Genomic DNA, 144,179 nt, shown 5'->3' on the forward strand with positions numbered 1-144,179 from the left:
AGATGTTGTTTATTTATTACTGCTCACTTGACAGCTTTATTTTGAGAGACTAACCAGATGATTCATATTTGGAGCTAAAATGACCACAGAGCCCTGCACAAGCAAAACTGATGATAGAGTGTTACCAACATTTTTTGAAGCTTCTGGCCACTTACCAAGCTGACGTATCTGACCGTTTGGAGTACAAAGGCGCTTTAAAACCTGTAGCAGTGTCTCCAGTGGTGCAGAGTACGGTGTGAACACTAACACATCCACGTGGTCAGAGCCCGACACCAGGCAGAGTCAGCTGATAGTACCTCTAGCTACATTCTAGAACATGCGCTTCAACTGGTAGCAGCAAAGTCTGGTAGCTCTGATTTTTTCTGAATCTTTACTTTAACGAATTTCCCTTTGGGGATCAATAAAGTTATTGTTATTGTTATTTTTTGTTAGCTGCATGGCTAACTTAGATCCGTAGCTAAGGGAAGCAACACTTAGCTCTTGCAGTTAGCTGTTACACTGAGCTCCCCCACAGGTCTGGAGCACTTCCCTTGTGTTGACTGGATTTGCAGTGTTTTTCATTTGCATGTGTTTTCTGGGTTCGTGTGTTTTGGAATTTGCATCGTTTCTTTGCGGCGCGTTTGATGTTAATGCATTTGTAATGTTTTTTTCACTTGCAGCACATTTCCGTCATTGTATGTGCTTTGGACTTTTGCATGTGTTTTTGAATTGGCATTGTTTCTGAATTTGCAGCCTGTTTCTTCTAATGGAAACCATTAAGGCCATTGCAGCGCGATGGCCCTTGTCAGCCACCGTAGCAGACCAATGCCATATTCATCCAAGACCACCCAAACAACAAATTCTTTGGTCTTCACCCGCCTCTTAAAATCATCATTATTGATCACTATGGAAGCAGTGGAACCCTTCTTGTGCTACAGTCTGATTCCAAGTGTAGTTTACACATTGTTCAGTATGTTAGATGTCACCCCTTCCACTCATTCTGACTTTCTCGGACACTTTGTCCTTTACTCTGTCTCCTGTCATGTCGACTGCTTTATCAGGTTTTCTGCTTTTATTGCCCGGAAAGATGAAACATTTATGAACCCTCAGGCACACACACAAACACTCTAACTGTCTTCTTGCCTTGTGCTTGAAAATTGTTCTTCTTCCGCTCTTTCTGCCCTTTACCTCCCACATTGTGAATTCATGAACTCCTGCCCTGCCATTCCCAATCCCCACTCAAGGAGCCTTGCTCTGATTTGTCAAAGTGACGCAATGTCAAGATGTTTGTAAGTGGTCTTACGTTTCATCTCCACTGACATCTTGAAGAGCATAATTCAGTCCCTGGAGGATTTTGTGCAGAGCAAAGAAGGTCCTTCACTCAGACAGAACAATTCAATCAGGCAATCAACCGCAGTTCTTAAACTGAGGGGATTCTGAGAAGAATAGCAGTTCCTTCAGAGTGAATTACATCGTTCTTAGTTTGGATGGCGAGACTGAGACAAAGAGATCCTTCATGGGATTTCTAAGAGCGAGCGTGAAGTTGGAGTGTTTGTGATTGGTTATGACAGTGAGGTATGAGGTTTGAGACAGGACGAGTAAAAAAAAGCAGAGGAAATGCATTTAGTTTAATCAGCGCCGTTCCTCATTTTCCTCTTTAGTGTGGTAAAGACGCATTTCTTCTCTTAGGTCATTTCTAGTTAGCAGTACAAAACAGCGAAGGACACCCACGAGGACGGTAAGATGGCGGGTGTTTTTACAAATGTATTAATGCCGCTCTTCAACATTCACGCTGCCTGTGGCCTCTTGGGCTCCGTTCCCACGCCTGTTTGTCCTTCAGAAAGAGTCTGCATGCGGACAAGTGTTGTCCAATCAGGAGCCACTCACAGCTTAGAGCACTTCACTCCCACTGACACACAGATCAGAACCACTTCAATCACAGGTGGGTGCTAAGCTTGTGAAATCAGCGGGTGTTGTTGCTTTTGATGAAAAGAAACTCTTTTATTCAGAATTATCCAACAAAAACAATATCAATTTACTGGTTTAATTAACTTTTTTATTTGTGCAAATTGTAATTACACACTTAATTTGCAATGCATTCATGTTGCTGCCAACCACATGCATGTGTAAGGCTTTTGGAAATGATGCCAAATTCTGATTTAACTGTTTACTGTTACAACCGGCACAGATCAGCCATAACATTGTGACCACTGACGGGTGAAGTGAAACACATTTAAGTGTTGGAAGCAGGAAAAATGTGTGCAAGTGTAAGGATGTGAGCGACTTTGACAAGGGCCAAATTGTGGTGGCTAGATGACTGGGTCAGAGCATCTCCAAAACTGCAGCTCTTATGGGGTGTTCCCGGTCTGCAGTGGTCAATACCTACCAAAAGTGGTCCAAGGAATGCGACACTTTCCGATCCAACAGAAGAGCTACTGTAGCTCAAATTGCTGAAAAAGTTAATGCTGGTTCTGATAGAAAGGTGTCAGAACACACAGTGCATTGCAGTTTGTTGTGTATGGGTGTCTACCACTGAAAGTGTCTACAATGGGCATGTGTGCAACAGACCTGGACCACAGAGCAATGGAAGAAGGCGGCCTGGTCTGATGAATCACGTTTTGTTTTACATCATGTGGATGGAGGGGTGCGTGTGCGTCGCTTACCTGGGGAAGACATGGCACCAGGATGCACTATGGGAAGAAGGCAACCCAGCAGAGGCAGTGTGATGTTTTGGGCAATGTTCTGCTGGGAAACCTGTCATGTGGATGTTACTTTGACACGTACCACCTACCTAAAAATTGTTGCAGACCAAGTACACCCTTTAATGGCAACGGTATTCCATAATAGTAGTGGCCTCTTTCAGCAGGATAATGCGCCCTGCCACACTGTAAAAAGGTTCAGGAATGGTTTGAGGAACATGACAACGAGTTTGAGGTGTTGACTCTGTCTCCAAATACCCCAGATCTCAATCCAATCTAGCATCTGTGGAATGTGCTGGACACACAAGTCCGATCCATGGAGGCTCCACCTCACCACTTACAGGACTTAAAGGATCGTTGTGGTGCCAGATGCCACCGCACACCTTCAGAAGTCTAGTGGAGTCCATGCCTCGACAGGTCTGGGCTGTTTTGGCAGCAAAAGGGGTCCTACATGATATTGGCCAGGTGGTCATATTGTTGTGGCTGATCTGTGTATTTTCTATTCATGCTTTTCGGAACAGAGAAAAAGCAAAAAGTCACATTTGGTTTGTTTTAGTCATATAAGATCGACAGTATAAATGCAAGACAGACCACATTTGTTATGAAACTTCATTCTAATTTAAATGTTGAAGTGATAATCAGTTCTTTGTTCCAAAATGAATACAATTCATTCACAAGCATTATAATAACTCTTTAGAGTCTTTCAACAATATAAAACATCATGTATTACTTTGCTTAACTTGGCACTAAAGTAATGTCCCATTAAGGGGACACTGTGTCTGACTTTGTAAGATATCTGAAATATGGCCTCACATAAAAGAGTAAACTATGATCGTATCTCAGAGTTTCCGTGATGACATACAATGAAACCAGAGAAGGGCGGATGGAAAATCCTTACAAACATGTTTGTCCTCTAAAAGATACAAAAAACATGCCAGAGGGGAAGGACAAGCAGCAGCATCTTTGTTTCATCAGTAAGCATCAGTGTTTACTGGAAATATGATCTTAATTTCAAGTAGCACAATACCACTGGAATGAGGCTGAGGCTAACCGATTTCAGTGCTGCGGTGATTGCACAGAGGTATTTTGATTATTTTCTCAATGATATATTCTTGTTGGATTTTGATTGCTTACTACCATACTTTTCCACAACAAAGAGGAGACTGAAAGAAAAGATGACTCCATCAAACCATTTAGGTCATGGTATGAAAAAAGATATCGGTTATCCTTAAAAGGAAACATGCACTCCGGCTGCGTATTTGAGGTTTGTTGCGAGGTGCCTTTTCAGCCCATTCTCCCCAACTTGTCAAATACAAATCTTTTTAATATGATGCTGTACCCTGCCAGCGTGATTTTTAGTCTCTTGTATTGATGTGACAAATAAGTAAGGTCAGGTTATCTGAAGATGGCAAAAGTCTGCTTGGGGTTGCAGCCACACACATGGCACTTTTGGCCCATCTGGTTGCGGCAGATGACTCAAGTTCTGATCAAGGTTTCAGCCTGTTAAAAGGAAGTTTTTCCTTGCCACTGTTGCAAAGTACCCAATGTGTTGGGTCTCTCTATAAGTGTCCTGAAAAAACTTTTGATCATGCGCTATATAAATAAATCTTGACTGATTGATTAACTTTGAACAAGAAGCCGACTTCTTGTTGAGTTACATCATTTATGTTATGCCCGTTAGGTAAGTTACTAACATACTAAGGTTCTGAAAAAAGTCATGATGGGTTTGAAAAAGCACTAATAAAGTCATTTTATAGTTTAAATAACCAAGTTGTTTTATTGCCATAACACAACCAACTGTGACTTGTTTTTGCTCACTTGACCACTAAGCCTTGCAAGAGTTGTAGCAGACCCAGCTAGAGCAATGATCACACTCTTTAACTGATGGCTTGTAAAACCTTTATTTTCTGTTAAACCGTGCCGTAAGCTCACAAACACACCATAAGAGCTGTGTTAAAACACAAGACACAAAGAAAACAATCACACAAATGCAAATACCATACTGAACACATAAACAATAACACCTTAGACACCATAAATATTTACGACATAATCACACAAAGACAGTGTTTCAAAGTATTTCAATATGAAGTCCATTAAGTTAAGCTATTCAGTTAAAAGAGATTGTACACACATTTACACACAGCACACTACTAAAGCTATATTAAATAGACAGACAAACCCAGCATGAGCCGTTACTGGCCGCAGCTAGTAAAGGGCTAGACTAGTGGCAGCTGTGTAGCTAGTAGGACAGCACTTCACATCATAAACAAAATGAACAATTACAAAGAACACCCTTTACATGCAGACATTAAACAGTCCAAAATATAATTTTTTAGCACCTTGTACACCTTCCAGCTGGTTGCTTAAATTGTTTGCGAGCGGATGATGAAGATGATCTTTGATAAGTACTTTCATAGCCGTACAAACGCAAACGACGATTTGACGACCTGCGTTATATTTCCGGTTTGACGGCAGGGAAGCAAAACCCGCCTTCAAAATAAAAAAAACCCAAAAACATTAGCAAATAATAGAGAAAAAAACAGACTAACCTTATAGTAAAAAATAAACAATAAATGGTAAACATTACATTTTGACAGTCACCTATTTTGTCCCCTTTCAGGGTCTGTTACAAGAGTAATACTGATGCTAGAGGGGGACCTATATCATACTCCTATATCAAGTGTAGGGCAGATAACCAAGCCCTCGTATTTAACCGGTTAGGATTATGTATTGTCCAGGTATATGCTACTGTGATCAAAGTGGGCAGTCGTGCTTCAACGGCACAAACAGTTTACATTAGAAGAATCTCTGTAACAATTTACCAATGACTTCTGTGCAAAAACACAACTTTATAACATGAGCAAAGAAATCACACAACTTTAACTAACAAAGTTAAAGCAGGAAGCCTGTTTCGGACTCATTCATTCGTTAGCCATCATTCATATCAAGTTCTCTCTCTCCCTCTCTCTGTCCTTCCTGGCTGGTGATCAGCTGATTATGGGCATTTACTATTCTAAGTCCTAAACCAACCAGAGTTAGCCTCAACGTCTGTTGAACAATCATCCGGCTGCTGTCAAATTTTAAAGCTGTTCTCCTCTCTTCCCGCAGACTGTCGTTTCAGCTCGATTAATGCGACCCTCCTCCACCCCAGTCACCTCCAATCCATCTCATCAGTGTCCAAGTCCAGCTACTCAGCTCATCCTGCATCCTTTCTTCACCACCTCCACTACCAGTGTCTAGACTCCATCCTACTATCCTACTCTCAGCCTCACTACCCCTTCAAGTACATGACGACATCACGATGGGTTCTGATCGCCAAAGACTTTGCACATTTCATTCTTTCCAAACGTGTAAATAAATAATTGTTTACTCATCCCCTTATTGAAATGGCTCCCAATCGACAGCTTAAGTAACCGCTGAAGTGTAGCTCCTGTTAGCTATGAGCACAGTGGTGTGTTCGTGTTCACTCCTTAAACTAGCACAGGGGCTTCGGGAGTTTGGAGTTATCTGTCCGGGCTGCTACCATACCGTCTCATCTACCTTTCTCTCTCCTGTCAATAATAAACCTGTTACACCGAGCGCTTCCAACAGGCCTGGAGCTCTGCCGTTGTGTTGACTGAATTTGCCACATTTTTCTTTCACATGTGTTTTCAGGGTTTGTGTGTTTTTGACTTTGCATTGTTTCTGTATTTGCAGCGCGTTTCATGTTAAAGCATTTGCTTCAGCTTTTTGTAGCATGTTTTTTTTTCATTCGCAGCAAGTTTGTCATGAAACGAGTACTTGAAGCCCTTCCCTGTCACAAACAAGCCCTCAGCACAGCTAGGAGACGCGCTGTCATCTTGAGCACTCCACATTCCTGCCAGCGCTCCTCTCTTTCCCTGCCTGCTCTCTGCCTTTCAGTCCATGAAACATGTATGACAGCCTCCTTCTCGGTACAAACAAGTGTTCCCAAAAGACTCGGGGTTGCAGCGACATTGACACCGTTGAATGGCTCCTCTTCACCCCGCCCTGACCTCTGTGTTCACATGAGGGGTCTCTTGTGAATAGATGTGCACAGAAGGGGGTTTTGAGAAGACACCGCAAAACTTAATTAAACTACTGAACACGTCCCATCGGAGCTCAAAGGGTTAAGAAAGGCCAAGTATGCACAGCTGAGAAAAATGTGGAGATGGAGATGCATGATGTATTTATTTTGTCTGTACTGTTACATCATTATCAGAGCATAAATCATATCCTATCAGATCTTATCCTGGAAAAATCAGCTACTCTCTTCCTCTGTGTAAGGTGAGCTTTTAGGCACATTTAGAAAAGTGAAACAGTTTCTTTTTGAGCAAATGGTTTTCCCATCAGCACCGCATAATTGGGATTCACTAAATTTTAGTTACATGCCATATCCGTATCTGCTGTTTGGACTTAAGTTCTTGTACTGGCAACACTTTCAGCATTTATATGCTGTAACATTCTAAAAAAACCCTGTTTACAATAGAATAGAATGGATGTTTATTGCTATTTGCACAGGTACAGAACAGTACAGGTACATTGGAATTTGTGTGCGTTCTCCTCGAGTCAGCTTTACAAAATAGAAAAGAAGATAGAAGAGTATCAGAATAAACTAAATTAAATTGGAATAAAAGACAAAAAGACTACACTATATAAAAAAAAACACACTTTCTTGAAATATAAAAGTAGACACTGTATAAAACAATAAAAAATAGAGGTAGGCCTACTCTATGAAAATATTTGTTGTTCTGTTCTGTTATTGCAACATAACACAGTTGTACTTATTTTAAATGTTAATTTAAGTTGCAGACAACTTCAGCTATAATAATAAACATTTAACATGTCGTTATATCTCTGTATCTGTACATGATAATGTGTAAGACATTATTTTTAATGTACTGTCGATAAAGGATAAATAGGGCAAAAGAGATCAAAGTTAAGCATTACCTACATTTATTTCAAGTGGCACTATTAAAGGATCTATAAAACTTTTTCATAGCTACATTGCATGTTAGTGAAATCACGTACTTGATGTTGAAATTGTGTTATGACTCATCTGTAAGAGCGTGCCTCCAAGTGCGCCTAGTTTGGAGTGTGTTATGCGTAAAGGAGGGGCAGATCATTTGGAGCGCTACTGATCTCTCTCTCTCTCTCTCTCTCTCTCTCTCTCTCTCTCTCTCTCTCTCTCTTTCTCTCTCTGGCTGGAACAGACTTCTGTTGGGAAGCTGTTGGGAGTGAATGAACGTCGGCCTCCTCTAGAGCAGAGTCAGTGACTCAACTCATCAGTCCAGGCAGAGCGGCAGCCACTCCGCGGAGAGGACACCCAGCTGCTCGGTCAGAGACCCTTTTACGCACCGGGGGAGTTACCCTAGAAACGCAAATGTTGGCAGCGTGAGAAGAGGGCTCCAGCCGATTATTTCTCCTTTAATTTCCCTGGAATATTCTGTTATCTTGTTTGCAACACATTTAGTGAAAAGCCGGAGGACATCACCCGAGAAGAATGGAGGGATTTACACCTTTCTTCAACATGATTCTGGTTGCGCTACTTGTCGCCACCGTCTCAGCGACCAAGTTAAACGTGCCGCGGCTGAGACTGTCATACAAAGGTAAGAAAGTGATCGACTATCTATCAACCTGTGTTCACACTGATGCTCTCTGTCTTTTCTTTTCTGTGAGCGCGCGCACAGGTGGCATTAAGTGGTGATCTTGACCGTCCCCTCGAGTCCTCTCTCCTTCTCCTTTTCTAACAGCTTTTTCATGTGAATATTTCAACTTAAGTTAACCTCCTGTCTAAGGAGCTTTAAGGCTTTTTTTAAATTTGTGCATTTATTTCACCACACGTATTGTCTTCGCGGTGGTCTGAGCTGGAAGCGTGAAATCCAGATCTTTGTTTTGGCTACTGTTCTGGAGGTTTATGTGTTTTAGGAGTCGCACATGCGTTAATGTGCTGGTTTCCAGGTGGAAACCGCTGTGCAGCGCAGGCAGGGGATCGAGCCAGAGGAGAAGTTGGCTGAGGTTCATCGCTCTGCGGTGGGATACACCGGGGTGTGATCGTCTCATTATAGACGTTTAGTAGGAACGGCAACCGCAACGAAATACCTGAGGACAATATAATTACTGCAGGATGGTTAAAAGTGCCATAGAATTAGATCTATGAGACTTCAAAATAGTTATTAAAATGCTTTAAATTGCACTGCTTGTGATCTTTCTCTAGCAGAGGTTGATTAGGTCTTAATGATGACCTCTCACCTTTTCAACAATCAAATTGTAGACTGGTTTCTGCTGTTACAAAGATGTATGGCCATACAGTATCTTTTTGGCCAGTTCACCCCTCCTTCATCCCCTTCTTTGACCCAAATCTGTTGTTGGCCGTGACTCAGTCAGGTTTAATGATAATAAGGCAGAAACAACCCGGTTGCTGAGTGTGTGCCTGTGTGTTTAATTGCTGTTGACTCTGTTGTTGCCAAACCGTTCTCATTGTTTCGTTCTACTCAGGCCAGAGTGGGTCTGCAATTATCATCAAGCGATAGATATCACACAGGATTTCCTCCAGTTCAGCCCCATGTTTTCAGGAGAAAAGTCACCGTCTGAGTGCTCTGGTCTTCCTGCTGGCTGGACTGGAAATATTGCTCATTTGGGAAGAGAGAGAAAGAGAGGGAGAGGGGGGGTTGGGTGATAGAGAACAATAGCAAAGACATTTTTGAATACTAAGAATACAAGGCAACAGAGAAGAACATTCAGATACATACACAAATCTAACTTCTTCATGTATGGAACTTTTACATACTTGAATAAAATTTAACATTTTCAACTGGCTGCTGCTTTATAATTTCTCATCATTTGTTAATATATGTATTTTTTTTTAACCTGTGAGGGCCTAAGGTTTGAAATGTTAAGGGGTTATTTGTTCTGTCTACATAATGAGATATTTAAATACCAGTCATGTGGATGGCCTGCAGAGAATGAACCCTGATGCTTCGGCTGATCCTCGACCTTTCTTCTGTTGACACCATCGAGACAGGATTTGTCTTTTGCCCAATAGATGTTAAAAAATGTTAACAGTGGAGGAGCTTTTTTCTTTTGTCGTCCACTTAAGGCCAAAATGTGCACTTTACAGAAAAGATATCTCTTAACGGAGCTCATTTGTGCTGCCACAGGAGTTAACCCCTTTAATTAGATTGACCCAGTGGCCTTTCTTGTGCCACTCAGAACAGATGTAACATGTCGGGCTCCAGTTCTAAGGAGGAAGGAAAAAAATGTTAGTGTGTTAGTGTGTGTTTTTTGTAACTTTTATCATTTTATCATTGCGTGATGTTTTGCAAAATTAAAATCTGCTTCTATCCACCCTGTGCGTTGCCTTGTGTCCGATCGCACTTGAAGCTGTTTGTTGGCACTTACTGACTCTGTTCCTTTCTGTCTTAATCGTTGCTTGTGTTGTATTAACTGTCAGATGTACGTCGCTTTGCTAAATGAAATTGTAACATACCGTAATGTACATAGTGGAATGTAATGAAATACCTTATTGCAGCAGTAAATTTGCATGTCCAATAAAATCAGTATTTGCACTTTATCATCCAACTTTTTTTTTACTATAGAAAATCTTAGTCAGTGTTCATTGCTCCATTTCATTTCAGGAAATTCTGTGGATTTTGACAAATTTTAAATGAACTTGAGAAACTTTGCCAAAGCATAATGACTTTTATTATTGGTATTTTAAGGAAAAAAAGGGACTCCTACAACACAACTAGGAAGTAGATGCAGTTTGAGGAGAAAAAAAAAAAGTTGGGGGGCGCACGTCCCATCGCACGTCCCATGTACAGAGGCTCAGTCCTCGATGCAGCGACCCGGGTTCGACTCACGCGCTCAGCCCTTTGCTGCGTGCTGTCCCCACTCTCTCCTCCCCTGTTTCTGACACTATCCACTGTCCCGTCCTGCCCTGTGCAAACACTAAAGGTGGGGGAAAAAAGTACACAAGATTGTGAGTCACTGCATTTTCCTCATATAGAGCCTCTTATTAAAAGGACTAAATAGATCAACTCTCACTTTGGTCTTGCAATAAAAAGCATCAAATAAAACCAGCTTTTCTTCTTAAGTTGCCACAGAAAAACACGCAGCTTTTATTTTGAGAGCGTTTTGAGGAGTGTGGGAAGAAACGCCTTCAAGATTCTCATTAGCGACCAACCAGTTTCTCACTTCCTGTCTAGATGACCCGCAATTTGACCCCACAGTTTGACCTGTTTTACATAATATCCCCCTTCATCTAACTTCCATACGTCCGTCCTTCCAATCATTCCATACGTCTCCGTGTGTCTCATCTTCACACTCTTTCGTCCAACTTCTCACTCCTCTGTCTCACCCCAGTGGTCCTTCTGTTTGTGCGTCTCTTCCTCTATCAGCCCCTCTCTCATTATGGTCCGGATAAGCCCAGAGGGTGTTTGTATTCCCAGGAGGATGTGGAGGTAATTTGGCGACAGGAAAAGCTGTCATTATCTCATTTCAATCAATTAGTGGGCAGAAGTTCAAGCAGGAAGGAGGCCATTTTGACCTTTGAAGTATTAAAGTACTGCTCTGCCTCTCTTTATGTCAGACATCGCAATCAACACTGATATAGAGTTGATCTTTAGGTCGAATTACACACAGCTTAATGTAGTTGAAGACTTATTTTATTCAAACATCTATTTTGCAAACATCCATCCTTTCAGCAGCAGTGAAAGAACTTTATTTGGATATAAAGTAGATCCTATATTCATGTTTGATTAAAATCTTTTAAACACTGATGGAGAAAGTGCTATTTAACACCAAACTAAGCCACGTTTAAATTCATATGGCTAGACTGCTTTGTCATCATAACACACTGTATTTTTCATAAGCTGCATTTCCCCTGCAGGAACTTTTCCAAGGGACAAAGGACTTTTGTTTCCAATGCAGGCACCAGGGCCTAATTTAAGTCCCAGGGACTTAATTATAACCCCTAAAAGGCCCCTGCTCTAAGGGTAGTACTATCGAGAAGTACAAGGACTTCAGAGGTGGGCTTTTCTGTGATGAACATTTCTGATTGGTCGTGTACTTGCAGCAGTCAGAGGACTGGCAGAGCAGAAAGTAGTCTGACCGTCTGGATGTGTTGCCACACTATGTCTAAATATTAACACTCTAAGGAAGTAGCGGCTGTGATTTTCACCTTTATAAGCTCCGTTTTGTAAACAGGAGAGAGGGCATGGGATAGAATTGGGAAAGGTCTTGATGCCCTCTTGCCAGTGATGTTACAAGCTAAAATTAGTGTTATGCAACTCTGACATTTGACCTCTGGTGTGGCTTTTCACGTGTCAGCAGACTCATTTGCTTAATCTTAACAGGTCTCTAGACCTCGATGGAAACCCACAAAACAACGGGCTGCAGGAACCTTTAAGGCTCTTGGATGCTTTTGGTGGAAACGCAGCTTTTTATATGTTTAAGAAAAATAGTTGTTGATTTTTGAACAAACTAATTTGTAATTCAAACTCTCGACAACAAAAGTGAGACTGTGTGTGTCTCATGAGGTGACAGTGAGGCGTGGGGGTATGTGGCGTGTGGTTGGCTGGGCTCCAAGCCCTCTGCCAAGCATCTTTACCAACATCCCATCATGCATCTCTCCCTGCCTTTATCCCTCTGCCCTGCTTGTCTTTCATTTGTCTTCCTCTGCCTTCAATCTGCCTGCTTACGTTATTCATTTGGATTCCCTTTGTGTCTGTTTGTGTGCAACACACACTGACTTCACACACACACACACACACACACACACACACACACACACACACACACTCTGTCTAATACAATATTCACTTTGTCTTGTGAAAGGCAGGGGGGCACTTGAAAACGCCAGTGCACACATCAACGTCCTATTTTGATCAGATTGCATTAGTTCTCAGAGCGAAGGCTTCTGTTTGTTTTCACTTACCGCCTGTGAATTAATGACTTTGTTTGCTCAGTTGGCTTTGCCCACATGCACACATACAGGAGGGTGGCGGTTGTTCTGAGGCGGAGAGGGGTAATCTTTCACCGGGACTCTGTTGGAGCAGCTGGAATGTAGGGCGTCTCTCATCCTTTCATCTATTTTCCTTTCTTTCTCTATTCTTTTTCATCTTCCTTTCCGTTTTGCGTCCATCACTCCCTCCCTGCTCCACGTATCAGCGTGTTCACTGCAATTTCCCTCAGTATGTTCCAGAGTTAGGTTTAAGTGCTCCCAGGCCTCCGGACCGATCTAAAGCCCAGCAAAGGAGAGAAAAAGAGGAAATAAAAGAGAAAGGAAGGTTTAGTATAACTTCGCCAACTTTCTTGTCAGGCACATGCTGTTTTACTAGCCTGAATATAAACGTCAGCTCTGAGAGATATTGTAAAGAAGAGAGTTTGTGTAAGCTCTTAATACATAGTCATGGGAACCTTAAGCCTGCAGGCTAAATAGCCTACTTTTGAAGTTTACAGTACATGGACAAAATATTTTAATAAAAGGAAGGAAAAAAAATGAGACAGTCTGAAAATAAAATTCAGGTCCAGGTGAAAGTTGTAATCTTTTATTGACTGAGCTGTAAAATCCACTTTAGCTCTGAAGAGACATTGAATACATACGTACGTCTATGTAAGTACATCGTCATATGGAATACTTCACTGTGGTTGACATCTAGCTAAACTAGAGGTGGTTCAGATGAGCTCAAAGCTTTTTAGCACCTGACTCAGATTTAGTGTTGCATTCTGAAGGAAAATGGTGGATTGCTCCCTTCAGGTGGGAACACAGGTACTGCCCCAAGCGAAGGACCTCAAGTATCTCAGGTGAGGAGCTGAGCCTGAAGGAGAAGCTTACCAGTCGATCTATGTTCCAACCCTCACCTATGGTCATGAGCTTTGGGTAGTGACCGAAAGAATGAGATCGTGGATACAATTAGCCAAAATGAGTTTCCTCCGAAGGGTGTCTGGGCTCAGCCTTAGAGATAGGGTAAGGAGCTCGGACATCCGGAGTGAGCTCGGAGTAGAGCCGCTACTCCTTCACATCGAAAGGAGCCAGTTGAGGTGGGCATCTGATTAGGATGCCTCCTGCTGGGAGGAGACCTTGGCCGAGATCCGGGGCTCGTTGGAGGGATTATATATCCCACCTGGCCAGGGAACGCCACGGGATGCCCCAGGAGGAACTGGAAAATGTTGCCAGGGAGACGGACGTCTGGGGTAACTTGCTTAGCCTGCTGCCACGGATAAGCAGAAGATAATGGATGAATGGATGGCTGGATGGATGAATTTGCATCATAGGGATCCAGTTACTAAAAGTTAACTTACAACTTCCTTATTATTCGTTCCACCACCCGGGGACTACTGAGGAGAAGAGTCTAGTCAGCGACTTGGGGCCCTCTTGTGAGATGGGAGTACCAGGCGCCTTTCATTGGCAGAGCGTAGTGGGCGGGAGGGAGTGTAGAGGGCATGATGAGGGGTGATGGGGATGTTCACGTAGGCAGGAGACGTTTTTGTTGCTGTTTTGTAAGCGAGCAACAGGGTTTTGAATTTTATGCAGCAACTGGGAGCCAGTGGAGGGATATAAGCAGTGGAGTGATGTGCTGTTTTGGGTTCCTTGTTTTTGTTTTCAACACATTTTTCAATGTGTCGAAAAGTGAACGGCCATAACTACAAGATATTAACTGTCCATGTTAATGTACATCCGTATTTTTTATGATTCAATTATCAGGGCGGCTGTGGTTCATTGGTAGAATGGGCCATCTCTCATTCGGAAAGTTGGGGGTTTGATCCCTGACTGCTACAGTCACATGTCGAAGCGCCCTTGGACAAGAACCCCAAAGGTATATGAATGTGCTTAGATACTGATTGGAGATTGGCACTTAGGCCTTTGCCATCAGTGTGTGAAAGGGTGAATGTGACATGTAGTGTCAAAGCGATTTGAGTGGTCTGAAGACTAGACTTTCTGTCTGGTAAGTGTGGTCCATTTCTATAAGTACAGTCCATATATCGGACTGTAAGAAAATCCAGATGATTTATTTCCTGGAAATGACATTTTTATTGTCTTTTTTTGGGTCCAGTGAGACATATTTAGTTGTTTTTTAATATAATTTCCTCCATACTGTAATAACAGCAGGACAAAGGTGCTCTGTCCAGTCCATGAAAATATCCCGTATTTAGTTTGGAGAGTGCAGAGCCACAGTCGAGAGGCTTTCTGTCTGGTATGTGGACCTGCTGACAGAAGCAACACACTACATGTTTCTGACACCGCGGGCAAGATGTGAGGCTGAAGTCTGAGAGTGTGTATGTGTGAGAGAATAAAAGGCACAGTGAGTAGGTGTTATTGTGTAGGTGCTACTGTGTGTGAATCGAGAGTTGCTGAAGTAGACATCTGTGTGTACCGACCCATTTCGAGTGTGTGTGTTTGATGTCAGCTGTGTGCGATTGTGTGTCTGTGACAAAGAGCGAGAGCAATCACATCTGATGTAGACGTCTGTGTGTCTCAAGGTGTCACTTGTGTGTCGTGTCAACAGCATGCCTCTTGTGACAGCGATCAGATGGCGGCTTGGCTGGATCGCAGGCGGCACAGAGGAAGGACTCAGAGATATAGATGGAGAGAGAACTGACAAGTCAATCTGTTTCTCCTGCTCTCTATCTCTCACACATGGTCTGACACAGGGCCAGATCAGAGAGCACAGATGGAGAGGATGCTGGGGCGAGAAGAGAGAAGATGGTTGGGACGTGAAGGGGAAAGAAAAAAAATTTAAGTGAGTCAAGAAGATAAAAAGAGAAGATAAAGACAAAGGAAAGAGTTTACAAATCAGAAACCACAATGAGGTCAAAGTTTTTGACCCCACTGCCAACTTCTGTTCCTATTGCTTCTCCAGCTTATGGAGGAAATTCAATTATAGTTGAGATTTAGGCTCATTTCTTGGTAGAGCAGACTTCAAATGAACTTGAAACGTACTCCCACAGAAGTAACCACACTTTGTCAGTCAACTGAGACTGATTTAATCCTCTTTGTTTCCTGATATAAAACAGTCAAGTAAAGGAAATGAGTCGTTCATCATTCTCATATATCAACTAGTTTCAACGTGTAATAAAGCTTGGATTGAAGTTATAGGCTAGATGGATGAAGCAAACGAATGGCGCGCCACCTGTGAGCTCGTTCAGGCAGACGACTTGAGCTACACTTGACATGGGCCATTCTCCACAATCAGCTGACAAACACTTCCTCCCAATTCGGCGGCCTATTTTACCTGCAAGATTTCCGCTCTCTCTCATTGCCACCGCTGCCCTGCACCAGCACTGCGCTCATACTTTCAGCTCCACCACCACCCCAGCATCCACTTGCACGCTCCGGCTAGGGGATTTTAAGATGTTATCTCATCACTCCTCAAATTTCTGCTTGTAAAATAAATCTGCGAGGAGTGACGAGGTCGGAGCCTAGACGCCAAACACAAGCTATGTTCTGCTGCTGCAATAAACATTTCAGACCATCAACAAACGTGAGTGAAATATTGAGCATAGCATCGCGCCAGAAAGGGGGCGGAGATTAGCGTGTCGACACAGGTTTTGTGTTCCCATCAATGCCGATAGGAGCCGAGGCGATAATTACCTGGGCCTACTGCAGAGTCATTTGACCCGGGTCTGAATGCCGATTGCAGCTTTTCCCATTACGCAAAAAAGCCGGGCGTCAGCGGGTGTTACTGGGTTTTCTGACCAGTGGGAATTAATCTGTTGCTTTAAATGATCCCATAAATAGATATCAACTACTGTTTTGGGGAAGTTTGAATCGTCCCTTTTTAAAAGAAGGGCAGAGTGCCACAGACAACCCAGCCAGCTCCAATGTTTTGCACCGTGGTTGATATGTAGGGACCACTCGTGATAGCCCTCGGAGGCCCAAGCAATTTTGTCCTAATTCTCCATGGAGTCCCCAAATTAGTTAGGCCAGATGGTTTAATTAAGGTCCCTTGATAGGCTTCTTATAGGGTCCAGAATGTATGAATGCGGCCTAGTCGGGGCGCCTCCAGTACCCATGTTTGGTGCCTTAGTGTTGTGGCCATTTGTAGCCCATGTATATTCTTCTGGTCTGCCCATTTGGGCCCCAACACCAAGCAACTAATAAGCATCATTCTGAGCCTATGCCAAGTTGAAGCCCACCTAAACATGTTGCTAAGAAGTCAGGGAAGTCAGAAAGTACTGAGACACTTACAATGTTGAAGTTGGTCTTTTGCGGAAAGCTTTTTCAATATTGAAAATGCAATAAAGCCAGACATTTTACTTAAGTTGTTCAGTTGTAGTATGATCACAAGCAAGTCCTGGGGTCTCTGAATGGAGAGGGCATCTAAAAAGTCCTTTAGACAAAGTATAAGCTATAAAGATGGACTGCCTCTGGATAAACACCAGCTACTCCTGGGTAATGAATCTAACACCACATATCTTCCAGCAATAGTCTGATGAAGCCCTGCTGGATTCAGAACATGCTGCAAAACATGTCAGGATAAACCCTGTCCTGATACCCCTCAAAGGTCAAAGCACACAGGCCCCTACAAGGCCCATTCCACTGAACCCAGACTGAACTGTGAACTAAAACAAATGCCCCTAATGCTGACATGAATCAGCGGGCTGAAAGATGAATGGAAGAAGGGAATGTCCATGAAACATCAATGAATTCCAAAGAACAGAGTGAGGCAGATAAAAAGGGGTCATGGTACCGTGGTGGAGAGGGGTAAATGGATGAAAAAAAGACAGAGAGGGGATAAGATAATGAAAAGGAAAGGAAAAGACAGGAGGTTGAAAGAGTGGAAAAAAGATGAGGGCGATAGAAGAATGACAGATCGATAGATAAAAGGGAGGTAGAGGCTAACCTGAAGCCTGGAAGACACTGGCCCCTTTGAGAAGTAAAGGTTGAGGGTTCGGGTCCCAACAATGCGGCTTTGACCATCTGTCATGTAGATTAGTGAGCACTCTACTTACACACAGGAGTTATGGGAGATGTGGGTATCTGTGTATTTGTGCGTGTGTCATGTGCACAAAGCGGTAGTATCCTGTATCTCCCTCCTTTGTCTCTGTTCCAAGTTAAAGATGGATGTTTGTGTGTGTGTGTGCGCATGCATGTGTGTGTGTGTGTGATTGCATATGTGCTAAGAGGCATGCCAAAACCAACCCCAAGTGTGGACAGCAACAGCCGTTCTTCTACCGTGACCGCTACAAATCTCAGCAGTGGATGTTCACCAAGGGGGGTTCAAGTCCTGAAAAACTATTTATCTAAACTTTCTACACTCTTCCACACCCTGAAGACTGACTTCACAGCCCTCCCTGCTGCACACCAGGGGTCTGACCCGACCTCTGCTCTGCTACAGAGCTGCTCTAAGCTAGGGGGTTTGATTTAATTAGAAAATCTGTGAAATAACCCAAATGGAATATTTTTGTTTGTAGCAAAATGAGTTTCTGTGAGTGCATGAAACATTGAAATCCCATGAGTAAACTTTAAATATCAAAGCTCATGTCAAGTCTCGCATGTAGGTTAGCCAATTTAAACCAGTTGTTGGGCTGTCCTAATGGGCCTACGTTGTGCAACACATGTATCTGTGGTGTGATTAGTTCAAATCCAAAACTTCATCATGTGTTTCATCAGCTTTCCTGTCAACAGACTCACACAGGCACGAAAAAAACTAAAACATTACAACCCCTTCGTTGAGCTTAGGGAAGTTCTGGCTGCTACAGTCTACAGCTTGTTGCTTTGTCTTTGGGGTTCAGCAGACCTCACAACTGAAATGCCAGTGTTTAGGTATATTGCTTTCTATGCTCATTATCTAAGTTTAGCATGCTTACATTTGCAAACAACCACTAAAGACAAAGTAGAATGAAGGCTGATCGGAGTGTCATAAACCAAAGAGATCAGACACATTCAAAGTTGAAAAGTGAAGAAATCACCAGAATAATAATAGCAATTTTTGAGGAGGCCTGATTGTCCGTACCAATCAATCAAATAGTTTTCAAAATATTGTAATAAAGAAATATGAACGTCATGGTGGCGCTAGAGGAAATGTCAGGGGATCATATAGGTCAGTAATATTTATCCTCATGTTATCGATATTTACTGATGCTACTTAAAAAATGTAGAATCTGTAAGATCGCAACGGAGAGCAAAAGCAGGGACAGGGACTTAACCCGGCGTAATGACAACCCGGCTCCCATCAGCGGTCATCTGAAGACGAGTTACCTTCTTATTTATCTCTATAAACACACATCTGCAGCAAGTTCAGCTAACAATCTGTTTTTTTCAACTTGAGACCAGTTTGCCTGACACTGTGTCACAAAAACTGTTCGGGGTTTAGATTTCCCTAGTTCCTCAAATGCACCAGAAATGATGGATCCGACCTCCGTTCGACAAACGAGCATTTTTAAAGTAGTTTTCTTCTCCTCTTGAGGACAGACCTGACAAAGCCTCATTTTTACTTTTTACTAATCTGCATCATGATGTTATTCTAGCAAACTTAAGACCCGTAAATAAAAGTAAATCACAAGAAAAACTGTTTCTTTTTCGGGTTCATACCACTGAAGTAAGCCAGAGTGCAGCCTCTGTGTAACTTACTGTTAACAGTGAAACTGAGACTCACCAGAAACAGATGACCGGGCGCTCCTCCAGGGGATGTAACACACACGGTCACTTCTTAAGTTGCTAACTGGACTTTGAACAATGCAGCGCACTGAAAAGGAAGTCCTGGCTGTAAGTCCCCATCCCTAAACGATCGCTAAACCGGAATGCCCAACATGTTCACCGTTGCTTCAAGAGGCTACATCATCGTCAGACAATAGCCGATGGGTTCCCAGATTGATCCTCATGTAGCCATAAAAGTGTGGATGAACATCAGGATCCCACCAACAGGCTACAAACTGCTCTGCAGATGTTAGATAAGAAAAGCCTGTGCAAAGCAATATGCCCATACACCATCATAACACACTTTGTTGCTCCATATGAACATAACTCCTGGGCACTGAACGCTGACATTAAACACCATTCAATGAATTAATTCAGTAGAAAATCTTGAATGGATCAGGATGGCAGATTTCCACTGCACCTCCCAAAAAACTGAAATCCCTGAGCTAAAACAAAAAGACACTGGAGCCCATTTCATTGAATTTGCAACATGCAATTTGTAAAATGAAACCATTTTCTTACTGCTTACACCGTTTGAATATGTTTCACATCAGAACAGACGCCTCACTTGCCGCATACGCATGAGAGTATACTGGCAGTGATCACAGATTACTTTTGTGTCTCCAGCTGTCTGCCAACAGACTTTTGGAAGATGCTACGGCACCAAATTTGAAAACTGGTGCAAATGTAGTTTTAAAGCGAAAGCTGATATAACTCACATGGCTGTCTGCTGTACATATCAGCCCAAAGCTGTTAATACTTTCAACAAATCACAGTCTCAGAATAACACCTTGTGAAAACTTTGAGCTAACTTGGACTAATGTTGAACTTGGACTCCTCTTGCATGTCACGTCCACCAAGTGCATGCTGGGTCGTGGTGTTGAAGTGACAGATGCCTTGCCAGTGTTTTATAGTAAGTGTTATTCTTCCAACTTGAGAAAGAAACAGCCCTCCATCACCCGCTCCCTATGAGATACATCAACATCCTAAGCTCTGCTTGTGAGTTTTAACACCGGAGACATTAAAGAATTATGAGGCATTGCATACAGAGCAGCTGGATATTCCTGCAGAGAGCAGGAGGCATGCAAAGAAAGCAGAAAGAAAAGAACAAACCTACTGGGAGGATCGCGCACACACAAACACACCAACCCATGCAAAGACAGCGAGGGGTTCTTCTTGTCTTTTCATGTCAATTCAGTGTCCTACTATTTGGCACTTTGGCTCACATCCAATGCAAAGTGATAGAAAAAAAGGTCAGAGGTGATGGGAACCCTCTTTCATGCAGAATGGGAGACATTACATGTAACACACACTGAGGTGCACCCCCTGAAACAAACGCACCCTCTCTGGCAGCAATCATTTAATTCCAATGGGGTGCTGACAAGAAGAACCGAGTACAAGGGACTACTGTGGACTGATGTATCTATTAGACAGCAGCTGAAAAACATGAACTGATCCCACAGGACGAGCTCTGTTTAGGGTGAGCGTGTGAGTCTACTTTGTGTTTGTTTATTTACTGGTAAGGACTAGTTTGTGTTGCAAAAAATTTTCATGAAAAGTTTATTTAATAAGTTATTTGATGCTACAAAAAGGGCTCCCATGCCATGATTGACAGCTCTGTTGACAAATCTGGCTCCTGCAGCTGATCTGTTCCAGATTAGAGGAGGAACAGCGAGAGTAGGCGTAACTAAAACAATCACTACAGTCATTGAAGTTTCCATATCTGTGAACGTCTACTTCAGACCAACACAAAAAAGCTGTCCTGCTGTTAAACATGCCGTCATGCGGGACCTTTGCTGTGTGTTTTGGTTAGCGGAAGTGGCTACGGCCGCTCCACCCATTGATCTCTACTGCGCACCTCTGATGGCAGCAGCCGCTTTGGAGGTATTTTGGCTTCAAATAAGTACAATGAGAGTAGATGGAGATGTGTCATCCATCTTTATATACAGTCATTGGTTTAAACAAGTAAAAAGACATATTGTGTAGATGGTTTTCAAGTTTTAAAAGTGATCTGTGTTGTATTAAGACAGATCCCATTTCCAGAATAGTCTTATTTGTCACGTTTGTTATGGAAATTGGTTGGAAGAGTCTGTGAAGGTTCTCAGTCATCCAGGTGATTGTAATTCTGAGCTTAATCCATAGGGCAACTGGACTTGGTTGGAGTTCTGGAAGACCTCTTTCAGAGGTGAAACGTATTCAAGAACTTTAACCAAGTCCATTTGCCTTATGTATTAAGCTTGGTTGAAAGAGGTTATCCAACATGCCTCCCCACCCCCATTGTTTTCATTTACCTAAAACATGTGGTATTTATGTTATACAGCAAACCTACTTTATTTTTGCAGGTTTTTTAGGCATCAACATGTTGGGGCGCTGGTTTAGCTCAGCAGTTTAAGCACCCGCTCCATGTATAGAGGCACAGGCCTCGGCGCAGTGGCCCTGGGCTCAACACCAACCCTCGGCCCTTTGCTGCTTGTCATCCCCACTCTCTCTTCCCACGTTTATCCTCTCCACTGTCCTCCAATAAAGGCAAAAGCCAAAACAAACATGTTTTGAAAAGTAACCAGGCAAACAATCAATTTGCTGTAAAAAGAATTTATAGTTTGTTTATTAAGTCAAAGGAGAAGCATTGACATTGAGGAAAGAATGGCATGCGTGCCCACACGTTGCTGCATTCAATTAACTGATTGTGTGTGAGGCCAACAGGGAGTTGGCAGAGCTGTTTCTGCTGAGACACATGAAGGCCAACAGAGAGTTTAATGGAGAGTGGGCTGCTTGATGGGGTGCAGAGGGAGCGAGGGATGAGAGTGAAATAGGAAAGACTTAACTCAGAGGACAGAGTGATGGAAAGACGTAAGCATTGGTTTCTCCTCAGAGAGAAATATACTGTAGTATTTGAAGGATGGATGAAGTGAAACAGAGTAAGGAGGAGGAAGAAGTGAAGAGGGAGGATGAGAGATTTCTGAGACAAGGGAGGAAAGGTGAGATTAAGAAAGGAAAGAAGCAGAGAGGAGGGAAAGAAGGGAAGCTTGGGTTCGTCATGCATCATTTGGGGTGAAAAAATGAGAAGAAGATATGTGTGGTACGGGTGAGTAATGGAGTACGAATACATTAAAAAGGGAGGGAAAAAAAGATGAAAGAGAAAGATGGATCGGGAAAGCAACTGGCCGTCAGGGAGGGGGGGGGGACTTTAAGGAGAGGAAGAGATGATGAAATGAGGGAGGAAGGGGAGGCAGAGGAGGGTGAGGGCTGATGAGAATCGAGGGTGATGAGTCAACACCCTGTGCTGTGTTTTGATTGGCCCGGCAGGGAAGATCGGGTAACAGGAACTCTGATAGGCATCCTGAGACAGGCGGGAGAGAAGAAGCCTTGGATACGTCAGTGTGTGTGTGTGTGTGCTCCTTCTTTGGCGCTTATCTCAATTCTCGTGGTTTTATCACATGATCAAGTGTGTAAGAATGTGAGCTGACCACATAAACTGACATCTCCAGTGAGGAGCTGTAACAGGTTGGCAGGAAATCGCCAGACTTACTCCGTCACGACTTATCAGGCTTGTTTTATTTCTGCCAGCACAAATCCCTGCGAGTTTAAACAATGGAAACTAAACATCTGTCTAATAGCTGTGATTGTTACGTTTTGAATAACCAAACTTAAAAACCCGAAACAGGCAAAGCACAATTTATATCTGTAAGCAAGTTAATCTCTTCCCACAGCTTTTTTCTACAGTTTTTCGACTGTTGAAACCTGAACACCATGAGAAAAACCCACAAAAGATGCACTTGCAACATATCTGTAAAGTACAAGAGATCATAAAGAGACACCAGATGGTAGTGTAAAAAAAAGCAATCATCAAGTCCTAATAAAGTCTGTGTGAGAGTGAAATTTGCTTCTCCGTCACGATCACTCCACGCCCTGAGAGGCTGCAGCTGTGCCTTCCTTCATCTGAACCCATTTCTACGAGAGAGAGAGAGAGAGAGAGAGAGAGAGAGAGCAGAGGTGGCAAAAGTACACACATTCTATACTTAAGTAAAAGTACATTTACTTGTGTAAAAAGACTTTGGTAAAAGTAGAAGTACTGATTTAACTCCTTTACTCAAGTAAAAGTAAGAAAGTACACACTCTGAAATGTACAAAAGTAAAAAGTATGCCTCTGAATGACATTTTACCGACCACTTCTGTGCAAAGCTAACTAAACCTCACAATAATAGTAATAATGATAATAATTCAAAGACGATTAAACTTTAACATTCTAGCTTAAAATAAAATAAAACTATATTCTGCCAATAGTGCACATTAACTTTGTTCTAGAGTTGTAACAACACCAGAATTTTGAACTTCAGCAATACACGATACCTCTTTTGATAACTGGGCAAAACGAAAAAAGGCCTCGGCACACTAGCATAGTTTTCTTCGTTTGTTTCACTGGACACTGTCTGGCCAAATTTCAGACAGAATAATAAAGACTGAACCGAACTGAGGTCCCAAATGAACATCTGGAAAATTTTTTACAGCTTTGAAATCAGTCATGATGTTGGGAAGGCAGCGTGGCGAGACCAAAATAAAAATAACCGATAATTCCCCTCACATGCATTAAAAGTAAAGTAACGAGCCTGTTCTGAGAATGTAAAGAGTCGAAAGTACAGATTTGTTCAAATAGGGAGAAAAAGTAAAAAGTATTTAGACTCCGTTACTTCCCACCTCAGAGAGAGAGAGAGAGAGAGACAGACAGAGAGAGAGAAAGAGAGACAGAGAAGGAAAGAAGGACGGTTCTTCATTTAGAAAAGTAATCCAACATGTTATATATTCAATCCTGCAGTGGTTACAAACTACACAATGGTCGCTAAAAAGATACATTTTATAAATGAAAACCCTCATTTCAGTCTGCTGCTGAGGAAGCTAAACAAAACACAAACAAAAATGCTCCTTATAAACACCTCTATCAGTCAGAATAAACAGGCCCAAACAACATTTTTAATGGTAGCAGAGGGGGGTAATTCATACCTTTTCATAAACCATCCATCCATTATCTGTACTGCTTATCATGTTCAGGGTCATGGGGAAGTGGGTGGAGCCAATCCCACCTGTCATTGCACGAGAAGCAGGGGAGAAGGTGAACGGGGAGAACATGCCTGTGTCCGAACTGGCATTTGAACCTTCTAGCTGTGTTAAGACGACAGCGCAAACCACTGCACCACCACGCAGCCTCATAAACCAATCCAAACAAAAAAAATGCCCCATATAAACAAATGAAGCATAATATTATTTATCCGCTTTCTTTGCGTGCATGCTGTCCATGTAGGTGTCAATGCATTGGAAACCTACTTGATTAAGTTCAATGCAATAATGAAAAGAACTCAACAATAAAAACTAGTGTGTTGAACAGTCGATAGATATCCATCTTCAGGGAGCTGATCAAACACAAGCCAAACAGATAATGCTTAATGTGCTGGTGCTGAAAGGTAACATTAGAGACAGAGGAATGCAGGAAGTATTCATGCCACACAGTTATTCTGATTAAATGCGTTGACACATGTAAAGAACAAACCTTACGAATATGTTTTCCATAATCAACATACTGGTTAGTGTGTTAGCATGCTAACATTTGCTACAACACTATGTTACTATGTAGACAAATAACTGATGAAAGTTTCAACGGAATCCCCCCTGGGAAATGTGAATTCTGTTCCAAGTTAAATAAAAACCTTTGCATGATTTTCTTAGCATCATCTTTTTTTTTCTCTTCATAAAAAACCAGTCAGACAGAGATTCATAACGTAGCTTTTGTGTCTGGGTCTGATACACATCTCGCAAAGAGCTCTGCGTGAGGCATAATGAAGAGAGTTTGAGGAAATATGAGACCTGGGAGAGAGGGATGAGGAGTGGTGAGAGGAGGAGAAGCGCCGTGAGATTACTTTTTGTGCATGCGGCAGATTCCAGAAATACTTGGCACGCAGCAACAATATACACCCAGATCTAATGATACCCTGGGAAGCCTGTCAGGCGTGTAATGAGTCTAATGGGTCTGTGTTTGCTTGTAAGTGTGCATGTTTGTGTGTAGGAGCTCAAAAAAACAGAATTTTAAAGAGCAATATTTCGAGACAGAGACTGCGAGTGAGTTTTGTCAACTGAGGTGGGAATAGGTGGGACTGAAGCAGGGACTTATTGATTCATGGTGGTGTGTGTGTGTGTGTTTCTGGTATGCATTTTGTAGCACAGGGGGTCTAATAGGCTTCAGATGTGTCCCCCACTCCTGCTAAGCCAACAGTCACACTCACATTGTGTGTCTATGTGCCTACTATAGTATGCATGCGCATGTGTCTGCAGCTTAACACAGCTTTCACTCCGCCTGTGCCCAATTTGTACATTAGAGATGTCCGCATGAGATATGGAGGTGAACTTTTTTCATTCTCTTTGTAAACCTTTCACCTCTCTCACCCTCGTTTCCAGACCTGTCGCTGCAAATCTTAGTTCTCACCACACTCTCTTTTTATCACCAAATGCACCGATGCATTCATGCAGTAAGACTTCCCTCACTTTCATCACACTGGATATTTTCTTTGTATCTTTAATCAGAAGTTTGATGACATTGCATTGGTCCGTGGGTGATGAAAGGAGCATGCAAGTTCCCACATCAAACAAAAATATGCAAATAAGCAAATGTTCTCTCAGCAGCACAGGGAATTACATCGCACAGTCCACATGTCGCACCCTCAGACTCGACCGACACCAGGGCACGCCTCATCCTCACTCAGCGGAATGATGACAATGCAAACAAACCTCAGAATAGATTACTGCTTGAGTATCTTTGAAGCGGCTGACACTGCATGTTGCGATAGCTGAGGTTTGACACATACAGTGAAACCAGATGCTCTTTCGCGTGTCGCTTTGGTTTGGCACGGCTGCTGTTTGTCAGAGCAGTGTCGGCTGGCTGCCGCTGCGGAAACAAAATCACATTGGAGACAGATGTAAAAGTTTTTTTATATTGATAGGGTCCTTAGCACAGACTGAATAATAGATAACAATAATGGAAATAACGCACTGGTTGGCTGAATTACTTTTTGAAGCCTCAAGTTCTGCATTTCGCCAACGCCATGTTGTCTCAAGTTCCCGCATTTGGATGAGACGGTGGCACTGGAGTTTGCAAGGGGTTGTCAAACACCAGGTTATTAATACAGTCTACTGTGTGCTACTGGTAAGTGAGCTAGTTAACTGTCATGTTTCCCACAGAACCAAATTCTATTTGTGGTCATAGCTGGGTTATTTATTTATCAGACTAAAGAAGCAAAGAGAGCTTGTGAAACATATCTTTCTGCTCTTTGGATGATGAGTGACAAGTGAACGACACAAACCAGGTAACTTAAAATAATGGCTCGACCAATCATGACAACCTGCTGTCTTCTCTGCGGGGAAAAGGGAACAACAATCCTGACACCTATTCAGTGGCTGCCACCAATAAATCCATGTATGACAAACATGGAACGAGCTAACAAGACAGGTATGTAAGCGAAGACAGGGATATAACAAGTGCTACCATACATAAAAATTTTTTTCACTCACTGAAAAAGCTGGAGCACAGACTTTAGTAGGCTAAAATAAACTGCACAGTAACCCAGAGTATTTGTCTGATACTTGCATGAATACACATCAAAAGGCATCAACAGCGCGAACATGAGAGGTTAGCTGCGTCTCAATCCAGGGGTCGCAGCCTTCGAAGGCTGTATTTGACGGCCCATTGCGTCACTGCCACGCCTCGAAGGTTGCCCCGATTCGAAGGCTCATTCAGATGCGGCCGACAAATGAGTCCCCCTTCTCCAATGTATCCCAAGATTCAGTCCGCGCCAATTCAAACGAGAGGGCGGCCTTACGCGGACGAAGAATACACTTTTAAATGTAAAAGTTTTCGGTTTCAACTGAATCAAGCTAGCGATACAAATGTTAAAAAAAGGAAAACAAATTATATTAAATAATTGGTTAAGTCTGTTAAGCCTGCTAGCTATCTGTAGCTAGGCGACAGGAGCGATGTTTGGTGACGCAAGGGCAAACAGCTGGCGGCGCAAACAGGAAATCTTCTGAAGACCAGACCGTCTCATTTCAGTTCGGCTGGGTATTAGCTCTCTTTTGGAGCCGGCCTCAAGTGGCCACACGAGGAACTGCAGCTTTATGGCATTTCCACATTGGCTTCATTTTTCAGTCCCTGAGGTTGCCTCGTGTTCAAAGACACAAGACAGATAAAAAGAGAGACAAAAGAGAAATGTATTTAGTATCAAAGTGGGGAGGGACAGGAAGACAGACGGACGGACATGAAACTTGACAAGAATGTAAGCAGTAACTTCAAGAGGTTGAAATATAACACCAGAGAGGAAGCTAAAGATGGATAGACTGAAGCGACAGAGTGTGATGGAGAGTGGAGAGATGTTAAACTGATAGATGGAAGAGAAGTGAGGATGGATAGAGAGCAGAAGAGAGAGGGGTTGGTGAGAGGTGAGACAGTGGTGTGGTTTCGGCAGCGAGGCGATGAGCTGCTGGAGTGATAACAAGCTGCAGATGGAAGCTGTGAGCTCACCTCTACCCTCTGTTTGTGTGTGTGTGTGTGTGTGTGTGTGTGTGTGTGTGTGTGGCTGTGTGTACGCTCTCACATTTTTGCTGTAATGTTGGGGAGATTTGTGTATACTTCCGTGTGATTTACGAGACACAAAGGTAGAGACATCAGGAATCTGCCTCCAAGCCTGAGCGTGTTTGTGAGTGTGTGTATACAGCAGGAAGAGTTGAAGCGAGGTACACAAGGCAAACACAGCCTGAGCTTGACGTAGCTAATTACTCTATTTAACGGATGAGAGTTCAGGAAACTGGATCTTTGACAATATCGTCCTCAGCACAGAAGAGTGATCAGAACAGCTCATGGACTGACACACCTCCAGCTGCCAAACAAACAGTGCGATGATGTTATTGTGCGTGTAAAGCAGCTAATCATCGCTGAGAAACAAAGGACTTTTTGTCCAGATGCATTGGCTTCTGTTGCTCTCACTGCAAAATGTTTTTATTTATTTTTTGGCTTTTTATGCCTTTATTTAGAAAGAGAGAGAGAACGGTGGATATTGTTGGAAACAGGGGAAGAGAGAATAGGGATGGCACGCCGCACAGGGCCGAGGGTGGGAGTTGAACCCGAAGCCGCTGCATCGAGGACTGTAGCCTCTGTATATGGGACGTGCGAAATTTGTCCAGACTGAGATACCTCAATAATTACCACATGGATTGCCTTCAAATTCTGAACTCCACAGTGCATTTCACATTTAGGACCCCGCCTCTCGCCTAATGACAGCTGGGATCGGCTCCAGCTCCCCTTGACCCTGAACAGGATAAGCGGTAATAGATGGATTTTATTGTTTACTGTTTTTGACTAAGTACATGATGACATTCTCCTCAGTGGCTTTTTGTGCTGGTGGTACAAAGTAAGATTCATGTTGGCGTGCTAATGTTAGCATTTAGCTATTACCAGCCACTTAAGAGACATGTTAAAAAGCAATATAGTCCTGTCAATTGTGTGACTCCTGTATACAATGCAGAAAAGTATGTGTACCCCCTGTGAACAGCATCAACTGAACCAGCATACCACCAGACACACCAAAGTTTTAAAGGTTGAGCTCGATGTTAGTCCTCTCATTTCTAATTGTTTCTCTGAACTGGCTGTTAGTACGGATTAGACAGACTTGGTTAATCCTTATATGCAAAATGAAATACACACGGCTTCCCAAAGTTGGGTAAGCATGCACTACTTACCTGACATCATTCATCCCTGCAATCTTTCCTGTCAAAACAGAGAGGTGTGGCAAGAGCATTACATCTCACCCTATTACTACAGTGTATGTTAAAGGTCTCAGCACACACCACCACTTATTCTTCATCACTAACTCTGCAGCTGGAGGTCATCTCAGGGCTCACAGCGACATGGAAAAGGCCGAACTTGTGGAGGACGGACAGTCTGCGTCTGACAGCCCGTTGAGCGGCCTGCATGTTCAGCTGATAAACTGTGTCAGGAAAGTGACGGGTTCTATTCGATCATCCAGCTGAGACATCGACTTGTCTGTGATGGAAAATCATTATTATATTATATACTATATCATATAAAAAACACAATAGAGAATGAAGAGAAGGTTAAACATGTGGTATAAAGATGCATATCATGCGAATGCACAAATCTCCAGCATTTAATGTAACACAGCTCTAAAGCAAACCTTCTTCTGTCTCCTCATCATATTTTTCTGCTTACAGAAGTCAGTCCCAATAAATCCATCATACATCCCGACCCTCTCTGCCTGTCTCATGCTTTACTTTGCCTGTCTCTCCCTCTGCTCATTATTTTCTGACTTACGCCAGCTGTTAAAAGCCCCTAACGTACTCCCCCTCCCTAACTTCTTCTCTAACTTCCTCAAACTCCCTACTCTGTATCCCTGATGTCTTCTTGCTTGTGAGTCTCCTCGTTATTCTCTTGCCAGCAGCTTTAAAGTTTCATATCCAGTTTTTCCTGACAGAAAATTCTCCTCATTACTGTCAGCTGAGGATTTTCGGGGCAGCTTTTGACAGGCGTCTCTCTGCAAATGTTCGGCTTTTTTGGTTTTGCATCACAGTGAACTGGATCTCTGCGGGTTTTATGGAGGTGTGTGTGAGCGTTGAAGCTTCTGAGTTTGAGAAAGTGAGATTTCTAATAAAAACAGGTCGTGTGTGTGTGTGTTTGTGTGTCTGTTAGGCCCCAGTGATGGACAAGGTGTCACCAGGGCCCCTGTGCTTCACTCCGTCAATACCCTCACTGAGTGGTGACTGACTGAGCCCACTTTCTCACCATGTGTGTGTGTGTGTGTGTGTGAGTACAGGTTAGTGTGTGTGTGTGTCGGAACAAGTGAGAAAGAGAGAGAGGAATAACAAGTGCGATGGACGAGTGATGAGAGGTCGACGGAAAGCCGATTAAGCCGAAAGACTACTCCTCAGAGAGTTTGGAATACCAAAGACGTCTCCTCACACATACATATTTCTCTCCTCATCTTGTTACCGAGAAATAGAGAGAGAGAGAGACGGAGAGAGAGCGAGGTGATACAGGAGAAGAGTCAGGTCAAAAAAGTAGGGGAGGCAAATAGAAGAGGTGTTTGAGTGAGAAAGTGGATGATGTTGAAGCTGTGGGAGGCTGAGAGGCAGCGAGCTTTCTGTATATATGTACCGTATAAGTTTGAGTGTGCATGTTTCAGACACCCCACGCTTAGCTGAACTCGAATTCAACCTGGTCTGTACCGCTCCTGCAGAGTCGTTGCATCAACCTTTTGACTTTGAAGTTGCTGCCAGATCAAGAGAGGAGAGCCAGGTGCGGGCTGCTGTGTTCAGCCTGATCTCCCACTGATACATGTTTACTTCTATGGGAGTGTGAATCATCTGTTTGTGCTGCACATCAGACACTCCCTTGTTTTTTTTAGCATCACTTGATGCAAACACGGTGACTGATATCACCACTATAATGAGGTATTGACATTCTGTAGAGTTACTGCCTGTTGCTACATTATATCACAGATTATAAAACAACCTGCTGGTTTTGGTCGGCTCTACAGGTCTTAAATTTGAAAATTGAAACTGTTAACTCGTCTTATAAATTACAATTTCAGCTGTAATCGTGGTGTCACTATAAAATGTCATTATCAATTAATTTAAGTTAAGGAGATTAACAAGAAGATAATCATGACGTCACTCCTGCATTTCTCCTGCATTGTGTAAAACGAAGCAGCTTAAGGGCCTGTGTCCACTAACAGAGTTTTTTCCTCTGGTAGAGACCAGTGTTTTCAGTGCACTCAGCTGAAAGTAGTTCTCGTCAATGTCACTTCTCTCTCACCGACCAATCTAAATCAAGACCAGGCGGTTATTCCGATATCAACTTCGTCAACAGCAATGGCGAAGGAGAAGCTAATCCTTTTGTTTTTCAAGGGTACAATTTCCAGGTGTAGAGCTGCTGCTAATGCCAGGACACGGTTCCTTTCCACTGTTTTTATGTTTTCTCCAGTCGTGTTTTAAGACATAAAATGCCCTGCTTGAAATAATAAATTGTGTCTGATATGTTTTCTCTGCAAAATACGTTTAATTACCTTGTAAAAATCCTCCCAAGGCATCTCCTGCTTCTCTCTCATTAAAAACTCCTGAATCTGCATAGGCCCCGCCCACTATGAACTACTATTCTTCTTTCCTAAAAACTTACAGCTGAATTCCATCGTTTAGTGGCAACTTGTTGGCTAGCTTGAAATTGAGTAATTAGTAGTAGTAACCTTAACGTTAGAAGTCAGTAATGAGTTTACAATGACGGTCGCAGCTGGCTCGCACATCGCCAAAATGGTTGCCGTAGGTTACACATAATGATGTGCAGAGCGTCACCCCGTCCATTAACGGGATTGGCTCCTTAGGTTTGTGACGTCTCAAACCTGCCAATCTGAAAATGTGTTCTTCAGCCTGTCCTTGGTACACTGCAGTTTAAAAGCAGACAGGCCCAGCCGTGGAGATGACTGCTTATGTTGTCCCTGATATTTCTTGTAGCACATGAAAAACACCACATGGAGATGTTTACAAGGTTAAAAACTGGATTTTCACTGGAGGGGGTCTTTAACGTTCACTACTAAGGGAAGCGGTAGTGCCGCCAGACAACTTTCGTAACCGGTGAGAAGTGCTCTAACAATGAGGTCGTGGGCGCGGCCAGCGCAAAAAACACTGTTAGTGGAAACAGGTACAAATAACGCAAGTGCAGGGAGTTGATTGATATTATGCGATTAAACTCGCCTGATGATTGGAATCATCAACTTAAATGGACAGCCGTCTTATAAACATATCAGTGGTGCATGTTCCTCTTCCGGACGTGCACTCCTTTACAATCATTTGCAGATATTTATGAAGTCAATCTGAGTTATGAACTTCTAACATCTGCAATCTCTCTCCACATACCCCACGCTTAGTCTAAGTGACACAACTTCAAATACTCTTTTCATGTTATTTTTTGCTATGAGCATATTCATTTATTTACTACTTTGTCTCTATGTTTAGCTCCTCTTGTCTTTTTGATTTGCATATTATACTTGGATGTATGATTTGTTGCTTAAAGGGAATTTCTTGAATTTTTGATCTCTTTGCTAGTATGATTATCCCCCTAACTCATCCTTCTTTCCTATTCCAGCTCATTTTCTCGTTTGTGTTTCCTTTGAATCCCATCACTAATCCACTCCCGTCCTCTCCCTGCAGACCTGCTGTCCACCAACAGGTCGTCCATCTTCAGCGGTCATCACGGCCAGCTCTCGCTCACCGCCGTCTTCCTGGACGAGTACCGCGACCGCCTCTTCCTGGGAGGGAAAGACGTCCTTTACTCTCTCCTGCTGGGACCCACCAGCAGCGAGTCCAAAGAGGTGAGTATGTGAAATCATTTAGGTATTGTAATGTTTTGTGCGCTGCTCTGATGATGAATGTTTGCTAAAAGATTTGTTACTAAACAGCTAAAATGCATCATTCCATTTTGATTTAGGTTGCGGTGACTCTGTGAGGGGTTTAAATCAGCTGAAGTTGATGTACAGCTTTAGGTACAGGGGTTTAGTGTTTTCCCAGAGCAGAACATCTGTTAAAGCACTCTCTGTCATAAATCAAGCATAAACATGGTGACTCAAACCTGAACAGCTATTTTTTTTATCACTGCTATCACATCATCACTGACACAGTAACAGAAAGAGCAATGAAAGCTTAAAGACAGCTCAGTTAGCACTACAAAACAAAAAAAGATAATGGATCACAGACCTGTTTGTTGGGGAAATCCATGATTCCCTATCTCTTAACTCCATGTCCTAATTTTGTGTTTGTTTGAACCTCTCGCTCTGCCTCTATAAACACGGTTGTTCTTCCCTTAACAATCAAACTTTTACATCTTGCTTCCTCTGCCAAAACATGTCCATGATCTCTTGGCCTTCCTGCGGAGGAACACCTGTAAAAGTGCAGCGTAAATCAAGAGTCGTAAATCAAACCATATCTTTCCATCTACGTCACCTTTATCCTACACAATAGTTTATCTTTAAGGCTTGGCAAACACACAGGTTGTGCTGTGACAGTTTCTTCGTCTTCGGCCATAAAGACACAAGCAATAAAAAATGATCTGAAGGTCAGATGGAACGTTAACTTGTCTTATTGTCTGTGGTGTTTGCAAGTTGGATTCCTTATCTGCTACTGCCAATGAATGAATGATTTAAACATGATTTTTCTTTTATTTAGAAGAAATATTTGGTCTTTTATTTTGAAACATAACTGATTAAGTCTGTTATGGGAAGAATTGCTGGGTTTGTGTCTTTGTGATGCAGTGCTTCTGCAAGATCAGACACAGAACATTAACAATAATGGAAAAATATGTAAAGCATATGAGAATAGGATGCAGAATTTATGTAGTTGATTCTGTGCAACAGTAGACATTGAAATATGACTCACTGTGATTTGTGGAGTTATTTTACAATGAGTTATATCGTCTGAGTTTTCAGATAAGTTTTTATTGGAAGGCTTTGACAGCAGGGAATGAGCTATTTTTACATTTAAACTGGTTTTCATTAAATCTTCATGTATCTGTGACATAATATAGTTCTGGGAAAACATGCAGCATAGTCATATTTTACTCCATTATAATCTATCTTTCACAAACTGGTTTCTATGAAGCAGAGAATAAAAATAACAGAAAACCTCTAAGTGCTTTAACTCTACCTAAGAGCAGCAGTAATATGTGTGTGTATGTGTGTGAATATATGCTCTTATATGGGTCAGAGTGAATGGGTGAACAGGGATTTAGGCGCACAGAGAGCCAGTTGTCGCCCACCTTCTCCAGCCTTAGCTTCCTCTCTCAGCCTCCTCTCACTGCTCTCTCTTCTACTGATGTTCACACATGAAGCGTTCTTATATTCTCGGTTGCTTTAGGGTGTTTGGCGCTCAATACCCGTGCTTCTATCACAGCGAGTGGTTGTGAATTCTATCAAATATGCCAGGGCCGTCACACAAAGGTTTGCAACATGACACGCTTCTGCCAAACACTCTATAAACCAGCATTTAAAAGAAAGAAAGACAATAAACAGTATCTGCTTTCAAAAAATAGATTATCGCGCCAAAAACATGTTGATGCCAGACAAATGTGGCCAAGACAGCAGCATTGATGCTGAAAACATGAGGGCCCCACTGTTGAACTAGAGCCAGGAGTTGATTAGCCTAGCTTAGCATAACAACTTTAAGCAGGAGTGAAAAGGCAGCTGGGCTCTCTCCCAAGTTATTGCATGGCTGTGTTAAATACTTGATTCTGATTGGTCACGACATTCAGAGGTCTGCTATATCTTGATAACAGACCATTGCTAGAGATGCGACTGTAATCATGTCAATCCGCCGAAAAGTCCGGTAAATATGACAGCGGTCTGTTCAAGAGGGAAAAATTAAACGAGACAAATGCGCTGCGAAAGCAATAGAGGTTATAAGATGCAAAAACTGTAGGCTACGACAGAGAGATCTACAAAACTGAAGACAGCACATGAGGTAAACATTAAACGGAACACAGTACGGGATACGGTGGCGTTTAAAGACCGTGAAAGGAAAAGAAGACGTCAACAGACTCTGACAGTAACGAGACAGAAAACCTCCATCAGGTGCTCTGCTGATTTATGCAGTTCACCTTGTCTTACTTTACCATCAGTGGAAATTTAGTGAAAACACCTCAGTCAGCCCATTTTAAGAAGGCTACAGAGTTAACCGTTGCAATGGACGCAGCTCTCACTGTGATTGTAATGGACTATTGTTAAATGGAAACATAATCATTCGCGTCGGGGTCCTGCTCACCCTGTTGGGGTTCCATTCTGCTATAACAAACTGTTCACTATACATTATCCCTTGCTTAGGAAATGCACACCAACATTATGAACCTCTAATTTTTTTTTTTTACATTTATGTTATGTGCATGGCCTAAAAAAGAAATGTGATTATGAGCCTTAAAGGTGTTGGCAGACGTATAACAGAGCTAGCAGTTTACCCCTGCCTACACTCTTTGTTAAAGGCTAACCATGTCTCTGCTCCATTAGCACACTTGCTATATGAGATTAGCATATTGATCTTTGCAGCTCACTTTTGGAAGGAAAGTGAATAAGTGTGTCCCAAAATGTTTAACTCATAATTAACTATATATTTTTAAAGATATAAGCGTGTTTAGGTTGTATTTCCTTATTATGTCACCGTCAGATTTTTGGTGCAGAAACACAAGCTAACATAATTCTGGCAAAAAGAAGTTGTGTTAATTATTAATTGGTTTCACTCATATGAGACAGGACAAGTTAATAATTACCAAGCAAGGTTTTCCACACTTCTTATCCTACATCTGATCATCAAATGAAAATTTTCACGTTTCATAAATAGAGAACGGTGTTGTAAACCACCGTGAAACCTCTTCCATGAGCTTGTACTTTTACAGCTCAATCTCTGCCCACCACAGCTTCCAATATAATCTTTGGCATAAGAGAAAAAGTTTTTCACCCTTTCAACTATAACTCTCACCGACTTGAGTAGTAAATCTGGAAATTGGCATAGGGTGTATTTCTAAGCACATGGTTTTGGGTGCAAACCTGTCAGATGGCATTAAATCAGTGCACCCGACGTGTTCCTGGCCAAACTGGATTTAGATCTAACAGAATCAATAATTATGACCCTGAAAAACTAAAAGAATACTGACTTAGTTCATGTCAGTGTTTCATATGATGGAGTACATTTTCACTTAATGCTTGCTTTAACATAAACAGGTGTGATTAGTATTTTTTTATTCGGAAATTGGACTTATTTATATGTATCAGCATGTAAGAAAATTATTTTGCTGTTTGGTTACTCGGCCTGGCTTTATTTGGCCTCAGAATAATATAAGGTTAAAAAGCTTGAAGTTGAGGTTGAGGTTGTGTTGAAAATCAAACCTTTTCTCCAGTGACTAAATTTCCCCCTCTCTGTTAGTTTTAAGATTTAATAGTGCAAAGGTTCTTACATTGTTTAAGTCTTACATTTCAATCAGGCAATTCTAGACTTGCTGCATCCTGATTAAGTCAAAAATAAACTCATCACATCCCATGATTCCATCCTCCTGCTTCTGCCAAGTTTCGCTTTGGCTCAGCAGCACTGAGCTGACAGGAAGACAGATGGTTTTGTGCATAGATTTACGACTGAGCTCACCAAAATGGAATAAGCGCCTACTTACATCAGCAGGCTGCAGCATGATGGTGCTGCATCTGGTATTTTGTGTCCCAGCTATTTTACTGCTCTAGGCGACTTTCAGGGTGAGTGCAACGAATCAATTAAAACAAACAGATACATAAAATAAAACATATAACATATGAACAAGACATTTTTATTGCGAGAAAAATTGGTTGTTCAGTGTCTTCCCAGTGAGCTTTATTCTGTTAAAAATACATTTAAAACTGGTTCAAAAGTTTTTTCACCGACCATTTGAAGGTGTTGATTAAACGTTTATGTGTAGACCAGATTTCAGCAGGAAATCTGCTTCTGTCACAAGATTCATCTCACGTTAACACACATTAACAGCAATCGCAGTCGCATCTCATAAATATTTAGCAGTTAAAGTGATTGTAATATTTTTTTGTTGGTGACTGTGATGCACTGCTCACTTATACAAACGCAAGTGAAGTCCAGCACTCATCAGCGCCAGCCACTGAGGTCCCCTAAGGCTTGTTGTCCTGTCAGTTATTAATCAACTCTGTCAGTATCCAGGGTCTTTCTGCTTTCGAGTCAGAGCTGCACAGTACCTGCGCATTTGCAGTCTTCCTTTTTCTTCTTCAGTTAGGAATGTTTATTTATTTATGTATTTATTTGATCTTTTTAAGATATTTTTTGGGCTTTTTATGCCTTTATAAAGTGAGAGGAGGATGACATGCGGCAGAGGGCCGAGGGCGGGAGTCGCCGGCGCATGGAGGACTGTAGCCTCTGTATATGGGCTGTGTGCTACCCTGTGACACGTTGAGGATGTAACCGCGTTTTAGGCCGTTGAAAAGTGGTATTTGTCTTGGACGTTCAGACCAAATCGACGTTGGTTGGAACTCACTGGGTTTTCTCAGTTGGTATAATCTAAAATTTGTGAAAAGTACACTGAAGAGTTTTGGTTTGTTGTAGGGTGTGGAGCATCTTGCACAAGAACAAAGACTTCATTTGATTGGTTTCTATGTTTTACATGATTTTAGCTGACTTCTTGAGTATGATGTGTAAAGCCTCGGACATTATTGAAGGTTATGTCTAAGGGGCGGTCAAAAGTTAGGACCCATCTAAGTTTGAAGTTTAAAGGGCAGCCTGTGATCAGGACCATCCTACTTGGCTTCCTTCATTTCCACTTCTGGACAGAGTTTTGTAGTTAAATAAACACTTTTCCAAAGTTCAGAGATCAAAGACTTCAGAAATGTGAATTTATGTCTGAGGGTGGATTAAAACAGTAAAGAGCACTTTGAAGAGGCAGAGTCAGGTTGATGAAGTGTCAAGAAGCAGTCAAACAGAGGAAGGAACATGGATGATTGGTGGAGGTCGGCCATGTTTCCTAAAGCGAGCATAGCAGGAATTTGGATGGTGGAATGAACATTGCAGTATATTGACACAGGCCATTGCCAGCCAGGTTTTAGGCAGGGCCTGATTTCACAGTATATCATTATCAGTCAGGCACGCTATCAGGTCAGACTGTGTGTGAGCCAGGCCTTTCCACAGGCACGCATTCATATCAGTCCAGCTGCATGCCAAAGAATCTGGTGGAGCCAAGTTTTAGACCGGTCTTAATTTATGTATTCACTTCTTTGATGTGTGAAACAAATGTTCTTTCTGATGGAATACCACTAATGCAAGCCAGCTTTTAGACAATAGCAGGCTGGGTGTCGGACGGACCCTCCAATAAGAGGGTGCGATGGTGGAACTGTCAATCAAAAGCAGGTTTGCAACAGATTCCATTTTTTACTGAGAGCTTAAAATACTTACAGCTCGCAACCCGGTTTGAATATGGCAACCAGCTGAAAAATGTTCTGTTATATTAACCTCACCTTAGAAATATACAAATTGTCATTTTTCATAATTCTGCTTTTGGATTAAACACCCGGGTTACAATAAACCAAGTTAAACAGCTGCTAGCTTCGTATTTACCACACTGATAAGGATGGAATCAAGTTTCTACTCTATTGGCTGGAAGTGAATACGTTTATTTCCCAAAATCTCAATATGTTTCTTCCAGAACTGTTTACAAAGCATCAAAAAAGCATTTCTAATATAAATGGTAAATTAACTGTACTTATATAGCACCTTTCTAGTCTACTGACCACTCAAATGCACTATGTCACATTCACCCTTTCACATGTAGCAGTCAGGGATTGAACCGCCAAGCTTTTGAATGGGAGACAACCAACTCTACCACTGGATCACAGCTGCCCCAAGGGACGATATGACTTACAATAAGTCCATACTTTGAACTACAAATATCTTCACTTACATCACATTCTTATACAAAATACATCCTTTGACCAAATAGTCAGAGTGCATTACCATAAGGATGTCTTCAATATTCTCTCAATGTGATTAATGTCCTAGCTTATATTTGATCCATGATTTTGCAATTTGCTATCGACTATTTTTGCTCTCACCATCCAACTCATTCTAGCATGTTAGAGTTTTTCCCACGCTCTCCGATGTCACCTCTTTTATCCATTCAGGATTGAGAGAGAACTTGCTGTGCATTATGTAATAAATTGGTATTTATGAGAGAAGAGAGAAAATGTGTCTGCTGATGTGAAATACAGATGTGATGTGCAGAAAAAGATAGTGTGGTTGAGTTTTGGGCCAATGGGGCAAAAATATTCACTCATCCTTTCAACTCAATTTCTCTAATTCTCATCACGTTGTCATTCCCCGTTTATGCATACTCTTAAAAACTCACTAGCAACCATGGTGGTCCATGGAAACACGCACATACACACACTGAACTTGGTCAGACATTAGTAATGCAAGTCAGCCTCTTTTGTTTTCCTCTCTGGTTTCTATTCTCCCTGTTAGCCAAAACAAAGCCAGTTTCGTAGTAGACCAGACAAAGACGTATTGTCTCAGAGAAACCCTGTGGTAGTCTGCACACAACTATAGTCCTTACCACGTCATTGTCTCAATGCATAGATTTGTTTTTTTCCTCTTCAGAAGCGATTGATTGCATGTGTTGAAACAGTGGACCTGAAACAATGGGACTAGTTTTCACATATTTCATTTCATGCTTATCTGGGATTCTCCTCTGAGAATGAGAGACCTTTCGCTCACCCAGTCTTGGATCTATACTGTGAGAAACAGAGTCTTAACAGAGGTTTCCATCTATTCATATTCTGTTCTTTTTAACTCCAGATGGTCCTGTTCGGATGCTCTGAGGGATCGGCTCAGCGCAGCTTTCCTGCTTGTGTTTCTAAATGTCCGATTATACTTTTAGGCACAAAACAGCTCGTTGACACTGAAGGACACTGAGCAATGAGACTCAGGAGTCTATTTGAGTACAAATCCCCCATAGTTAGTAACAAGAGTGTTGCCCAGAAAATAGTCAAACTGCAAAGGTCATGCTTTGGGAGCATGTGGTCAATCAGATTTATGAAAAGTCGTATATACAGACAATCCATCCTTATTTAATAGTGGTCTGATTTAAACTGTTCAGTGGGGTGTAAGTAAGAGGGGAGGAACAATCGCAGACCTCACTAGCAAAATCATGGCGCCTGTTCTCTGGCCTTCAGGGTGCGTACAGTGTATGGTTTCTCTTACCCCTTACCCTGAATAAAGATTAGGTTCATCCTAGCTATGAAAAATATAGTAATGTGATATAGAAGCTGATAGTTATGGTTTCATTTGCAAAGGTTAAATGACCTGTCTGTTCCTGAGATTTACAACTTCACCCGAACACAATCGGGTTGAAAATAATTTTGTTTCTGAGGTTCACAGCGTTTGAAAAATGACATGAAAACCAATGTCAGGCTACTCTGGATAACCCATACAACATTTTTCTTGAGGACTATTTATTACACAGAAAGTAGTTCCAATGAAAACAGGTAACTTTTAGGTCAATGGATTTTGCAGGACATTGTATTTTAAATGCAATGAGCACCATAAAAAGAAATTTCACTCCCCACATGTTTTTGTATGTTCATGTACAATGTTCTGCTTAGCTAGAAACAACTATTGGTGGGTTTGAAAATTACTTTTTTTTCTTTATTTGGTTGAACCAAATCTTCTATAATTGAAATAACTGGAATGATAAATGTGTAATTTATGTCTCAATCAAGGTTTCAGTTGTGTAAGACTAATCTTAACTCCTAAAGTCTTTGCCTCGTCACTGCAAAGACTTTTTTATTCATATATAGAGGATGTGCTCCACTTCATGTGGCTATAACTGTTTAACAAAGAAAGTTTGCAAGGAAAATTATTCAAATGTAATAATAGATGGTCTGATTATTTAGTTTTGATTGCATTAACAGAGTCACAAAAAGGCTGTGTGGGTTCAATAAAGCAATTCCATTTTGCAGTATGTCTGAATATAGTTGTTTGCGTAACCTCAAAGTTATGAGGTCATTAATCATCATAATGTTCTTCATCTGTTTCTCCATCTTTCGTTTTTTCTCCCTTTTTGTAGATCTACTGGCCCCCGTTACCTGGCAACAGAGAGGACTGCATTCAAACTGGGAAGGAACCTCAGGTAGGCAACTGACAATTAAATCTGCCTTTGGTTGTTGTAATTGACTCCTATCATGAAAACTTGAACCAGGTCAAATATTTGCAAACCCCACAGACTAGTCACCAGCCCCACTGGTGACACCTTCAAATTGCTTGCCATCCACTCAAGTCTTCCTATTTGCTTTGCTTTCGCTCCCCTTGCGTGTAATATTTACCTTTACTTTCAGTCAGCACACGACCAGAGACACCTGTTTTCTTTCACCTCCTCGTATGTGTGTCCTGGATGTTTTCAAACTATGCTTCACTGCCCTCTGGTAGTGCAGATTACATTTCTCGTCTGGACACTAGCTGAAAAGGCGTAGTGGAGAACAGTTGTCAGATAAACAGTCTTTGCTTAATTGGCTATGTCTGCTTTACTGCTGTAGCCTTTAAGACCTGTTTACTGAATAATTCCTGACTTGGTAACTAGCCCTTTGCCAGTGTCCTGTCTGTTGCTGATTTTCCAGGCCTGCCTGTTTTGTATGCCATTTATTCTTCTAGCTGAAACTTAGTGTCTGCATTTGGAAACTCATCCCTGTTTCCAGTCATTTGAACTTGGGCAGTATTCAATGTTGACAAAAATGAACCCGTTGTACCCCTCTTTTTCTATAAATGAGGTGACTGCGTTGACCTACACTGGTGAGCAGCTCTATTCCATTTTGCCAAAAATGCCTCCGGTGGAGAGCAGAGCAGCAGCTCTCAGCGTGGCACTTGTCCTGCAAACTCTGGCTTGTCAAGTTGCTTCATGGGCTTTGAGAGATTTTGGCTGCTCGGTAGCTGAATCCTGTCGCCATTTCAATGTCTGCTCTTGGTGGTTCTTGTATGCCTTCCAGCTCCTGCTTTTACATTTCCAATTTTACTAAGACAGCACTAACAGCAGTCATCAAATGGCACATGTTGTGATGCTAAGGGCAGAATGTGCATCCAGCAGTATTACAAGCTGAATGTATTGTAAATGGACGGTCTAGGATCATGTTGTTCGTGCTGACACATCAGTTTCCTACCCTTCAGTAACCCCCCCATCCCTGAAAAATAAGCTAGAATATAAATGGTGCTAATGACATCGATAACAGCACAGTGAAGATAATTTAATCATAATGACATTTTAAAGTTTCCAACATTGTTCTGAAAAAACAGAGTACAAAGAAATGCACTGACAGGGAGCCAGTACAGAGGGAGGAGAAGACGTAATGAAGGAAAATAGAAGGAGAAAGGGAGGAAAGTGTTGGAAGGAAGGAAAAGGGAGGGAGACAAGAGAGGAGAAAAACACAAAGGGAGGACAGTGTTCTTCTAATTATGACCATGTTTAGAACCAAAGAAAGGGGGGAAATTCCAAAGCAATCAATAATGTCAAGTAACAAACAATTTCATAATGCAAAGATTGAGCTCCAAAAGCTGCATAATGCTAATGAATCCAACCAGAACCTGATGTAATTTGTCAGCACCTTTTGCTGTTTACCTCCTCACAAGCTGACTCAGCGTTCTGTTTGTAGCCTGAAGGAGGTTAAAAACACAACTTCACTGCAGATGAAAGAGAAATCGGGGGATTGAAAGAGGAGGGGAGGAGAGAGTCTGGCTGCAAAAGTGAGGTTGTAGGGAGGCTTGTTCCAGTCTGCCAGATGGTCCATGACTTCGGTCAACACTAATATAGTCTCGATAAACAGATATCTGCATATTGAAGCAAAATCTCTTAGAAGTAGGCGAGGCAGGCATTATGTTTGAAGTCAGAGCAACATTGACCATTTACGTCAGTGTGGAGAGTTTGACTCAAATGTATAACTTGAAAAGAGAATTCACCCCTGGAAAAAAACACTGTCAGTCAAAGCTGTTGTTCTCTGTAATCGACTGAAGCAATAATATTTGAAATTTGCGCCATAGCTGTGGAGAAAGTTGTACAATCAGCTTGTGGTTTCGCCCATTCTACATTCCTACAACACCCAGCGTGCATTGCGCCCCTCCCTCTAAAAGGAACGGCCCAGCGAGAGACGCTGGAGTGAAATACTACCGTTTCACTGCAGGCTATGGCTCAGAGCGGTACAGAATCCGAAATACGACGAGAATATACCGGAAGAAGAGAGACCATAGCCAGATATCTGCTAGTTAAATTGGAAGTCCAAAAATAGGCTGTTAGCCGTTGACCGAAGAGGCTAAATCAACACTGGACAATAGCTGAGGGATTCCAAGATAGAGACTTGCATTTTTCAACAGCTATAGGTAGATTGCTGTGAAATTTTGGACTTTCATGGGAAACCATCCAGGTATTTTAAAGAACCTGAACCTGACATTTCCAATATCCCCAGCCATACTATTGCAACTGTTTTAGTGCCAGAGATGTGGACTTGAGATTTGGTGACTTGGACTCGAGTCACTGTTTTCATGACTTGAGACTCGACTTGGACGTGCAAGTTAATGACTTGAGACTTGACTTGAGGCATGATGACTTGGATGACTTGCGTGTTTTGAATGTTAGCTGTTAAATAGTTTGAATGTTAGCTGTTAAATATAAAATGATTTAATTCAAACTTTCTGTCTAACTATCAAGTATGTACGCAGTGCAAACTGGGAATCATGATCGGACGACTCAAAAAGCTCCCCGGTATGTGATTGTCATGATTGGATGTCAGTCAAACTCCTCGCTATGGCAACACGCAACATCAAAGACCCCTGCTACCTGATGTTTATTCCCCAAAGAGAAGCCTCATCAGTCGTATTCGTTACTACTCAACACTGTCTCAGACCAGACCATCATCATGGCCGTGTCTGGGCCAGGATAATACAGATACAATTCATTGTCTCAACAGGTTATATAAATTGGCCTATAATATCATTATTAGACGGGCTACTACTTGTCTTTTCTCTTTATAAAGGCCGGATACTACAGGTAAGAGTGCTGGATCTTGGGTGGAAAAAAAGAGACTTGACTTGCCTTAAATAAGGACTTGACTTGATTTGACTTGACATAACCTGTGACTTGAATTGACTTGACTCGACTTTCCCAAGAATCAGTCTTCCAGAGCAGCTAGAAAGGCTCTTGACTCCTTTTCTTACAACAACAAGTCGATAAAAATGGTGAAAGATGGAAGACAGGATGCATGCAAGCACGGAGGAAAGTGCTGAAGAAAAGAAGGAATAAATCAAGGAGGGAAGGAACAGATTTTGTTCTGACGTCTCTTTTCTTTGATGCGCTGACACATGGCTAATGTGGTCCCACTTTGAGAAGAAGCTCTCTGTGGCATTAGCGGTGCTCAGACTACATAAACTGGAACTAATTACTGGTTACGCACACACACACACACACACACACACACAATGAAGACACTGTTGCAAGAGTTGGTAGAGTAGCATACTGTGACATTTGGTGACTTTTTTCTGCTCATGGCAAGAAGACTGACCACGAACTCCATCTGGAATGGGTTAAAAGGTGTGTGTGTGTGTGTGTGTGTGTGTGCGTGTTTCTAGGTATACTGTATATTGTCTTTGTTTGAAGTGGCAGGTGTGTCTAGGGTGTCTTATATCAGTTTTATTAGGTGTTTCCTCTGCACGCTGCTCACATGACTTACACAATGCTAGGTTTGTATGTGTGTGTGTGTATCTGTGACTACTGTACCGTCTCTACAGTAGAGGAGAAAAGAAGTGACACAGCATTATTAGACAGGTCTTAAAACAGCACGTAACACTACCTTACTCGTGCCAAAGGAGTCATAAAGAGCGTGTGTGAGATTGTGTGAGTAACAAATTGAGGTGTTTGTCTACATATGTTTAACTTCACAGCATCCCTGCATTCCTTCACGTCTCTCCGAGTTCTTTCGGTGTCAGATCCGATGGATTACTGCTGTATCCTGTGGCATCTACAAAGCAAAAGGAATACACGCACATTTAAACATACATGCAAGCGTGGGCACACACACATGCGGACACACGTTCCATCTCATATGTTTGCTGTCTGTTAAACACACAAGTTTGACAAAAAGTGGTAGAGGTTTAAAGGTGAAAGGTCGTCACAGAGTTCTTTGGACTTTTGAGCTTGAGCATGTGCCCGTGCATGCATACGTATACGTGTGTGTGTGTGTGTGTGTGTGTGTGTGTGTGTGGTGATACAGATAAATACATATGAGACAAAACAGAAGACAAAGAGAGATATTTCTTGGAAAATAAGGAAAAGAAAATTAAATTCAAGGTTTTAATTGTAATCACACCACGTTTCATCCTTCAATTTCAGTAGAACAAAAGAGTGTACCATTGTTCTCTATATGCTCTAGCTGCATTAACATCCTCAATATGTATTTACCTTGACAATAAACAGAATTTTTGCAATGTTAAATGTTGTCCAGATATCCAGACAGTGTTGCATGTTTGATGTCCACGGTTGGATCCCTTTGTTATGGTTCTCTTGATTTTCCTCGCTGACGGTCGCTTTCCTTTTTAGACTGATTCATCTGAGCGTCAAATTGGTTTTCTTGTTTGTTCAGCCGTAGTAGATTACTGTTTACTCACAACACTTGCAGATACTGGAAAAGCAGCCGCTTAGCTCCGCCTACCCTCTCTGGCAGACCAACCACTGCTCGGTGATGGAAAACGCGTCACTAACTCGGCGCCGCTTCTGATTTCTTCCGCAAAAGCTGCCACCAACACTGCTGACAACACAGTCTATAATACTGAAAATGCAAAGGCTTTCATCAGTGGGCCATAGGCTCAATCACAATTGTGTTACCTCAGTTGGCGATAGATAGTGACTTAAAAGACATTTATTTCAATACAAATCTTGGAGATTATTGCTTTAAGCTGTGTAGGCATTGCCTACATATACCAGGATGCATTGCAGTTGCATCCTCAGCCTTGCTCCACTGTATATCCTCCGCCGTATACTTAGTCTTGAACAAACACGGCTGTGTATCCGAACATCCTCTGCCCGTATATTTGGGGGTACCAATTTAGCTGTGGGTCGTGTAGTATGTCATCTTTAATTTATCCTGAAGTTCTTCTGGTCCACAAACTACATCAAATGACGGTGCTGGAGCAAAAACATAATTTGCAGCTGCTCCCAGCTAAAGTAACAACTGCAGGCGTTTTCAACGCTGTATAACTCTAATGGATAAAAACAAGGTTGAAAATAGGTGACATGTTCCTTCAGTAGAGTGAAGTATTATACAGACGGAGAGGTATGTCCTTGTTTGTTTTCCTGTTTAATGAAAGCTTCTGTCTCTAAAGCCTTCTGCTAACAAGTGTCTGCCACCTTAAACATGTTTTTACTGATAGTGATTCCTCCTCCCAGAGTCACAACCTCATGACCTCCTCCATCATTAATTACAGCTCACACAAATAAATAAGAGGCTGAGGGGAGGCACTCAGCGACTTCAGCCAAGCATGCAGCGTCTTGTCTTGGCTGTTAACACATTCTTCTGCTTCATCTATCTGCATCTACTGCTTACAGATAGAGTCATTAATCACTACGTCAATCTCTACTAGAGTAAAATAATCGATAATTATCAGCAGAAACAACGCTTTCTTCGTGCAGAACAGAAGTTATCTAAAGTCTGTGCATAATTCACCTTGAGAAAAACCAGTTGCCCATTGTGTATGCAAGTCAGAATTGTGAGTCTGATAGATTTGTGCGCTCAGTTCTGCGCTCTTTCATGGCAAGCCTGCCAATGTCAGTAAGCTTCCCTCTTGGTTTGGCTTTAGAGCCGTGATCACTTCCACTTTGTTTAAATCAAGTTATTGGCAGTCATTGGAGTCTAGGAATGTAAGTGAAAGAACTGTTGAAAAAATGGTCATGATTTAGTTGTTAAACTCCAGCAAAACGTCTAAACGTCTCCTGTCCTTCCAACTGTGAACATTGTTTCTTTTAACCATACAAGATAACATTTCCCTGCGCTTAATGAAGAAGATCTTGTTGCTTAAAGCCACGGACGAGCAAATACAAAAGCATAACTGAGGTAAAAGTGAAAGCTTAATGTGGCCATTTTGGGGACAGGTCACACAGGGTAAATTTATTTATAGAGCACCATTCATACATAGAGCAGTTCAAAGTGCTTTACACAGTTAAAAACAGAGCATAAAGGACAGGAAGGGCTTTTGAAAGAAATGTGACATTAAGCAAAAATAGATACAAAAAACAAAATATTTTGTAAGACATAAGTTCAGGTCAACGGTACATGCTTAAGCTTAAGTAATTATAGCCTGTCAGTTATAATTAACCTTACCCTGGAGTCCCAGAGACTCCTACTGTTAGGGTTGTAACAATACAACAGAATGCTTAAACTTAAGTGTACTTTCTCTTTCATTATAACTAATCAGTTATAATTTTCCTTATTTTTTAGAAGTCAATCAATCAATCAATCAAATTTTATTTGTATAGTGCCAAATCATAACCAGGGTTATCTCGAGACACTTTACAGAAAGAGCAGGTCTAGACCGACTCTTTGTTAAGTTATTTAAAGAGAGGCCCAACATCAATCCACCATGAGTAGCACTTAGCAATTCGGCACATTGGCAAGGAAAAACTTCCTTTTAACAGGCAGAAACCTCGAGCAGAACCAGACTCATGTTGAACAGCCATCTGCCTCGACTGGATGGGCCGAAAATGGGATAGAAGGAGATGCAGGATAGAGACAGGCAAAGAGAGCAACAACAACATATGTTCTTGTTACCACAACAACATATGTCCTTGTTACATGAACAACAACAGACACATACTTATGGTTGCAATGCCAATAATAGTGGTAGACTAGGGTGAAGATTGGCTAAATAAATAAATAAATAAATAAATTAGCGAGAGAAGCAGAGTAATGATAAAGGCTGAGGTAATCATAATTGTAACAGTTGAAGTCAACAGGTCTACTATTAGCATTAGCAGCAACAATAATGATACTATGGGGAAGGCTGATGTTAGTAGTTGTTGCAGTCGAGCAGGTCCACAGCAGCAGGTGGTCTGCAGCAACGATCCTCAGGAACCTTCAAGACAAGGGAGCACAAGAACTCCCGGGAAGATATGTGGTTAGTAATGTTAATGGGACCAGAAAATACAGAGTTAATGAGCTGCATTAATATGACAGAGAGAGAGAGAGAGTCAGAGAGAGAGGAAGAGAGAAAGAGAGAGAGAGAGTCAGAGAGTCAGAGAGAGAGAGAGAGAGAGAGAAGCTTGGTGTGTCAGATCCCCCCGGCAGTCTAAACCTATAGCAGCATAACTATGGGCTAGTCCAAGCCTGAGCCAGCCCTAACTATAAGCTTTATCAAAGAGGAAAGTTTTAAGTCTACTCTTAAAAGAAGAGAGGGTGTCTGCCTCCCGGACCTTGACTGGTAGATTGTTCCAGAGGAGGGGGGCCTGGTAATTGAAGGCTCTACCTCCAACACTACTCTTAGAGACTTTAGGTACCACAAGCAGGCCTGCATCCTGGGAGCGCAATGTTCTAGAGGGGTAATATGGCACTATGAGCTCTTTAAGATATGATGGTGCCTGACCATTAAGAGCTTTGTAAGTAAGAAGAAGGATTTTAAATTCTATTCTAGATTTTACAGGAAGCCAGTGCAGAGAGGCTAATACAGGAGAGATGTGCTCTCTCTTCCTAGTTCTTGTCAGCACATGTGCTGCAGCATTTTGTACCAGCTGCAGAGTTTTTAGTGACTTATTAGGGCAGCCTGATAGTAACGAGTTACAATAATCCAACCTGGAAGTAACGAATGCATGGACTAGTTTTTCTGCATCGTTTTGAGACAAGATGTGTCTGATTTTTGCTATGTTGCGAAGATGAAAGAAGGCTGTCCTTGATATTTGTTTTATGTGGGAGATGAAGGACATATCCTGATCAAATAGAACTCCCAGATTCCTAACAGTAGTGCTGGATGCCAGACTGATGCCATCTAGGGCAGCTATATCATGAGAGAAAGAGTCTCTAAGGTGTTTTGGGCCGAGCACAATAACTTCAGTTTTGTCTGAATTAAGTAGCAGAAAGTTTCTAGTCATCCAGATCTTTATGTCCTTAAGGCATGCTTCTAGTTTAGATAGCTGATTGGTTTCATCTGGCTTCATAGATAAGTATAATTGAGTATCATCTGCATAACAATGAAAATTAATGGAGTGTTTCCTCATGATATTACCCAGAGGAAGCATATATAAGGTAAAAAGAATCGGTCCGAGCACAGAACCTTGTGGAACTCCATGACTAACTTTGGTTTGCATAGAGGACACATCATGAACATTAACAAACTGAGATCGAGCTGATAGATAAGATTTAAACCAACTTAGTGCAGATCCTGTAATGCCAATTAAATGTTCTAATCTCTGTAACAGGATGTGATGGTCTATCATGTCGAAAGCGGCACTAAGATCTAACAGGACGAGTACAGAGAGAAGTCCTCTGTCTGAAGCAGTAAGTAGATCATTTGAAACTCGCACAAGGGCTGTCTCAGTGCTATGGTGGACTCTAAATCCTGACTGAAAGTCCTCAAATAAACTGTTGTTATGAAGAAAGTCACATAATTGATTAGCGACTGCTTTCTCAAGGATCTTTGAGATAAAAGGAAGGTTAGATATAGGTCTATAGTTAGCTAAGGTGCCTGAATCTAGGGTAGGCTTTTTAAGAAGTGGCTAGTCCCAGAAGTCCCAGAATTCTCTTGGGTAACAAACTCCTACTGTTGCAATATTCAGCCTTCCCGTGTATTTTACAAGATAGATTAAAAAAGAAGATCAATTAGAAGTAATCAAATATCAATTTAATTTCAAAGAATTACGTAAAAGTAGATAAAGAGATTGAACTTAAGAAAAGTGAATAAAAGTGTTTTAAGACATGTTTTAAAAGAGCTAACAGTAGTCTGAAGAGTGCAACTTTCCAACATCCGAAAAACAAGCAGTCGCACTACAAATTGAAGACATCCACTGTCTACTTATGAATGCTTCCTGAGTATGATTCCTTGATGACACTGAAGCAAGACCGTATGGTGTATGCAAACAAATTTTCCATATTGAATTGAGCATGAGTGAACCCTGTTTAAGTTTCAGGCTTAAAAGATTGTGAATCTCTTATGTCTGAGAGTATACTCTACTGTATATGCTAATGAAACATGTGGGCTCCAGATTCAGGGCACTACAGAAGCTCTTCTTTAAGACTCTTTGCTTTTTGTTTGATATTAATGAGAAAAAGATGCTGCAGATGCCAAAGACACAGAGACCAAGTGAGGTTTATTTCTTCCCGTCCTCTGCCCTTTCTTTGCCAAAATGTTGGTAAATGTCGGTTGCAGCCTTGACGCCTGCCAGGAAGCCAAGTAGGTGACTGTAGTTTTCTATCATGAAATAATGATTTGATTTGTTACATGGTGGGAGACTTTGGTAGATATTTGGAAATGCACTTTGGCGAGAGCGTAATGTTTTCAGCGCCGACTGGAAATCAATCAAGACTACTTAGAGGAGTGCTTTCTTTGAGGATCAAACAGCCACTGAGACCAAAGACTTGGAGAGGCCGGTTCATCCAGCAGTCCGGCTTTGAACTACTGTCATGATGTTTGTGTGTGTCTGTGATTGTGTTTGTGTTCCCTGTGGTCCTGTACACGTGCATATTTATGTGTATGTGTTGGTCCTCATTTCCTGTTAGCATTACAGAATCTGACTTCTTTCCACTGAACATTGGCTGTTTATACTGGAAACTGCTCTCCATGTCCAAACCTGCCGCTCCCTGCCCGGGTCAGTCATCACAGAACATATTTGGCTGCTGGAGCCCTCTTTTCTGCTAGCTCTATGTTAGCTCTTTCCCTTCCCTCCATGGACATGACTAATGAAGTGGCAATGACAATCAAAGTGAATACATATCAAGCTAAATTCTCCAAGCAGCAGCACAGTCTTGGCCTTAACTCCCTCTCTTCCTTTTGCTATGCTCTTTCAAAGAAAACCTTATTAAACATTAAGCTAATGCTAGCCTGCTGATAAAACATGTTTGTGCTGCTGGAGCCCTCTTGATAGCCCTTCTTACATTGTGATTCCGGGGCAGCAGCATATGCAGCTTTGCCATGTTACACTGGACCAACGCTGACGTGAAGCTGCCCCGGTGTGTGTTTTTACATTGTGTTCCAGTGTTGCAGAAGCAAAAGGTGGGCAACTTGTAAACAAAGAGCACAGGCTTCACATACACACACAGCGCTGTTTCGTCTCTAACTCAAATGCCGGCTGAAAGGCAGAGCTCCGCCTCTGTGGAAATGTAAAAGGGGCTGGTGTTAGCTCTATGTTAGCTCTTCCACTCTTTCAACCGGCCATGACTGTGTAAGTAAAGACATATCAAGCAAGATTCTGCAGCAGCAGCAGCAGCAGCAGCAGCAGCAGAACACCGTTGGCCTAAACTTCCTCTGCCCCTCTTCAAAGAAAAGCTTATTTAACATGAAGCAAACTGGCCTTCCAGATTTAAATCCATTGGCTTTTAACATAAGTTAGTGTAAGAAATAACATTAGTAAATGCCTTCTTTTCTAGTGAGTCCCACCAATGCACCAATGCCCTATTTGGACAAACTGGGCGGGAGCCGATCCCCGCAATCATTGGGCAAGAGGCGGGGTTCATCCTGGACTGATCGCACGTCAATCACAGGGCTGACACACAGAGACAGACAACCTTTCTCGCTCACATTCACACCTTTGGGCAATTTTAGAGTCAACAATGAACCTAACCAGCATGTCTTTGGACTGTGGGAGGAAGCCTGAGTACTCTGAGGGAACCCACGGTTGCATGGGGAGCACATGCAAACTCCACACAGAAAGGCCCCCTACGTTCAAACTGGGATTCGAATCAGGAACCTTCTAGCTGTGAGGCGACAGCACTAACCACTGCACCACTGTACAGCCCATTAACAAATCAGACTTTGATAAAACTCATATTTCACAAAATAAAGACCACATTTCGCCATAAACAGTGTTTGTTCTGACATGTATCCAAACCCGCCCTCTAGAGTCGTCTTGCTTCTTCAGCCCAAGTTCTGTCCTCTGGAGTGGATATAGTTCCTAAACCATTTGTACAATTGTTTGACCATTGTTGTACATGTTGGAAAGTGACTTTGCAGTAGTTGTTTAACACCTTAATCTTCGGCTAAACGTTGAAATCCTTTACTTCATCTGACAGCACAGTGCCCTCCAGTTGTGCGCTACAAAATCACCGTACCGTATGGGAAATAAGTCTCAGTACTGCAAAATGTAAAGGCCAGGGGACGCTTCCAGGATCTCGTTCTTGTTTGTGTATGTTAATGATATACATTTCTCAGTGAAATGTGGTTATAATTTTCATGTTTAAAAGGCTCCACATGCCTTTCAAAGCCCCAAAGACACAACACAGTGGTTTCTGTGGGCAGCTTTAAAGTGTGAGCTGTGTGAATGGGCAGCCTGGTGTTGTTCGGAAAGAGTCTTTGTGGTCAACCATCCTCCCCTTCATAATCAAAGGTTAATAAATGAACACTGCAAACTTTTGTTTCCACCAAATAGCCCTGAACCTGTTTTATTTATGCGGTAACTCAATTTTCACTTTTCTAACCTTGGCTGGATGTGAAGTCGACTCCCTGAGATCTCCCAGGGAGACGAGACCAGGTTTAGTAAGCGAACCGATTCATTTTCAGTTTGACACCACTCCCCTTATTGCCACTTAATCTCAATAAGACCACACAGATATGTTAAACCTGAATCCCAGGGTGGGAGAGCGAAGCATATTTCTTCTTTTCAACATTTCATTCCACTCTTTGCTCTCTTTGGCCGCACAGATGTGTAAGACGACTCCCTGAGTAGTAGAACGGAAACTCAGGAGAGACGTGCTTTTATTCATGCTAAGTCCACCTGGTAGGCTTTCCTGGACCTCTTATATCTCCTTTAAGGAATAAGAGGCACAGAAACCTAGAAACCTACATGCCCCTTTTTGTATAGGCTGAATAATTACCAGCAAATTGTGATTTATTGCAAGTGTTGTAATACAAATGTGTTTCTGTTTAGTTTATTACTGGTCTGGAAATGTTTAGATAGAGCAATGCAATGATGTAAACTGTGTCCCGTTCTGCAGAAACATGGTTTACATCAAGACTTCAGCGCTGCAAAGCACTCGAGGAAATGATCAACAATGTCTGAGTGTCTGACTGCAAGGTTCAGAGGAAAGCAGGCCACACACAATCGCAAAATGACAGATTTATTCATTAATAAACTAGAACATGCAAACATGCACATGCAAAATCTAATTTTTTTATACTGGGAGAAGTACATGTGTGAACCACTAGTCGGATCACCCCAGACGCTCATCATGTAGAAATGAGTTTGACCTTGCTAACTTGAGAGAATGACACCCAGCCGATCCCTTCCTTCTTGGTTGACAACCGCTTTGTCAGCTGCAGTTGCAGACAGGAAGTAGGAAGTATTCGTGCCCTCTGTTTCCTCTGGTCCCCCTTGAGTACAGAAACTTCTTGTTTCCTCGGTCACAAGTTCTTTTGTTCTCACTCTAATGTGTGTGTGAGCGTCTGTGCTCGGCCTTTTTACATTATGTGCTTACGTTTTTTTTAGGCTTTGTTTCACTATTACACTTTTGTCTCCAGGGGCTTATACTATGAAGCGAGTCCAACATATCCAGAGTATCAACACGGGCAAGTCTGCCATCGGCGGATCGGCATATTTTACAAACTCAGGTCAAACTATGATTTTAGAAATGCAGAAATGACACATAATCCAGACTAAAAACCGCAAAAAAAGCAGACTGTATAAATGCCCAGATATAATAATGGCCTATCACTGCTCCATCATTAGAGCACCATATATTTATTATAACACTCGTGTGTTACGTTTAGGGCTGTCAATCGATTAAAATATTTAATCGCGATTAATCGCATGGTTGTCCAGAGTTAACTCACGATTAATCCCAAATGAATCACACATTTTTTACCTGTTGTAAATTTACCTTAAAGATATATTTTTTAAGGTTTTATCAACATGAGAATGGACACATATGCTTCCTTTATGCAAATGTATGTTTATTATTATTGCAACATTCTAAAACAATGACAAATACTCCAGAATATTCTACAGAACAACCTCAAAGGAACTGCACGCTCAAAAAATATGCTAAAACATGACAAACAGTACGTATGCTAACTTTCATATCTTTTAAGTACTAAAGTATTTCAGGCTTCACTGTTTCTATCAGTCTTTGTTGTACATGTACATCAGTAAAGCAAAATTAATATATTTCAAAAAGTCATACGGGAAAGTGGTTTCCCGGTCTCTCTCTCTCTCTCTCTCCTCCTTCTCAACATCAGCTCACAGAGCTCCTGAATCAAGAGACCTGATTGGTCAGTGGGCGGTGTTCAGTTCAGGTTGATCTCTTATCTCCAACATAACCTGCTCCAGAGCAGGTTAGGCATTTAGCATAAGTTACCATGGTGATCTACACCGGTATAAAGTGAACCACCTTCGTAGTACTGAATACTCAGAGTTAACCCTGAAGTTACATCGATAACCGCAAATCCTGCTTTGTAGTATACCCCCCAGTTTTCCTGACTAGAAGCTGAGAATGACACACAGTTCACAGAATGACTATGAAAGTGCTGTAGAGAAGTCAGACTGTTTTGGAAGTTCTTCTTATTGTCTTTATTTGCCTTCACTTGACATGGAGACGATCCCTCACATTTTCATTTTGACGTCCTAACATTCGTTTTACACATCTTGACAAAGTTCTTTTGACCCGAATGTGATGAAACTTGTTTTACAACATTGGCCTGTCCCTCTGGCTGATGTCCAGAACTAAGAGATACGTGTCCTCGGATATCAATTTCAACTAATAAAGCTCTTTCCTTGGCCCTCGACACAAACATGTGGGATCCATAAGCATTATGAAGAAATCATTTTGGTTCTTTTCAATACCCTGAAAATCAAGTTATCTGCGTTTGGATGACAGTTACTGTTGCACTGTGAGATTTGATTTATATAAGGGATTTTCTCTGGGGTGTGTGTGTGTGTGTGTGTGTGCAGTACATCCTGTATCTGCACAGAGATGTATTTTTTACTTAAATGGAAAGTTAGACATGGTTCATTATCTGTGGGGTCAAATAAAGAAGTTCATCTTACCACATTGGAACATATTTCTGTGTGATAAAAGGTTTAAATCTGTGTGTGTGTGTGTGTTTCTGTGTTTTGCAGACGGAGTGTGCCAACTTCGTTCGCCTCCTGCAGCCCTACAACCGCACCCACCTCCTGGCCTGTGGGACCGGAGCCTTCCAGCCCATGTGTGCCTTCATCTACGTGGGACACAGAGGAGAGGTAAGCCAGGGTGAAAATAGGAAGTGTGTGTGTGTGTGTGTGTGTGTGTGTGTGTTGGGATGGCTTGTCGGTGGAAAATTTGGGGGGCTACAAAGTATCTGCGAAGGATAAATGTTTCAGCACATCATTCATTCACAAAAACACACACATAGATTCCCACACAAACACATAACTCATCTGTGTTGGTAACCACATGCAATAAATAACAATGAGTTGGTTTTGGAGGAAAACTCTGTGATATACAGCTCTCACAGTTGTGTAACAACCATATATTTCTGTATGCACACTGAACCACTGCTGCACTCTGTCTACGTTCACTAAAGGAGATGTTTGGAAACTATAAATCACATTCACTTTTAATGTTTGTAACAGGGTAGCCATAAAAAGGCCCTTCCATTTGGACTGTTTATTTAAACTTTGATATCAGCTGACTATATAAGTTCAGCTTTAATACTCCATTATTATAGCTTTTGGCCACTTTAATATAAATCTTAACTCGCAGAGTAACAATAGAAACTGGAAAATTTGTGACGAATACAAGTGATTAAAAAAAAACTGATTTATTCATCTCACAAAAATATAGAGATTATGCCTTTGACAAATTGAACGTTCTTACACCGATCAGCCATAACATTACATCAGCATGGGCACCCTGACCGGTCTGGGTGGCCCCATACGCAACAAACTGTGACACACTACGTGTTCTGACAACTTTCTATCAGAACCAGGATCAACTTCTTCAGCTATTTGAGCTTCAGTAGCTTTTCTGCTGAATAGGACCACACGGGCCAGCCTTCACTACTCACACGCATCAATGAGCCTTGGCCATGACCCCGTCGCTGGTTCATCGGTTTTTCTTCCTTGGAACACTTTGGGTAGGAACAGACCACAGCAGACCGGGAACACCGCACGAGAGCTGCAGTTTTGGAGATGCACTGACTCAGTTGTCGAGCCATCACAGTTTGGCCCTTGTCAAAGTCGCTCACATCCTTGTGCTTGCCCGTTTTTCCTGCTTCCAACACTTAAACTTCAAGGACAAAATGTTCACTTGCTGCCTAACATCCACCCACTGACAGATGCCATTGTAATTAGATAATAAATGTTATTTACTTCACCTGTCAGTGGTCATAATGTTATGGCTGATCGGTGTGGGGATGGAGGACATTAGCACTCATTTTGGAGCCATGTTTGGGTCCAACCGGAGAAATAAGTTAAATAAATAACACTATTTTCTAATTTTAGCTCTTGTTTGGCGTCCACCAATATTTTTTTTTATCTTTAGCTGCTTAATACTCCACTATGTCTATCAGCTACTTGCTGACTTTGTCTTTCTGTCTTTTGGTGTTGAGTTACTTGAGAGTAGAGATAACTGTGTGTTTGTGGTTTGGAATGGCTTCCTACGTGGAATAATGGTTAACTGGGGAGTCTTGAAAGCTGGGAGGCTGGTGGTGATTATTTTCTGTGGGTTTGGCAGGAGGTATTTCAAGGAGGTTTTTTTTCTGATTAAATTTAATATTATGCTTGATGACATTGAAGAGTTTCGGCCTTTCGTCCACACAAATGAAGTTTTGGTTCTGAAAACGGATCTTTGGTGAAACTCCAGCCAGGGTAAAGACTTTTAGAAACTCTGTTTCTACGGAGACGTGTAGACTGGGTAAACCGCGTTTTTGGCTTGTGACGTCAGGCTGTGCGCCGTTATCTTCATGGTGACGCGTCACTAATGAGGCGACATTCCTTGCAAAATGACGAACCTGACAAAAACAGTGATGCTTAACAGGACTTTTTCCACGTTTACACATATGTACGGTTACTCGTCTACTGTAATGAGGAGCAAAGGCGTTGGGATAGATTTTTTCAGACTTTTGATTGGCTGCAATTCTTCTTCCTCTTCTATTATATCGCTGCCTGTTGGTGTGGCATTCTCATGACGGCGTTTCTGTTGATTTTTTATAACCATGCTTGTGTGGATGAAGGAGGCAAAAACTCAGTTTTCAGTAATTCCTGTGTATGTGTAGACATGGCCTGAGTGAGAGTGCTGCAAAGCCTTGCATGAGTGCAGAAGAACAATCTGGCAATGAGTGTGTGAGCAGGAGAGGCTTAAATACTGGCTTTCTCACTGATGAGAAGCAGCCGTATGCCCAGGTGAGCTGAGTGAGCTGACGAGGTGGGCGTGGCAGGAAGGCAGAGTGGAGCAGAGGAGGGTTGAGTGAAAAATTACTGGGATAGGGGAGGTGAGCGGTGGAGCAGAACTGTGACAAATGTTCAGTTAATATAAAGTAAAACTGTTTATATGTCAAATGTTAAATTATGAGAAATGGTTTTCTAACTACTTTAAAGTATGATCAACATAACGAATTGCTACATTTTCACTGCAGGAAAGAGGTAGGAAGCAACTCTATCATTCTACAAATGAAGCACGGTACATATGAGATGGTAAGGAATCAATGGTGGCCTCTAAGGAGTCCTGTGTAGGAAACCAGCCTAATGGAACAAATATGGCCGATGCCAAGATGTTTTTTTTAAGACAAACACAGCTCAGACTGGCCTTTCTCTGTGCTCACATCCCTCGGGTTGGAGGTTAAGCCTCAGCAGGCAGCTCTGCCATGAGTCTTTCTGCGGGGCTACTCAGCCACAGCGTCAGGCCCTCTATACATCTTTTCAACCGCACAGGCTGGCTCTCCACACAGCCACTCAGCTCAGTGGGACCCTCTGCTGAGCCTCGCACTTGGAGATGTTTGAAAGACACGAATCAATGAATGGAGCTATTTAAGGCAGGCTCGTAGAACGCTGTTTCACGGCGGTCCACCAAATCGCAGCCCAGTGTGCCGCCCTGCGCGGCCCAGCAGGAGGGGGTCAAAGTGGGCATAAGGGAGAGGAAAGCTGGATATTGGTAAAAAGCAAAGGAAGGGGAAATGAGACAGCGGGGTGGGAGAGTGCCAACCCTTTAGTGGAAAGAGTGTGTGGTTGGTGGCTTGTACAAAAGTACAGAAGGTGTATTACTGCATTCATTTTCTCATGTAGGGTTAGGTGTCTGTCAAAGTGTGTGTTCTCTTCGTGCCATTTTCCACCACACTCTCAATCTGTCATCCTCTTTGTGGGTTTTGGACTCGGGGTTTTATGGCACATCATAAAAAACAGTGCATGTCTTCCTCTGCCCGTGCTGAATAACTGTGAGCCCAGTTAGTCAATGGTCGCCTTATAAGGTACTGGGCAGCCTTTTAATGAAAAGTAGGTCATTTGTTTGAGACCTACCGGGAACACAGGAGCAGTTTAGGAAAGCAGTTCATATAATCAATTGGTGGCAATTAATCAAACCTTATATGTATTCTTATTGTGTGCAGAGATTGTGGAGAGTTGTTTACATGTATATGTCTGCAGGTTCAGAAAGACTGTAAAGCAAAGTTATGTAAAGTAAATAAATGAGTTTTAGGCAAGAGTTATGGTGTGTAAAACCTGCTGTTATGAGCTGCAGCACTACGGACAACAGAAGATTCAAAAATGAAAAAGAATAATAAATTATAAAATACTGTAGAATTCGGTGTATATGAGGCACTTTTAACAATTTTTTTTCATCTAGAAAAGCGGGCTGTGCCAATATACCTGTATAAAGTGCAGGGAGAGGTATGTTATTGTGTTACGGTATTTGACTCAGGTGATGGCGCTATCTGGTAATTAAGTGACGTCACACCTCTGCATTAAACTGTTTCCGGGTCCAAGCCACTGCAACGTCTCCTATTTACAATAGGCTTGTTTGAGATGAGCGAGGCCTGCGCAGAATCAATCGCCGCTTTACCAAGCACATTGCATGATGGTACGACTGCGCGAGGCTTTGCAGTCCTGCGGGAACAAAGTGGTCGTAGTTTTCAGGGCCAGGCGCTGCAGTTGCTCTCCACTGACTGCGCACTCCATGCATGATGGGAAACGACTTATTGGCTGACACCCCCAACAGGACACAAGGAAGTGATGAGAGTGTCAGACGGACACCAAACGATTTTTGAAAGTACTTCCATTTACAATTGAACACTTTACACATTCCTTGTGAACACTGGCTTAATAAAGATATCTGCAATGGTGTTTATATCTAAATAGCTATCCCTGAATAAAATGTAATGCCAATATTTAATATTTAATCCAATAATAATAATAATAATAACAACAACATCAAATGAAGACTTTATTCCCATCATTTTATAGTGAGGCGTTAATATTATAGATGCTTGATGAGGCGAGCAGTCCGACTTTATGACTCCTCCGCTGACTGCAATCGGCTACTCTGGCCTGTTGTCGAGGCAAGCCGACAGTCATCTCGAACGAGCCTAATATGCCGCAGTTCTTAGTTGTTGCTAACACTTTGTCACGGACATGCACCGTCATGATCACCAGTGAAGCCGCCATCCTCACAACGATCAACGTTGCCGTCGGCTGCCAGCTACCGCTAGCTACAGCACCGGTAGCTAGCAGGATTGCAAACTCGACATGGTGAAAAGATGGTAGGCTATAACTTGTGTGTGTTTCCAATATGTTATTATAAATTGTAATAGTGTTGAAATAACTTGTGCACACATTTTTATTAATACATAGCTGTAGAAAAACAAAAACAGACTGCGTCTTATATTCTGGTGCATTCCGGTAATTAAAAATACTCAGCATATAACAGGAGACATTTTCAAAGCTTATGTTGTCTTAAAAACGTTCTTAAAAAAACATTGCTGCATTTGTTGGATTTACCCATGGGATTATGTGAATGTCCTAAAAGCAGTTTGTGTCTGAGCATGCCCAGGTGTGCATGAAATGAGTCCCAGGCTCCCTGCTTGTGTGTATTTTGTGTGTGTGCGTCCCACCATCACATCAACCTGCGTCCTCGCCGGTGTCCGTCTGGATTGAAGACACCACGGGGAGTCTGTCCATTTATTTAACCAGTCGTTAACTAGTGGAGAACACACACACCCGTCTGTTTGGGTGACCTCTCCAGGGTATAGGCCGCAAGCCCTCGGACCAGACTCTGGGTGGGATGACCTTTGACCTAGTAGGTGTTTCATCTCAGTTAGAGGCAGACAGGCTCAAACTCTTGTGTCTCTCATGCCACCTTTGTGTCTCTCAGTTCAGTGTTTTGGTGCCATCTGTTGCATTCATCCAACACCTCAATAGAGCAAGAAATATAACTTGAGTCTGGCTCACACACTGTCCTTTACTTTACTGTGAGTGAGTTTCGATTAAATCTCACCACATGGTGTTCCTCTGGATTCCAAAAACATATAAACCTTTAATGTGGGTCTTAAGTCTTTGTGTTTCTGGCTCACTACTTCTCTCTCACCCACATACACACTAACCAGAGTCCCCACGGTGAGTTACACGGCTGCTTGAGCACTGTCATAGATGTGAAAATAAACCGCCATATTTCAGTGACGACATACAGAGACATACAGGACCAGACCCCCCACACACACACTGACGTGGATGAACACACACAAACACACACACAGTTAAACAAAACAAATGACACAAACTTAAACATATAAATATGCAGTGAAACAGACAGAAACACACACAAACATGATGAAAGACATGCACATTCAAACATAAATATGTAGAAACAAATGTGTAGAAAGAGACACACACACACACACACACACACACACTTATATGCACCCAACAACTGACAGATTGAACAAAGTAAATAAAAGGTGAGCACACATTAGAACTCACAAACAGCTGACTGAACTCCTCAGCAGAGCCGTATTGTACGCTTGAAAAGATCAGATGGTCCCTTTCAAAGTAAAAGCCCACTTTCGCTTCCTGTCCTTTGTGCCTCTTGGAAAAAAAACTTGCTGAATCACTCACTTCCTCTCACCACAGTGGCAGAATTCCACGTTAACCTCAGTAAGTGCTACACACGGGACACTTTAAAGTCCAGTGGGGCAAAAGCTCTTCAGCAGGGTCAATAGTGCAGTGTTTATGTGGATAAAAAGTGGACTTAAAGGATTGAAAGCACAATAAAAAAATAATTGCTTGTAAATCACCCTCTTATTTTTCCCATGTATGTTGCTTTTGGATCAAAGCCCTTCAAACTGGACATGAATAAGCTCATATTTACCGTCATTTTTGCTCCATTTCCAGGTCTTTACTTGACATTTCTAATCTGTGATTACTACCATAACTCTTCATCAGCTCTCGGTCTGTCTTACCCTCTTCTCTACTTTATGTCTGTCTTTAATTTCCTGACTTACTTTCAATGAAGTATGAAAAGAAAAGACAGATTAAATGAGAGAGCCAGCTTCCCATGTTTTCACTGCAGTGAGAGATGAGTGTTGAGAGAGGAAGCCCAGCCATTATTTTAATGGACTTTAAGGAACAGCCAAGTCCAACAGTAATCAAATTACGTCTGTTGGTTGGCCAAGCTGGTTTTAAAATCCTGGAAATGATTCTGTACTTAGGAATTTCAGACATGTAACATTTTTATAAAACCAGACCATGAGACTAAATGTATCGCCACCCCTTGACCAGCATTGAACTGTGAATATTAAAGAATAAAAAAATAAAAAAAACCTGGGACTCTTGACAGATGTTTCAATCATCAGATTTAAAGAGCAGCCCTTATTCATTTTTGCAGACTTGTATGCACTGGAGGAGCTGGGAGTACAAAAGGTGGATGTCTCCTTTGTTCATCTTTCTTCCTGGGTCGTATGATTAAAACTGAGTCTCATTTGTCCTCCTATGCTCTCCTCCAGCTCTTGTATTTGTCCAAATGTTCTCTCTGAGACAGAAAGACAGGTAACATAAGTCAAGGTGGGGTCAAAAAATGGGTGTCGGGGCGCTCGGTGTATCGAGAGCAAGAGGTAAGTGTTGCTTCCTTTGGCTACTGATCTAATTTAGTCACGTGCAGCTAGCGGTGCTATCAGCTGACTCTGCACAGTGTCGGGCTCTGATCACAGGGGTGTGTTAGGGCCCGATCAGACAGAACGTGTTTTAGCAGCTGGGCGTTTTTTCTCATTGTCGGCGTGTCTCTTTAATAGACTTACTGGAAGGACTGACATATTTATTCTACTTAGAGTTGTGAGGATCAGGATGCACCGCACAAACTTCTAAACTAACATGTTTCATATATCATGTTACCTCACACTGCCATGCATTCCTTCCTTCTGTTTTTTTTTTTTTTTTTTACAACAATTTGTGACAGAATTTTAATATTGTAACAAAACTGCATGCTTGGCTGTTCCTCCCAAAATCATAGAACACTGATAAATAATAAAAAGTCTGTCTTGTCTGTAGATCTAATTTGCATAGCTTAAGAACTGTTCATCCAATCAACTTGGATTTGGTGTGTATATTGCAGAGGTCAAAAGTAAGTGCATTGTCAAATTTGGTGCACTTCTGCTATCACGTCATACTTTTGGCTTTGTGCAAAACAAAATATACAAAAGTTAACACCATCACTTCATTGCGCTCAGAGTCCAACACCTGCAGAGTCATCTGAAAGTAGCCTACCGCTAGCTGCAGCATTTGCTTTAGCAAAGCTATCTGTGAATCAGGAGCTGTTTCTCAACCAAAGCTGTGTGATTTCTTTGCTCGTGTTATAAAGTTGTGTTTTTGCACAGCAGTCAGTGGCACATGAACAACAGAGACAATCTGCTCCAGCGGTGTCTAATGTTACAACTTCTGATAATTAATAAATTCACTGTCTTCTCTCTCTCTTCAGTCAATAATAATCCTGTTACACCGAGCGCCCCCTACAGGCCTGGAGCACTTCTGTTGTGTTGACTGTATTTGTAGCGTTTTTTCTTTTGCATGTGTTTTCTGGGTTTGTGTGTTTTTGACTTTGTATTTGTGTTTGATGTTAATACATTTGTTTCGGCCTTTTGCAGCATGTTTTTTTTTTTTTTTTTCATTTTCGGTGCATTTCCGTTGTTGCATTTGTTTTGAACTCTTGCATGCGTTTTTGAATTTGCGGCCTTTTTCTTCTTATGGAAATGGCCGTTGCAGCACAGTTGCCCACGTCAGCCGCCGTAATGTACACCATCGACTCTTACTTCTGGTACTTTCTTTCTTTCTTTCTTTTTCTTTAATTTAAACAGCAAGAAACTTATAGGTCACATTCACCCATTGCTTTGTCAGTCCTAGTGAGTAAATAGTGAGTCAGCTGTTTCTAAGAGACAAAACAGGCCAAGTCTCTCATGTATAAATGTAACTTTGTCCTGTGGCTGTGTTGTATCTGCTCCAATAATGTTGGCACTGTCATTTGTGGCTTTCCAACAACAGATTTCCAAACAGAATGTCAAAACTTTGTTGAACAATTGGGAGCTGAAAAAGGAGCTGTTTGATTCCCAGGATCTGAAACCAAAAACATCCATTACTCAGTGAAAGCTGTTGAACATTGCAGGGTGAACTGTCCCTTTAAAAAGGGCCTTTGCTGAGCAGTGGTCACTGTATGACACATGTAGGCTACAATCATTAATTAGAATCAGGCTTATTCGCCAAGTACGTGTACACAAGTTTATAATTTGTAGTCACTTGTCTCAGTGGTTTTGTAGTTGGGGTCGTGATGTGTTTGGCTTGGCGCACATGAGAACAAAGTGGCCTGGATGTCTCTCTCTCTCTGTATCGCAAGCTCTTGTGTGTATTTGTCTTGGCAGAGTGACTCTGACGGTCTAATCAGCTGCACAGGCAGCCGCACCATTCCTCTGGATCATAATGAGATAACACAGACACACACATGAAAACACACACAAACAACCCCCACAATGTAAAGTCTCTCGCAATTACAGTGTGTCAATCGACCCAGATCACACACACACATGCACGCTGTGATGAGGAATACAGAGACGCAGTGATGTTAACTTCAGTAACAAGAGAGGGAAGAGGTGCTGAAAGAATGAGCATGACAAATGAGTGAGCTGAAAGTGGTCGGCAGAGAGAGAGATGGAGAACAGAAAACTCACGGGAACTACAGCAGAACTTCAAGACAGAGCAAATGAAGCAGTGAGTTCATAAGAAGAAAGGAGGGCAAAGGTTTACTGAGTACAAGAAGAGATAATTGTGTTAAAAACACTCTGGTGGTAGAAGTTCAACTTCCTCAAGTAAAAAAGTGAGAAACGCCTGACTGTGAAATGTACTGTTGCACCGTTTTGTTGCTGTTTACCTGCAAAGCTAATTTAACCTCATGTTATATTTGAGAGATTATTGACTTTAAACCAATCAATTTAAGTAGTAAAGAGTAATATACTAAAACTAATACACATTAAGTTTGATCCAATGTGCAAATGAATGTGATTGGGATTATCTGCTCTGATCTTGTTGGCAATGTTAGCTGGTCCACGTCAAACATTTTAGTTCTCCCTGTCACAGACATCCATCAGCCAGACATCTTTACTCCCCGTTTTCTTCTAGTCTGTTTTTTCTCGTCTATAACATCATGCTACGTCTGTCATGTGTGATATGCTGATTGATCTGCCCAGGTATCATCTTTTCAACGTTTTATTATCATAGCCAGTTCAGTTGGTATTTGTAGGGCCGCTGGTTTTGCTCAGTGGGTAGAGCAGGCGCCCCAGAGGCTACAGTCCTCGCAGCAGCGACCCCAGGCTCGACTTCCAGCCTTGAACCTTTGCTGCATGTCATTCCCCACTCTCTTCTCCCCATATTTCCTGTCTCTCTTCACTTGTTCTATAAATAAAGGCTAAAATTGGTCTTTGTAATGGAAAGGCTGTTCAAAAGCACTGAAATTAACTCTGATTACTTTGTATGAGCTACAAAAGCAAATCAGAACATCAGCGACAAGATTGATCATTTCTATGTAGTTATTTTGAATGCCTGAAACTGCTGGCGGGGGGTAGGTGAGACGAGGTGATTAAATGCACGCTGCCTTTGTTAACATTTTCCAGGGTAAACATTTAAGGTGAGTGATACATATGACTGTTAAAGAAAGCAGGATGAGATTTGTTGCTAAAAACCACTACTTAAGTATGTACAGGAAAAAATCTGCGGAAATAAGTGGTCAGCTTTCTCCACAGGGGGCGCCAAATTCAACACAAACTGAAAGTTCCTCACTGTAGCTTTAAAATAACAAGGCTGTTTTGAAAATGTAAGGAGTAGAAAGTAGACATTCGTGTTAAAATGTAGAAGGTTCAAGTAAAAAGTTGTCAGAACAATAAATACTTAAGAGCAGATACCTCAAAACTCTCCCGGAGTATTTGTACTTTGTTACGTCCCACCTCTTGATACAGAGAATTGTATTGGCATGAAAGCCCTCATATTCTGCTCGTGTTGGATTTGCCAAAAGTAGCACTTTTCTTCAAATGTTGGATTTCCACTTTTGGCCCAGAGACGTACATGTGGTACAAGTTTAAAATGAATGAATAAATAATCCTACCGTGCAAAGACTGAAGCGAAAGTGACAAAATAAATCCTCATAAATCACACTCATGCTCAGGACTGAAAGAATTAAGAGCAAGTGAAGATTAATTAAGTGTGAGCACGTGTATTAATATTGTGCGTGATAGCGGGCTGAATATGTTCACTCGTAAAACTCATTCAGAGCTCTTCATGAACATTCACAAAGCTACATGTGGATCGAATATGAAATTAACTGTCTCACCTCATTTCCTCGGCCCTGTAGGATGTGCCAGTGTACATATGATCTTTTGCTGCTTCTGACAGTAGCAATTTGCTGCGTCCATGTTTCTCAGCACGTATTATTGTTATTGCACGAGCGATAATGTGTTCATGCACGTACAATCCATCACATGCGTGGGTGTGTGCATTGTGCACTGTGCTTCTTTGAGTATTTTTATCCCACTGACTTCAATGTCATCATCTCCCCTGTGATCTCCACTCAGTGGAAGGCTCACCCTCCCGGTAACAATACTCCATTGTCTATCAGAGGAACAGAGAGTCATAGACACAGTTCACTGTAAGGACACTTAAATCACTCATATGGAGGCAAACATGAGGTTTTACTGGAGGTCCTGTCGCCCTTTATTCCCTTCTTTATCCTGGAACTACTTTGTACTCACGCTGATCACACCCGGGCTGCTCTGGCAGAGACATCCTGGGACTCTTGACGGTGCTGAAGTGCGAGAGAGCAGGCTGAAACAAAAAGCCTTTTGTCTGCAGTGACCCTGTTATGACCTGAAAAATCACACAATCCAAGGATGTGGCCAGTATTCATCAAGTCAACTTAACTAACTGTTGAATGATGAAGAAGGAACCACTCCCTTTTTCAACTGATTCATTTAATCTTCACTGCTGCACCAAGAAAATAAAATCTCACCAAAGTTTGATGTGAAAGGGTGAGACATAAAATCAGCCTTCTCTTGAACTTTTGGGGACTATTTTTGATTTTTCTTAGTTCTTCTTTTTTCCAAACAGAATATTGTTGCTTCTCGGGCCTTCCCCTTTTTGTTGTCTTTTTAAAACATTAGTTGAGAGAAGGCTGAGTTGTTTCTACACAGAGCAATCAGAAGCAGCAGCGTGGCAGGTTGTTAACCTCACAAACTGAATCTAAGAGGGCCGTTCAGTATTTATTGTTCACATAGTTTTAACTGGAAACAATTAGCTGCAGACGTCTCCTCCTCTAAAAAACAAACAGACCCGGGGATTTAAGCTGCTAAAAATACTAAACAGTTTAAAGCAGTTTCACATTAAAAATCACTTTCTCTCCACACAGGAAGGGCAGCAACTCTTAGGTTCCTACAGAGCCAAATCCATCCTCCGCTCTAAAACAAAAGCACCCGGCAACAGTTTGATTTAGGATTTAAAACCTGCTCTTGTATGAATTATAACACTTTTCGTTTATTAAGTTTGGACTTTAAGTGTAGTTTCAGTTTGCTAACAGTATTATGCACCCTTTTTGGCTGCTAAATAAACAGCTCAGCTCTCAGGGTTGATCTGCACTGGGGACTCGGCGGGAAATTCGTCTAAACTCTGGCAACGTCACTGATCCAGCATTTCCTTGTTTCTCAGACAGTCTCTTAGTTCTCAGACAGACGCAGAGTTCAGTGGAAGGACAAATAAATCTGCAGCACAGGCTGAAACAGAACAGTTCCTGTCCCTCTTCTTTGTGTGAACAAAGGGACAGAAAAGCAGAAAAAAGGTCTGTTACTGAGTGAAATTCACTCCTTATCAAAGGTCTGGGTTGATCCACTGTGGGCTCATACTTGATAACTTTACTTGAGAAAAATAATTAATCTCAGGTGCTCCAGTGAGCTAAACATTTTTCCAAAGAAGAAAGGAAACAGTTTCCACAAAAGGAGTCAAAGTTTCTAAAGACAAACTGCTTGACATGATGACTCTTTTTCTTGTTCTCAGCACGTGTTCACGATGGACCCTGCCAATGTGGAGAACGGTCGAGGGAAGGTTCCACATGACCCCAGCCTCCCCTTCGCTAGCACCTTCAGCGGTATGTACCATTTTTTTCTAACAGTTTCTTAAGTGAGGCTGCACAGTGGTGCAGTGGTTAGCACTGTCAAATCACAACTAGAAGGTTCCTTTCAGGGGCCTTTCTGTGTTGAGGTTGCATGTCCTCCCCGTGCATGTGTTTGGTACTCTATCTACCCATATGTCTCTAAAACTGTGGTGAATGTGAGTGTGAATGGTTGTCGGTCTATGTGTCAGCCCTGTGACTGAATGGTTACCAGTTCAGGGTGTACCCAGTCTCTCGCCCAATGACAGCTGAGACAGGCTGCAGCCCCCTGTGACCCTCAACAGGATAAGTGGTATAGATAATAGATGGATGTTTACCAGGTAGTTTATGGAGATGATATGGTGAGGGAATCTGTTTTAATAATGCTTATTACACAGGATTAGGTCTATTAGTAGAACGACTACATTACATTCTGCACAACCGCCACGTACACAATACTGTTCTGCTGGGGGATCTTTGCTGCATGTTGTTTGCGGTCTGCATGTTTTCCATCAACTGTCAAATAATGCAAAAATGCAAAAGAATAAATGAAAACAGAGATGATGGAAGATCCAAAGGGCTGGATGTTTTATTCTTATCCCCTTGCACAAAGTCTTCAATAACAAAATATCACTTTTACGAGCTGATCTACTGTGACAAAGCGGTCAATTTCACATTGGCCTTTTTGTAGCTTTGTATTCTTTTTCTGCCACATCGAACTATTTAAAACGCCAAACACAGAGTCTGTGTCTGCACCTTTAACCTCTCTGCACAGATCTCTGCTATGTTCTTGACGTATGCATCCCGAAATAATAATAAGATCAGCCAGCAGGGACACTGGGACACACACACACACACACACACACTGGCTCTGTGCTGACTAGGTGAAATAGTTCGGGGTGTTTCCCTCTGAACGTCGTAAGTTATTTAGTTTGTGTAATAATGCTGATTTATAGCAGTGACAGACATGTCAGTGCGTATGTGAGCATATGTGTGTATATCCCTCTCTCTTCTTCTCTCTGCAGCTGGGTGCTTTCAGCATCCCAATTTTCCCCATAAGCCATCAAATTTGGCAGGAAAATGTTAAAATACTCTGTGGTTTGGACGTCAGCAGAGATATACAGTAGACATATATGTGGAATATAAAGCTGCTGAGGGACGACTTTAGGCCTGCAGGAGTTCAGATTAAATAGATTTGAGTTGTATATGCTTGGAGACAGGGCTGCACGATATTGGAAAAAGTGACATTGCTATAACTTTTTGTTTTTGAGATATTTATTGCGATATAACCATAGCCTGCTTCCTCTCAGCACACACAACCTCATGCCGTGTGTGCAGGTGTAGCTGCTAAAAGAAAACACTCAGATCCATTACCGGCCTGTATGTACCCACAGCGATAACGAGCAGTGGGACGAGGTGCTGCTGATAACGGCAATACATGCACTGAAAAGCCGCCATGCATAACTAAAAGCGTGCCTCAATCATCCCACCGACATGTGACGGCAGCAGCGTCGCGTGCATGTTTATAATTTACAGGCAGGTGACTCAGTGGTTAGTTCACTCTGTGCTCTGCTGAAGGGCTGCATGATGTGATATCAGAGGGACTTTTGTTGTAGATTTGTGATGGAAAACGATGGCAAGTACTCACTTTGCATGAAGCAACAACGAAGTAGCAGGTTGATGTTTTGCAGTTAAATTGCTCCACAAGGGCACGACCTGCAAGGTGACATTTGCACATTGCAATTGCGATGGCTAAACGATTATCGTGCAGCCCTACTTGGAGAGGATGGTGATTTATTTAAGGTTCTTCACCAGCACAAAAAATTAAATGCCACTTCAAAAATGTTGGCTCAGTAGATCTCTTGGCTTCTCGGTCAGCAGGGTTGTGCAAAATGACCACACGGCTCATGTTACCAGATCGTTTCTCTTCTGACCATGACCCCTGACCTCTCTATGGATTTTTCCCATCAGGGATCAATGTTGCGCAAAAAGCAAACGGTTCTGTTTGGTCCTCTCAAGCCCTTTAATATAATCTTAAAGATAACAAAACAATAGTGCAATAGAGTTAATATACATGGAACAGCAGAAATACGGACAGGCATACAAATAGAGCTTGACAGAAGAAGAAATGAAGAAAGAGAAAAAGTGATGCAGAGAATTAAACCGTAAAAGATGATGAAAGTCCTTTTCATCAGCTGTCAAACCAATAAGATTTCTTCCTCTTCAATTTGAGGATTTTCTCCCAAAATACACAAAGCCCAATTGACCCTGTCATCAGCGATTACTGTATCTCCTTGTGTCTGTTTATGTTTGCCTGTACAAACACAAGTTTGAATTTAAAGCATGTGTGTTTGTGGGCTAAAGAAGAATGTTTCTATTATTGCAGCCACATAAGATAAGGAACATTTCATTTACACCCATGAGATCACTGAAACAGTCCACATTAGTCACTATAAACAAATATAATCCAGGAAAACGATCCCACATTTCTCATCCTGTGACAGGTGTCGGAGTGATTTTGGTTTAAAACTGAGGTTGCTTTAAGGATGCAACTCATACTGCTTTTCAAAGTTCACATACTAGCAGTGCTGTAGGAAATATTTCACATCCATTTGCAGAAATATCAGTTTTCTGAGTTGCTGAAATGTAAAGTGAATCTGTGTTTATGCTCTCAGTCTCTGTGGAGGATGTACAGTACGGAGTGTGTGTGAGTTTGGGTCTCAGGTTACTCTCAGAGTGTGTTCTACATAGGATTTGTTCGATTTCCGCTTCCCTCTCCCTCATTTGCCTGAACCGCAAAATCTTTCTCTGTCTCCTGTGATTTCCTTTCTGTTCTCCTGTACCAGTTTTTATTCACCCTTTTACTTTTTTGCTGCTGTTCTTCACATTCTCGTAACCTATTTCTTAAATCTCTTTTCTTCCTTTCTTTCCCGATGTATGTTCTTGTCCTTTGCTACCTCTCTATTAAACCTACTCTCTCTCCCACCACCTGTGTGTAGGGGGAGAGCTGTATGCAGGACTGACGGCAGACTTCCTGGGCAGAGACTCTGTGATCTTCAGGAGTATGGGAGGTCGCTCCACCATGAGGACGGAGACAGACCAGAAACTCCTCCATGGTACTGTTTCACCGCTACAATGTAGAAATAGGACAATGTAAAGGATTATTTTACAGGAGGACACCTTGAAAGTCGTTATCATTATTTTATTATAGTGTCATATCAAAGGTGAACACAACAGCTGTCTTTAAATAGGCCTTACATTTTAAAATCATGCTGTATCACTGACAGACTTTCACTGGTGACATATATCTTATCATCACATTTGCTATGGTTACATGCCGTAGAACATACTTTTGCCAGCAAATCAGAAATTGGTGTTTTTCCAGGACATGGTATAATACTTACTTAAACCACCAATTGATTCTAAAATTAACTGGTAGCCGGTGAAGGTCAGCAAGAGTTGGAGTTATGTGCTCACTTCTGTTTGAGCGAGTTAAAAGCCGAGCAGCAGCATTTTGGATAAGCTGTAGCCTATGAATGCTTCCCTTACTGATACCAGAGTACAGTGTGTTGCAGTAATCAAGTCTAGAGGTAATGAAAGCATGAATTACCTTTTCTAAGTCTGAGAAAGAGAGAACCTCTAACCTTAGAGATCAGTCTGAGCTGATGGAAACACAACTGCACTACTTTTGACACCTGAGTGTAAAAGGAGAGACTACTGTCAAAAACCTGATACTATGTGGTCGATATCATTACGAGAGTTCGAGGGAGTTATTACAATGACCTCTGTCAGGAGTTGTTGAAACTTAAAAAGTTTTTGGACATCCAGCATTTGATGTCAGTCAAGGAAGACAATATGAAAGTCATGTCATTACCATTGGAGTTTAGTGGGACATACAGCTGGATATCCTCAGCACAGCAATGGTATTGAATGTTAGAATTACTCAATATCTGACCCAGTGGAAGCAAGTAGATTGAAAATAATAGGGGACCTAAAATAGAGCCCCGTGGAACCCCGCAGGTGAGAGGGCTGCTTGAGGAGGAGGAACCCCCAATTTTAACTGAGAATGATCTGTTCATATAGGTTAGACATAAAACAGTCCAAAGCCACATCAGTTACAGTTGATTATAATTCTGTGTTCGACTGTGTTGTTACCCTGAATATTCCAACAATTGCATTTTAGAGGTTTTATCTGTATTTATAAGACTTTCATTTAACAACAATAACTAACAAGTTGATATGATCAAGAAAAACAAGCTTTTTACTACTAAATTGTACTTTTGTGTCACAAGTAAATCTTTTGGGCTGATATACAGCACGAAACTTGGTTTCCAGGGTGAAAGGAGTTAAGACAATGATGGAACTAATAACATGTTTGTCCACATCAGTTTGTTACCATCGGAGAGAAAGGTCCTCATTTCAATGGTAATTGTTGTTTTCTATAAATTCGATTACTCTTCTTTTACACTTACGTCCACATGCCTCCATCCTTACATGTTTCTCTGCAGACCCCAAGTTCATCGCTGCCCACCTGATCCCAGACAACGACGACAGAGACAACGATAAAGTCTATTTCTTCTTCACTGAGAAGGCCACAGAGGCCGGGGACAGAGAGGGGGCCATACACACACGTGTTGGACGAGTGTGTGCGGTAAGACACAACTAATTTGATGTAACTGATATCTATTAGCGCAGATGCTTTCACTCACCCTGAGTACTCAAGCAATGAAGAATTACATATAAAACCTCTCTTCAGAGACGTCCCTCTTCCTCAGGATAATCGAGTGAAATACAGAAGCACAGAGAGATAGAGAGATTATCTATGTGCATGGGGGGATGAGTGAAGACAGATGGTTAAGAGAGCTTCACACTTTGTCATGGTTATACACATCTCAAATCAAAGGAATGAGACATCTGCAGGGGTGTTTCAGTGGAGGATGAGGTTGTGCAGATGTGATCTGGGCGAGTCTGGGAGTCCTTTTGGGATTTCTTGTTTTCTGGGGGATCCGTTATGGGTTTCAACTTTTTAAGTCTTCGCCAGACCTTTCAGTCTGATGTATCGATTCACACTCCCACAGAAGTCCACTTGAAGAAGGTTTTATGAGAACAACCATACAAAGAAAAGTGGAGCAAAACAGAGACAGTAATTTGATTTAGAGGCCTTTTCCACATGGCTACGTACACATGCAGGATTAACTTCCCAGGACAGGAGGTTAAGGTTTTATGGGGAGGTAAAAGATCCAAACCCTCTCGTGTTAAAGACAAATGTCTTTTGGGGCAATCAAATATTTATATTTCCCCAAAGGGCTGTGAAGGCATCGTGATAGTCCGAATCTTATGAGTCCTTTCCCCTTCCAAAACACACACAGCTGTCAAATAGCCCAACTGCAATCTGCTCCCATCTGCTGTGCACATTTTTCACGCATTGCTTTGTGTGCTGCAAATGCAGGTATGCATGGCAGAACGCAAGCAAATACACACATACACAGACTCAGAGACAGCTGCAGGATATCCTCAGAGACTGTTAGACTGTGCTACAAAAGTTTGCAAGTACAAAATCCCACCTAAACCTTCAAATTATAATGTTGTCATACTCTTCTACATCACTCCTCAACCTCTCCATCTGTCTCTCTTTCGCTCCTTACAGTTCGTTTATCTATTTTTTCACTTTAGCCCTCATCACTGTCACTGTGGCTGTTCTTGCCAAGAAGTCAATTACCACCTCTGACTCACGTCACATACACGCAGAGACACACAAATATGTCCCTGTAAGATGACTCCTTTAGTTGTGATGAAACACACACACACACTCACACACACATGCACACACTCTGTATCTACTGTAAGTCCTAACACATATATTAGCTGCATTCTGAAGATTTAAGAGGCATAGTTTTGTTTCAGAATAATTGCAAGTGTGTGTAGTTGTAGTGCACAGTAGCAGTGCAGTTTAATGGGATGTAATGAGATTTGCAGCATGAGGTTGACGTGACTTTTAGCTTTTATTTGAAGGTAATAACTATCCACGTCAAACAGACATTGTTGCGATTGTTGCGTCCTCCAGATTTAGGAGACATCTCCACTTCCTGCTTGTTACAAATACTTTTTTGCCATCTGGATCAATGTGAAATACATAATAAGTTGGTTGGAGGTCATGCGACACACTGCCCTCTATCGAATTAAGTTCTTATCCTGTCCTAAAATAAAATTAACTTTCCCAAAAATTTGGGGACAATGTGCAAAAAAAAGTCTACATTGCTTCACGTACTTCAAACACCCTTTAAGTTGCTTTAACCTCAGTGTTAACTCAATTCAAATGAATGTGCTGCAGCACAAAGCCAAAACAATAAAATGTTTTTGGAAATGAATAAGCTGTTTTATAGACTTACTGTATTTTCTGCCAGAATGATGTTGGAGGCCAGAGAGTGCTGGTGAACAAATGGAGCACCTTCATCAAAGCCAGGCTCGTGTGCTCTGTACCAGGACCGCACGGCATCGACACACACTTCAACCAGCTGGGTGAGAGAAGGCCACACACAGACATGTCTGCACACACTTGTCCTGTTTAACATACTTTGTTTCACACACATACTATGCATGCACATACTCAATGTTCTTGTGCCTTTTTATGTAAAACAGAGGATGTTTTCCTGCTGAGGACGAAGGATGAGAGGAACCCAGATGTGTACGCCATCTTCAGCACCATCAGGTGAACAATCATGAAGCATCATATGTGTTTACAGGTTATTTATAAACTACTCTACTTGACCTGTGGTATTATGTAGTTTGAAGTAATTATGGGACAAAAAAGATTAGTGAAGTTGTGTTTTCCTTGACCTTTAGAATTGTTTTTTGGCTGACCACCGGGGTCAGCCTTACACATGGGTCTGTATGTGACTGAGTGAGTGACGGTACTTTCAGAGCCATAGAGAGAGAGAGAGAGTTGCAACATTGCAATGGTAGATCATGGAGCATATTGGACCTCCACTGACGCGACTCTCTCTCTCTACATGGCTCTGGATACCTGGAGTAGCCAGGGCTGCTCCTCCGCTGTCCTTCGCAGCGCGCATATCCAGACCTTAATTAACACACAGTGAAAACAACCGTATGAGATGGAGAGCGAGCTCCAGAGGGAGCAGATCGCACCTGAGTTACGTCTGTAACATGATGTTAGTTATTTATTTTTACTAACATATATACATATGGCCTGCGGGAGACTTATGACGTTTTTATTTCAAAGAATATTAAGCAGGAGCCTGTGAGTTTATCTATCAAATAAAAGTTACAAATAAAGTAAATTATTCTCTACATTTTCGGCACGCGAGACACGTGCATGTCATGCCAGCATTGTGAAGACTCTCATCTGTTTTCATGCATTTAAAATGAAAATAAACACATCCCGCAGCCGTCACGCACACGCTACGCTTCCAGTGTTGCCCACAAAAGCGCACATTGACCTAAAGCGGTCAGCGACATACTAGGTGACCAATTTTAAATGTCTAACCAAAATTGTGTGCGGCTGTGGCTCAGTGGTAGAGTCGGTCGTCTCCTGAATGCTACAGTCACATGCTGATGTGTCCTTGGGCAAGACACTGAACCCCAAATTGCTCCCGGTGGCATAGCCATCGGGTATGAATGGGCGTAGATCTGATTGGACATTGGATAAGATAAAATTTTGCAACTTCAGTGACTTACATCTTATACCATTGTTGTTGCTGTTAGACTTTAAACCATATTTGATCAAATACTTAAAAGAAAAAAACTTGTGACTTACTTACTTTTGCCTTATTTTGACCATTTCAGCCTTTGTTACTGAATCTGCCCATATTTCCTGTCAAATGTTCAAACTAAACTAATACAGTGCGTGGACATGTTCAACAGTATATCTCTCCTCTCTCCTCCACAGTAATGTGTTCCAGGGTTTTGCTGTGTGTGTTTATCGAATGGCTGACATCAGAGAAGCCTTCAACGGACCCTTCGCTCACAAGGAGGGCCCCGACTACCAGTGGGGAGCCTATGAAGGAAGGGTCCCTTATCCAAGACCGGGAGTGGTGAGTGAACTTTCACCGAGTATCACCTCTAACCCGAAATGTACCCAAATGTTACAGTTAACCAAACATCACCTTTCATACCAGGGTAGATCGATGACTACAGATACAACTTCAAAAATAAGTGAAAATCCAAAGAAAAAGAAACAAATTCGACGCTCAGATGAAGGCAAACAGTCTAAAAAGGAAAGCGACCGTCAGCGGAGCCAACCGTAGACGTCTGGTTAAATTGGGAAGTGTATTCCATCAATTACCATATAGCGTCATTAGGGGGCGCCCAAGAGAACGAAACGGAAATCTTCGAGATTGTCAGTTTAACAGTAGGTGGACCAGCCCTCGAGCTGACTGAAATAGAACAGCTAGAGTTGTCGGTGAGGTCACCACAGTTAAATCTTAAGAACAAGAGTCCAATGACTTCTCAATGGCACTATTTTCTCCAAAACATAAATGGCTAAAGAGAAAAGGAAAAAAAAAGCCAATAAAAAAGTGATAGACACATAACAAATGAGGTGTAGAAGTTTCATATCAGTAAAGCTAACTACTGTGTGTGATAGTGCAGCTGTGGTGACTGTATACAGCGCAGAGCCTCCTCCTGGTTTACATCCTGACTCTCAGTGGAGACCTGTCATGTTCTCGAACCCGAATCGCTGTAATTCAGACATGTGTTACACACAAACACGCTCTCACGTAGCAAGTGTAATTCCAGCTCATTACAAGAGTGAAGGAGAGCATGTGGAGGCGGAAGGAATATGAATAATGTGAGAACAGAGCAGACACCTCTGTGGTTACACTCTGCTGACTCCCTGATGAACAGGAATGTTTTGGCCTGAAAATGAGAGCGTAAGAGGGGGGGGGGGGGATGAATGAGGGAGGGCTGATGAGGAGGCACAGAAGAGAAGGAGACGGGTGAATATGACATATTCATTACAACGCATTTGATGAATAATTGCTCGGCATCTTAGCTGTATATGTATAAATATTCACATGATTCCCTTGTTAAACAGTTTAAAATTAATGATAATGGCCTAGATTTTCCTGTCTCATTTGCACTAGACAGAACATTAAACTCTGTTTTTCCATTTTCCTTGATTTTCTAAAAGATTTACGCGTAATGCGATGTAATATCCATCATCACAAAGTCCAGTTTCACCTTAAGAAAGAGTTCATATGAGAGGGATTTAAAAGGTTTATCCTGCCAGATATTTATCTTGGACAGAAACATTGCTGCACATTGTTTAAATTATGGTCAGAACTCATTCTTTAATAGAGGAGAGGATGGTAATCTTAGCTTCCTTTATGCAATATAAAAGGGTTTATGCATAGGCTACTGTGCTTAACGCCAGCATATGCAATACGCATTAATAATGCACGAATATAGATCTGCCAAGTACTCACCTCATCCCTCATCTCGTCTCCCTCAGCACTTAGCTGATGCTTGAAAGCTGTCGACTTGCCGCAGCAAAGTTTGGATGAGCTGATAGATTTTGGAGCTATTCCAGTTTTATGTGCTGTGCAAACAGATGACGAACAGTTCAAGAGGCAGTTTCAAACACACTGACGTATCAAGGATGTGCATTGCATGAGTAACTGTGTCAAGGTTTAGGGAAAGCGTTGCAGGGAAGGTAAGTTGGACCTGGTTCTAACTTATGCACGAACATCACGAATGCATGTGTTACTTATTATAAATAATCGTACAGTAAACAATGAACGCGCTGCATTCACTTACACACTCCACACCTTCTGGAATAAATTATAATTATTGACATTTGGAAAACCATACTCAGAAGAATGTTCCATTATACATCAATAGCTTGTGTATTTTGAGTCAGTACGGTTCACATCTCCACGCTGAAATTGAATCCAGACCATTATAAGGCTATTGTGTGGATCAGTTTCTGTTGTGATAAGCTGGAGTAACAATATGTAGACCATATGGACGTACAGTCTGGAATAGCGATATCAGACAGTGAAATTTAAACAAATACCAAGTTTAAATGACTAAGTGCTCTCTCAAGAATATTGTCTGTCTGTGCTGAACTCACTATCAATAAATTCCATCTTTTCTCAGCCACAGTTTATGATATCTGGCAAAGTTTGAGCCTCATGAGTTTGACATATGCTTTTGTTTTAGTCAGTTTACAGTGACTTTTCTTTGGAGCTTCTCTCATCCAAATCAAACCCTATCACCGCTATCACGAAAAGATCTGTTTCTCAGTGTACATACTTGCCAGGCTGCTAATAGTAATAAGGTAATTCATAGTAACATCTCTGTTCCATACTCTTGTTACATGCTTGAGTGAAATTGTCATCCACCACAAAGGAGCTAATCTGACTTTGGAGCTTTTTGGTAAATTTCCTAGTTCCACTTTCCAAAGGCACAGTTCTCCAGAACCTCAGACCAGGTTTCAGTCATCCTCAGAAAGTTCAATTATCTCCATCTGAGACGTTCCTTCGCAGGGCTTTTAAACATTCCATCTCCACAGTGAAGGGGTCAACGAGGAACAAAATCTGTGGCGGTTTCAGTTGCAGGTCAGCTGCAGGTGGAATCGGTCCGTGAAACTTTCTTGAAGGTTTTCAACAAGTGTTGCACATCGGACTGTTTTTCAAGGCCTTTTCAGCGTGTTCACTTGCTTGTTTTTTTTTCTTATCTTGGTAAGAGTGCTCTCCACCAATCGTAACATTTTCTCTTACCTAAGAGAAAAAAAAAGAAAGAAAACAGTGGTGAATCCCGGAAAGCAATGGGTACGAAAAAAATAAGAAAAAATCGTATATAAGATCAAAAATAAGAGAAAATTTGTTCGTATATACCTTCTTGCATGAGGCACAGAATGTCATAAGAATTTGGTTAAAATGAAAAATTTGATCATTGCATTTCCCTAATAATATTATATTGAAATTATTTTGACTGCTGATCTGTTACTGTGAGCGCCCGCCCCTTTTGTATTTAGTTTGTTTAAAAATGTGTCCGGTCTGAATCAAATGACCAATCAGGGTTAGCTTTCCTCGTAACTAGCCAATCACAGCGACTCTGTACAAACTCTGGAAAATTTCCTGTACCTCCTTTGGCGACAACGGCATATAGCCTACTGCTCCAGAAGCAAAAAGAAGGAAGACCATGGAGGTGAAGGCAACAAAGAGAGCCTTAAATAACAAGAGGGATCAGATGAGTGGGAGTGTAAGGGGCTGAAGACGGAAGCAATGCAGAGGCTGCCCTGTTCCCTCTTGACAGGTAAGGATGGCTGTTACGGTAACAGCTGCCTCGGTGCTGCATTGAGACGCACCACACAATGGCTGCACGGCAAACACCAGTTGCAAAATGTGTGTGCATGTTTGGTGTAGCGGAGTAATAAAGAGGCAGAATGTTTTTTCCATTGGAATGTTCATGTTGCTTACTGCCACTTTAACTGCTGAGCTGAACCGGCGTCCCAAACAGCACCATTTTTATTGATACTTGTGTCCATTGGCAGAATAACACTAGATTTAATTACATTAGATAAGACTAGAAAGCTGCTGTTGACCTTCTACTGCTCTTATATTAAGATCATGCTGATGTACTGCATCAGTGTGGTATGCCAACTGCACTCATGAGGACAGGAGGAGGTTTCTGAGAATAATCAACACAGCACAGAAGATCATCGGCTGCCCTCTCTCCCCTCCTTGAAGGACATTTACACGTCCCGCTGCCTCAGCAGAGTAAAGAACATTATGAAGAGCCGCTCACATCCTGGTTTTCATCTGTTTGACCTGATGCCCTTTGGCAGGTGCTACCGGTCCATCAGAACAGATTTAGGGACAGCTTCTTCCCCAGAGCCATAACCACACTGAACTTCAATATGCACTGATCCCCTCTCTCCACCAACACACACACATTGTCAGAGCAGGGTACATCTTCTTTAATAGAAAGAGGACCCTTGAGTTTCAAAGGAAGCATGAATAAAGTGGCAGTTTTCTGAATAGGATTAACCTGCTTTTCGTGGAGGAACAGGAAAACAAGCCGTCACTTTTGGAGACTTTAGCCAGCAGCTGGAACAACAGAGTCGATTCACAAAGCTGACATTTTCAAGACGTTGGCTTCTTTGCAAAGAACCTCTGATCTCAATCATGAGCAGAAGGAAAGGACAACTTGCTCGGGTAAATGTGTTTCTTTGGACGCATAAATGTGTTTATTTGGATGGTGTTCAACCCTATTAAATATTTCAGTTATACAGCATCTCAGCCAAGAACCACATTTATTTTCTCATTACTTCAGTGATACAAATGATAGGATATTTAACTAACAACAAACCCCTAATTCTAGCTGTTTTCAAACCAATAACTTTACAACAGCAATTTTGAACTTTCATCCAAAGTTTTCAGGCTCAATAAAATTGCTAATGAGGGTTTCTTGAGTGGAGTTTAAGACAATAACTCGCCACAACTCTTTTGAAAACACACCTTCATTGGTGGAAAACTCTGAGTATGTAGAGTTACTGTGGAAAATATCCATAATCCCTGCCACCATTCATTGTTCCCTTTTAGCGTCATCTCTTAGCCAGCCAACGATTTTACCAAATTGTTTCAGTGTTTTCACCATATATCTTTCCCTTGCTTCCATCTCTCCAGTGCCCGAGTAAAATCATCAACCAGCCAGGCAGAGAGTTTGGCAGCACAAAAGACTTCCCAGATTCAGTGCTGCAGTTTGCACGCAACCACCCCTTGATGTGGCGGCCGGTGTATCCGGCCCTGCGCCAACCTGTGCTGATAAAGGCCAACATTCCTTACAAGCTGAAACAAATCGTGGTGGACCGAGTCGAGGCAGAGGACGGGCAGTATGATGTCATGTTCATTGGCACAGGTATGTGTGCTTCCATACCTTTCCAAATATAGACACCTGTACTGTCATATACCTGTACATACACCTTAACAGTTTACATTCTAAAAGGATTCTTAGTTAAAACACCTGATTTTATATACACTGAACAAAAATATAAACACAACACTTTTGTTTTTGCTCCCATTTTTCATGAGCTGAACTCAAAGATTTTTTCATTTGTACACAAAAGGCCTATTTCTCTCAAATATTGTTCACAAATTTGTCTAAATCTGTGTTAGTGAGCACTTCTCCTTTGCCGAGATAATCCCTCCACCTCACAGGTGTGGCATATCAAGATGCTGATTAGACAGCATTATTATTGCACAGGTGTGCCTTAGGCTGGCCACAATAAAAGGCCACTCTAAAATATGCAGTTTTACTGTATTGGGGGGGTCCGGGGGGTCAGAAAACCAGTCAGTATCTGGTGTGACCACCATTTTGCCTCACGCAGTGCAAAACATCTCCATCGCATAGAGGAGGATATTTTTGTTCTGTGTAGAAGAAGTTCAAACAGTATGTGTAGAGAAACTTCTATTTCTTGATTATTTCACTTACAGTATGTGTTTACTCCTGGGAAATGTCTTTACCTGCAGAACAGAACCTTCAATGTGACCTTGAGGAATGCCTCATCCTTAACGGCCCCCATTACCTGTGGGGTTCCTCAGGGCTCAGTTTTGGCACCCCTTCTCTTCTCTCTATACATGCTCACACTTGGTCCCCTCATAAAGAAGAACAGCATTTCATTCCACTCTTTTGCAGATGACACTCAAATATGCCTCCCACTGAAATGCCACAGCCCTCAGTCTACAACCACTGCTCAACTGTCTCCAGGACATTAAAGAGTGGATGGCCCAAAACTTTCTGAAACGTAATGATAAAAAAATGGAAGTAGTTCTGTTTGGCCCTTCTGACTCCACCAGCCAAATCTGTCATAAACTTGATTTTTGATTCATCGTTTAAATTTGACAAACCAACTCTGGTGAGAGCCTGTTTCCCCCAACTGAGGGCCCTGGCTAAAGTCAAACCGTTGCTAACATTCAAGGACATTTTATTACTTCTCACTTGGACTACTGCAACTCCCTGTACGTGGGGGTCAGTCAGTCCTCCCTCTCACGTCTGCAGTACGTGCAGAACGCTACTGCTAGATTTTTAACAGGTTCACGGAAGTGTGAGCATATCTGCCCCGTACTCGCCTCCCTTCACTGGCTACCTGTCAATTTAAGAATTAATTTTAAAATTGTATTATTTGTTTTTAAGTCACTTGATGGATTGGATACCCCACCACGAGCACTCAGGTCCTCTGAGCAGTCCCTGCTGGTCGTCCCTCGAGCAAAGGGGAAACTGCAGGGTGACTGCCCCTTTTCAGTTGTTGGCCCCCATTTGTGGAACACATTGCCTCTGCATATTAAATTTAAGCGCCAACTCAATTCAATCATTCAAGCGCAGCTAAAAACCCACCTCTTTTCCTTGGCCTTTGAAATGACCTAAATTCCATTAAACGTGTTGTTTTAATTTGTGTCTATTTCATTCATTTTTTATATTTTTCTGTGTGATCTTCATTACTTGCTGTGTCTGTCTACACTGTTTTATCTGCCACTGTCTGTAAAGCACTTTGCTCAGCTTTAAATGTACTATACAAATAAATTTGACTTTACTCATCTTTCAGACATTGGTACAGTACTGAAGGTCATTGCTTTGCACAGTGGGAACAGCCTGGAGACAGAGGAGGTCACACTGGAGGAGCTACAAGTCTTTAAAGTAACTATTATATCAAATGTCTCAATAATTCCCTCTGTTTCTGTCTCGTAGGTCCTCAACCATTTTTTTTATGTTGTCAAAAAAGCCATCCACTATAGATGAAGATAAACTAACTTAAGATGACTAAGTCACATTGTCTCTTATACTCTCTTTGTAGTCGACATATAATGTCCCATAAAGACGGCTAAAAAGAATAACTGTTAAAAACTGAATCGCTAGTTTGCATTGACATTTCTTTCTGTAAACTTTTCACACATACCTGAGGTTAATTATCGTTATTATTGCAGGTTCCAACTCCAATTACATCAATGGACATATCCGTGAAGAGGGTAAGTAGCCATGAATGTAATCGCTTGCCTAAAGGGTCACATAACTAACTTAAGTGCTCACTTTTTTTAACTTATACAAACTGTTGTCTTCGTCACTTCTTACTCCCTATTTTCTCCCCTCATCATCGCAAACAGCAAGCCCTGTACGTGGGCTCCCCAGCAGGCGTGGCGCAGGTGAAGCTGCATCGCTGTGAGACTTACGGTAAAGCCTGTGCTGAGTGCTGCCTGGCCAGAGACCCTTACTGCGCATGGGATGGATCGCTGTGCGCACGATTTGTGCCCAACAGCAAACGCCGCTACCGCAGACAAGACATCAAGCATGGAAACCCTGTGCTGCAGTGTGTGGATCAGAATCTGAGTGGTGAGTGGGAATACCTACTTCAGACATTCTTTTGTACCTTCTTTGTCCTGGTTTTAAAGTCGTGCTCTAAACTCCCTTATATTTGTTAGCATATTTTTTCCTTATTCACCTTAGACAAGCGTTTTTTCTTGTATCATCTGGACACAAGTGGTGCTTTCCTTACACTCTGTAAACAGTTTAACAGAGGACAGGGAGAAGTCCAGGGAGACTCCGCTCTTGTGTAAACTGTTCATGAGTCCCAAACCCCTTAAGTTTAGGGCAGATGCTGTTGGACATGTGCCAACCTAATGGAAATTGTCTGTGTTTGTGTCTTTAACAGTCAGTGTATGCTTTCATGAATCTTTCGCAGGATGAAAGCGAAAGGGTATTTACGTGAAAAGTCAGATTCGTGCTGGTCGATTTCTCCAAACAGTTTGAAACAGATGGTGCACGGTGTATCAGACAAAAAATACATGTTAACTCCTCAAAAACTGTTTAAACTAGCTACATATAATGCATGTAGAACACAACAGTTTACTTGTCTGAAACCCGAACTTGTTGGATAATGTGGGACATGTGTGTTTAGGGGAGATGATACGGCAGATGTACACCAAGACATGCACATGTACAACAGTGGATGTGTTTTTGAGACAGAGGGACAAAGAAAGGATGAGACATTGACAGATGAGCTCAAACTGTCAGCTATCATGTATCATTTGAAAAGAAAGAACAAACTAATAGTAGAAAGACAAATGATAAGGAATAAAGGGGGACAGGAGGTGAGGGTAAGAGAATGCGTGAAGACAGACAGAAAGGACAAAAACAATGATGTGGAGATGATTGAAGAAAGAATGTGTGCACGTGTTGGATATGCGCTTGCTTACCTGAGAGCAGGTATTATGCTTCGGTGATGAAATATGCCTCCCTCGAGGCCTTTGGAAGAACTCAGGATTTACAAGCCGTCTTTGCGCCAAGGTGTCAATTCACAGAGGCATGTTTTCTTTTCTTAGACTGAGTTATCATCCTTACTTCAGCGTCGACTATTTGTGGAAGATTTATTCTAAATGTGAACTCACCTGACAAATGAACTGTCACAGCCTTCTAAGGTTTGCAGTTTGCATTGCAACTATCTCTTGTGTACAGACGGTAGCATATGGTTTGAATTAATAGTTTGACATTTGCAAGAAAATGAACGTTTGGCTTTCTTGCCAAGAATTACAATAATACAGCTCTGTACACAGTACATAAAGCCAGCAGCTAGTTAGCAGAGACTAGCATAAGGACTGCAACCAGGGTTGAAGAGATGGCCTGAACTTTTCTAGAGGTTACAAAAATCTGCCAAGCAGCATTTCTGAGGCTCAATAATTAATGTATTTTTTATGTTTGATATAGTATATTTGGGACTATTATTTGGCCGGGAGCAGTGTCTTCTTGGTTTATTTAATTAGCATCAGTGCCTGGCTAGCTGTTTCACACTTTTTAAGTCTCTCGTCTAAGCTAAGCCAAGCTAACGTAACATGGAGTTAATGAAAAATATGAGTTTTGATTCTCAGGCAGGCACTAATTATGCTGAGAAAACATAAGTATATAAATTAACACATAATGTAGAAATTTGTAGAAATACAAGTAAAGAAAATCAGGCTGGTACAAAATACAATTTAAGACAAAGAAATTGAAAATAGCCAAATTAGCGTCACACAAAGTATTCACATTTTACAGACTGATAGAAATACTGTAAACGCACCTCACATGCACCTTCATCAATGTGTAGCTCAAGTTAAGCTTAAACTAGATTGGTTACTGTACATTTTACACATACTGTACAGTAGGTGGACATATAGGCAGTCTAACCCATAACACAAGTTAAATCCTCTTTGCAGTGCTCTACATTCCAACTCTCTTCATGTTTTATTTTTTCACAATCTTTCCTACCATCCCTCTTTCAACAGAAGACCTCGATGTGACAGAAGACAGGGTGGTGTATGGGACTGAGAACAACAGCACCTTCCTGGAGTGTGTTCCTCGCTCTCCGCAGGCTACTGTTACCTGGCTCGTCCAACGTGACAACCACAAGGAAGAGGTAGGACACAAGTACATCTGCATAGTTTGAACATTTTCCAACATATCCTTATATATCTATGATGGAAAGAAGGAGGGGAAGCTTAAAGAGAAAGAAAGGTGGAGGAATAAACTTTGACCAACGGTAGTCTGGGTAACTACCTTTAAAAGTGAGACTTGCGTGTGAATTTGGCACGTGCTTGACACATTTGACAGCCATTTGACATGTGGTTGAAATTAAGCAGTTATATTTCAAAGGAAAATGCAGAACTGCTTGTTCTCTTGGATAAACAGAAAATTCTTTGCAAACCTTGACCACATGCCACTGAAAGCTGAGGTGTCACTCAACGTCTGCTGGTTGCTCTGACTAAAACACAGTGTTGCAAAGTACTTAAAAAAATTACATGGCCGTGTTTGCCCACACCCACAGCAATCATTCACTTGTTTGAGGGTATGTTTCTCCAAGCTCCAACTGAAAGCCTCGGCCAGCCGTGCAAGTATTAAAGCATTACCACCCGTCTCCATTTCCTTTCAAATAAACATTTGGCTGCTACTCCAGCTGACAAAGCTGCCATGTTTGTGTTGGCATGGAAGGATAGTTGGACAAGCAGATGGGTGGAATCTGAAGAGGGGGAAGTTTCAGGAGATATACATTTAGAGTAAGGAGGTTAAAACAATGAAAGTAGAAACCAAGTGGAGGTAGGAAGTGAAAGGAAAAAGAGCATGAAAAAGGAAGAGAAAGAAACTAACAGTAAGTGGTAATTTCATGGTACATTCTTGCTGTTGCTTTAGAAAATAGTCCAAAGAGAGCTCCTTTTGTCTATGAAGTGGATTACATGCTCTTCTTCCAAATTTCCCTGATTCCTTTTTAATTGTTTGTTTGCATCAGAGAGATGAATTGGTTGACTCTTTGCTGCCTTACAATGTGTAAAATAAAACTGTCTCTTTTCTACGTTGCAAAACCCGGGACTCTGCCGCTGTGGAAAGGCAAACAAAAATGGGCCACAGGAACCATTTAGTTCCTTGACGAAAAGGAACGCCCTGTGCACTGGCTGTCAGCACCAGTGTCCGATCACATTAGAAGCTGTTTGTTGGCACCAACTGACTTTGTTCTCTCCTGTCTTGATTGTTGCTTGTGTTGTATTAACTTTCAGATGTACATCGCATCGACATGACAGCATCTGCTAAATGAAACTTAGAAAAGTAAAGAAAACACATTCTTTGTCTCACTCAGGTGAAGCTGGATGATCGTGTCATGTCTACAGAGCAGGGCCTCCTGTTCCGTCATCTCTTCCGCCAGGACGAAGGCGTCTACATCTGTCGCTCCAGAGAGCATGGCTTCACACAGACCCTGGCTCGCCTCACCCTCGAAGTCCTCCAGGGGGAGACTGTAGACGAGCTCATGGCACGCGACAACATGGCCATCATCTCTGACTCGTTCAAAGACCGGTCCACAGGAAGCTACAGGGCCTGGATGCCTTGTGCTGCATACAGCAGGGGCGGCTCGTCGAACCAAATGGGCCAATCACGTACGTGGTTCAAGGATATCATGCAGCTGATTGGGCCGTCTAACCTGCCGCACGTGGAGGAATACTGCGAGAGGATGTGGTGCAACGACAAGCTGAGGAGGAAACACAAGAGCATGCTGGAGAAATACCGCCAGGCTCAAGAGAGCGCCAGGAAGGCTCGTAGCAAGAGCTCCGGTGAACGTAACCGGACGCCGAGGGATCTCAGCGCATGGGAGGAGTAATGGAGAGAGAGCGAGAGGGGAAAAGAAGGAGAAAATAGAAGGGACAAAGATTACATAACAGGACCAGAAGAAATAGGAAGCAAAAGGGTCAAGACCGGCATCAACTCCTAATGGTCAGAACTGTCTTGCTTGCATTTGAGAGAACCTAACAGAGACCACTGAACCTAACAGGACGGATTTTATGAAATCAGTGTACGTGAGGTTTGGGGGATGGGTTCTAGATATATGGCCCCAAAAAAGGGACTAGAGTTTGGTTGTCTAGAAAGACTCCACAGAAAGAAACTGCTACTGATCTGATCTGGCTGATGTAATCGTGTGTATAAAGAGGACACAAGAGACTATCTTTCAGATACTCTGAGGATGCTTCTTTGAAAGTCTCTATTACTAAGGATTCTAATATCGCCCTTGTATAAAAGCTGTAACAATTTCACACACTGCTTTTATTTGATCAAGTCTTGAAAAACTAAAATGTGTGCATGCTTGTGGACTTAACTGACAGCCTCATGAGGTATTTTCGGACCAGAGGAACTTTTTCATAGTTCTAAGAACAGTTGGAAGACCTTTCCCCTTTGTCTTGTTCTCGCACTGCAAGAACTAGGAATGACTGAAGATCTTAGAACTCTGTTTAGTAGGATATGTTTTAGAGTATGTCGTCTCCCAGCACAAAAGGGAACCTTAAGGGCGCCGGTCAGCTTTCACATAAATAATTTCGTTCCATACCCGATACTACACTTGCAGTAGGCCTCCGAAGCAGAAGTTGGCGGTAATGCACCTCAAAAACAAGGAAAAGAAGAAGATTATTATCAACTACGTTCAGAGGATGAGATCGGCGGCGCTGCGATCATACACGGATTTCGGAGGAGACATTATAAAAAGCTAACACTTCTGTGGTTTGGTACAGTTAGCTTTCACATCTGATGCATACTGTACCCGAGTACACATGACCTGTACTCGAGACCACCTTTTCAAGTTGACCCGAGTACGGTAACAGTGTTCACACTAATCAAACAAACCGGACTGTGGTTGGAAGTGTACTCGGCTCCGGGCCTGATGTGAAAGCCCCCTAAGTAACTAAAATTTACGTTTATTTGTTAAAAGGTGTATCCAAATTTACACGTCTAACTACATTATTGAAACCTACAACTCGCAACAAACACACCTCTGACCACAGAGTCCTCCATCTTGTTGTTTCTATACTGTCAGCCGGCTTACGTGACTTACGAGACATCTGCACTCGCAATAAAGTTTATAACTTTTAATGAAAAAATCAACAGCCGCTAAATGAAATGAATGCGTTTCAGCCCAAGGCTTTCGTCAGTGTTTCGCAAACTAATGTTGGTGTGAAACCTTTTTTAAACCAATCAACTCCAGGTGACTTGCCAGAAAACGCAATGCAAATAGAAAAGAAGCCCTTGAAGGTATACGGTTCTCTGGGTAGCTCCCCAGTGGGTAGTTCCTCTAAACCAGTTCCTAGAACTCCAGATCTGTTTGGTCCGAAAACGCCTATTGAGTGTTTGTTGAACAGCTTGAGTTTTGTTCTTGGCAACCTGAGGCTTTAAAATAGAAGGTGATGAGAGATGTTACATACCTACATATTCGGCATACAAAATATTACCACTTGCACACATTAACTTAAGCTCCATTTGTTTTCTTCCCTTCCAACACTCACTGAATGCAATCAGGATTATCTGGGATTTAACTCCCTCTCACTTGGTATTTAATGTCTCCTTTTTCTCTGGCTTATTTTTAATGTAATATCCATCAAGACATAACTGACTTTACAGTACACATAAACTCTACTTAATTGTATTTAATAGGCACATGTAATGAACACTTGCTGTATCTGATCTTGCCAGCGCTCACGGACAAACACAGGAACTCTTGTATAAACTTAAATCCCACTCACCCATCACCCTGAACATATAAGCTCAACTGGAAGCTACCATGAGACGACTGTTGATGGTTCAACAGATTAAAGGCACATTGCTTTATTTTTACTGCTGCGGGTTGAACTTTCCATTGAACATCAGCTTACGGATCAAAGTTTTCCCTCCACCGAACCTTAAAGGGATATTTCCCGAGGCTTACTGTCATGCTTTTACATACCGTTACACCTCATGGAATGTACCTAATGGCTGCAGTCAAGCTCCGGTATTCTTTCCTTTGTGATCCTTATGCACCCATACGAAAATAAGACCACAGTCTTAGTTTTCATGGTTTTAAATTTTTATAGGTTAAGTTATTGTTAAGTCTAAAACAGTAACATCCATAACATTTTAGCATAGCCCAGCGCGAAGTTTGGTTTGGTTATTGACCAACCATCAGAAACCAACCAACCAAGGAGAAATTACATAACTCTTCTGACATCCACTGAAGTCAATGTGGTAGCTTTGCAGTGACAATAGAGGGAACAATGGAAGGGGTCAGCTGTACTTTCTCCTCTTGTGCTTTCTGCTTTATAAACACTGGTTTTAAGACGGTTCATGGTTTAACACATGATAATCCACATGATTATTGTCTTAGTTTTGTTGTTAAAATATAACTGGGTTAAGGTGACCAAAAAAGGTTTCCCAGAGGGCTGAAACTGGTTGGGTAAAGAAAAGACTCTCCTTGGAGGGAGAGGAAAAACAGCAAAGGTCAGAAAAGAGAGAAGGCAGGAGAAGGAAACAGATGCCAAGCTTTAGAGTCAATGAGGAACTGTATATATGACGTCAGTAATATACAGTACAATGGAATGGAGAAGGAATCAAACTGCAGAAGAAAGAAAATGTGAACATTTTTTGTAAGGATTTTCTTTTTTAATAACAAGTTGCTTTAAATGTATCATCAGTTTCATTCCAATAACCTCCTCTGGACACATCTTGGGTATCCAGAGGAGTGCTGTGTAAAAGGTGGCTCCATGTAATGTACTTAATAAGCAACAGAAAATAATGTGTCTATAATGTTTCTTGCAAAAAGTTACCAGATGAAATACTTAGCACTTCAAACTTGCATAAGGCTTTGTGCGTAAAAAATCCGAGATGATTTTGCCGATACCTTTAATGTGACCAAATAAATTACGGCAGGTAGGTGGTGAAATCATCAGTTTCCAGTTCCAAGTTAATCATGGTTATTAGAATCGTTTTCAGACAGCAACACAAACATTTAGAAACACAATAAGTTGTTCACAAATTGCAACTTGTTGCCAAAGAACTGAGGACCTCCAATATGCCACCATGTGAAATCCCAGTAATTTGAATAATAATAATCTTCCCATATGAAAAAGTGGTGTATCTATTTTTGGAGCCCTCATTGTTTAAAATTAGACAGGAAGCAACACAGACACCAGTGAACTTGGTGACCTTTGTGTAACCTTTGTGGCGTGTGAACAGCTTCTCACTGGACAAATGAAAAGAGAGGATGAGTTTAGCTTAGGTAAAGAAAGGACAATAGTTCATAAAATGGTACTAAACTTGTGAAAGCTGTATTTGCAATTTAGAATCTTTTCCCCACAACTCATATAAGTGAGTCTCTCAAATGGTGACACATTTATTCCCAGTTTGTACAGCACACAATTTTACTCCAGCAAAGTTTATTTTCTTAGTTTGAGGATTTTGAGATTAGTTATTAGACTGCACTTATGTTTTTCTAAAAAAAAAAAGGACTATTGCTTCTGATGTGTAAATTAAAAGACAGGAGGATGGTATGCATGAAACAATTTTGGAGATTAATGAAGTTTTTAGCACTACCCTGCCCACAATCTGTTTTTAACTCATCAGCAGTTTCTATTAAATATTTTGTTCTTGTTCTGGTCTGCTTTTGTCTGTGAAGATGATGAAAAAGTGAATTAGTGTCATCAGAAAATTAACTGTGTTTAAGTTTTGTATGATTGTTAAACTTACTGATTGTGAAGTTTCTATTACTTTTGATGAAACTGTCAAAACAAAAGTTGGACAGTGTTTGTGAGACTTAAATAACACAAAACTTCAGGATTTCAAAAATACATAAGTATTAGCTGCAGTTATCACTGTCTGACTGTTAGTTATGTGTGCATGCTTAAAGCACATAAGTCTTCAAACACATTTCAGTCGTTCGACAGTTGTATAAGAGTGTTGTTTTATTGCATCTTCCATTCATATGTTTTACTCTTAAGCTGTCCACTCTTTATAGCTAGTTCAGTGTAGTTTTAAAGTGCTGTTTAACTTTATCCAGAACACATTTTATATTTATAGAGCTAATCTTGCCTTAATGTTCTGTTCAGTATTTATACAACTTTGCGGATCGATCATTTGACAAAGACTCAAACAGTCATTCAATGCAACGTTGTAACTTTTGTAAAACTGGGGCAGGGTCTCACTCCAGCACCAGGCAGACCAGAGGTTCACTCAGTGTCAGACGTTGAAAGAACAAACTGAAGTAAAAACAAGCACACCAGGGCTGTCACTCAGCTACTTCAACCATCAAAGGCTCAATAAATACAGGTTCTGCAGAAAACATTTCCTGCTGAATAAATAAAAACAAGGCTCTAAATGTAGGGTCCTTTAATCCTTGAATTAAAAATGAACACTAAGTGGGTGTACTGGCCCTTTTGTTGTGCTGTTACATTGTGCAGGTTGTGGGTTCTCTGACAGAGCCCCATTTAAAAGTGTGTTTGTGTTTTATTTAAGTGTCTTTCTTCATTGCATGCTGTGTACTTACGTATGATATTTAAAAGCAATAAAAGTGGATTTTCTAACAAAGAGGGTGATCCCTGAGTCAGTATTTCAGTTGGGGGGGGAAGGGGATTCAATGCCAGAGATGTGGACTTGAGACTTGGTGACTTGGACTCGAGTCACTGTTTTGATGACTTGCGACTTGACTTGACAAAAAATAAATGACTTGAGACTTGACTTGAGGCATGATGACGCGGATGACTTGACTGTGTTCATAAGTTTGAATGTTAGCTGTTAAATATAAAATTATTTAATTCAAACTTTCTGTCTAACTATCAAGTATGTACGCAGCGCAAACTGGGAATCACGATCGGACGACTCAAAAAGCTCCCCGGTATGTGATTGTCATGATTGGATGACTGGCTGTCAGTCAAACTCCTCGCTATGGCAACACGCAACATGTGTGACCCCCGCTACCTGGTGTTTTTTCCCCAAAGAGAAGCCTCAACAGTCATACTCATTACTACTCAATACAGTCTCAGAGCAGACCATCATCATGGCTGCGCCTGTGTCAAGATAATACAAATACAATTCATCGTCATACTTTTTGAACAGGTTATATAAATTGGCCAATAATATCATTATTAGACGGGCTACTAATACCTTGTATTTTCTATTTATAAAGGCCGGAAACTACAGGTAAGAGTGCTGGATCTTGGGTGGAAAAAAGTGACTTGACTTGGGACTTGACTTGACATAACCTGTGACTTGAGTTTCCCAAGAAAAAATGACTCAAAACTTGTTTGAGACTTGGACCAAATGACTTGAGACTTACTTGGGACTTGAGCAAAGATGACTTGGTCACAACACTGTTCAATGCTGTAGCAGGACAAGACTAATGACAACAAGGATTAAGAAATTAATACAAACAGTGCCCTGAAATCTATTTAATGCAGAATCAACAGCATGCACACCCACAACAAGGCTGTTTAATATTGAAATGCAATAGACTGCTCTGTTTCCCAAGTCTGCTTCTTATCTTTCTTAGCTTTTTTCTCAGACAAACAAAAACATTTTCCATGGCTTTGACTGTGTTTATTAATGCTTCCCTTAAACTTACTTACTTATAAAGTAAGTTATAGGATTAAGTTTAGTTTTAGGAGGACCTGACCTTGGGGTCTTGGCTTCTTTACTGTATCAGGGCAAAAATTGGTAGTCTGGTATTCATATTAGCTTGTGTGCACGTGATTAGAGATATACAGACCCAGTGTTGGCCCATTACATTGCCCAGTTGCTGGGTCTGGCCATGCGTGTGATTGGAGGGTAATTGGGCTGTAACATCTGTGGAAATGTGCAGTAACAATGACTGCTTGTTGCTTCTGCAAACAGACCATCTCATAAAAACCAACCCTGCAACTGAACCCACTAAACGACTTCACACTCTGACAATTACTGCCACCGCATATAAGCACACATACATATAGAATGAATGTATGAACACAATAAGCAAACACAGATGTCAAGATATGCACACAAACTTCCCTGTATAAAACGTTGGAATGCCATCATATACATGCTACATATATATGCACAGTATTAATGGAATTAAAGATGCATTTTCAAATTGCTGCAAAAGTTGATAAGAGCAGCTTATGCTTATTACTGTAATAACTCATTTTAACAGTCTGACTGAAACAGACAGCCGATCATCGCTTCTTTTTGAGCGGAAAAAATAACGCATTAAATGCCCCTTTTTCTGAGTGCTCAGAGCCTGAGCAGAGAGCTCATAACCACTATGGTCATACCCATTATCTCTCACTGGGGCTTCAAGCTTTGCTGAGCCAGCTTACTTCAGGAAAGCCTGGGTATGTTGAATTTGCTTCGTAGTACATCCCTGTGGTTTCCCTAAACCAGCGATCTCTGTGGTTATGAGCAGCAGTCTGCCTCAGTCACCTGATTCTTCCCTTATTCCCTTCCCCCAATATTTGATTAATTGTATTGGAAACTAGTTAGCAGGTGTTGGTGAACCTGGCTTGTTAACTTGTTTGACCGGGACGGTCCTATGTTCAAGCTCCATGTCCCGAGTCCCAACAAATATCTATAAGACAATAATATATCCCAGTTTTGAACAGTCCCTGTCTCGGTTTTAACCAACTGAAATACCAAAACAATGCACCATGCTTGCAACACTGATTTGTCTGTATATATGTCAGTCAATGTCGTTGCCAAGGCTCAGAGCCAACAACACTAATGCACCGGGACCCAAAGTTCAATACTGATTTGTTTGCACGTGTAAATCAATCTCAGCATTAGGCTATTGCTTAGCTAGCCCAGCTTATCATGCTGACAGGACCTGCTGCGTAACGTCAGGTAGACTAGCTGTCATGCGGAAAAGGAAGTCAGGGTTTTGCACGGAGCTCCAGGAGAGTTACAGCTTCTTTCGTAAAGTACCAACCAATGAATATGCTGCGTTTTTGCACACACTGCAAGTGTCCGTTTTCAACGCAAAACTCACAGGCGAGCGCTGGGCAGAGATGTTTGCACATTTCCAGGCAAGGGACATTCCATTAAAAAACATTGCTGTGATCTGCCACTTTGCCATGTGCTTACCTGGCACAGATGCCCCCCAGTGGGGCGGATCTTTTCAATTATGAACAATATCTGGACCAATGAGCGAAACCGACTGGGAGTGGACACTTTGAAGGCACTGCTTATCACAAGAGTGGACTTCGATGACAGCTGAGTTCCATGCCAGGCTTTTTGAAAACCACAGTCTTCTTTTAAAGGTACACTCCAACTAAACACTAAACACCAATAATACGTTTTTATGATTTTTGATGTCATTTCTGGACCATACGGAGAACTTGTTTACATATTTTTAAATCTGAAGACTCATTTTTGTGTTTTTACATTTCTGTTTAAAGGACCAATATGTAATATTGACACCTAGCGTCTAAAATGGCACTGCAGTTCAAATTCAAAATGTTGGAGAGCGTTCTCTGCCCCCCCCCACTACCTTGTTTTTGTTATTAAAAGAAAAAAATGCTGACAAAGAAGGCGTCACTGTGCAGGTCACCGATCTGGTAATAAATAAATGAATATGTTCTATTACACCAATGCAATCATCTTTTGTGTTTACTGGTGTCATGTAATTACATTTTTTAATAAAGTTTTGGTTGATCTTGGGAGGCATGATTTTTCCTCTGCTGAGGCACCTTCCATGGTGTTGAAAGGTGCTCTGATGAAAACTCCAATGGTACCATGAGCTCATACATGCGGGTTAGCAGTAAGATCAAAGTGTCCCTATTTGGAGGTTTAAAAATATGGTCACCCTATGTTAACTTGACATTAGCTTGTTTACTAGCTAATTAGTCTTGGCTTAGCCAACCTTGCACCAAACCATTCTTAGGATGCTAATGGGAGCACATGCTACATGTTTTTTGTTGTCTTTTTTTGGCCCTTTTGCCCACCCCCAAGTCTCACAGTTGTTCAGTTTTGTCATATTTTTACTTTTTTTCCCTCCTTATGTCTTGTGCCCATGCTTTTTACTTTCATGCATATTTGTCCTGTGTTATATGTTCCCACTCCTGGCCTGCACCTTGTTGTGGTGAGTGGGCTTTAAAACAAGACAGGCCCTACTGAATATTTTATAACAGTGTTTTGAACCTCTCATTTTTCTCTCATGTAGGACACTTGACTGAAGTTGAGTGCATGTCACAATAAGGCCAGTGTGACATGCACTCTACGGTAAAAAGGTTAGAGTGAATTTAAGTCAAACAAAACACATGTAACCTTTGTTGTTTTTATGAATTCAAGTAAAGTGAATCAGATTTCATGTATTTCAGAGTAATAGAAAATACTTTCAAGCTAACATTTATAATATCCCTTTATTAATTGGAAAAAAGAATAGTGATCTAATTTTTTTACAAAACGTAATAGCTAGCATTAATAAATGAAAAAATGTGGTATATAATAAAATGTAAACATTCAGCAAATTTTGCATAGATAGTTGGAGCTAGAAAAAATTAAAGGTTAAGTTGAGTGTTGGTTTTGTTCGGACATTCCTTTTATAGAAATGCAGAACATTTACTGAGAAGCGTAAGAATCCTGAGAATCCAAAGTTGCGACCTCTGAGAGGGTTTGTTGGTACTGCTCAGGAAGGACATTTATTTGGTAACTAAATAGAATATATTAAAATGTAAACCAGAAGTTATCAAAGATTACTACCTGAAGAGCTTCTTAAATACGAGGATATGAAACACAAAAAGTTAAACAATGGATTTAGACACAGAAACGTTACAATTGAACAATTTTATGCAAAAAAAATCGAGTCAAGTTGTACTTTAACAGCTATGTCCATCATGGGCCTTGAGAACTGCAGAATTAATGAGGCGGTGGGCGGAAAAGCGGATAAAGCATATGGAGGGAAAAGTACAAGGGGTAATAGGGTTATGTCTGGTTTCTTTTTAACAATCACGATCATCATAAAATACTCAACACTGGCCATGGCAGTCGGGACTATGGTTTGCTCCCCCAAAAAAGGGTCCTAATAGCCATTTCCAAAGTGGTGATACTTCCAACTGTAAGCAGTTCAATGTGTTTGGAAGTGGTTCTTTGGGCCCTAAGCTAAAACACATATAAAGATATCATTATCTCTAGGTGTGAAATGAACTCTATCTTTAAAATATAGCCCAGGACTGCAATGTCCAATGTGAGGGTATTTAACTATAGGACCATTTAAGCTCACTGAATTCCAGGCTGTCGCATAACGTCTGGAATTCCTTTAAAAGAACCTTGATCAAAGAGATTCTGGCATCAAGTCCGGAAACTTTATTGTTAATGGATGTGAGAATGTTGCTCACGTCTGTGCAGAATGATGACGATCCCGGGATATTGAGTGAGTCCGGCAGGAACATTTTGGAGTTCATTACGGAGATATGATAAATAGTATCCTGCAAGGCTAGGTCCCAAACTTCGAAGTTTGACTCAAAGTTGGACTATAAACCCAGGATCTACAATGTTCAACTATAAAAAGAAAAATGTACCTCTGTATCATTCCAAGAACCAGCCTGTGATGATAAGGATCTGCATGCCAAGGTCCCCACCTTCGCCTGCCAAGGTGGCTTACATTGCACCCAACCTTCTTGCGGATGGTGGGCCTTCAAGGCGGCAACTCCATGTTGCTCTTTTGGGCTTATCCTGGCAAGGCCCCCTGGGTTAAGTCCCAGACACCAGACCCTCGTCGTCAAGCTTCCGCCCCATGTCTGGCTCCCTGGGGTAATCCAGATTTCCCTATTCCATGCAAGGTAACACAATGGATGGGTGAAACTCTGTATTATGCCACTTAGTCTCTTAACGGGGCCGTGTTTGTGGATGGTTACCTCTATTGGATTCACTCTTTAAAGATGCTGTTTGCCTTGCCTTTTGCTGTTTGCCAGGTGGTTAATCACTCTCACCTGCAGATGTAGTGTCTTAGAACACTTTTGGGTTCCAGTGTGACCACCTTATCCATCCCTCATTCTGAACCTACCTCCACCTGTCTCACCTTTCTAATCTATTCTGCAATCCATTACATGTCTGGCACCTTTCAGCATTAACTTTTAGATGACAGCCACAGAAGTTATATCGTTTCTATAGTAGGATCTAACTTTTTACCATTCAAGAACTTATTTAAAAAAAAGCTTGAACAACAATTTACAGTGAAGATGATCTCTGCACAGTTTTAGACCCAAAATTTAAAGACCACAGATTCGAGTAACTTACTTTTTGAATTTTTACACTTAAGGTTCAAATAACTAAACTTAAATTAACTTATAAAAATCAAATAATGATGCTGTTCCTCCTGGCAGCTTGGACTTGCAGGTTTTCCTTTGCAGCCTCCTCATTTATTAAGAATGCCCATTAATTCAGTATTTTTGCAGAGGTTCTGGGACAGGCGGGGGTTGATGGCAACAAGTAGCAGCTCCAGCTTGGGGAGATGGCGAACAATCACCGCTGGAGGTCACAGCAGCCACAGGCCAGTGGCTTCCCCCTACACAAGTCCATTAATGTTTGCTGCTCAACAGAGTGCTGTCCTCATGAATAGGGGGAAACCATGGCCAAGTGGCTGCTGTGGCCCCCATAACAGCAGTCCCTGATGATTTTTGAGCTTGTCAAAATTATTCCTCATCGCATTCCAGGTAATTTAAACAAACATCACAACAAATACTCTTTGAATCGTCCCACTATTTGAAAATGTGTGTCAAGGATATTCCTTCCAATCCCAGCAAAAAAACACGTCATCTTTTTGCATCCGTAATTTTTTCCCAGACAAAAGATTGATATGTTCAATATGAACTCTATTCAAAGTCAGTCATGTAATCAGCAGTTATTTCTCATGCATGGTATTTTACTCATGAGTCTCACAAGCACAGCAGAAGTGTCTAACACCTCTGTGACCTGAACCATACTATCCTCATCCTCACCATCTCCCTCTCCTCCTGTGCCTGTACCCATGCCCTCTCCCATGTTCTTCTTCTCCCTGCTCCTCTTTGTCCTCCTGACTCCTGGACACCACTTCTTCATCACCGTCCTATAACGTGAAAATTCCCAGGGCAATTATGAAACTTTTTATTCAAATATTATTCACCCAAAGTAACATAGGGTAGAATAAATTAACTTTTTAAATGCAACTTCATCCTGTCTGATTAAGGTGGCGGCCTGGTGTGATTGGTTATCCCAAACACGTAGAACAAGGCAGAAAAAAGGATGAGATGATGTAGGAATTGTTTTGTACCGAAATTAAAATAGTGCCTGTATCATTTTTGTCATACGAACAGCAGCTGGTGGACTGGTACCAGCTGCTGCGCTAACATCTGTTCATTTATCACAGCCACCTCTGTGAACTCTGTCAATACAGAGCTACATGTGGCTCCCAAGTGTGTGTGTGTGTGTATGTGTGTGTGTGTGTGTGTGTGTGTCGCTTCATTAGGCAGGAGCAGGCCTCAGTTTAAGCAGGTGCATGCTTCTCAAATGTCCTCTCTCTGTCAAAAAATGTTTTGCATTATTTTTATCACATGGTCATACATTCTCCATTTGTGGTGTAAATGATTTTGAATTCCAATCTTATTCACCAAAGGAACTTGAATAACAAATTCCTCAAGAATGCTTGTTTTATTGGTGACCTCTTGACTTCTAGTAACACACTCTCACATTCTCAGAAAAGATTTCAGTAAGGACAGACATATTTTTAACTCATATTATCAACTTCAAGCGTATATGTTGCCTGCAAATATTTGAACTTGTCCTGTTTTCTGATTCTTTTCATCAATAAAGAGACCCATCACATGCTTTGTTACCAACTGTATAGACACACGTATACAGGCTGTATTGGCTGTGGTTGTTGAAGTCTCTCATTCCTCATGAACAGTCTCCAGCTGGCAGAAAGCATACAATACAGAACTATCCCACAATCCTCCACTCTGTAAAATATTTTATACACAAACGCTCATGTCCAACCACAGACACATAAAAAAAAAAACCCCATGTGCACACAATTACTTGTGACCGAGTCACAGGCTAACCGACACAAACACACCCTTCAGTTGAGCTTTGGTTTGTTAGTTTTCCTTTTGCTTTGTGTGTGTGTGATACAAACTTTACTTTAACTGACCTCTAGAATCTGGATGTGGAAGATAAAGCACTTATATAAAGCAAAGGACCACATGGCAGTGTAAATCCATCAGAGGTGGTTTACATTAATTAATGTAAACTGCCTTTGATGGATTACATTGAAGCTGCCTCAGAGGCTGAATGTAGCCCAGTTTGGGTTCAGAGGGGGATTTCCTGTCCGCAATACAGAGGTTTCTAATGTCATTCATCACCACTACAATTATCTGACTTACCATCTTTAATGCTGGACTGGTGTGTTCAGATATGAGCATTTGATTCCTGTAATATCTGGAAAGTCTCCTGTCACTTTAACACTGCGGTGCTTGTCAGTGTTGTTGTGTTTTTCAGCTTACACTCAAACCATTTTACATGAATCTCTTGGTCTATAAAATCCAAAGATAACAACCAAACACAACACAGCAAAATCACCCAAGTGTATTATTTTTACTAGGAATGCACCGATACCACTTTTTTTCAGACCAAGTACAAGTACAAGTACTTACACTTGGGTACTTGCCGATACCGAGTACCAATATGAGTACTTCATAATATCATTACAGTTCTCATAATGACTTTAAAAGCATGTTTCATTTTCATCAGATGGTCCTCACTGTCTGACTGTAACAAAGTACATCGACAGAATGATACAACTGCAACTGTTGCTGACATTTTAACACTCAACTTTGTTTTACTTAACAAACAAACATGACACTGCCACACATTTTACTTTCGTGTAACCTATAACACATTTGATGGATTTCAGTATAACATACCAAAACACATATAGAGTAAAAAAGGTCACGTGATGAGCACTCCCAACATTTTGATGCTCTACAGCTCTGCATCAGTTACATGAAAAACAACAATTACTTCTCCAACTAACAGCACAAGGAAAACCACGCTGATTGAAACATTGCTAATAAAATAAAGGATGAGCTGTGATTCCAGAGTGAAGGTTGTTCTTGTTTATTATTTCTTTATTTGTATAAATCCTTTTATACCCAGCAAGAACCCCATTTTTGTGTTTTTGATATGCCCATAACAGCATGGGTTTATCTCCAGACTTAATGCAGAAAACTGATAACTATATCTTCTTAGTTTGTGTTATACTTGTGTAGAAGGAAGACAAATTATTGTTACTTCTTTCCATTAAGTGAGTTGAGTTTATTTGTAATTCTACATATACATTACAGGGTTGTTTGGACATTAAAGGGAAGATAAGACTCTGTTTGGGTTATACATCCAGGTTTAGACATGGGGTCTTATTTTAAACTTGTGGTGGTACTGCACAGTCCTCTTGTGTGTGTCTAAACTAAGAAACCATATGGAAACACACTCAAACCGTCACATGTAAACACAGCCAAAGATCTATCAGGATAACTCATTTATGGGTTTAATGGGATTAAATGAGTCTATTTGGATACATTTAATAGACATAATGGCTCAATCTGAATAGACTTAAATTACTTTAATGAGGCCATATTCATTGTTAAACTGTATGTGGGACTTTTTCCAACAATATGCCTGCCGGAGAAACTATTTATAATATTATACCTGACAGGAAACAGTGGTTAAACATACTGCAATGGGCAACTCATGTTTGATTTCTACTGGAAAGACTGTCGCTGAAAGCTGGAGGTTCCCAGGATAATAAACTTCTTTTGTTAGTTGTAAAAGTGACAAAACATGTAATTCCAAATGTTGCATGCATACGTTAACACAGCAGCGGTTTACCCTTCGCTGCCCTCACTGTTTCCTTTGCCGAGACCAAAAATATGTTGCGTTTCTGTTTCTGGTGCGTTCCCAAGACACATGAACCCACACTCCTGTGTCCCAGTGTCAGTTTGAATGTATTCAAATACGTTTATATTCAAAGTTGTGGCACAAAGCAGCTTTATAACCTCTGATTTAGGTTTATTACAGCCCCTCACAGCAGTGTTACTGCCTCTGAGGCAGTTTTCCCAGTCGTCCTGTTGGCTCATTCTGGGTCTACTTTACGTCTGGTCGACTACAAACAAGCTTCCCTTTTGTGCAGCTCTTTGTGTTCTGGTGGTGATCGTACCCAATGGAGCAGTCTGTTGAACTCATTGATCCTGATTGGAGGCATGAGGTTTTCTTTTTATGCGTGTGTGCTGGAAAGTATCACAGTGACTGACTGCAGGCCCTGCCCTATAGTGCTTTAGTTTCCACTACATGTGTTCACTTGAACCCTTCTTTAGCTCACTTTTGACTTGCTAAAATGTAGTTGGAAATTAAGTTGCTTAAATCTGTCGACCCTCAAACCTTAATTACTGTCAATCTACATGTCTTTGATACTGTAGCTCCATTTTTATTAAAGGTTGGCGCAGAAAATTTTCACAACTTCACACACAGAATATATTTCAACCCCCCCTTCAACATTTTTTCCCTTTTGCCCTTGACAACATTGAATCATATCATTTTATATTTTACAGCGAACATTCAAACTTATGAACACGCGCAAGTCATCCGAGCCATCATGCCTCAGGTCGGGTCTCAAGTCATTTGTTTTTTGTCAAGTCAAGTTGCAAGTCATCAGAACAGTGACTCGAGTCGATTTGAGTCCATGTCACCGAGTCTTTAGTCCACATCTCTGGCATGAAGTGTTTTTTAAGTCATCCACGAAACCCCAAACTAGCTGAAACCCTGGCTGATCTTTTAATAAGAAACCCTCTTTGAATTCATGCATAAAATATGATCTAGCTGAAAGCTTCCTTCAGACATACTTAAGCTACGTTTACACAAAAGCAGGGTGAATTAAAGTTTCAGAAAGTTGGAGAGGGGGACAAACAGACTTCCACATGTTGCGGATCAGATTTCTGTTTCTCTGTCTAGACAAAAGCCTGGTGTCTCATATGGGCTGCAGATGATCTCTTACAGTTACTGCCCCAAGAGGCAAAACAATTCTGTCATTTACAAACAGATAAACAGATGATGGTCGATATCAGCAGTGAAGCAAAGGTTTTCTTCCCCAAGAACTTTTTACTGTTAATGATAAACTATGTAGAAAACTTGGTAGTCAGGAAATATGGTCCAAATTGTTATTTGCTTCATAAAGAATTCAAAACAGATGTTTAAAAATGCTACATATAGCATGTGCATAGTGGGAAACAAATAAGGACCATCACAGGGATTGTAAAGCACAAAAAGAGCAGAATAGAAATACTCAAATTGAGGACCGCATGCCATTCAGGGGCTGCAGAGTGATGCAGTGGTTAGCGCTGTCCCCCCACAGCTAGAGGGTTTGTGGTTTGAATCCCGGTGGGCCTTTCTGTGTGTAGTTTGCATGTTCCCTCCGTGCAGTACCCAGGTTCCCTCTGGCTTCCTCCCATGCTCCAAAGACATGCTGGTTAGGTCAATTGGTGACTAGGTAGATGTGAATGTGAGTGTGAATGGTTGTCTCTATGTGTCATCGCTGTGATTGACTGGTGACCTTTTCAAGGTGTACCCCGCGTCTCGTCCAATGACAGCTGGGACAGGCTCCAGCCCCCTCGCAACCCTGAACAGGATAAGCAGTATAGATAATGGTTGGATGGATGCTGTATTTTGTCCTGGGCCCTTTTCTGCGTCCCCCCACACACACCTACTCCCCTATCTTTCCTACCTGCCTTCAGCTTCAACTATCAAATAAGGCAAAATGGCCTAAAAAAACAACAAAACAATAAATACTAAAGTAGGATTATGGAAAAGTGAGAGAGAGACCTGTAGGAGGTAGACGTAGACCTGAGAAAACACATAAGGGAGAACGAGGAGATGAAAGACAGAATATAGGGAAAATCGATGGCAAATGTTGAATAGAGATGTGAAGGGAGAGAAATCAGAATTTGAAGGCAAATTAAGGACTGTCTGGAGTTAGGGAGTGAGGGAAACCTCAGGAGGAATGGAAGAGTGTAAGAGAAGGAGAGTTGGATCTCCAATCTGTTATGTTCAGTCTCACGTATCCCCTGGGAGAAAGAGTGGAGCAATTTATTGGTGTACAACCTGTTGGGAGTCTGAACTGGGGCTTTTAAATATTCCAGTCTCATTTCTCAATAGATAGATAATGTCATTACAGCACAGTCCCAAAGGACACACAGTCCATGCACAATCTGAAACGTATGACCCACTTTGAGCAGATATTTATCTTTCCGTATTAAGACTAGCATCATTTATCACTCGCTGACCTCTTGATGTTCCTCACAACCAAAAGGACCCCACTCTCCTTCATGTTGGAGCTCTGAGTGTACTTTTTAAAACTAACCACAGAGGAATTCCCCACTGCAGCCTGAATATAAGCCTAATTAAAATGGTGTGTAGCCTTGAAAATCCACCGTGAAGACTTGACTTGTGTTTTCAGAGTAACAGATGTTGAAAGGGAATTCCCTAAATGCAACAGAAATGTATCAACACATTACAAGTACACACAATTTAGTGATTTTCTTGTAGCTTTCAAGTCTACCTCTTTTCCAGGGTCACTAAAAACTGTCGTACATGTAGGAAAAAATGTACAAGCAGTTTGGGGTTATGGGTCCTGCACAAGGACACTTCAACATGTGCCCCAATTTTCTGCATGTGCCTTAAAGAAGCAGCTCGCCCCTGGAAAAAGCTACTGTCAGTCAAAGCTGGTGTTCTCTGAAATTGATAGAAGCAATAATATTTGAAATTGGCGCCAAAGCTGTGGAGAAAGTTGTACAAACAGCTCATGGTTTCACCCATTCTACAGTCCTACAACACCCAGTGTGCATTGCGCCCCTACCTCTGAAAGGAACGGCCCAGCGAGAGACACTGGAGTGAAATACAACAGTTTTGCTAGTCCGGCAAAAGGTTTTCCAGGGTCCATTGGAGAAGCAGATAGCGTCCTCCAAAGGTACCAAGCGAAATTGCATTTTTTTCTTACCATAATGGAGTTAGCTCCCCATAATAGCATGTTAGGACTGATGTTGAAAATTGGCAAACTGGCCCTTTAAGTATGTAAGAGTGTATATGTATTTATTATGCGGTATGGTCATTAATGTTACAGTATGTGTGTATATAATGTAACAGATTACTCACATGGTAATACAGTGTCAGGATGTAACAAATAAATCATTGCACTTTTGTCATAACATTTGTTAGTTTGTTTTGCTTTCAACTTTCTTGCGGTCATTCAAACAACTTCACCCTCACACATTTCCCACAAAACCCAAGACAGGCTCAATCCCAGCACAGCCTCCGGATGCTATTATGGATGTTTTTCTTAATCAGGACTCTGCAAAGCAAGCGATGCATTGTAACAAGCTGGCATGGCAAGTATCAGTGTTTGGGAGAGGAGCTTTGCCTGACTTACATCCTGGGGTGCACAAGGAAATGTTTATCATTACATTGCTGGTCCCCTTGCAGAGCAAGGTTGTCCCCCACTCTTTGCCCAGACCTACTTCCACAATCCTGCATATGACCTGGAGCAACGTAGTGCACATCCAAAAGACATTAGTTTAAATTAAGAGTCCTGTTTATGATAAAAGAGGCTATTAAAACAAGAATGTGCAGTTCAAGTAAGCCATGCATCCATAGTATGAGCCATTATAATTAGTGCTTTTACTGCCTTGTGCATCCCAGCGGTTCAAAGCATTCTTCTACAATAGCAGTAGCTAATAGCATCACTTCAATCTACTGCTTTATGTTGGTTGACTCATTGCTTAAAATTTGTAAATTGAGTCACAATGCCTTAATTAGATGCGCTCCAACAAGTCGAACAAAGGTATAAAGTACAAAGTCTTTGCTGCTGCCCTCAGTACTGATGCTGAGTCATTTATGAATCAACATGCTAACATGCAGAGGATTTGCCAAGGTGATGGCGTTGGTTTGAATCAGTGAATAACCTGACTTCTTCTTGACCCTTACCTGAAAATCCAAGTAGCTGGAAACCATGGGATAATCCTTTTCAGGTCGGACAGCCAATCAGAGCCCAGACATCGTTTTGAGTGTCCCACATTGCAGGTGAAAGCACTCCTCACTAACTACTCAAGTTTCATTTTGCCATCCTCATCTCCTGCACAAGAGACAAATGAATGACATAACATTGACATGCATTGATGCTATTAGTTGGACCAGGAAAAACATCAACAGTATCCCACATTGTTGAAAAAGTTTAAGCACGGAGTAGGTAACCCTCTGGCCTTGTTTTTCTGATCCTGACCATAATACATATACAATGATTCACCACTAGCGTCAGCTTATACGCACTGTGTGCATGCAGACAATCCACTTGCTGTTGCCGAGTCGTCATCATAATCAGGATGCAGCCCGTCATTAGTAACTGCAGCTGATGAGTGAGCCTGTAATTTCCTGCCATTAGCAAGATCCTTTTCAACAAATACAAGAAAAGCCTGAGGCAGATGTTCATGACGAAGCAAAGGATAACATGTGTTTTCATTGCTATTACTGGAAGAGTCATCCTGTAAGTATTAGGAACTGACGGAGAGACAAACAAAGAGGTGCTGTTTTTACTCAGAGCGGACGAAAACAACTGAGGGGAGGATGAGCTGCTGATTGTTTAAAGGTGGAAGTACAGCACACAAAAACACATTTTATGCCAAATGCTTTCACAATTAGCGCTGGGAAGTCAGGTAAATAACTCACATACCAGTGGTTGTTTACTGTCACACAGACTCGTGATTCGCTTCCTGTTCTTTTCCTGTTTAGGAACAAGGCTAAAGCTTGATTTTGTCCTTTACCAGATTGCCTTGATTATGTCAGAGGTAATGACCTTCCTAAGACTGGCAAATGGTGTGTGTGTGTGTGTGTGTGTGTGTGTGTGTGTGTGTGTGTGTGTGTGTTATAGCTGCGACAGCTGTACTGGGTAACAGAGCAGGCACCTCTGTAACTGCCCGCACGAGACCAAACTTTTTCTACACTCTTGCCTACGTAACTGATGTTGTAAATAAAAATATTTTCCACTCTTTTTTTTCCTCATACAGTCTACTGAAGCTTTGTGGGTATGACATTTAGACGAAAAACATGCATATGCCAATATATTAAGTAAAAATGTCATATAAATAAAACCCCTCTTTTTCTCTCCCCTCTCTCTCACTGTAGCCACAAACACACACATACAATACACACACTGCTGTAATGTGGCGATTGCTTTGAATCTCAGTAAAGTGAAAGACTAGTGCATGTTTGCGCGTGTGTGTGTGTGTGTGTCATGGGAAGTATCCTTTCTAAACGCAGTGGTCACTTCCTTCCTGAAGGAGTGGTCAAACCTTGACCAGCAGGAAGTCCCGCTCCCTGCTGGCACACATTAGGTCTGACACATATTGTCAACTGTCCAGCTTCCAACTGTGTGTGTGTATGTGTGTGTTATGCTATTGCTAATTGTTGAATTACACTTTTCATTGTTGCTTTAGCTCATATATTTTTGAATTTGACTTAAAATAATATTTTTTTTATCCAGAAGCAAAGCTGCATTTTCAAAATATTAACCATTTTAATTTATGTGAGCATTTATGGGCATAATATGTGTGTTAATCTCTCTAGGCAGTGATGTGGATTTCTAGTATGGGAAGTGTTCTGGGTTCAGTTTGAAGTACAGTCGTAATCTGAGTAATATTGACCAATCGGCGTATGCAGGAAAAACTGTCAGTGTGGAGAGCAAAAGCAGGCGGAACATAATGTGATGTAATGGCATCCCGGCTCCCATCAGCGGCTATCTGACAACCATTTAGCTTCTTATTAATCTCTATACACGGACATCTGCAGCAAGTCAAGCTAACAATCTGACAAATTCCCTTGACGCTGTGTCAAGAAAGCCGTTCAGAGTTTAGATATCCCTGACTTTATTGAATTAATCAAAAATTATCAATACGACCTCCGTTCAACAAACGAGCATTTTAAAAGTAAAAGTGAAATTTTCAGCAAAGGTAAGACACGTTAATTAAAGTCAGTCACAATAAAAATTGTTGGAGTGGAGCCTCTGTGTAACTTACTATTTATAGTGAAACTGAAACTCACCAGAAACAGATGAACGGGCGCTCCTCCGGGAGATTTTATGAACCAAGAAATGACAGCGTTTATTTGCTTTTCTGGAGAGGCAAATTTTGCTTCACTTTTGATCTGAACACAGTCGCTTCTCAAGTTGCTAACAGGACTGTAAACAGTGCAGCACACGGAAAATGAAGTTTTGACTGGAAGTCCTTATCACTTGACGCTGGCTAGCCGATGGCTTCTGAGATTGTATCTGTGTTATTAGCCCAATAAAGAGAAAGGTTTAAAAAAGTACAAATGAATGTCTACTTGCTTTGATGTTTTTGTTCCTGCTTGTATGGTTCAGCAGTTTATACATCATATATATTTATATTTACCCTTTGGAGGAAACAGCCTAAAGTCAAATCAATATGGGATGAATTGTAAGTGATGTAATTTTTATTTCATTTTCCTCACCACAGCCATATAGTTTCAGTTGCCAGCTTCCCTTAAGCATGAAGGTGGCAGAAAACTCCCTCAGGTGTCGTTTTGAAGCTGCTTTTGGAGGCACCTAATAATGACCTACAGTCATACAGTTTGTCACTCAGGTATGAGCCATGAACTCCTCACTTGACTCCAGCTTTTCTGTTTAAAGAGGTGATATAATGAGGTGTGATTCGTGGACACAGCAGCCCCTTTACTCGCACAGATGATCAAATAACCTGATTTTGCTCAGGGGGCACCTCACGTTGGCAGAACACGTACATTATAACTCCATATACCCTTTAAACAGAGCTCAATAACAATCTGATATTTCAACTGTGCACACAGTATGTGTTGACACCTGACATAACAGAGACAGGCGGGCGCTGGTTTTAGATGAGCAATTATTACACTCTTTGTGTCCTTTGCTCAACACCGTTACAACTAAAATGATTGGTAGGTAGTAATTTGAGATAATTCCAGGTATGTTTATGTCTGAGTAGGATAAACTATCCCCTCCAGCTGGCTAACTTCATGTCAAATAAACCTTAAAAAACACAAGTATTATTTCAGCCGGTCTGTCAGTCAGTTACGTTTGTTTTTGACTAACTTCAGTCTTTCTTTCTTTCGTCCTATTATTCAGTGTTGTTTTTTTCTTTTCTTACTAGTGTGTAATCCATTTTTTTGTATAGAAACAATTTGCTGTGGGAGCGTCAATGTGGCTGGCCTCTGTCCAGTCAAGTCTGTGTGTGCGTGTGTCTGTGTGTGTAGCTATGGTTAATTTGTGGAAACCCTGTCTTCTTTGTGTCAACAGGCTCTCTGACTTGCTTGGGCTAATCACCGAGGTAATTACTGTTAAGTAGGCTCATAAATCATTACACCTGTCAGTCTGTTCACTGCCTGGTAGCTGGTGAGTGTGTGTGTTCACTGTGCACATGATATAGAAAGGTAAATGGGAGCAGGTAAGCTGGGGTATACGATTTTAAATTAAAGATATAAAAAAAAAAGGACCAGTCACAACAACAACAAACTTCCTCTAAATAAAGTAAATGCTCAATTGTTGCATTGGCTTAAAGCAGAATTGTTGCAACATTAACTCTTCCAGTGGTGTGTCTGTATGTTCAAACTGAGAGAAAAATAATAAAACAAGAAAATACATAAATAAAACACTAACTTAAGTCAAGGAGTTAAACAAATAAATGGCTTCAACTTGTTAAACCTTTAAGAATAGCTCACTTTACTTGGCTATGTAACCACTGCGTTCTGTGTGCGCTGCGGTCCTTGTCCGTCATAAAGCGCGCGTCCTACACCACGTGAGGCGTTTCTCGCCCGCAGCTTAACGGAACGCTGGCCCAAGCAACTGGATTTGCGAGATCACAAGACCGTGGGAGAACTACAGAATTAAACAACAGTTAAGTTTGCACCTCCGAGATAAACTTCCCGTCATCCATGGCATAGAATAACCTCTGGGACTCTCTGACCAATTGATTAACTCAAGGTCTGGAGCCGGTTATGACGTAATGTTGATATGGTGATACTAGGATATAAAAACGGGAGTCTGTACATGGTATTTTACTTTAAAATGACCGGATGCTCGATGGTGTTTTTGTGTCTGACTTCCTGTTTGGAATAATCTGGGGCCTCATGTACAAAGGGTGCATGCGCACAAAAACGTATGCTCTTTTTCACGGCAAAGTTCAGATGTATCAAGAGTGAAATGATCGTGGAAATGTGCGGTGCCTCACGCCAACTTCATGGCTGGTGTACGCACGTTTCTACAGCTGTTGATCCATTGGCGAAACTGTTATAATAAATAAATGTGAAAACAATTACTCCTCAGACTGAGTGATGTGCACATCAGAGACAAATGAATAATAAACACTGATGAACAATTAACACACCCACGTGTCTGCAATTACATGAGTGGATATAAACGCATGCTCAAAGTGGTGCAAAAAATACCATTAAAAACAATGGCTGCTTTAGCAGTATTAGAAGACATTGTAAATGGTGCAATACGAAGAGAGCATGTGTTCAGAGACAGAGAGGATTTACTGGCACATGATGACAACTGGCTCATCAACCGCTTTAGGTTCCCGAGGGCAATCCTCCTGGAACCGTGCGCAGAGCTGCGGTCGGCCTTGGAGCGCAACACAGCGAGGAACCATGCGCTGCCTGTGCCCATACAGGTGCTGACCACACTGGGGTTCCTAGCCTGTGTGCAAAGTACTCATGTTAATATCCCTGTGCGTAAAGTGTGCAATGTCTTAATCAGCCCCACCTTTTCCCCGGCACACTTCTGCACTAATTTGCAACAATAGTGTGTGATCCATGTATAAAATTAATGAATGGAAACTGTAAATCCAGTTTACTTTGTCTGCTTTCAATTGACCCCAGGTGACCGTGGCTACCCACTTAAGAGCTGGCTGATGACCCCTCTCACCAACCCTCAGACTGACCAAGAGCGGAGGTACAATGACCTCCATTCCCGCACTTGGTCAGTCGTTGAGAGGACAATCAGTCTGCTAAAGGGATGGTGGCGCTGCCTGGACAGGACTGGGGGTATGCTGCTGTACAGTCCCGAGAAGGTGTGCCGCATTTGTAAAATAAATTGAGTAATCAAACATGAGTCAAAGTCTTTGATTTCCTCTTTGATATGCTGGCATGTTTAAATTTAAATTCAAAAGATTTCAAACCAAATAATACTATACATACAGCATTTACGCATTAACCTCTATCTTATAGGGCTGTGAGCAGGCTACTGTATGAACACATTTGTTGTGAGTTACACAAATACATAGGTATTTACCTTGGGGGTAATCAGAGTCACCCGCATGTGCTTCCACCACCCCTGATAGAACAGTGTCACCCACAATTGCGGCGACTCTCTGTTCAAACGGCGTGGGCCCCTCTTCTCCTGTCCCCCCACCTGTTTTGGCTACATTTTGGCGGTGGGCAGCCATCCTCCGCTTCACATCCACCTTGATGTCGGACCACTTCTTTTTCACTTCTGCTTGTGTGTGCTTCGCTGACCCCACAGCATTGACAGCGTAACACACACTCTCCCACTCACTCCTCTTGCGTTTGTTGCTTATGCCGCAGGACAGCGTGCCAAAGAGAAACATTTTTGCACGCCTCCACTTCAGCGAGTAGCGCCTCCAATTCGCTTTCCGTGAAATTCTTTTTTTTCCTCGTCTTACTCATTGTTTTTTAATATTCTGATTCGTGCAGAGAGGGGAATCTCAGGTGCAGGGCTCATTTAAATATGATTTGCGTATTTAAATGGCGGCGTGGACGGGGAGGGGTCGGGTACTTCAACATGTGTGCTCAATTCCATAGATTGGGATGTACAAAGGAAATATGCTTGGATTCATGCGTGCGCACAGATTCATTTTGTGCGTACGATGGTAAATGGACTGTACTTATATAGCTCTTTTCTAGTCTTTGCGACCACTCAGAGCTGCTTTTACACTACATGTCACATTCACCCATTCACACACACATTCACACACTGATGGCAGAGGCTGCTACGTAAAGTGCCCAACTGTCAATTAGATATCACATTCATACCCGTTTGAGCGTATGCCATGTTTTAGTAGGAAATCCACGCAAGTCTTTGTACATGAGGCCCCAGCTCTGTTCAGTTCGACGCATGCTTGAAGCAGCCTCCATCAAAAATAGACTCGGCTCGTATTTTTAGAGGAGTAGAGGGGAGATATGCTTCTGGGATGCGTCAGAGACGGAATACGATGCATGCTGTGGGAACATGAGCATTGAGTAGTGTGGGCACAATCAACACCCGGGGGGCGCGAAGCATAGAGAACGCAGCGAACACAGATCCTGTGGGATATAGGAGTCAGACACACTTGACAGGCAAATGAGAACACAGGTCTGGTTGGTGGCAGAGTCCTGATTGAGGGAAGATTGAGTTCACCTGTATCTGATTAGCTCCAGCCTGCACAGATGTGCATGTTGCTCCTTTCAGAGTTCAGAGAGATCAGTGCAGACGTGAAAGATTTCAACACGTAACAAGACATAACTACGGTGGCCCTGAGAGGTCAACAAACAGCAATTTAAGAATGAATAAGCAAATACACAAAACACAAGCAAATTAAGAAAACGTCTTCATCAATTTGACAAAACGTGCAGCATTTATGTTGTGCGTAAATGGTAACTGTTGGAGCCGTAACATTACGTGTAAAGCCACAGGACGAAGCTGTGCAGTAGAGTACAATACAGTAGCTTCACGGAGCCTATGCTTTCAGTTGGTGATGAATATAATATGACCCCCCTAAAGTCTCCCTCTTCTCTTGTTAACGTGTTTGCTTCAGGTAAAATCAACACTTTAAAGATCAGCAGATCATCCATAAAATAGGTTAAAAGAACGATGAGGACACAGCATCTGAAGAACACTGGATTACTATTTTATGCTTGCGCTTAATTTCCTGCCAAGTCTGTTTTACAATTAAAATGCAGATGATAAAATTGATTAGTCTGTAGGTATTTATCAATACGATTAAATCAAATCAATTTTGAATTCTATTTGGCCAAATACTGAAGTTATTTCCATGCATTTGTCATTAAGTTAAAGTATCCAACCTAACTGCAGTTCTTATACAGACTATACAACTGAAATCATGTGTATCATTGTTAATGTTAAGAGTTGTACTAAGTGTAGTTGTTACATTAGAAATAAACAGGAGGTACTGAGCGTTTCGTGTGGTAAAATAAATACAAACAAATTATTAACGAAATATTTTCTTCAGCATTCGTCTCTTGTCTTTTTTGCAGCAGCACTGTAGGTTTTAACTGTAAAATCTTTATATATATTCATCATCGCGTCTCATTTAAACAGTCTGACTGAAGCAGACAGCCAATGATCGCTCCTTTTTGAAAGGAAGAAAAAAGGCCCTTTTTCTGTGAGCGTGCGCAGAGCCTGAAGCAGAAAGCCTGGGCTAACAGAAAGTTTATAACCACCTTTGTGATACCGGTTATCTCTAACTTTGTTGAGCTAGCTTACCTAAAGAAAGCCTGGGTATGCTGAGCCTCCTTCGTAGTAAACCCCCCCAGCTCGGACATGTTTGTTGTTGCAACGGTTTGTGACTCAGTTCGGCTATTTGTCAGTGGTGTTGGAAAATGTGCTAAAATTTAAGTTTATTGTAACATTGTGATCACATGATTCAGACATTATTGCTAGATATTTGCCGTTAACCTAGCGTGAGCGTCTTGCTGCCAACTCAAGTAATCTTACGGAATAACGTTAACGTTTTTGTATCTACAGCGTGATGAAGATGTTTTCTTAATTTGCTTGTGTTTTGTTTATTTGTATGTGTTGTTATTAAGTTGCTGTCCGTTGAGCTCTCCGAGCCATGGTACATAACTCTAATTCACTCCAATATACAAAAAAGGAAAAAAACATATTCCAGTATGACCATTTTTTTTATTGAACTTAACTAAAAAAATAGTTTATGACCTCTTCCAGAAAAACAATAAAAGAGGACTTAAGTTACCAACACTCTTTAAATGTATATGGCCCAGGGCAAACTTAATTCTTCAAATGCGAAGTCCCTGACATTAGGACAATCCTGAATACTGAGTCTGTGTCAGATGTTTTCCTACACTTGAGTGAAAATTTGAAAGATATCCAAAGTGCCCACTTTTCTATTATATTCCTCCCATTACTTGGCCAACGGAAAGCAAAGCTGTGTCTTATAAAATCATTGATGGAATTACTTTTAGGTCAGTATGGCATATTCCAATCTAAATTCTGTTATGAGTTCACTGAGAACTTTAGTGTACGATGGGCTCCATATATGTCTATGTTTAACATGGTATTGAATTGCATGGGAATGACTTTAAAAAGCCTTCTCTATTCTCATTTACTGGTGTGGCAAATTGAATGTAAACATGTCAGTGGATATAGAGGGCATTAGTGTGTGCGTGTGCTTGCGTGTGTGTGTTTGTGTTGGGGTCTCGGCGATATCGTGTTTCATACAAAGGCCACTGTGTGCCAAGTTACATTTACTCTATTATGATACACTCAACTACATGTGGAAATACATTTGTGTGATGCAGGTGTCTCTTTCTTGTGAGTAACACACACACACACACACACACACACACACACACACACACACACACACACACACACACACACATATTCCTGTACAGGCATAACCACCTTTTCTGCTTCTTAAAGAGGAAGGTCTTTAGGTTTTTCTTAACTGCGGTGTCCTCAGGTGGTCAGGGAGAGTATTCCACAGACGAGGAGCAGCTGAGCCAATCCCCCATGGTGTGAAAAATTAACAGAACTACATTTATTTTAGTTTGTGAACTGAGACCCAACATTATTGATGCTTGGTACATTATTTGCTTCCATGGTGTAGTGCAGTAGTTGCGTAAAAGTAAAGTAAAAGTAACTAGATTAATTAAAGTTCATTCAATTATAATGTTAGTTACATCCTACCACTGCAAAAACCATCTGCAACAGAAAACCAACATGTCTCAACCAAACATTAAAAGTTGGAAAACAACAATGGAATGTAAGTTACAAAGCAAGTCTTTATGCAAGTTGCTGTCGATTGTCACGATTGAGTTGTGCCTCCTAGCCGTAACATTTCAGTCCTTTTACCTGCATGTGCCTTTCCTTACTGAGCTGCTGCTCTTTGTGACGTCTGCTTGTGGGTTTTAATCCACAAGTGGATCATCAAATTTCAATAACATAATGACTGGACAGTGATGAAAGTAAAGAGCAAGTACCTTGAATTTTAACTATCCACAGTGAGTAACATCCGACCACCGCAAACCTACTGGTCCTCCTCTTCAGATTCTTTCTCCTGCATGCCTGAGTTAATGTTGTTACGGTTATGTTTTTGATTTGTATTCATTTGTTAAGAGTGTTTCCTGTTTTATTTTGTAATTCTTGCCCTATGTGTGTCAGGTCTTGTTTAACTTCCTGCCTTTGTGTGTTTCCCGCCTGTTTGATTATGTGCCCTGCCCTTATTGTTTTCACCTGCTCCCTTGATTGTCACACCTGTGCCCGATTAGTCTCACCTCCCCACTGTATTTAGTCTGTCTTCATATGTCCCTGTGCTGGTTCATTGTCGTTTTAACCTGTGAAACTGTCGTCGTCTGGATCACCCCTTTTCCTCGTGGCTCCCCGTGTGTTTGTCTCCTGTTGATTTTTCCTGTGGATTATTCTTTTTCCTGAGCCCACACTCATACTGCTCAACCAAACAGGTTTGTTAACTTTGCACTTTTTTTTTAATTGAAACTGACACTTTTTTTTTTTCTCAGTAATGCTTTTTATTATTCCTGTTTTTGATGTATAATTTGCCCATTATGAAAAGGCTGGTGTCCTGCCTTATTCCCAGTAAATGTACTACCAAATAAATGCAAAAAAAAGAAGCCTTTTCAGCTCAGCCTTAGCCTTGTAATCATGCATTATTTATTGCCTATACTATACATTAGCGCTTTATACTATATATATCGTTATTATTTGCCTACAATCTTGCCCATGTAGTTTTGTGTATGGATTCTAATTCTTGAAAAGTCTGGTTATTGGTTCATCTGCAGTTCTCTAAACTACAGTCCAGTCAGGTTTCGTGAAATGTGGCTGTCTCAGCCTTGGTCCAGCCAGGTTCCATAATACCTTACGGGACGAGACGGAAACCAAATCACTTCAGCACATGCAAAGAAATCTTTGAATATCCGGTACTATGCATGTCATTTTCACTGGCCAGAACATTTGCCAAAGCCAAATATTGTTTGTAGCAACTCCATTTTACCTCATGTGGATGATAAGCAGTGATACATACTGAAAGAAGAGTGCCTTTACAACCAACTTAATAACATGATTTTGGCCTGTAGACTAGGCCTATTTTAGGCCAGCATGAATATAAGAAGTCATAAAAAAATGCCACAAATGATTGAAATGATTGTATACGTTTTATTTACAAAAAAAACATCTCAGCACTATGGGGAAATTGTTTGATGTCATCCTGAGCATCATCGGCTTCCTACCGGAATCCACAGTAGCGTCCGTCCAAAGAAGGGAATTCGTTTCGGATTGATTGTACAACACGTGATGGAAAAATCAGACGAATGTCTCTCCCAAGCCTTTCTCCCTGTGGAACCCATTTGAGAAAGTGTTGATATGCTGCCATATCGGGGTGACGTAATCTCGGAGGCGGGCTTCCTAGATTGAAGAAGTGTAGTTTAGAAAGCTCCCTGGCCTCCAACAGATGACGCATTTTAACTAGTCTGGGGGAGGTTTTTCAGGGCCCATACGAGAAGCGGATAGCTACCTCCAAAGGCACAGAGCGAAATTGCATTTTTTTTCCCTACCATGATGGCATTTGCTCCCCATAATAGCATGATAGGACTGAGGTTGGAAATAAGCAAAGTGGCCTTTTAAGTTACCTTGGTAAAATCGTTTGGCTGTTTGTGGATAATGGCACATAAATGTTGCCAGTCTCATAAGGCTCATGCATAAAATGTTGCGTAGAAATTTAAAGATTATCTCGAGGAGCAACTGTAAGACAAAAGGAAAACTTTTTTTCTCCTTGGTGGGTTTCTTATCGCAACCACTGGACACCAGAAGGGTGTAATTATCAACATGACAATTAAAGAAATCAAGATGGCTGAAAACACCAATCGAGGTGGTCGTGTCATCTGTGTAAGTACAAATATTACAATGAAACAAAAGAACACTTCATCTTTTGTTTAAGAACTTGGCCGCAAACACTAACCAAGTTACTTTGGGCAAGCAGCCATACCGCTAAAACCAGAGGAGTATGCCTGGCTTGACGATATAACAGACTTCGTGGCCAAATTGATGGAGGCTCAGAGGCATAGACATTTTTCACACCTTCACCAGAGGGCCCTTATTGAAGCTCCCAGAACATTTTAAGGACGCCTGGGAAGGACTGAATCTCGGACCTTGCCCCACATTCAATATGTAGTGTTCTTCTGTTGCCACTTATGTAAGATAGTTTTTTTTTTTTTTTTTTAAGTCTCTAATATTATAACAAGTTGCACACTCTTATGTACTTTGTTTGCAATTCCTTCCATCAGGCCAAACGGCAACTGGGACGTAAAACTTCAAAGGCTGTCTCCTTTAGGTCTGGAGCTGATTCAGTAACTCTGCAAAAAACAGCTATTCAATAGAAATTAGAAGACATCCAAGTTACCATACAGCACATGAGCAAAAATACAGTTTTTACATACAAGTCCCTTTATTGGTCAAATCTGCAGGGATAATACCAAATTACAGCAAAAAGCCAACTCAAGGCATTCAACATAGAAAGACCAAACAAATTGAGCAAGCACATGGCGACTGTTGAAAAACTGCTGTGACTATTGATCCTTACAGAGTGCAGCAGAACTAACATGTTCATGCAAGATTAGCCAACTACTGTTGATCAGACATAAAGAGTTGGAACACAACAATTCTTATAGCAAATGAAAGTCTTCAATACTTACAATGATGTTGTACATAAAGTTTTTAACATCCTTCCACAACTTTTGACCCAAGGCGTTCTCTGCTTTTATGGCTCGAGTGCAGTCCTCCTTTCCTGACTCTCCGCGCTCTGCCGTAAACTTCCCCAGGTGTTTAACTGCCATCTTCTCTTCTTCAATCCATGGTCTCTTCACCTTTTACTTTGGGTAGCTCTTCAAATGACAAAGACAATGTAGATTCTGTGTGAGATTCAGTTCGTAAACCACAATATGGATTTCCTGACATGGCTCATGCACAGCTTGCAGACTGTCACAGAGAGCACCTAATGGTTTGCATATGTATGCATTTGTGCCCAATCTGTAAGAACTTACCCTTTTCTTTTAATTCTGTCCTCTTTTCTCCTCCTGTGAAAGCATCTGAACCTGGCTTGTGTCTGGGCTCTAACCTGCAGCATTAACAGGCGATATTAGTACCCGTTAGTTAGTGAAACCTACGGTATAATAGATATTGATGATTGATTTATTAGTTTACATCAACAAGAATTAGCCTGCAAACTTCAGGGAAAATGAAGGCCAACATAAACAAAACAATTCTTTCTGAGAGTTAATTGAGCTAACCTGTGAAAGGAAACAAAATATGATCAATTAAATCCCTAACTGACAAAAAGAGGAGAAAACGAGGTTAAACAAACTGGCAATTCCCCCTTCTTCTTATAACAGATTATTAGGGAGATAGGACTTTCCCCCTGCTCTTTGATGCCATCTTGGTGTTTATAAAGGGGCTGTACCTCTGACACAGCCTATCACCTACCAGAGCTGGATGTCAATCCTCCAATCATTTCCTGGGATTGGCACACACGTGTATTTACACTGAAAAGAAAAGAGAAAATACACACACGCATCTGACACAGACAGTTTGGGCTAAATCAACAGCGTAAATGGCACATTACAACCACAGTCGTAACACCAGGCTTTCTGTTGTACCTCCCAGCTATAGCACTTCAGTCATTTTTGTAAATTTTACCTTTGAACTGTATAACGAACTTTAATAATTAAACCTTCTTAAACTCACCATCTGTATCTGAACTCTCCGTCTTCACCACTCTGGTCAAGTCTATTTTGGGGGAGAAGAGGTCAGAAGTATTATACAGTGAAGGAAACGAGTATTCTCACATTACATTATTGATGATTGATACATGAGAGCAGCTTCTGACTTTAAAATATCACCAGAAAGGATATTTTTCATCAGTGGGCCATAGGTTCAATCACCGCTGTGTTACCGCTGTGCTCATTAAGTGTTAGTGACTTAACAGACATTTATTTAAATGAAAATCTTCAAGATTATTACTTTCAAGTCAACTCAATTTTATTCATATGGCGCAAAAAAAAAAAATCTCATGACACTTTACATACAGAGCACAACTATGGTAATCTAAAACGACAATGAATTCATGAAATGTCCTCAGTTTAAAATAAAAAAACAATCTTCATAAAAGAAGAAGTAAAAGAACACAGAAACACACACACACACCCCGAACGGCAACTGGTACCCTTTAAAATCAGCATACGGAAATGAGCCCTCAATTGGGACCCCACGGACCCTCGCAGACCCATTTTAACACACGCACACACTCATACGAACAGAAAAGCTGAAGGCCATTGAAAACACTGGGGAACTAATGGGTTGCCAGTTTGAGTAATATGGACCCAATTTAATTTCGTGTTTATGACTGGTGACCACGTGTGCGTCACTGATGACTTTGACATATGTGAATGTTTTTCATGTGCTAAGGAATGCAAGTGGCCTCACTTATTTGTGTGTGTGTGTGTGTGTGTGTCGTGTTGCATGTTCCTGTGTGGATCTCTGTTCCCAGCGCTGACAGGCAGCTCATGATGATGTTAGCATGAGGAATGTGGGTCTTAATGTCAAAGATGGAGACACTGATATACAAGGGAGATGGGGGGTAGGAGGTTATTGGTTAGAGTGAGTGGATGTATAGGACCCCATTAAATATAGCTGTGCTGTATATGCCAGTGTGCTGCACGGAGACATATGGATTTATTTATGTGTATTTTTTAACAGTTTTTATACCGTCTTAATTTCCTGCCTCAGCATTTTCCATTCTTAAACAATCCAACTCTGACTCTTAAGAAGGAGAAAAAGACACTTACACAACAGAGGAAATGTGACATTGACATTTGAGCTTGTGAAAATTGTTAGCCAAACCAAATGTGTGGGCATTTATCTGTGACATGTGAATATTCTCTCATACGATACATGGATACATTTTTAATGGGAAGACTGCAGGCGGTGGCGGTGAAAAGGCGTTTTCCTTACCTATTTATTGGGATGTATGTATGTCCCTTCATAAGCAGGTTTTTTAATTAGATAATACATACATAACATACTTATTATCTTTTTGTAGAAGAGGACATGCAAAGAGAATAAATTATCAAATAAAATGGCAAGACACAAAATAACTTATTGCACTCTGTAACACTAACAAGGTGATGTGCATTGCATTTAAGCATAAGACAGAGTAAAGACATTGATGGAGGTACATCTCTGTGTTAGTTTCTTTCACCACGAGCAGGTGCACGGTAAAAGAGATGGTTAAAGGTCAGTCACTGGCCTCTGTAGTAGTTACAGTAACCAGCAGCTTGCTGTGGGTGTATTTGTTGAGCTTTCTTGTTCAGTTTGGGAAGCTCGATTTCTTGGGGTGTGTGTAGCACTATTTTAACCCTTTGATGCACAACAAGGGTCAAAAGTTTTTATTTTCTATATCTTTGCGATAAATGTATTTCATCATTCAGTATTCCAGGTATTCCTCAATTAACTTGTTTTTGATCATCACAAATCCTTATTTCGATTTTTCCTTTCTTACTTTATGAACAAACATAGTTGTTGTATTACATGAAGTTTACACACATGGGTAAAAAATGACCCATATGTGTTCACTATAGAATTACACAGTAATAAGACACATTGTACAATAAAAGTTTTTTTCACTGAGACTTCTCATGCTTGATGGACTGTACATTAAAGCGTGGCTGCCACCTTGTGGTCATAAGACAACGTGACATCATTTAGAATCCAGAACCAGGATAAAGTAGATTAAAACTTATTTAAACCAAATCAAACAAAAGCCCCTGAATGAACCAATCTATTTTCACCATTCAGGTATTTTTTGTGAGTAATGGACTTAATTATGTTAACTCTCAGAGGCACATCCTCACATTGTCATGACCATCTTTATCCTTTTATAAATGTTGGACTGTCATGACGCTGAAAATATGACCAATAATTATTAATAAGTAATAGAATTTCATGATAGTAACTTCTGTTATATTAAATAACACATCAGCAATTTCATTTTAAAGTAACTGCATATTTTTATTGTGTTAATCAAAAACAATCTGACATGACATTTCACAAAGACCTCTGGGAGAATTACAGTGCACCATGTTAACTTTGGCCTTCGACCTTTGAACTTTCACCTACAGACCGCTCTACACACACGCCACTGTTCCTTTGCCATTATATACAAAGCTCTGCTTTCCCCCAAAACTCACTCACACACACCACAAGCACACATTTCTTTCTCGCTTACACAAACATACACAAGCCTCTCCTCGGAGCTGGCATACAGGGGTGCGTCACATGGCATGGGATACAACAGGAGTGTTGATTGGAGGGCTGTGTGAACAAGAAAAACTCTAATTGGACACTGGGTTCAGAGGAAGCTTTCCCATTGGCTGTAATGTCCAGACAATGTTGAGGATGAGTCCTTTTCAGCAGAACATGAACAACACAGATGTAAATCTACATTTATAAGAAAAATAAAAATCCACCACAACAACATATCAGCTTATCTTTGCACATAAATACATAGGAATAATAATAATATTCAACATTGTGCTTTCTTTCTCTCGCTCTTTCTCGCCACCGCACCATTGTCAAACGCTTTAACCACTAACATTGGTCATGCAATTTCAAAAGAGCACAAAACAACAGCTGGTTTAAGAGGGGGACTCAGGCAACTTTGACATCACTACCAATGTAAAAAAAAAAAAAGAAAATCTCTGTATGTAAGTACACAACTATTGAGTTTAATCTTAGTTTAGTTAAGACTGTGGTTTAAATGCAGCTAGAGCAATGTGTAGACAGGGATCACCTTCCTACATCGAAACTCTTTTCTTGATTCATTTGGGCCGTCAATCCTGGATGTGGTGTCAAAATGCAGAGTATCCCTTTTATAGGTGTCAGTCAGTCAGTCAGTTCAGTTCGGTTTAAAGAGTTAATTACATCTCTAGAAAGAAGGTATATAAATAACAACGACAATGATTCCATACATCTAAAATCCACTTACAGACCTAGTTTGTGCTGCCGCCTGTTCACAGGCCCAAACCAGATGTAGTACTGAAAGTCTCTTTAAAACCATGACACTTGTGATACATTTGTTTAGACACAAATAAGACCATCATAAAAATCATATGTTTTCATGAATGCAAAATATGAATGCATGTTTTATCTTACAATGCTGGTTGCTTTCTCTCACGTGGATAGGCGTTGATATAATGAAGAATCGTACCACAGATCGGCTCTTCGTCTGAGCCTGTACACACAATAGACACTAGGGGGCAGGCTTCACACTCAATGGTAGCACAGACGACCAACAGACAACGTTTCTTTACATATAATACACAGAGAGAGATCACACTAAAGACAGAGAAGGAAGACCTCATCGTACTAAATGTCCATTAGGCAGAGATGACATCGTTAAGCAGCAAAAAGTCAATGATTTGAATGACTGTGACACTACGTTGAAAAGTGAACGCAACAGTGTGTGAAGTCAGGTGGAAGTTTTTTTCTTTGTTTTTTTGAATAGTGAGATGAATTGTGGGAGGCGCAGAAGGGCAGCTTTCTGTGCATTGTACCGTGCTGGATGAGGAGCCAGCGACTCGCTCATTTAATATTATTTGCATATATTTATTTATCACAAACAACATATGCAAGAACAGTGTAAAAGAGCAAGGAGTAGACGTACCACTTAGAATACAAAACAATGATAAAACTCATAAATATCATGCTGCACTGTAGCCCAGCAACAAGGGTTGTCATACTAGCAATACTCTAGGGTCTAGAAAGATCTTTCCCCTTCCTCCTTATTTTTATGCTTCCTACCCAACTACCATGTTAATGACTTCTCCGTAATATAAATGCACAAACATTGAATACAGCCCAACAAACTATTTGTGTTAAAGGAGAAGTTCGGTATTTTTAAACCTGGGCCCTATTTGTGAAAATTTGTGTGTCAAAATGATTCATAGGAACAAAAACTTTTGGAATCGGTCCAGTAGGTTTAATCCGCCATAGCAATGGCTGACTGGGGAAAATGTGCCCAATCAAAGACGTGCTTGTTTTTGCCACTGACAGGCTCAGATTGTTACCCCAGGTGTCCGACAACATTAAGGAAATAATCCCTACCAAGCTCGTCCTTTTTTTTAAAGAGCAAGATCTTTTTTGTGTAACCAAAAACAGAAGTCTCGCTCAAGGAGAAGTCTCACTCAGAGAGGATTTGTTTACCTAGAGGACTGCCAGCAAGAATATATTTAAAAAGTAACAATCTGAGCCTGTCAGCGGCAAAAACAAGCACTTTTAGTGGACATACTTTGATGGACAGGAGGTTATTGGTTGAGTGAGTGGTCGTATAGGAACTCATAAATATAGCTGTCAGTCATTGCGACCGTATTGCGGCTACTGGACCGATTCCAAAGGTTTTTGTTCCAATGAGTCATTTCGACACACAAATTTGTACAGATAGGGCCCAGGTTTAAAAATACCAAACTTCTCCTTTAAGATATCTCACAACAAATATATGTTTAGATAAAATCCAGGTCTTATTTGGGCTTTTCTTTGCATTCAGAGATTTTGTACTTAGGTTTTGTCAGTGTAGTGTAAACATCTCATCTTTCTGTCACATCATGGAATGCCAGTAGCCCCCATCCCCCCATCCCTTAGTGGTTTGGACCATTGAAGCAATATATTCATATCTGCTCAGATACGACTGCTCTCTAACCATGACTGCATTGCGTGTTTTATTTTGCTGCAACATGCCTCAATATGCCTAAGGAAACCTAACAAACCTACTATATAATATAACCAGTTCTGCAACATGCTGATCTGTTCCACAGGCTGCCCCACGCTGCTGGCATCTCTACCTCCTCTGCGACTGCATTGTGTAAAACGCTCAGACGGACCAGGTGAAGAGTGAGGTTACTGGAAAGATGTGCAACAGCAGCAACACAGGAAGTTGATTCATTCACGTAGTTATTCAGAAATAATGTTTCTCTGCATGCTCCTTTAATTGCACATTCATCGTTAGATGTGATTCCAGTCCGACACCATTGCTTTCCAGTATAATCCAGTTGTCACATTCCGCCATTTCTTCCCATTGTGTGGAGAAAGTCCGCCATCTTTATACATCGGTATGAAACCTTCAGGTAAGAAAAGCTGTGAAGAGAGTTCATCCACAAAACTTTGGGGCTGTTTAAGTTTCGAGTGGTGTAGTCCAGAGAGAAGGTGTTCATACTGTGAGCCACTATACACATCTTAAATGTGTTGGTGGCATGAAGTAGGCAAACTTTGATACCTAGCAAAAGATGTGGGAATCCTGTGCTGTGAACACACCTTCCATATACAGTCAGTGGCATAGAGAATGACAGGTAAGTGTAAGTTTATGCCCACATGTACAGTACCTGCTTGTACACTCGACTACGCTAGTGGAACAGTGTAAAGGGATCGTGCAGAATCAATTTGGGCAGTAAGGCAGCACATGCAGGGGCTGGCCAGTGGTACAAGGACTGGGGATCGGGGCACAATATAGTGGAAGCATCCATAGATAAATATACACAATAGAGGAGGTGCTGTATGTGTGTCTGTATGTGTTTTTATGTGCGTGGGTGTATCTGTATGTGTGAACACCTCCAGGAGTTCTTGGTCTTTCACTTTCTTTCAATCACTCTCCTCCTTTCACCTCGTATCAGTCATTCTTTTCTCCCTCTAACTCTCTCTCTTTGTTGTTACTCTCCTGCGCTGCGAGGCGCCCGAGGGTTCGGTTTCCCATCATGGGTCCGACGGTTTCTCCCCTTCCTTATCTCCTGAAGATGCTTCCACTTCTTATTAGCTGGGCGAACAGCAGGGCCCAGAGGCGGGACTTCCTTCCCTTGAGCAGGAAAGCTTTTATCCACTTGGCCAGCCTCTGCGTTCTTGCGTGCCCAAACTTGCTCACAAATCTGGTCGACGGTGCTCAGGTTAGGGTGGTCCACCAACTGCATAAAATCCCGGTACCAAAGCTTTTGATTGGTCATTGGTGGGCCACCTCCGCTGCGGGGGTCTAATCGGACAGGGGCGTCTGAGGGTAGATTGGAGACTGAGGAGGATGTTGAAGGTACGACTTCTAAGGTGATGCCCAGTAAGGTTTGGGTGAAGCCGTGTTCCATGGCGTGGCATTGGTAGACGCCAATATCTCTCTTTAGGACACGGCGAATCAGAAGTCCTCTGTCTGTCTGGAGGACGCGGTCATCAAGACGCACCTGGAGAATGGAAGGCAAATCTTTGTTGAATTGTACAAGTATGTGTCTTTGTACCAATGTCTTAAAGTTCATGTACATTTATATAAATGATTTTGACACTAATTAAATGGAAAAGCTACGAGAACGGAAAATAAGTAATTGCTTTAACAGTTTCTCTGTTGGCTTAGTTTAACCTGAAACAGGTACTGAAGACTGTTATTCTTTTTTTCCTGGCTTGTTGGTGAGGATTATTAATGGCTGTGTTATGGAGTAATGTCTTTACAATTCCTTCACAGATACACACTTCATTGAGGACAAATTACTTGTCAAATCTAAGGTATAACCTCTCTACTTTCCAACACTCACCTCTTCCCTTGGGTTCTGTGGATGTTTCTGGAAGGTCCACGTGACTCTGGCCTGAAGGGATTTTGGGATACACTCCAAGAAAGTGCTGCTTCCCTCAACTCCGTACAGCTTTCTCTCTGCAGCACGATACTTGTGGTGGTCTGCAGGGGGCGGCAGAGACAAAGACATTAAAGGCCCGCTATTACTAAGGGCATTTGTGCAGTAATGACGAGCCAACAAAACGAAACAGGGCAAGCCAGGACAGGTCAGAACAATGCAGAAAGGGTCAGGACTGACCAAGAAAGGACAGAATGATATGGGACAGAAAACACAGCTTACTTTGAAACTTTTTCTCTGATCTATAAATGATTTAAATTGTTACCATTGTGGTTAGTTTTTGCATCCAACAACATAGTAATCACATTTGAGTCCTAGTCAACTCTGATTAATGGTATCCACCATTAGGCTGCCGATGGGAAAGTTCACAATGAAGTTTAAAGTGATCATAACTTCAGGGGCTTGACTGATCGATTGACAGGGACTCTTATGATTCTAGGAGTAGTTAGACATGTACGTTGCTTATATGAGTCATGACAAAGGATCCGTGTCTATGGCCCATGTCGTAACCTTAGCCTGCAGTGGGAGTACATGTTCTGAAAAGATTTGCAGGAATATATCCAACACGAAATGATTAAGTCAGAAAATACATCAATTTCTTCTAGCTCAAAGCACTACTCAAATGATTGGGGAAACAAGGGAGTATAAACTGCCAAGCGGACCCCTGCCGAGCGCTGTGGGGTAATTACACTCATCAGCGACAATTACTCTGGTCTTCATTATTTTTACACAACCCAGCTTGCATGCCACATGATGTGATCGTATTACTCAGCAGCCCCTTCAGTTTGAGCGATTAGCCACTTCAATTATGTGGCTGAAGGACAGATAGCAATAGAATGCGGGTATTGTGGTCTGGGGAGGACAGAGGTTACCAGGGGTGAAGGGTGGAAGGATTTTTTTTTTTGGCACAGGGACAGTGAGATGTCAGATGCCAAGAGTCTTTAAGACGGAGCAGGATCAGAGTGAAGCTTTGTTCTTGTTTATTGAAAATAAACGTTGGTGGGCAGACTACAAAACTGGTCAGCCACATGAGCTTTCATGGGTTCATTTTAACAATCAAGCCAAACAATAGTTTTAAAAAATACCTCCAGAGCACAGGGTGTTGGGGTCTCCGTTCCTCACATCCTGGCGACGGAAACGTCTGTAAGAGTTGTAAAAGAGATACGATAAGGACATGATATTACTTGCAACTACAGTTTGCTTCCTTGTGTTGTCCTTGCTCATTGTCATGTTCAGTCATTTGGTTTGTATCATTACTGTTTGTGTCACAGACCTCTTGGTGTTTGGCAGATAGCGAGTACAGGATGTTCCATCCCAGGCGCAGTATGGGTCCCTGGCCAGGCAGCACTCAGCACAGGCCTTCCCATACACACTGCAGCGGTGAAGAGGAACCTGGGCAATTCCTGTGTTTGAGCCCAGATACAGCTGTTGCTGTGAGGACAGAGTGAAGAAACAAGTCTTAGAAGGGGGTTCAGAACTGTAACAGATTTTTTTCCCCTTGGCCCCATCACAGCTTTAAGGTGAGTACAGTTAGTGTCGCCTAATTTACACTCATACCATAAGCCAAATCAAAAGCAGATACTCTTCGGCCTGACTATATGTACATGTCTGTTCAGGCTTAACTGATGGGCTGGCCCCAATGGGTGCACTACTTTATGTGCCATGGCACTACAATGATGTCACCAGTCATCCCAACTAATCTAGCTTAATCTAACTTGTCTCACATAGTTAGTTCCAATCAGAAAACTTTTCACACCATCCTTGATCCTAGCACACTTCTGAAGTGTCTTTGAATCCTAACCTCACACAAATAGCAGACAGGCCAAATCTGCGGCATTACCCGGCCTATTATCTACATTTCTCTCGTGCTTCCTCATCCTGGCAAGCAACACCACTTACACTTCATTTTATAGCATCACAAGTTAACATTGTACGTACAACACATACTTATCTATCTCACAGTCCCTCACTTTCTCTAACCCACAGTTCTTCCGTTTAACTGGCTGACTCCTCTCCCCCACACTCGACCAACTTAACTCCACAATATACACAACAAAATGTGTTTCTGATCACAACACAAGATCTGGTCTTAGATTATAGTAGCTGTGCAAGCTGTTTTCCTGAATCTACTTGTATTTTTCAGCAGCTGTCTGCCACTGGCTGCTCGACATCATTCCTGCTCCTAAACCCCATATTGTCTTTTTTCTGCATCCAAAAAGCACTCAGCACGTACCCAAGGAAAGGACAAGTTAAGAGGAAACAGAAGCACATCCTAGATTGCCCCTTTCGTTAATCTATTCCACCCTGCCCCTCACCTCATCATCAAAGTTCCACACTTTCTAAACTTATCCCCTGACCCTACTGTGCTGACCTGAGAGATAGTTCCTTCACATCTGGCGGCCTCTCCTTGCCTCTGAATCAAGTCTGCAACCGGCTTCTTCCTGCCAACTGCTGTGGCTTTCCTCCATTTAGACTGTGCTATTCTTAGTCCATCCTCCTGACCTACACCTGCCCTTCACCATTCCCGTAGAAGTGCTGCCTCAGCCTTTAAAACTGCCTTCCTCTTCCCTGCTGAGACTATTTTTCTGTTTTAGTGCAGATGGGAATCATAGTGTGATTTTGAGGAGATAAACATGCATATCAGCTTTGGTTGTAATCCTGATATGATAATACCAATGCAAGGTGATTGTTATTTTTATGACGCTTAAGATGCATATGATGCAAACAATCAATTTTCTCTAAATAAAATTGAACCACAATGTAATTTTTTTCATCGATTTGAAGTAAAAACACACATACCCGTTTGGAGGAGATCTGCATGTCGACAATAGATGACGCATCCTGAAGAGCAGAGAAAGTAAAGTTATTAATAAAGATAATACATACACGGATTGACATGTTTTCTCAATTTGAATAAATTCCAACATTTCTTTAAGAAATTAGCTTTGTGCAAGTTTTCTTACTTTGAAGACCTCCAGCTCCTCCAGTAGAAGTTCCTCCATATTGTTCCAGCTCTCTTTAGGAACATTGATCACCTTTAGTACTGTCCCTTTGTCTGAAAGAAAAGTCGCAGTCCATCATGTCACTTCATGTACCGCATTTTAATATTTCCATGTTTTAAGCTTTAAAGCAGGAACTTTCGGTTTGTGTTGATTTTGGCGCCTCCTGTGGACAAAGCTGTACCTCTTATCTTTGTTGATTTTGTCCTGTACATGCTTAAATTGAGTTTTTTAACAACTCATCCTGCATTCTTAAAAAGTCATATGTATCACTCATTAAAATTTTTGCCCTGGAAAATCAGTCAAAGTCAACAAAGGCAGCGTGCAGTTAATCGCTTTGTCTAACAACTACCCACCCGCCAGCAGTTTCAGGCATTAAAAATAACAATATATAAATAAACAATCTTGTCGCTGATGGTCTGGTTTGATTTTGTAGGTCATATAAAGTAATCAGAATTAATTTCAGTCTGTTTCATGACCATAACCTCAGAGGGGCTTTAAATATAAAGGTATGAAACTTAAAACAAGGTCAAACTGAACATAAGTCATTTACCTGTGCCAATAAACATGACATCATATTGTCCGTCTGCAGCGTTCACTCTGTCCACAGCGATCTGTGTGAAGCTGTAGTCCACGTTAGTCCTGACGAAGATGGGCCGTCTGCTCATTGGGTAGACCGGGTTATACATCAGAGGGTGGTGACGCGCAAACTGGATCACATCATCTGGGAAACCCTTTGTCGACTCAAAACTGCCGAAAGTCTTGCTGGGACACTGATGGAAGCAAATACAGAACAAATGAAATCATTTTCAAGCATAAGTTTCTTGCTTTACAGACTTAAAAGACTAAAATGAGGTACAGAAAATGAAGAGATGAAGCACAAAAAGCCATCAAAGGGGATTCCAAATGGTGCAAGTATGTTGAATCATTGGAAAACTAAGTGTATAACATAATTCCAACTGAAACCATTTTGCTCTGGGAATGTATGAACATGCATTTTTCAGATTGACAAAATGATATCACCACGACCCAGAAATTAGAAGTACTAAGGTCCTAATGGATTTGTTATAGCTTTGCAGAACAGTTCAGTTTGCTAATTTTCAACCTCAGTCCTATCATGCTATTATGGGGAGCTGATGCCATTATGGTAGTAAAAAAAATGCAATTTCGCTCTGTGCCTTTTTATCTGCTTCTCCAATGGGCCCTGGAAAACCTCCACCAGATGACGCGTTTTACGTAGTCAGGGAGCTCGCTAAACTACACTTCCTCAATCTAACGCCCGCCTCCGAAGCCATGTCTCATTCAAAATCGTCAGGTTTGTCATGTCCTTGACTGGAAAATTGTAGTATTTCACTCCGGCATCTCTCGCTGTGCCTGGGTGTTGTAGGAATGTAGAATGGGCGAACAACTTTCTCCACAGCTATAGCACCAATTTCAAATATTATTGCTTCTATCGATTACAGAGAACACCAGCTTTGACTGACAGTGGCTTTTTCCGGGGCGAATTGCTCCTTTAAACAATCCATCGTGACTCACACTATATTTGATGAGCATTGGTTTTGTGTTTTCTCTGCATGCAAACTGGTATAAAAGTGGTCAAAGCCACAGTCCATCAGGCCACAGTGACGTGGTTATCGTGTGATGGATCACAGGGACGTGAGAGAGATTTTCTGCAGGTCAGAGTCCAGCCTCCCTCTCTCATTAAAATTCCAGTCTTGGACGTTTTGGAGGAATGCGAATGAAGGAAGATTTCACTCAAATATTCTGTAGCATCCTGCGCTTCTTATAACTTTTAATGGTGTTTACTGTAGATTCAGACTGAGCAAAACTTTTGATCTTGTTTCTGCATTTCAAACTCTGACTCTGCTTTCTGTGCAATTCTGTATAATTCACTTGTGAGCCATATGATTTTCCTGTAATTTGATTAGTTCCGCAATTTTTACAACCCAGCGAGGTGATGATGGCGTGAGAGAGGGTTTACTGTAGGCCAAATACAATTACTATTCTGCAGTAATACAATGGGGATTGTTCTGCCGTGGCAGTAACAGCTGAAGCTCTGCATAACAAATCCTTCTGACGCGACGCTTGTGTGCTTAGCAGAATGTGAGAGCCCCGATAAGCACATATTGATCGGGAGGTTGGTGGAGGATTAAATGAAGTCTAACACTGAGTACTGCAAGTGAATGAAGTGCCTTTAAGTATTATATCACATGGTTGTTATGTGACTTTAATATGTTCAAAAGGATTCATTTTGGGAATTTGTTTTTTTCAAGGGAGCCGGCTCTTATGGCTCCGTTCGGGTCTCGGAAAGGAATGGAGCCATAAGATCCGGGCTGAGAGAGTGGTCAGATCTGCAAACGTGCCCGCACTCTTTTCTCCCTTATCCACACACATGCATATTTAAAATTCCACACTTTTATAATTTAAAAGGAAACAGCAGAATAATGTAGGAAAAATTAATCCACATCATTGATTTGGCAATAATTTATGACACAACTCTGTATGACGACAGAGATGTCAACAAAAAAGCAACATACTTGGCGGAGAGTTATAATGTCGTTCACTGTCGCCACTATGTTTTGGTGACATGACGTGTCCTTCACACCAAAGAGCCGTTAAAAGAATCGGATCGTTCGCGAACGTCACAACACTAATATGGATACCGCTTTGTATTTTTAACAGTTCAGTGCCCCAAATAGAAACCAGGGAGCAAACGCATCCAACTGAAATGTATTAGATGTTTAACATCATGGTATTTCTACATTATTTACTTAAAGTACCTCATTACAAGAAAAGCTCATGCATTAATAATTAGATTAAAGTAAATGCTATGCATTCAAGAGTCGACTTACTTTAGGATCAATAAAAGCCCTAAGTATGAACAGTATATTCATTGTACATCATTATTATGATCATATAATACATTATCATCACTAAGGCATTTACAAGTTGGCAGCAATTAATGTTACAGCTTCTTTTATGACTCAACTGACTGGTGGACTAGCTAGCAGTCAGTTTAGAACTGAAGAAGCCGTTCGGATGAGAGCTGAAACGTCTTCAAGAACTTCAACCAAGTCCAGTTACCTTTTGGATTAAGCTTAGAATTACCATGACCTGGATGACTGAGAACACTTTAATTAGTGTTACATTTAGATCAATACATCTTATTTCAAGTTTTTTTCATTTTAGATTCATCAGCAAATACAAGCCATAGTTACATAAAATTGAGCGTGCAAAAAGTGTACAATGTAAATGAGTCATAAAAGCATTATTTCCCTCCCTCGAGTAAAGGTACCTCAAAATTGTACCTAAGAACAGTCCTGGTGTTCCCTGTAATCGATAGAAGCAACAATATTTGAAATTGGAGCCATAGCTGTGGAGAAAGTTCAAAACAGGTCGGGGTTTCACCCATTCTACATTCCTACAACACCCAACGTGCATTGCGCCCCTCCCTCTGAAAGGAACGGCCCAGCGAGAGACGCTGGAGTGAAATACTACCGTTTTCCAGTCGAGGACATGACAAACCTGACGATGTTGAACGAGACATGACGCCAGAGGTGGGCGTCCTAGACTGAGGAAGTGTAGTTTAACAAGCTCCCTGGCCTCCACCAGATGATACATTTTACGAAGTCTGGTGGAGGTTTTCCAGGGCCCATTGGAGAAGCTGATAGCGTCCTCCAAAGACACAGAGCGAAATTGCATTTTTTTCCCTACCGTAATGGAGTTAGCCATCCCATAATAGCATGATAGGACTGAGGTCGAAAATTGGCAAACTGGCCCTTTAAGGTACTTTTTTACCAGGCTTAGAAACACTTGACACCACTCAGTGGAGGGTTGAGACTGTTATTGACATACCATTCCTGGGCGTGGATAGGGGACTTTTCCCTGGAAGGGGACCCACTGATAGTTGGGCCCCTCTTTGTGAGCGAACGGCCCCAGGAAGGCCCTCCGGATGTCATTCATGGAGTAGAGACACACAGCTGAGCCTTTAAATACACTGCTGCTGGGGGACAGGGGGAGCTGGGTTAGGAACATCAAAACACACACACACACACACACTCGGTCTTTCTATCCTTTTTGTCTTTTGCACACACAGCGACACACGCACACACACACAATATGAATGGACTCTGACCTGGAAGTAGAGAAGACAGTGTACACCAGGGGGTTCTTTCTGTCCCTGGTCTGCAGCAGGAAGACATCGCCTGAGGACGGACACACACACACACACACACACACACACACTCAGGTCAGGTTGTGGGAGTCCAGAGGTTAAAGGTTGAGAGAAAGATAAGCAAAGCCCTACGGTCCTGTTTAACTACTTTGAAGAGACATTTCACTCATAACTGAGGGTCTTGACATGGCGGGCAACCTACTACAGCTTCAAGCTGTGCGTTATAAAATCGATTTCTTAAAGATATAGTCCCAGTTAAACATTTTTTACACTTGTGTGTTTAGAGTGCCACAGAAAAGTTGCATTTCCAAGTGTTTGCCCATAAAAAAGTAAATCTATGAAACCATTAACATGTAATGAGGCATTTGTATAAGTATAAAATGCTATAACTGGTTCAGATCCACACATTTTTACAGCTAGCTCCTTTCTCAGGATTTGACCTCAAGTATAAAAACCCCCAGTCAAGATAAGAGACTCATTGTTCATATGAGGAAATGTGATGGACAGATTTGGCCTCAGGTAGGGTTGGGATGTGGACAGATTTTTCCACCTAGTCCACCTTCTTCATATTACTGCCTGGAGATATATGGTCACAGAGATGAACCAAAAACATCTTGAGAGCTGAAACCGTTGCAGCTGCTGAGCAAACCACATGACTGGAGGGTTTGTGTTTCTCTTTTTGTGAGAAGCGACACTGTCACGTGTTTCTCGCTTTAATCAGAAACTGAGCTTTCTTTTCATAATTCGATGTTTCCGCTAAGTCTTGGCATTGTGCCCAGTCGAGTTCCCTCTAGACTGACCCACATTTTTATGTTTGTATGTATGAATTTATAAGGTATTTGAGCAGTTTTATTTTGAAGTTGTGAGCAGTTATGGGTACAACTCTTGGTTGATCTGGCACCAGACGTTTATGGAGCAGTCCAAGTGCGTCTAGAGTGAAATGAAGTCTTCTTTGTCATAAAATATTTCCTCTTCCACTAATCCAAGCTTTAGAAACACACCCTTGCTTCTGGATCCTGTCTCATGAAAACACTTTATTGCCTTTTGTCATTTGATAAGTCACAAGCGAAAAGCCTGCAACTTAGTCTAAAACCACAGACAAAAAAAACACTGGCTACAGATCAGGCCAGAATCTATTACCAATTAATCTTTCACTCATGCTTTCTCCAAGTCTGCAGGAATGCAGGACTGAATTGTAATCCACAATTGAGGTCAGAAATCCTGGTTCATTTATTGTGCTTTCCTAGACTTTCGCTCCCTCTTGCTCCCAAAGAATGTGCTTCTAGGTAAAGATCCAACTGACAAAGCAAGGTTAGAAAATTATGCCAAATTTCAACAGTTTGTTTTCCTTTTTCTAACTTCTGAAAGATTGGATCATTTGTAACGTTGCACATTAGGTCACCAGTTGGAGAAAGGTAAAAGGTTGTCTGTCTTCAAGCTCAAAAACACACACACAATGACTTAATGATACTTTGAGATTTGATATCTCAAAGCCTTTAAGTCAAACATCACTTATGTAACATCAGACCTGACATAAGGCGAGTCATAAATGAGCGAATGAGTGAACTTACGCAGCTCGTCAAAGTACGTGTCGCTGCCATCGGCTCCTGGTACAGAGCAGATCAGACGGGTCTTGAGGAACGTCGTCCACTTGTTCACCAGACTTCTCTGACCGCCCATGTCGTTCTGATTTAAGACCAAACAGTACAGAGTCACTTCACAGGATATTACATTTTAATCTATTAAGTGTGAAAGAATGCAGCATCCAACTAGCTTACAATTTAAAAAAAAAAACAGAATATGAACAAATATTTTGACAGATTTTGTCGAGTAGCCATATCGATTGGGCGTAGTTCAGACTGTGTTTTTGTCACACCCACTTGATTAAAACTACTGGACTTAGAAGAGGAAACAATCTCTTACCCTGCAGAGTTGTCCGATGCGGGAGTAAGTGGACTTTCCCAGCCCCTGAGCCTCGACCGCCGTCTCCCGGAAGAAGAAAAATACCTTGTCATCATCAGGGTTTTCACTTTCTGGGACCCAAAAGGAACCAACAAACTTTGGTTCTGTTAGACACAAAGAGGAACAATGTCAGTTACAGTGGTTCTTCTTCTGTTCCAATCACAACCACATTGAGGTCATGATGTACAAGTAAACAAATAAAAATAATGCTCAAGATGACACACAAACAGACCATTGAGCCAGCGTGAGTCATGCTGTTCGGTGCGGATGGAGGGGCGTTTCCCCAGGCTTCTAAAGATGGTGAAGTCTCGTCCCATCAAGTCTGTTGCTACGCCTGCATAGAGCTCATCACCTACAAAAAAACATGAATCACTTAGTCATAAGTCTAAGTAAGTTGTGGCACAAAACATGAAGACAACAGTAACATATTTCTGATGTTTGAGGCAGCATCAGTCCAATTTTGGAACGGGCCACATGGGATTGATTTAAGACTTGTCAATGGATGTGAATGTGTAGGAGTTTAATTACCGACGAGTACGGATGCAGCATTGTGACGAGGATCATAAGGACTCTTTCCTTTCCCGTCCTCCACCTTAGAGGGGTCAATCCTGAACACGTGGTCCTGATGGAGAGAGAGGACAGAGAGAAAAGGATTCACGGCTTGATCACTTTCTTTTTCTTTTGTCAACTTTTGAAACCAGCATCACAAGTTAAACATGATGGATTGATCTGCTATCTATGTCCAGCTTCAGTCTAGTCTCAAGTTTGTCTTGGGTCTATTTTATACTGCTTAGGTTTCCAGTCATGAGCATCATCCACATAAATATGAATATGAAATATATACTGTGGATGAAATTGATTCATGTGCTATTTTAAGCATCTCTATACCCTCAAGCCTGTTAATTATTTTCTTAACCTTGGTCCTATGATGCACTTTAACAAGGGGAAATAACAATGTAATACTGCAGTGATTGTATTGGTTTTCTTTGTGTATTCCTCACCTCCATCCTGTGTCCCACCTCCACGAAGGCACAGGTCGGGTGGAAGGCCCCGGTCCCGCAGGCGTAGAGGTGCGTGCGGTTAAAGTGGTGCACGATCTTCACATAGTTCACACAGTCGGACTGAAAGAGACACAAGCAGATCCAAAGTTTCAGAATGAATAGCAATCTGAAGGGCAGGCGTTAGGGGATACAAAAAGATGAGAAGGTTGTTAATCTGAATATATGATGGACACGTTGCCTCAGAGCATTATACAACAGCATGGACAACATTCTGAATATTTGACTTTTTTTATCCAAAAAGTTTGGATTCAAATACACTAAAGTATATTTTTAGGATTTCCCACAAAGCTTCCAGACAGGATGCTGTGGGTGTGACCTGTTTGCTGCAGTCCGGTTCAAAACAAATCAACTTGATAACACAAGAAAAAAAAAAAAAACACTAACACATTGAATCCAAGATCGACCAAAGCTTGGACACTTTCCCTCTTTTGGTTTAGTGATGAACATTCCTCACATAACTCCTCTCACCCTGTCTGCCTGTGACAACACTGTGGAGTCCCCAGCTCCACCTCCAACACACTGTTGTGACAGCCTTTGTGTCCTTTGTGCTGTGTGTGTGTGTGTGTGTGTGTGTGTGTACTAAGGATAACATGGCCATGTGAACTTTCATATGAACACACCCAGCATGGGAAAGTGCACTGCTAAATTATGTAATGTTCATAATGTTAACTAAATACAATCTAATCCATCCAAATCTTGTTACCTTCTATACCCTCTATAAACGTGATGATGTGGGCTCATCATTGTGATGATATGATATTCATTGTGATAGGTGAACATTTGGATATGGTAACCATTGTAAAGTCAAATATAAAATAGCCACTCTCCACTCCTGAGCTGTGTGTTATTCTCAATGTTAGTTTGACACATTAGTTGGCACGTTCACACTGAACGCAAAGAGAATATTCGCCTCACGTTACTCGCGCAAGTTTGACCGCGGGATCAAAATATTCGCCCTTCGCTTCCAGAATGGAGGACAAGAAGCGGGGCTTATCTCCATCAGGAGAATCTTGATGTTGATAGGATTTCGCTACACCTCGTGACGTGAATTTCGCCAAGGAAGTTAAATTTTTGCAACTCATGCAAATTCACGTCGCGATCATTCTCGCCGCCCGACACAAATTTGCGTCTACTCACATCATTGCATTGACTTTGTATGGAATCTGGCCGCAGATTCGCGTCTATTCGCGTTCGGTGTGAACGCACAGTAAGACAAAACGTTTTAACTGCAACATTGTGAAGATATTTTCAGGAGTTAATGAGGCCTGGGATGTCAGAACGCCTTTTATAAAACATTTGCTCAGTGTTACATAAAAATAAAGGTGTAAACATGCTTACTGCAACATTCTGAGGATTTTTTCAGGATGCTAGTACAGCCTGAGCTATCAGAACGTGATTTATAAAACGTTCCTGAAATGTGATTTGAACATTCTCACTGCAACTTTCTGAAAATGTTTTCAGAGAACGTTCTCCTACTGTTAAAAGGAACATTCTCAGAACGTTCTTAGAACAAAACATTTCTAGCTGGGTCGACAAGAAGATCGACACCACTCTCAAATATACATCTGTTCCATAAGCCAAGAAGCTACAGCTTGCTAAGGCGGACCCTGCATAACCTGTGCTAAAACCATTTTTAATTCACAGTCATTTGTACACGGTTGCAGTCTTTATCTACAGCTAAGCTAGCTATCTGGAGGCTGTAGCATTTAGCGTGTAGTTATGGAACTGTATAGCTTTCTCTACACTAAAGCAGTGTGAAAGTCTCTCCCAAAATGTAAAACTATAATGACAACACGCTGACTCAGACTTTTTCCCCCCTTGTCTTTATCAGCAAGCTGTAGCGGAGGATTCTAACCACAAACACAATCACTTCTTTCAACAGACCACTCATCCCTTTCTCTTTCCTCCCTCCTCTTTTTCTCTTGACCGCAGTTTATTGACCCTCAGTCACATCTGTCCATCTCAGAGTCAGGTTACAGTAAGCACATCTCAGGAGACTGCTGGGGCAATTATTGACTGTACACTAACAGACTGGATGGTACACGCTCCATTTCTCGACAGAACCCTGAGCTAAAAAAAACTGAGTTTGAGGTGATTGGCTCTTTTCCCAACAACCTCTCTATGTAGCGAGAACATAGACACCATCATTGCTACCATATTTATCAGTGATCTTAAGGCTCAGAGTTTTATAGAATATGGTGTGCTCATACGATGCTTGGAAATGTCTGTGATGTCATTACTAAACTCAAAACTTCCCCCCCAAAAACGTCTCTAATCAATTCAATTTTGTCTGCTTTATACACTGTAAACACAGACTAGCCCTCACTTCTAATTCAACTATCCCTCCCTTTCTGTCTTGTCTGCTTTTCCCCAGACGGGCCACTGTAACATCTGTCTGTCGATCAGGTTACACACAGTGTCTGACCCTCGGGGGCCTCTGGAGAAAGGCTTTATAAAGACATGGATCGGACTGCTAGCTGCAGACTGCGGTAATGAAGAATTACCTTGTGTGCAAAGTCTGCACACATCCCTCCTGATTTAATTTACGAATCTAGTTTCTATTTTCAAGTGAACTTAAGTACGTTCATGCCTGAATGACTGGAACAGCACTTTATTTGGCTTTCGTCTTAAGCTTCCAATTTGGTCCTAAATGGTGAAACTGTTTCAGCTTCATCTTGAGTGTTTGAGGCCACGTCAACGCGTACACGGGTATTTTTCAAAACTTAGCATTTCGGCCTTTCGGCCACACAAACATCATTTTAGGTCAATGAAAAAACTGATCTTTTGTAAAACTTCGGCCATGGTGAAGACTTTTAGAAACTCCTTTTCCGCAGAGACGGGGTAAACTGTGTTTTTGGCCTGTGACATCAGGCTGCGCGCCATTATCTCCATGGTGACGCGTCACTAATGAGGCGACATTCCTTGTATAATGACGGACGTGACAAAAACTGTGATGCTTAACAGGACTGTTCACATGTTTACACATATATGTACGGTTACTTGTCTACTGTATTGAGGAACAAAGGCGTCAGGATAGATTTTTTTCAGACTTTTGACTGGCCGTGATTCTTCTTCTTCTTCTTCTTTGCATGACCGGGTTATATTGCTGCCTGTTGGTATTGCATTCTCATGACAGCATTTCTGTTGGGTTTTTGTGTTTTCATTTGGACGGGATTTTTTTGGGAAACGAAGGAGGAAAAAACTATTCTCAATAACACCCTTGTCCTTGTGTTAAATCCCTATTTGCAACCCAAAATGAAAACCTGTTACCAATGAATGGAAGTCATTGGTATATTTCTCACTTCTTCTATCTCGTCATCTCTCTTTATTTTCTTCTTTTAATCAAATGTCTTTCTTCCTCTGTCTGTTCTGTCTTTCAGCTTCACCCAAGGGTGACAGACAGACAGGCCAGGTTGTGAAAGCAGTGACAGAAGCGGAATTGTGGCTCATTAGGCCTAAAACACACACACACACACACACACAGACACATAGACACATAGACACACACTAACCTACACAACCCACAGCGGTTTAGAACAAAGACCTGCTTTTAAGCCTTTGAAAACCACCAGGGGAGTTAGGGTTGGGGTTGTTGGTGTGTGAATACATACATGTGCCAGTGTGTGCGTGCACATGTGAAAGTGTTCAACCAATCGACAGGCCGATTGAGCTGTTGACAAACACAGGAGACCTCTGTTCCCATGAAAGAAAGGGCTAAACACACTCCACCTTGCCTTAACCCTCAGACACACATACACATTTAATGACGCACACACTCAAACACACACCTGACAAGCTTCATATGTTCTTTTGATAAAACATCCGAAGTTTCAATCAAGCCTTTTCCCATGATTCCCTGCATGTGTAGCTGCCTTCTCCTCCTCAATCCAATCTCCATTGTACTTTAAGCCCTTAGCCTGTGTGTGTGTGTGTGTGTGTGTGTGTGTGTGTGTGTGTGTGTGTGTGTGTGTGTGTGTGTCAGAGGGCAGGGGAAGGTGAGGGAGTCAGCGGAGTTGCATTTTAAAAAAGACAATTCTTTGATGTGACAAAAGAGAGAGAGAGAGAGAGGGAGCAGGAGGGAAAGAAAAGGTGAAGACGCCCGAAAGATCTTGAAAAGATGAAAAAGGAAGGAGGAGAACGAGGGAGGTGAATTATGCCAGCAATCACATTTCCTCAGTGTGTGTGTGTGTGTGTGTGTGTGTGGGTGCGTGGGTGGGTGGTTAGGTGGGTATTAAAGGGTTCACTGGCCAACCTTTGACCCACCACTGACTCATTAGTTGAAACAGTGAGCAAAACGCAGGCTGTGACCTCAGTGCGGCCTGAGCTCCAGCTCTGTCCTTCATGTCTTATAAAGCTGCATTGTTCCTCTGTGGATGTCTTCTTTCTTTATCCTTTCCATTCTAGAAATAATTAACCCGATCTAGCTATCAATCATTTCAGCTATTATCTGTCCTTCTGCTATATCACTGTATCGCTTACACTAGTTTTTAGATATATCCTTAAATAATAAATAAGAATGTTAACTGCACTTTTCCACCATATGACCGTTATGTGTTAAATATTTCATATGTTAGCATCCAGTCACACACGGCCATTACACAGCTACTGTGTGCTCTTCCTCTGTTTTGATTGTGTCTGCAAGCAAAGAGTCGCCACTGCTCCAGCAAACTTTAATAAAGTTAATGGCTGAGAGCTTTAGCCTGAACACACAGAGCCATGGCGCATAGACAACCATTAGATACACTACACAGCACAGTGTAATACCCCAGGAATGCCTTTGATCACCTCTGCTGAACAGGACAATGTAGCAGCGTTGACATTTGTCTGACAGATTTCACCTGCAACAAACTGATTCCTAGACGTTGACCTTCGACTTGCTTTACAGCTACATTAATATCACAAAGCAACCCAATGAGGCAGAGCAGGGTCTTTTTTATTACTGGTTTGGAGACGTTCAGTTGGTTTCAGTTAATGTTGTGGGTGTAAATGTGACAGGAATCCCCACACACCGATGATTTACATCAACACAGCAATTCTACACAGGGAGAGTAAAATGATACTGCTTGGTGGGTGTCATGATCCTGGTGCCATGCTCAAGAGTACTTCACGTACCAATACCCAAAAGATAACAAAATATAGGTATTCTCTTAGTACCTTCCAAAATGACCAATATGAGTATTTTGCAGCTCTGACACGATGCTATCAGTATGACTCTATGGATAGCAATGTTGGTTGGAAAAGGATACACTTCATTAATCCTCAAGGGGAAATTCAATATTTTTGTCACTCTACTTTAACAAACATGCAATATACACGAAGGCCCGAAATACACACATACACAAACACTATTGGAGAGTGAGGGGGTGCACATTGACATGCACCACAAGCAGTTGGGGGATTCAGTGGCTTGTTAAGGGCACCTCGACAGTGCCCCGGAAAGGAACTGGCAACTCTCCAGCTACCAGCCCCAATTCCATGCTTGGTCTTGAACCAGCCACCCACTGGTTCCCAGTCCCTACAGACTTAGCTATTGTCCGGGGCACTGCCCCAATTAGTTATAAGGTTGATTGCCATAATATTGACGGTTTTGATTGCCATGATATTGATTGATTACCATCAAATTTGGTACACACATTCATATTATCCAAAGGATTAATTGTTTGGTGACCCCTCCACGTTCCATCTAGAGTTGTTTCTGACAGAACAGCTGCAAACCTTAGACTCAACACTACATTCCCATCCAACTCAGAGGGACATTAGCATGCTAACAAACTAAACAAAGCTGGTAAACATGGCCGACATACCTGTTAGACATGACCATATTAGGATTATGAGTATAAGCATGTTAGCAAGTTGATGTTAGGTCCAGCAGAGCTTTGAGCTAAATGCTAAGTTCAGACTCACGTAGCCATTAGCACGGCTATAGACCGGAAAACAGGATTTAGACAACTATTTTACAGTAGGTAAGGAGACTAATCACTGACTAGTGGGAGCGGACAACAAACTCAAGTTTGTATGCTTGGTATGGCCATCTAGCTATTCAAACCCATCCTTGAGGTGGTACAAGCAATGCCTGATTTGCGTCAGAGCTTAAAGTTACAGGACTAATACGTAAATGCTAACGTTTTCTTAACATGCAACTAAAGACACTCAAAGTTTCAGGATTTAAGAATTCATAGTTCCTTAACCTCAAACTCAACCTTGTTCCCCTGTCAAAATCTACACGGAGGTCGATGGATTTTAGCTGGTAATCTTTAAACTGATGCTAACATGACAGGGTAAACACACAGTCACTTCAGTAAGTTTAAATATGGCTCTACAGTGACGCCACAGCCAAAGTGCTGAGTCAGACAGAGTGTCTGGTTGGACTGTCAACTGTTTACTGCCACTGTCTGACTGTGTTTATGTGCACGAGTCTGTGTTTGTGTTTCCGTGTGCTTGTTAGATGGCTTTCCTCTGGTAAACGAGTGTGTGCGAGAGGACTGGAGTGTTTGTTACTTGTCTTCATGTTGGAGCCTGTTAAGGCCATCACATGGCTTGTGAGGTACCGTTATAAGGTCTAATGTAGTGCTTTCTTGAACAGTCATATGTATCACTCACTTTAAATTTTTGCCCTGGAAAAAAGGCAGCGTGCAGTTAAGCACTTCGTCTGACACCTACGCCAGCAGTTTCAGGCATTAAAAATAACTATATAGAAATCATCAATCTTGTTGCTGATGGTCTGGTTTGCTTTTGTAGGTCATATAGAGCAATCAGAATTAATTTCAGACCGTTTCATAACACACAAGAGCTTTAAATTTCAGATTTCTCATTTCTCATGACATGATGAATGAATGATGTGATAAAAACGGTAATTCAGTCTGAACATTATACTGAGTAGAGATTGCGCAGTGTCAGGGATCTGATCCCTCACTGGCTTCCAACCTGAGGACACTGAAGACTGTGTTCAATGGAGCCCCTGGCAGAAACAGAAGCGAGATTAAATCTCTTTAGTGTTTCTGTATCGTGAAGACAGTGTGCGTACAGTCTGTTATAATGAGTGTACATGTGACATTTTGCTGATACATTACAATGTGATGTGCACAAATGTGCAAAAAGAAACCCAACACTGCAAGAGGAAAGCCTCCCCCTTTGTTTTTAACATTAAAAAGAGATGCATAAACAAGCGCATGATATATAAGCATATGATAGAAGGACTGGAAGGAGATTTTTGGGTCCAAAGCAACAGATAACATGCAGTACAGAGACAGCACTGAAGAGGAGGGCTGAGAGAGAAAGAGTAAGGAAAAGTAGCAGAGGAGAGAGCCAGTGGGGGAGAGAGATGCTGGCTTCAGAGAAACGCGCTTCTCTATAATTAGGGTCAACGGTGTGGGGTCAGCTCAGTCCTCAGTGTGTGGTGAGTTTTCACAAAGATACTAAAAGTCAAAAGGACTAAGAGGGGAGTGAGTATTTAAAAAAGGATAAAAATAACATTTCAAAGGCCAAAGAGGCAGGGATAACTACTGACCAGAGGAAAAACCCTTCCTCTTATCTTTCTCCCTACATCTCTCCGTCCCCTAGTCCTACGGAGCACTTTTACTAATTCTCTCCTCTACTCAACGTCACACAGAAATCTGAGCACACACACACACGCAGACAGACTCCTGGTCAGGTGAAACTGGAGCCTTGAGTTTAGTATGAATGGAGCTCGTTGTCTGTCTGCTACAGCTGTGTAATCACACTGATGAAGGGGTGGTTTAACACACACACAAAGACACACACACACACACACTTTGGATACTTAAAAATACATGATAAACGTACACACACACACTGTAAAAAGCATGAACATATATACAGTATATATATAGACAGAAGTGAGGCATGTCAGCACCCATTGATAGGAGTCACTGTTTTACACACACATGTCGAGTTAGCTAATTGTGTGTGATGTAACCCTGGGTGGTCTATAGGCTGCTGGTGGCCTCTACATGTCGGTCAGTGAAGCCGAGCCTGCTCTGCCCGTTCTTCATGCACACGCAGAACATCACATTTACACAATAATCATCACATACAGTATTTACTCAACATATTTTTGGAAACTGAATGTTTCTTTACTGTAGATTAAAATAGAAAATCTGCATTTGTTTTGGCGGTCTGTAAAAAGAGCGCAGGAAGTAGCAGGCCTATATGATCTGAGAGCATTACTGTAGGTCATGAGTTCAATCCCTCTAAAATAACTACATTTACAGGCACACAGGAGACTGCAATGCTTTCTATTTCATGATTCTATGATTGGAATTCATATCTTGTGACATTTCGTGTGTTAGTTGTTAGTTAAGTCTGTATGTCACTGTAATTGCTGCCCATCATGGCCAGTCTTTGCAGTCTTTAAAAGGAGATTTTTAACCCCTTCAGGCCTCTTTGAGTATTTTTAAAAGTCATATTCTGTAACCCTTGTGTTACTTAACTACAACAGAGTATCAGGGCCACATTAAAGACATTTCTTTTACAAGAATAAAGTCATAATTTTACAAGAATAAAGTCTGAATTTTACGAGAATAAAGTCTGAATTTAACCAGAGTAAAGTTGTAATTTTACTAGAATAAAATTGTAATTTTACGAGAATAAAGTTGTAATTTTACGAGAATACAGTCGTAATTTTACAAGAATAAAATTGTGATTTTACGAGAATAAAATTGTAATTTTACGAGAATAAAGTCGTAATTTTACGACAAAAAAGTTGTAATTTTATGATAACAAAGTTGTTATTTTAAGCCTATATGTTATTATGAAGAAGAATATCAGAAGAGCAGCCAGCCGCCCTAAAATGACTAAAATCACGAGTCACTTTCAGAGTCCTGATACGTATGACTATGTGGTGCCAACTGTGAACTATGACCACTGTTAAACCTATACTAAAGTATTGTTA

General features: G+C 41.5%; 2 protein-coding genes across 3 annotated transcripts; one reads left to right on the forward strand and one right to left on the reverse strand.

Moving 5' to 3' along the window:
* The first annotated feature begins 7,977 nt into the window (after positions 1 to 7,977).
* On the forward strand, positions 7,978 to 91,592 carry sema3bl (sema domain, immunoglobulin domain (Ig), short basic domain, secreted, (semaphorin) 3bl). 2 transcript variants are annotated; one of them, XM_069659409.1, is made up of 16 exons: positions 7,978 to 8,287; positions 32,575 to 32,735; positions 41,009 to 41,071; positions 55,226 to 55,345; positions 67,646 to 67,736; positions 70,739 to 70,855; positions 72,248 to 72,390; positions 74,144 to 74,258; positions 74,379 to 74,448; positions 75,646 to 75,790; positions 80,390 to 80,621; positions 82,306 to 82,397; positions 82,685 to 82,726; positions 82,862 to 83,087; positions 85,016 to 85,146; positions 86,359 to 91,592. In XM_069659409.1, the coding sequence occupies exons 1-16, from the start codon at positions 8,182 to 8,184 to the stop codon at positions 86,872 to 86,874; spliced, it is 2,370 nt and encodes a 789-aa protein (XP_069515510.1). In that variant the 5' UTR covers positions 7,978 to 8,181; the 3' UTR covers positions 86,875 to 91,592. The 2 variants fall into 2 exon arrangements, with proteins under 2 accessions (XP_069515510.1, XP_069515511.1); XM_069659410.1 differs by having other exon boundaries at positions 85,019 to 85,146.
* Positions 91,593 to 120,426: 28,834 nt separating this feature from the next.
* On the reverse strand, positions 120,427 to 135,280 carry sema3b (sema domain, immunoglobulin domain (Ig), short basic domain, secreted, (semaphorin) 3B). Its single transcript, XM_069659497.1, has 14 exons — positions 135,209 to 135,280; positions 134,736 to 134,829; positions 134,440 to 134,559; positions 134,169 to 134,311; positions 133,817 to 133,931; positions 132,207 to 132,276; positions 131,927 to 132,071; positions 128,625 to 128,844; positions 128,036 to 128,127; positions 127,872 to 127,913; positions 126,346 to 126,503; positions 126,158 to 126,213; positions 124,977 to 125,116; positions 120,427 to 124,631 (listed from the first exon to the last, which is right to left on the reverse strand). Exons 1-14 carry the CDS (start codon positions 135,212 to 135,214, stop codon positions 124,119 to 124,121), a joined length of 1,914 nt encoding a protein of 637 aa, XP_069515598.1. The 5' UTR covers positions 135,215 to 135,280; the 3' UTR covers positions 120,427 to 124,118.
* Between the last annotated feature and the right edge of the window lie 8,899 nt (positions 135,281 to 144,179).

Source organism: Semicossyphus pulcher, unplaced genomic scaffold, assembly GCF_022749685.1.
Source record: "Semicossyphus pulcher isolate SPU_LCO1_2020_fin unplaced genomic scaffold, fSemPul1.0.p SCAF_13, whole genome shotgun sequence".
Classification (NCBI taxonomy): domain Eukaryota; kingdom Metazoa; phylum Chordata; class Actinopteri; order Labriformes; family Labridae; genus Semicossyphus; species Semicossyphus pulcher.

What these genes read in the sequence shown, in the direction of transcription:
- sema3bl (XM_069659409.1), top strand. Translation starts at nt 8,182, where the DNA reads ATGGAGGGATTTACACCTTTCTTCAACATGATTCTGGTTGCGCTACTT. An exon ending in GCTGAGACTGTCATACAAAG is followed by an intron (nt 8,288 to 32,574) that starts GTAAGAAAGTGA and finishes CTCTCCCTGCAG; the next exon opens with ACCTGCTGTCCACCAACAGG. An exon ending in TGTCATGTTCATTGGCACAG is followed by an intron (nt 80,622 to 82,305) that starts GTATGTGTGCTT and finishes CTCATCTTTCAG; the next exon opens with ACATTGGTACAGTACTGAAG.
- sema3b (XM_069659497.1), bottom strand. An exon ending in TGACTCACGCTGGCTCAATG is followed by an intron (nt 134,312 to 134,439) that starts GTCTGTTTGTGT and finishes TGTGTCTAACAG; the next exon opens with AACCAAAGTTTGTTGGTTCC. An exon ending in TGTCATGTTTATTGGCACAG is followed by an intron (nt 128,128 to 128,624) that starts GTAAATGACTTA and finishes CTTTTCTTTCAG; the next exon opens with ACAAAGGGACAGTACTAAAG.